At 45.4% G+C, this 121,014-nt stretch overlaps 2 protein-coding genes, 1 long non-coding RNA gene and 1 other non-coding gene across 8 annotated transcripts in view; 1 reads left to right on the forward strand and 3 right to left on the reverse strand.

The window, feature by feature from the left end:
• DNAI2 (dynein axonemal intermediate chain 2) overlaps nucleotides 1-2,676 on the reverse strand; it is a 25,968-nt gene extending 23,292 nt beyond the window's left edge. The window contains exon 1 of one of the 3 annotated variants that reach the window (XM_077328283.1): nucleotides 2,527-2,676. Coding sequence is in view for 1 of the 3 variants with exons in the window: in XM_077328282.1 (XP_077184397.1) it covers nucleotides 2,185-2,299 (115 nt within the window). In the remaining 2 variants the exon portion in view is untranslated. The other 2 variants (XM_077328284.1, XM_077328282.1) reach the window with 2 other exon arrangements.
• A 10,826-nt stretch (nucleotides 2,677-13,502) lies between these two features.
• On the reverse strand, nucleotides 13,503-118,239 carry TTYH2 (tweety family member 2). Of its 3 annotated transcripts, XM_077328285.1 has the most exons (14): nucleotides 118,055-118,237; nucleotides 79,904-80,076; nucleotides 56,108-56,219; nucleotides 51,136-51,356; nucleotides 42,163-42,258; nucleotides 40,622-40,694; nucleotides 38,097-38,166; nucleotides 35,558-35,613; nucleotides 34,846-34,938; nucleotides 28,426-28,518; nucleotides 28,197-28,339; nucleotides 27,051-27,236; nucleotides 24,322-24,400; nucleotides 13,503-15,551 (listed from the first exon to the last, which is right to left on the reverse strand). In XM_077328285.1, the coding sequence occupies exons 1-14, from the start codon at nucleotides 118,184-118,186 to the stop codon at nucleotides 15,471-15,473; spliced, it is 1,608 nt and encodes a 535-aa protein (XP_077184400.1). In that variant the 5' UTR covers nucleotides 118,187-118,237; the 3' UTR covers nucleotides 13,503-15,470. The 3 variants fall into 3 exon arrangements, with proteins under 3 accessions (XP_077184400.1, XP_077184401.1, XP_077184402.1); XM_077328286.1 differs by lacking the exon at nucleotides 24,322-24,400 and having other exon boundaries at nucleotides 118,055-118,239; XM_077328287.1 differs by lacking the exons at nucleotides 56,108-56,219; nucleotides 118,055-118,237 and having other exon boundaries at nucleotides 79,904-80,041.
• On the forward strand, nucleotides 86,914-93,519 carry LOC143833016 (uncharacterized). Its single transcript, XR_013229496.1, has 3 exons — nucleotides 86,914-87,620; nucleotides 88,542-88,650; nucleotides 93,487-93,519. It is a non-coding gene; the product is annotated as an uncharacterized LOC143833016 (long non-coding RNA).
• Nucleotides 92,835-92,940, reverse strand: LOC143834600 (U6 spliceosomal RNA). The gene has a single exon (XR_013229850.1). It is a non-coding gene; the product is annotated as a U6 spliceosomal RNA (small nuclear RNA).
• Nucleotides 118,240-121,014: the final 2,775 nt, after the last annotated feature.

Consider the following 121,014-nt stretch of genomic DNA (forward strand, 5'->3'; position numbering starts at 1 on the left):
AACAAAGACTGAAGCAGCCAGTTCTTGTTACCTGAACAGCAGATAGTGAGGAGTGATCAGCATAGCTGGAGTGCTGAACACTCTATTGAACTTTACTGGTATGGGTTGAAGGAGTCTATGGAAGTACAATTGCCATGACAACACTTTAGAAATTTTTATACTAGACAGCTCTTTTGTTACAGTGATATCACATTTTCTTAGCATTCAAACTACACTAATCTGCCATTGGATCCTACTTCCCCAGCTTGCAGTTCCATCAGGAAAGTGATTGCATGTGTATCAGAGGTACTAAGTGGATAGTGTCTGTGACAACATGTATAAGGAGTGATGCAATACACTCTTAACCATTCCCTGTTGATTTAAGTGTCATTAAGGCCGTTTATACACTGGAGGTTTCATGCCTGGCTGCAGGCTGGAGTTTTAGTCGTGGCAGGTTGCCCCACCTCTTCCTGCACCCATACGGGAGAGCATTTGGCCCATTGCACCTTATCCACCCCCGATTTGTGCTCCTGCACAGGAGCTGGGGCAATGAAGTTCCCAGTGCGTAAACGGTCTAAGTTGCAACTGACTCATGACAGAGTTTCTATTGAACTATAATGATTAACAAGTTTTTAATTAAACCTCATTGGCACAATCCCCAGTCCAGGTATTTCTCTTGTTATTGTATTAAATACCACTTTAACAATAGCTTCAGGCTGGACACTTGTGGATCACTTCACCACCCACAATATCCCTTTATACTATGTAATACTTGTTGTTGTTATGTGCAAAGTCGTGTCCGACCCATCGCGACCCCATGGACAACGATCCTCCAGGCCTTCCTGTCCTCCACCATTCCCCGGAGTCCATCTAAGTTTGCACCTACTGCTTCAGTTAGTCCATCCATCCACCTCATTCTCTGTCGTCCCCTTCTTCTTTTGCCCTCGATCGCTCCCAGCATTAGGCTCTTCTCCAGGGAGTCCTTCCTTCTCATGAGGTGGCCAATGTATTTGAGTTTCATCTTCAGGATCTGGCCTTCTAAAGAGCAGTCAGGACTGATCTCCTCTAGGACTGACTGGTTTGTTCACCTTGCAGTCCATAAAAGGTTATGGGTGGTGAAGTGATCCACAACTCACCGTTCCCTCTGTCTATGTGGGGTGAAGTGGGGCACGTGGGGTGAAGTTTTATTTAGTGTGTCTGACACAAATCCAGATCCTGCTCCCTGGGGCCAACAGAGTATGTAGTGGGTAATCTGGGCTGAAAGTGACAAGTCACACACAATAAAACACATTTATTTGCATGGCTTGTAATTCCTTCCCAGTCTAGCTGACACAGGACCAAACCTTGGAGATAAGTTATAATTCAAAGTTACAATGTTTATTCTTTCAGCAGCTTTTAATATCCAGTAAACAGGCAGCTTGAACAATCTGATTGTTTCTTATCTGGGAACAGCACCCAAACCCTGCCTGTCAAAAATCAATCACTATAGCTCCCACTAGACTCTCTGCCTTGTCAAGAATACCTCCTATCCCTTCTTCGTCCAAAATTCAACTGCTCTTTTTTGTCAGTTGGCTGTGGAAAGTTACCTTGACCAGGGTCAATGGCAGTTAAAGTCAATGGCGACATTGACCTCTGTGGCCTGGGGTGGCTGGGTTTTAAGTTACGGGCTCCAAACTTTCAGGGTAGCTTCAAGAGGCTCTTCTCTGACTCCCCTCTAAGTTTCAGAAAGGTTGGACCAGGGGAGTTCTATTTGCCTTCTGAATCTGACTGGTCTCTGCTGACCAGGAAAAACTAGAGGGTAGAACCTTCTTCTGTCTATTGCACTTATCCACCCAGATTTACAGCAGCAGGTAAAAATCCACAACAAAACAAAATGGTGGCAATCAGTAGTAATGCCAAACAAGATTTGAAGTGGGGATAAGTGAGGGGTCAATTGAAACTGAAGGGTCCGTTGGGGTACACTTAATAAGGCAGCTGCCACCATTAATTGCAATACTAGTGCTCGACTAATGTGGGTAGCCCTATTGGTCTGAAGCAGCTGAACCAATTTATAGCCCAGTGGCATCTTTAAGAACAACAGCGTTTTATTTACTTTATTTATTTATTTACTAATGTTAAATAGAGTTGGGAGGAAGAAATAATCAGGATTAAGAAGTACTGAAGAAATACGCGGGGGGGGGGGTCATAAATAGAGCAAAAAGACACCTGGGGCTGCATATTGGGTCTGCCCCGCTCCCCCCGTCCAGGGCCAGAAATCAGCCTTGAGGCGCGAGGGGAGAACAAGAGTGCCTCTGAGCGTGTGCAGAGTCCTTTCCCTCATCGCCGCCCTGGATTCGTCGCAATCCGCACTCCGGCCACCGTGCCAGAGGCAGCCCTCGGTGCCTCCGCTCGTGTGGCGCTCGACACTGAATCCCGCAGGGGGTTGATGGGATCATGGCACAGGGCCTGGGCGGGGGGGCGCTGAGGTCTAGCTCATCCCGTGGCAAGAGGGAGGCCAGCGGGAGCGGAGAGGGACGCGCGAAGACCCGCCCCCCCCTCCCTTCTTACCCAGCTCCTCTCACCGAGCGCGACTCCGGCGGATCCGAGAAGCGTCTCCTCGTTTCCTAGCAACCACCCGCAGGATCATGTGACGAGCTGGGAGGCGAGCGTGGAGGACGGCGGCCATCACTCGACTTCTGAGCAGCGCGGTGGGAAAGGGGATTGCCCGCGGACGAGGAACTGTCGCCCCCTCCCGTCGTGAGAAGGAAACGGCGAGTGGGAAAAACAAAACAGAGCGCTGGACCACCAGTGAATTGGAAGTGCTGCCCTAGGATCAAAGCTCACTCAGTCATGCGTTGGGACAGAACAAAATGTGAGTCCAGTGGCACCTTTAAGGCCAACAAAGTTCTATTCAAGGTGTGAGCTTTCGTGTGCATGCACAGGTCTGAGGATGTGTGCATGCACACGAAAGCTCACGCCTTGAATAAAACTTTGTTGGTCTTAAAGGTGCCGACGGACTCACATTTTGTTCTGCTGCTTCAGACCCACACGGCTACCCACCTGCATCTATGAGTTGGGACAATCTCTTTAATCTGCCTCACAAAATTGTTAAAATAAAATGGGGGAGGGGGGAGATGGGTGTGCACCAATCTAAACCTGTGCAATTAGGCTTTTTGTGTGTGTGTGTGGGCCCTGTTTGTAGTGGCTGTGCAGATACCCAGTCAACTACCAGGACTCCTAGGCCAGGCTGAGCCATGCCCCCACTCGTTTTACTTAACCCATTTTTTAAAGAGTATTATTTACTACCTTTTTGTTGTTGTTTGCAGAGTGCTTACAGTATTGTGTTCAAACCCCCAGCCCAGCAGAAATGGTAAGGCTATGGTTATTTCCACTGTATGGACAAATTGAGAAATGGAGAGAAACATTTCTCTGAAGCAGAGCTAGATTTAGGAATTGGTTAGTGGGCTTAGGCCTTACCATATGGTCACTAAACTGAATGCTACAGGATGCTATTAATGTAATTCTGTTTCTGTGTTTTCTGTCTCAGGCTGAACTGCACCTGTAGGCAGCACGCACACAGACCCCTTTGTGCCAGGAGGTTCTGCCTGAGAAATTAGAAGGGAATTAGCTAGGGCCCTCTCCAGGTTGGGGGTTGCCCAAGAGTTAATGGGTCTGGACAGAAAAGAGGTTTGCAGAAGGGCGGCAATTTGCCTGCTGTAAATTGTGCTTCAGATGGAATCCTCTCCCCATCCCAAACCCCTTACTTCTGTTACATGTTACAATCTGACCTTGCTCGAAAGCTAACAAGCTCAGCAAGGTATAGGATCAGACTGGCTCAGTATTAACATCAATTTTAATTTTATTTATTTATTATTTATTATATTTATATACCGCCCTTCCCAGAAGCTCAGGGCGGTTTAAGATGTCGATGATAGTTGGGAATAGACATTTTTTTCTATGCATCTCTGTTAAATCTTTTGGGTGTTTATCTTCTATAGGTAGGTAACCAAAAGGCTAAGAAAATAAATAATAGGTTTACATATATTGAATGAACTAAGCTCTGATACATAAATAGTAAAAATGTTAAAACCAAATGTAGTCACAAAGCCTTCCTCACTTGTACAAATAATTAAAATACTCATCATAAAACAAATTTGCTTCCTGCACACCATAAAGTTACAATTTGTTTTGATCTTGCTTATACAGATCTTTGGATCAAGAACAATTTGGATCTGAAAATACTTTTGACAGCCCTGACTGATTCCAAAAATGAAAAGGGACACCTAATTAATACATTTTTCTTCTTACGTTTCTTAAGCTCAGGTCACAAATGCTGTATTTTATACAGTGATTATTGTATGGTGTATATTTTAATTATTTGTACAACTGAGGAAGGCATTGTGGCCAAAATGCATTTGGTTTTAACAACTGTTACTTATTAAAGTTTTTCTAATTCAGTATATATAAACCCACTGTTTATTTTATTAGGCCTGTTGCCAACCTTCTTGGTTACCTAGTTCTCCTGGCCTGAAGTTTTTTCTTCCCTTTTGTGTTTTGTCACACCTGCTATAGCTTAACATCTTAAATGCTGAAACATTTATGAGGGCCCAAGTGTTTTGCCTGATAAAAACTAATTCTCCAATAAATTAAAGACTTATTCAGGAACAGAAAAACACCTGCCATTCTTAAAAGCAAAGCAGCAGGCATGCCAGGCAATTTTAATCTTAGAAGTAGACAGACAAAGCTGTATCTCCCCCCTACTCCTCCCCAGTGGCTTTTAGACCAGTCCCTTCTGCTGCTGTCACTCTCATCTGTTTACAGTATCAAAGTACGACACTACATCCTGCTTGGCTTGTCATTATGAGACAACCTGCTGGTAAAGGGACCATAAAAACTGTGACAGAAGAGGAACGCTAATGATATGATGATGGAACATGTGCAATATTAATGCCCTTCCAAATACAATCTGGAACAAGAACAAAGATTCTTGCTTGACTGGGTGGGTAGTAACCAAGATGGCATGAGGCAATTCCTTTGCCCTGTTAAAACAGGTCCCCTTTTAAGGTTACAGTGCGAGAATGCCAAGATACAATTACTCATCATATATTCTTCTTTATTTACTTCAGAAAAGCCAGCTTGGTGTAGTGGTTAGGAGTGCAGACTTCTAATCTGGTGAGTCGGGTTTGAATCTGAGCTCCCCCACATGCAGCCAGCTGGGTGACCTTGGGCTCGCCACAGCACTGAGAAAACTGCTCTGACCAAGCAGGAATATCAGGGGAGAGGAAAGGGAAGGCGACTGTAAGCCACTTTGAGCTTCATTCGGGTAGAGAAAAGTGGCATATAAGAACCAACTCTTCTTCTTCCTCCTCTTCTTCTTCTTCTTGTGAACCCTCCCAAGCTCATATGGGAGGTGCAGTAAAGAAATTAAATAATAACATAAGGTTGGGCGCTTTGGCGCCCTAAGCAGCCAATTGCTCCTGAAGCAGCCAGTGCCGCGCCGCAGGGGGGAGGGAGGCGCGGGTGTCGCTGCACCAGTGGGCGCACACACGCATGTGTGCACGCCAACACCTCCCCTCCCCCACAGCGCTGGAGCGAACAGCTGCTTCAGGCGCCGAAGCACCACATTAATACTCTGCCTTTTTCCTCAATGCGGCCACAAAGCAATTTACAGATTTCCCTCTCATCCATTTTATCCTCACAACAACCGTATCAGGTAAGTTAGGCTGAAAGTATGGGTCTGGACCGAGGTCGCCTTGGAAGAATATTCTAGTTTGACACTCTAACCACTACACTTCTTGCTCATTCCTATCTCCTTTGAATGTCACGCCATGTGACTTTCAAGTGAAATCCCCAAATGTAAATTGTTGTTTTTATAGACAGGAGTTATAAACTAGCAGCTCTCTCATCCATCCACAGAATTTACACTTTTGGATAGTTCACTCTGTTAAATACCAGGCCTGTAGCAAGGAAGCTGCAGGTTTTCCAAATGCTCCAAGGTCAGCTAGAAATTCACATTGCTAGTCTTCGGTTTTTCAAATACCTCTTTGTAAAAGATGAGTTTTGATTGAAGAGAGCAGGTTTTGGCAGCAAGCTTAACAAGAGAACAGATCTCAGTTGTAACTCAGCAGATCAAACAAGCACATGACATGTGTTTGAAACAGAAAGCCGACAGAAAAGACTGCTCTTTTTCATATCCTTTTAATGAGTTACCAGAGTACCAAATGACCCAATTGCCATGTGCTGACAACAGTCAAAAAAGCACCCCTATTCATTATCAAAACAGCTAACTACCAGAGGCTCATTTTCAGTCACTGCCCTAAGCAGCATGGGATAAGGGAATAGAATGCATAATAAAGGATCAGTGTGAAAATCTGCTGTTATGGGAAGCTATTCAGAAAAAAAATATAGTGTAGTCAGAAAAATAGAAGCATGACAGGTCAATAGAACCTTGTTATATATCATTATGTATCATACACACATAACATTGTCCATTGAGTATCTTCTGTGCAGGCACACATGAGGACTGCACTTAAGCAGGCCTGCGCAGGACCATGTGCCCCTGGGTGGGAACAAGTTTTGATTCCAGCGTGCAGCACCCCTAGAGTCTATCATTAGAACCGTAGGCACAGCAGCACTTTGAAATGTGAAACAGTTTTCTAAAACATATGAGTAGTAGAATATTTACTGATGTTTAATGCTTTTTAAATCTTTTGTAATTAAAACTTGCAATGACTCAACATGCTCTGGCTGTGAGCTAAAAGCCAATGAAAATGCAGATGAATTTCTGGGGCTGAATTATTTAGGTAGGCTAAATCCTTGCATTCAATGTCAGGATGGCTTTTGCCATAAGGTGGCACTACTCACTAAGGCTTGAACCTTGGAACATGTTCAGATGTCTGCCATAAAATTTCCAGCTGTTGGAAAGACAATAGCAAGGCAATGAGTTTGTTACAATTATTAAACAATCCGTTTAAACGATGTTTTGAATATTCATGCTCTAACACACGCAAAGTTCTATGCATATGAAAATGAGCAGCACATCAGATGAGATAAAGAAACTTTTAACATGCTGCTCTTGTTTAAAATTTCTCATACAGCCTCTCGTCCTTCAGTGTCATGTGATACAAACCAGCGTAAGCTTTATCATGTGATACTTCTGTCTAGGGAAAAGTTCACACAAAAATATACGACTGATCTTCTACGTTGTGTATAATTCTCCCAGTCATATGTTCTCTGGGCTAGTAGTTTGCTTTCAAAAGTCATTTATGCCTTTGAGTATTACCCCAAGCAGAAGCTCAGCAGTAACTGCACATTTTGGGCACTAGTTTCAATTTATGGTTTTATTGTATAACCACAGACCATTAATTATATCAGTGGATTGTATGAGAACCACTAATAAACCCATTGGTCTTTTCAGACATAGTGTATTTCACTGAACATACAGTGAACAATTTTTTAGGGAGCATTTCTTGAAGTCAAACTGTCCATGCAGATGCATTTACTCCATGGCAACTCATAATACCACAAAGTCTGGTCCAAACGACTGCATAAAGTTTCTTTCCTGACTCTGCAAAGTATCCAATTTTCTGCCATCTTCTGAAAAGTCTTGTTCCACAAGAGGAAAACTCATTCCTTCGAGGAAGGAAAGCATTGGCTATAGCCTATTAGGTAGAAATGCACATTAAAAGCTTTCCATTAAGAGGAAAAAAACTGTCACAGGCTACTGATCTGTAAGGTACTCCCTGTTACCAGAATACACAATATGATCAGTACCTACTTATTAAAAAGTAACTCAATAAGGTTATGAAAGATACCTCAGACGAATACATGAGAAGTTCTATCATGTACATTGCAATATTTTAAAAGTTTTCTTGGAAATCTAGGCTTCATGCTGTAACACTTGTGTAATACTTCCCACTGCCCCTCCTTATTAGAATAACCACCACAGAGTTTGGGGCCAGTGACAGCTTCTTAAAGGCAGCCATATTAGTCCATCCTCAGGGCCATTCTGCACAGGCTACTATGTTGCAAAATGGTAGCGAAGGTGAATTTCGCTACGAGAAAAACCGGCAGCGTTTGATAAAGCACGCAGCCGGCTGTAGCGTTAAAAAGCCTCCCTAAGTTCCGCTATTATCGTAATGCACTAATTTCCGGTCTTGCCGGAATCGCAACAAAGCAAGGGATATTTTTTCACGCTTCGTTCCGCTTTGTCCCGCCCCCGGCCGTGACTCAAGGCGAACAGTTAATGAAGTGTAGATATCCGCTACTGTAACCCCAAACAACTTTCCCCATTTAATTTTGCCTTTAATTAAAAAAAAATACAAAAACACACGTTGTAACGAATATGCAATTATTCATTGCTCCAAATATAGCTGTAATTTGGTGTGTCTGAAAAAAATGTTTCAAGTTTTTTCCCCTGGGTAAACCAAAACAAAGCACAAAGTTCAGTATTCAGGAAGCATAAACGATAGTTACCAAATCTGCTGCTGATAAAAAAGGAGACCCAGGTCTTCAACATTAAGGGATACATTACAGACCTCTTGCCATTAATCTCCGGGGTATTCCAACCACTATTCAGAACAGCACAAGGTTTAAAAAACAAACAAACAACACTGTGATTTTAACAATACGAATTATGTATGATGTGAACTGCCCCAAGCCTGCTTGCGTGGAGGGGTGGTCTATAAAACCAATGATAAATAGATACATAGATAAAATAAATAGAGTAGGTTCTTATTCTGTGTCAGACACTGTGGGTGGTTCTTGATTTACAGCTCCTACTTGGAGATGGGTGTGATGCTCCCTATGAGGTTACTGGAACATAGGATGCAACACAACTTTTCCCACTTGTGCTTACTTTCTGGCTTGCAGATCCAGCCCCTAACGCCTTATGAAAGTATCCACTGAAGATATAGTTACTGCTTTTCTAATCTCCAGGAGAGAAACCTTGCTGGTTAACACTGCAGAGCAAGCCTGGGCCCTAATGGAATGGACATAGACCTCAAGCGGATAACAAAAACTGGCCTGTGCATGGCAGAACTTTGTCCAGACAATCCACCTAGAGATCATCTGGGGAGAATTCCTCTTGCCCTTATTTGGGTTAGCATAAGAAATAAAAAGAGCAATGTCCTCTCTAAATAAAATAATAATGCTAATCTCAAATACAGAGAGTGCAGTGCCCTAGTATTAACCAAGGTTGGGGGTGAAAAAAGGCACACTGGTAACACACTCTTGGGCTAAGTGGAACCTAGAAACTACATTGGGCCAGAATTCTAGACTAGGCTGCAAGACTATCCTCTCCTTAAAGAATAAGGCAGGGCCCATCCTTAAAGCAGCCAACTTACACTTCTCGCTGATGTGATGCCTACCAAACGCTTGTTTCATAAAAAGCAGGTGCAGCAGACAGGTACTAATGGCTCAAAGAGTTTACTCAAGAGACCAACTTGAATAAGTGAAGCCCATCGTGTGCTGGTAGGCCTTCTAGAAAACCTATCCTGTGGTCCCAGAATCAAAATCCCACCTGCTGGTACCACCAACACAGCCAGCGGTTACCTCCATTATCTTCAGTTCCAGACTCATTCCTCTTCCCCTGACAGAGAGGATCGAAGAGAAAACCACTTATTCCCCATTCATTTCAGCTGCCTCCCAAGATCTTCAGATAGATAGATACAAAAAGCCTTTATTGGCGTAAACCAAGATCTTCAGTGTCATCCTTAATACATGCAATTGTGTTGATGGCCATTGTTCGTTCCCACATGGACCATCACAAACAGGAAGGGACCCATAGGTTTTATCAGTTTCGGCATCCTGTCCATAATATCTTTAATCTTTGCCTCTGGCAAGCAACACACCTCTCAAACTAGGAGGTTCTGGCTTTCTGCATGAACCATTAACAGACTCTACAGGCATATACATTAGCATCTTCTCCCAGGCTGAGTAGGCATAGATCATGTTCATCACTTTGGGTCATTTTCATACAACATTTAGTGAATTTTTAAAATTTTTAAATTAAAAAAAAAAACTTCTGGGACATAATTCCAAGAACCCTCCAGGTAGATACATAACTGTGAGGGGGGTAAACCCTCCAAAAGGGCTAAGTCAAGCTTCAGTGACAACTGCCCAAGGGGAATACTCAGAAATCTGAATAGAAAAACAAGCAAACACTGACAGGAGCAAACAAAGAACTGGGAGAAGGAGGCTTGGGTATGCTGGAGCAGGTGAACATTTAGACAGGAATGGTCCTCAGCTCTGGCATGCAGTGCCATTAGTGATTTTTAGCTAGAAGTTTCTCTCCAGCAGTAGATGTAGACTCAATGACCAATTATGCAAGGCCTTGCTGGTGGTGGCAGCACAGCGGGGCTAATCCCCAATTGCCCACAATGCCGACACCATTCCAGCTGCCACCCAGCCCTGGCCCAACCTAGCGCCTCAGATGGCCCATGGTAAGCAAACGTGGATATTTCCGCGTTTCGTTCGATGTGCAAAGAAGTCAGAGGTAGTCTTAAGAGGATCACTGACTACTGCTACAGGTTCAGGAATAACCACAGAGAATTGCAACCAAAAAGCAGCTTGAATTACTGTGAAATGGACTGAACTTTGACAACAGTGAAGATTACTTGTGTCTTTGTGTATATTCAGCTTCAAACTAATCCAGTCCTCAAAACTAAGCAGGTGCTAAGTAAGCTGGAGATCACTTTACAGTATAGTTCCAGCGCTACTCTGGGTTATAACTCTGTGATTCATTCTGCGCTTGGGGAAAACTCTTTTGGCATATCAGTATTCAAAAGGACTTACCAATTTGTATGACAGAAGCTGTATTAACTGTCTGCTGGACAATTCAGTCTGAAGAGATTTCTAGGTCCTTTGATCAAAGGCATTTACACTTCCCTATGCAGTCTGGCTCTGCAGGTCCAGACTCCTTGGAAGGAGATCAGACAGGGGAGGGAGGGCTGAGATGCAGACTTCCAGTCCCCCCAAACACAATCAACCTAGGCAGGCTGTTGAATGCCAGTGATGCTGAGAGTGACCAGAAAGGGGAGCAACCAGCCTTGGCCAACTGATGGTGCAACAGCATGTTGGAGCAGAAAGGGGACAGGGCTGAGCCCCCAAAAGCTGGAGCCATCTGCAGCGACATGGAGCAAGCAGATGTCTGGGAGTCTGACAACTGAGCTGACAGGAGAGACAGTAAATCAGAGGGTGAAAGCAGAGCTGCAGAGCTAAGCAGACTAGCCATGTCTGTCCCAGGGAAAGAACTACAAAGGTATAAGGCAGCTGCTGGGCCAGGAGGGCAGGGCTGGCGAAGCTTTGGGATTGCAGTGGGGGAGGGGCAAAGAATAAAAGGTGGTTTCCAAAGCAGAGAGGAAGTGAATAAAGAGGGTGTGAGTTAACCAACTCTGTCAGGGAACAAGCCTATAGTACAAATGGCATGGCTGAACCCCATTCTGAGGCCTTGGGAGCCTGAGGCAAGATGGTGGAAGGTGGCATCCATTTCACTAGGATCAGCAAGCATGACAGACCTAGGGGCTTTCCACACTCCTTCAAAATCGCACAATGGTTGCCAATTGAAAACGCTACAGTTTTGCCATTATGCACAACGTCGTTGACAATCTGCCACACACCTGAAACCGATCCGCAAAAAGCGCTTCCTTGTAGCGCTTTCAGGGAAATCCCCAAAAGTGGATTCACCCTCCAGAAAGCGCTACACTCCTGCAACCAATCTGCAACACTAGCGGAAAAGTTCTGTGCGTTACCATTGTTGTGGTTTCTACAAAGTCCCTCCCCCTGGCTCTCTCCTCTGACCTTCTGGCGAAGCGATCGCCATTTTTTTTCCTCCAAGCGAGCAGAGATCAACGCACCGGCGAGCCTCCGTTTAGAGGCTTCCCCGGCTTCAGTCCCTCCCCAGAGCTGTTTAGTCACTAAGCACAAACAACAGAGAAGCCCGTTTGCTGATGTATTTTCCCTTTATTTTTCACACTGTTTTCGGCCGAAAATCGCGCCCGTGAGGGGGGGGATTTTTTTTTCACTCAGGGGAGCGTGGCAACGATGAAACGGCAGCTCAAAAACACCTGCCAGCTGGATGGGTCTCTCCGTTGCAACGAATCAATGCATATTCGTTGCAACGGGTGTTTTTTTTTTTTTTAAACCTTTCTTAAAGGGAAAGGGGCTGTTTGGGAGCATGCTAACGGCCGCCCATTGGCTGCTTGACGGCCAGGGGTGGGACAAGCTCGGCAATAGCGCTTCCTTTCTAGCGATTTTTGCTGAAACCGGAAGCTTGTGGGAAACGATGGAAACACAACTGGATTCCATCATCAAAGTCAGGTATGCATAACAACGAATTCCACTATTTTAAATGGTGATTTTTCGTTCAGCAAACAATTTGCTACAAGGATCCCGGTGCGGAAAGCCCCCCAGTGTAGGATGCTGCTTTAAGACCATGTGAGTTTAAAAACTTGGGTGTATGTTTAGGCCAACAGGACCCAAGTTACTCAGGGGTCTCAACTCTTGGGACCGTCATCCCCTAGAGATGTATGTAATAATGGCTAGAACCATATGTTTAAAAATTAGAAAAAAACAGATACCCAAATTTCACTTTTTAGTACAAGTCTTTATTTGTTGCTTCTCAGCCAGTACATATAAATCAGGCATAACCCTGAAAAGAATGTGAGATGAGGTTAGTTCACATGCGGATTTTTTTTTAAAAAAAGTTTGAAATGGTGCTGTTCAATTGACAAGATTTAAAAGCATGAAATCAGGGTTTCCCTTCAACATGCCTTAATTTGTAGACAGTCACATATAAGATGGATGTACAAATAATGTCGCCATATATGATATGTATAAATTCAGGTGAGTAGCTGCGTTGGCCTGAAGTAGCAGAACAAAATGTGCGTCCATTACGCCTAACAAAGTTTTAGTCAAGGTGTGAGCTTTTGTGTGCACGCACACTTCCTCAGACAATGGAACAAGGATCGTAAGAGTATACATATAAAGAGAGAGTAAATTAATAAACAGCATCACAATAAATATGCAACATGATAATGAAGATCGGATAGTTCCTTGCTTTATACTAATTTACTCTCTCCTTATATGTATACTCTTACGATCCTTGTTCCATTGTCTGAGGAAGTGTGCAAGCACATGAAAGCTCACACCTTGAATAAAACTGTTGGTCTTAAAGGTACCTTTGGACTCACATTTTGTTATGATATGTATAAGTTATCCTTGATAAACGACACAGTGAGTGTCAAGTATTTAAAACCTCCATGTAGCACCACATGTACAGGAGGGCAACTTGGTTGTCCCTCTGCAGTGTTTAGCACTCTTACCTATGAACAGAAGTTAGTATAAGTGATTCTGAAGGATATGAGGTTCAAAATTCTAGGTCAGGAATATTTTGTGGCTCTTTGTGCTTTGATAAGCAGGACCCAACCCTTTGGGTTCTCATGAATGAGTTTATAATATTGCTTTCAAACATCTTCAAAATATGTTTAATAATTTATTAGGCAAACTCAACACAGTCTAAACAAATACATCCTCACTCATTTAAAAAAAAATTAAATTGTTTTAGGTAAAAGCCAAAAAATAGACCAGGAAAAGTACCAGAGCACCTGTGGGTGTAGGAACCCCCCACCTCATCTATTTGGACATGTTTTCATCCCCTGGAAATTTCTTTCCCCTACCATCAATCCAGCCTTGCTACCTGGGGATATATCTCCTTCTCCTTCTCAGACTCACAGAAAGGTAAAAGAGATCACCTCAATATCCTCAACAATTTGAAAATCAGTTTCTGTTTGCATTGACAGCTGAAACCATGTGAACGACCACTGTGGTGAGGAAGAACAGTTAAAGTTTAGCAAGGATTCCTTAAGAAGGGTTGATAGCTGGAATTATTTCCAGTAATTCTAAAGACACAAGCTGACATCATCTTAGAGGAAAGAAGACAATAATCACTTAAGAGAAACTGGGCTAACACCATTGTTTGTCAATACAATCATCACTGCAGCACTCTGGAGCCATTAAACACTAATTCAGATCCAGTTTTCCATGCTACTTAGCCCCCCACCCCAACAACATAAGAATAAAAAATGTTGAAGGTGTCTTTCATATAAGCCAGTGGAGATGTGCATCAGCTTGGGAACTTAATTCCTTAGGAAAATGGGGCTAAAAATGGATATTTTGCAGGTTAAAAGGTAAAGGTAAAGGTATCCCCTGTACAAGCACCGAGTCATGTCTGACCCTTGGGGTGACGCCCTCTAGCGTTTTCATGGCAGACTCAATACGGGCTGGTTTGCCAGTGCCTTCCCCAGTCATTACCGTTTACCCCCCAGCAAGCTGGGTACTCATTTTACCGACCTCGGGAGGATGGAAGGCTGAATCAACCTTGAGCCGGCTGCTGGGATTGAACTCCCAGCCTCATGGGCAAAGCTTTCAGATGGCTGCCTTACCACTCTGCGCCACAAGAGGCTCTCTTTTGCAGGTTATATATGTATATATAATAAAAATAATGTCATTTTCCATTCAAAATTCTTTTTAAAAGTCAAGGTCATGTTTGTTCCTTGGAAAGATGAAGTAAAGCACTGGAGGAAAATAAAATAAAAATTAAAAAGATGACATATTGGAAACAAACACAAAATTTAAAAAAAAATCATTTTTAAACATAATACCTGAGGCCACCATAGAATTGCTTGGTGAATTTCATGTTAATTCCAGGAACAAAGGAAACTGGTGAAGAAAGGAAAATACTGTGCAGGTCTTGTACCATACCTTCCAAAGAGGTGCTGATTTTGATAGAGGAGGAAGATGTTCAAGTAGCAGTTTGCCAAGCCAGCAGAAGACTTAATGCAGAGGCCTCTCCAAAGGAAAAACAAAATCCACTCTAGGATTGGTATTGCATTGACTCAGCAGTGAGGAGCATTTTCTTTCGTGGCAAGCTCCCATTTCCCTCATGGCTATTGTACACATGTCCGAATTCCAGTTACTTGTACAGTGTACTGTTCCTATTATTTCCTCTTATTAAAAAACAAACAAACAAAGGAAGCCCAAATCACACTGTCAACCAAGAACAACACAGCCCCAAAAGTTAGTGCAAAGGAAAAGAAAACAGGAATTAATAGCCTTAGCACAAACTTGAGGCAATCCCAAGTCTCATTCCCCACTCCAAAACAAGAAAAAGAGGTTGGGGAATACAATACACTTATAGCAGGAAAGGACCAGGAGATTAAGTTCAGGAGAAGAATTCAGAGCAGTCAGCTCAGAGGTTGGAGGTATATCATCTAGTGTGTGCAGGAGAGGAAGACGAAGAATTACAGACACAAGCTGCCAGCCTGAACACACAGGATAGCCCTCTAGGAAGCTTATCCAGAATCCCAGTGGGTGTCTTCTTCCACTGATGCCTTCTCCAAATGCCCTTCTCTGCCATGGAGGCATTCCAGTTCCCTGCAGTCCACGCACCTTGAGTTTTTGTCAAGTTCCACTATAGAAACATTGTTTGCTGGTTTTTTTCTACAAGTTGGGCGCTAGGCTGGAAATTCGTTGCTGTACTGTCGCCTGTGATCATCATTAACCGAAAGATAGGTGGCTCGCATACTTGGAGAATACTGAGGAGAGAAGAAAGATGGAGAAAGAAAAGTTACACCAAATAGTTCCAAGTACTAGCTGAGATTCTGTGGAGATGACTATTGTGACAATATGCTTATGCAAAGTCCCATAAGGGTAGTGTTAAAATATGTCCTGATCTGTTCTGTAAGCTTAGGGAAAACTTGTTAACCTTATATGTTGCTGGAAACAACAAAACCACATATTTTCTGGTGATCAGTGAGATGGAAATGAGACGGCAACAGGAAAACATCCAGAATAAAGGGTAATGTCTTGTGTTGTTTTGGAAAGACAATGAGTCTAGTTGAGTGAAGAAATATTCAATACAATCAAATATCTAAAATATCCATGCAGGACAAGGAAGGAGGAAAGGAAGGATAGAAGAAAGTGGCTCTGTTATGAAAGACTCAGCAGTTCAACATAACAATTCAAGGTTTGTTTCAGTGAACGCCTGCTATGAAAATATTTTTAACAATACAAACAGGTTTTTGAAAGATCCTCAACTTTCTCTAGCAACAATATATATATATATATATTCTATCACATCAATTCAATCCCCCCCCAATGTTCAAGTGGCTCTAAAGAGAGTGAAGAACATGGATATGAGCTGCTTTGAATCCTTGTTGAGCCCCCCACATGTAATAATAGGCAAGGCAAAGATTTTGAACTTCTCACCCTCAATGAGATTATCTCTAGTTTTGTTTACCAAAGGGTTCCTCAAAGGGCTGCAAGGATGAGGGTCAATTTATTTACATTTATTTTACTTTTATAGTTTGCATACCACCCCTCCCCATGTACAGGCTCAGGGCAGTTTACAACATAAAACCAGCAGCAACATTTGGTAAAACTCTCATAAAGCCACAAAACAACACTAACTACCCTCTACCCTTATCTCTCCACTATCAGACTGGTCATTCATTCGTGGGTTTACAAGGAGGGGGAAAGAGCGCTGCATGAAAACTTAAAAAGGGGAGGGGAGGGGAGGGGAGAAAGGAAAAATGAAAGGGGAGTTCAACTGGATTTTAGGCTACCATTTTCTCAGCCATAGGCCTGGCAGAAAAGTGCCATTTTGCAGGCCCTGCGGAACTTTGATACCTCCATCAGCGCTCGTACCTCTGCTGGGAGCTCATTCCACCAGGCTGGTGCCAAGGCCAAAAAGGATCTAGCTCTGGTTGAGACCTGTTCACTTAAAGTAGACTTAATGTTCTCCCCATTGTTCTACCATTCTACTATGTTGTCTACTCTTACTATTGTATTATTATTATTGATTATTATTATTATTATTAATATTGAGTCATCTGGATCATTCCTGTTTTATGTAAACCACCTGAGCCTTCAGGGAGGGCAGTATATAAATATAAATAAATACATAATAGACCACGGGGTCAGCCTCACTGAGGCTAGCACCCTATTGACATCTATCTGACAGAGGCCTGAAGCTATCAAAATTAGCCCCTGGGGTCTACCATGGGGGCCTCAAATTCATTAACTGTACAAAATGCGAGAGATTTCCTATTTATGAAAAAGTTTAGGAAGCACTAATTACTGAATCGCCATAAAAGTCACCTGGCACGTATTCGACTGTACAATCTAAAAACATAGAATTTGCATTGAATGCATGAGCCTACTTTACACTTAGGCAGGCCATTGGTGTATCAAGTTCATTATTGTCTATTTTTGCAATATCTGTTCCCTGATTCACATAACTGGAGATGTCAAATTTAACTTGGGTCCTTCTCCATGCAAAGCCACTTCTTTGCAAGAATTCCAGCAACCATCAGATGCTTGATGATCCAGTGGAAACTGATCAATGGTCTGCTGGTGGGAAAAGGTCTTACCTCCTAGAATAAGCATACTACAACTAAAGACCATTGTAAATTATTTTCCAGGTGATCTCCCCTCCCCCCCCTGACAATTTTCACATGCTTCTTAGGTAGGATCTACACATTCTCCAAAGTCCTTCCTTTATTGTAAGGACTTCTTATGCTAGTGTGCTATAGTGAACAGAGTGATGCACTTTGACAGAGTTGGCTTCAAATGCCTGTTAGAAATTGAAGTTCTAACTATGTAGTACACTGTTCCCAAGTCTGTCCTGGTTCCTTCTTGCCAAGCGAATGTACGCTAAGAATCCCTGGCTGGAACTTGGATTTTATCGTGCATGGGAGCTAATTTGGAACAGGGCCATCGTGCATGGGAAGGGGATGGACTAAATCTCCTTCTCTATGCCATTTGTCTAACCTACAAGGTCCTCAGGCAGACTCTATTTGCACCACTACTGGTAATTACCTATAATGATGGGCTATATTAATACCAATAGGCTACGTATAAGTTTTCCCAAGCAGTATATCATACTGCTAGGCCCTGAGTGGATACTTTTTGGAAGGTCATTCATTCCTAACCAGCTCTGCTTCACAGGATTATTGTGAAGACTAGAGGCAAAGCCCATTGAACCCAGGAATACAACGGGTGCGAGGATACAAACCTAGCCTTCCTGGGGGTTTCCTGAGGACTGGCTAAGTGGGAAAATCTCCTGCCCACCCTTGGAGTCTTGAACCCCACCTCCGAACCTCAAGGAACATTCCTGACCCAGGAGTCACCAACCTCCAGCTGTGGCCTGGAAATCTCCTGGAATTAGACTATTGAGACCAGCTTCCTGGGGATAAATGGCTGTTTTGGAAGAAAGACTCTACAACAACAACTCATCTCCAGACTCCTGGATATGAAAGGGCGTGCTTGGAAGAGGGGAACTCAGTAGCAGAGAGGTTGCAGGATGGGAGAGGTTGGGACCTAGGGATTTGCAGGTCATTTCCAGGCAACAGAGAACAGTCCCCCTGGAGATTTTGGATCCCATGGAGGTGCAGGGATGCCAGGCTCCAGGTGGGAAACAAAGAGAAATTCTGGGTGGCAGTAATTGCTAATAACAATAAACAATAAACAATTCATAAACTTGTCAGTTTCTTCCTTTCATAAAAATATTTAATGGATAGCAAAATTTGCTTAAAGAACTGAACACCTTTCAGTCAGTATGTTCTTCAGTCCAGTTCAATATCAGTAAATCAAAAACAGTTGTATGTCCTGGGTCCCAGAGGGCTGGCAGGGGGGGGGGGCATTTCTGAGCCTCCCACAGCCCATCCTCCAGATGGCTCAGAGGGGCTCAATCGGGAGGCGGCTTGTTCCCCCCTTCCCCCATGTCCTCCAAGTTGAACGAAACCAGGAGGCCAGGGCAACTTACTGGCAGCAGGACAGCTCCTCTTCCACCCAGCAAACCTCTGACAGTGGCAGGAAGTTGGAGGCGGAGAGCAGATCCCTTATTAGGTTTTCCTGGCTGAGGCCATGACTTACTCATGAGTAATTCTCAGGGCAGGGGCCATGACACATTCATGAGTACACATTCCCAGGGTAGATGCTTTTCCTATCTGCATGCAATTTAACCTGATCGGTCCTCATTGGCAGAGTGTTCTCTCCCCATTGGTGGCATACCCCAAGAGAGGGCCAATCAGGTAGCAACTGAGTTGGCTGCACACAAGTTCAGCTTTATAATGTTTAGTGATGATAGTGATGGTGATAGTGATGTCAGCTTTTCTCAACTTTTTTAACCACCGAGAAACCTTTGAAACATTCTTCATGTTTCAAGTAACCCCAGAAGTGAGATCTCCAGTTCAGGCTTGCCAGCCTCCAGATGGGATCTGGAGAACCCCCTCTTCTCTAGAGTGCAGAGATAAGTTCTCCTGGAGGAAAGGACTGTTTGGGTGGGGAAGGTCTCTGAGGCATTGAAAACACTGGATGGCAAAGACTGTGGGTTTATCAATGACTGTTCTTATGTCTATGCTCTGCAGCCAGCTCCCCGCCCAACCAGCAAACTTCTGAAACTGGCAGGAAATTGGAAGTGGGGAGGTGACTCCTTGTTAAGCCTTCCTAGCTGAGGGCTGACTACTGACTGGGGCTGAACTACCAGGCGGGCCACTCCTGGACCAGGGCCATCACTTACTCATGAGTAAGCATTTCCTTGGCACCCAGGATCCCAGAGGGCTGGCAGGGGGGGCGTTTTTGGGTCTTCTGCAGCCCCTGACCTTCAGAAGGCTGCCACAACTTCTCCCCGTCCTCCAAGTTGAAAGAGGCCAGGGCAAGTTACAGGCAGTAGGGCATGTTCTTAGGCTGGCTCCTCTTACATCCAGTAAACTTCTGTAACTGCAGGAAGTTGGAGGTGGAGAGCTGATACCTTACTAAGCCCGTCCTGGCTGAGGGCTACCACCTGATTGGGGCTAAACTACCAGAGCATGCCATTCCTGGCTGAGGGCTATCACTTACTCATGAGTAAACATTCCCAGGGCAGAGAAATTTCCTCAGCACCCTGAATGACAGAGGGCTGGCAGGGGGCCATTTACGGGCCTTCTGCAGCCTCCCACCTCCAGAAGGCTTGCACAGGCTGCCCCAGGTCCAAGTTGAAAGAGGCCAGGGGAACAGAGCAACTGATGGGCATCAGGGCAGCGCCTCTTCTAACCAGCAAACTTCTTGGAGGTGAAGAGCTGATCCCTCGGTAAGTGTTCCCTGGCTAAGGACTGACTCCTGATTGGGGATAAACTACCAGGGCAGGCCATTCCTGGATTAGGGCCATCGCTTACTCATCAGGGCATTCCCAGGGCAGAGGCATTTCTTCGACACCCTGGGTCCTAGAGGGCCGGCAGGGGGCCGTTTCTGGGCCATCTATGACTCTTTACCTCCAGAAGGCTCACATAGGCTACCCCAGCTCCCCCCCCCCCCCATGACCTCCAAGTTGAAAGCGACGAAGAGGCGAGAGCAACTTATGGGCAGCAGAGCATGCTCTGAGGCTGGCTCCTCTTCTACCCAGCAAAATTCTGAAATCGGCAGGAAGTTGTAGGTTGAGAGCTGACCTCTTATTAAGCCTTTCTTGGTTGAAGAATGCTTCCTGATTGGTTTTAAACTACCTGGGTGGGCCATTCCTGGATGAGGGCCAATCAGATAGTGGGTGACTTGTCAGTTTGGGTTTTACAAGTTTACTGATGATGATAAAACAGGAATTCCTCAACTGCCTTAGTTCCATTGAAGATTGGCAGGGCACAAAAACAATAAAAAGTGCAGTAACTGCGGAAGCATAGCACTAAGGAACAACAGATGGGTTTTGTCTCTCTGCAAAGACCCTAAGTGTGAAAGAAAGTGAGAGTGTGCATATGAATAGGGAGGTGGAGCAGAGGGAGAAAGTCTCCTACATACCACAGTATTAAGGGGGGAAATCATTCATAATATCTTTCTGGAACACCACAAAAGCTTAAAAGCCTTTCTCCAAGGGATTTAAATCCTATTTAAATTGTATTGCTTTGTGAGTGTATAGGGAGGGACTGGAATTAATCTGGCAGCGTTTAGCTTCAAACTCATCCTTGAGCTTCCCAATAACTCCACACTCTGCTACAGCAAGATTAAAACCTTCAAAGCTGGCCCAGTTCCATGATGTAGGCAAGCAATTTAAAAATAGTTCTTGCGAAAGATGGCACAATAGTCACTGAGGCTTAACAAAAAGAAAAGAAGCTGTGCCATTCTGTATTCAAATTTCAGCTCATCCTGATTCAAGCAGCACTATGCATGGGAGTCCATGGTTACAGTTTTGCTGGCCTACATCCTGGAGTTTCATAGCTAGGAGTAGAAAAAGCATTTCAGCTGATTCTGTGCTGGCTCTTGCCCTTTTACTTAAAGTTTGGTTTAAAGTGAGCTTTTACTGTAGGTAAAAGGACAGGAGCCAGTCCCGGCCCTAGGAGATATGGAGCTAGCAGCTGAGCTCCTGACACCCTGACTGATCCTGCATAGGCTCGATTTCACTCTCTCTTGATTCGAAGTGGGAGGAAGCAAAATGGGAGATTTAAATGGTAACCAGCCATTTAAACATAATAGCTTGACTAGCCCGCCCATCAGCTATTATGTTTAAATGGCTAGCAGCCATTTAAACTATCCATTTACTTCCCCTCGCTTGGAAGGGGGGACCAAAATGGATGATTTAGATGGCTGACAACCATTTAAACCTAACAGCTTATGGGCAGACCCACCAAATTGTTAGATTAAAATAGTTGCGGGACATTTAAGTGATGGATTTTGCTCCCCAGGGTCTGCCTGAGGTGGGGAGGTCTCTCTCATTGCTGCACGCAGACCTGAGAGTATCAGCTGAATATCCCTGAATAAAAGCTGGATAAATGCTTTTATTCAGGTCAGCTATACTGGTAGCTAAAATATATTCTCTAATCTGTATTCCACTTAGAAAATACAAATGATAAGATTTTTTTTAAATCCCTGCTGAACAGAGCCAAATTCACACTATTAGCTAGCAATCATCAGAAAGAACATATTTTCTTCAAATATTGACAAGAACCCAAACACAGGAGAAAATCCCCAATAATTTCCTGCCTTTTTATTCCGTACATTCTTGATTAAGCCCCCTGTAGAAGAAATACAGTGGGCGCTAGCGGATGGGTAGGCAGACTGTAAGAAAGGAAGGAAGAAGAGGAAATGAGGTATGGGAGAGAGAAAAAAGGGCAAAGTGTGGTTGAAGGGATGGGTAGAAGGGAGAAAGAAAGGAAGTAAAGGAGAAAGACAGGAAGCAAGTGAGAGGGAGAGACAGAGAGACAGGAAGGAGATGGAGAAATAGAGGAAGTCAGGAAGTAAGAAGGAAGAAAGGAAGGCAGGCAGAGAGGTAGGTGAAAGGAAAGGGGACAGGGTGTGTGTGAAGGGTGGGGGGAATTGGGAGGAGGGGCGAATCAGGAGGGGGAGGTGGCGAGGGCAGAGTGGGGTAGAGAGGAGTATGTGTGTGGGGTGGGGGAAGGGGTGGGAAAGCGCGGTGGGTGGGTAGTTGTGTGTGTGTGTCTGTGGGGGCGGGGCGATTGCAGGGGGTGGTGGCCAAGGGGGTTTCCTTGGTGAGGCTGTGTGTGTCTGGGTGTGGGGAAGTGGCAGTGGCGCGAGGACCCTGGGTGGGAAAGGAGCAGGGACGCCACATCTGCGACGTGGCATCCCTGGTCCTTTCACGAGGGCAAGGGGAAGCCATGGGGAGTACTCACCATCAGGGAAGGCCGCCTCTCCTTGTGTGCGGTTAGTCCCCGGCCAGACAAGGTGAGGCTGGGCCAAGCAGCCAATGGGGAGGCGCGCTTTACATGGCTTCCCATTGGCCGCTTGGCCCTGGAGTGACACTCGGAGGGCCCAATCAGGAGCCACTTCGCAGGAGTGGTTAAAGATATGCATATTGAATTAGAAATCATGTTTGAGAAGAACAGAAAAACAGAAAAATAGTAGCTACTCAGTGGCTACAAATTTCTTTCCCTCACTACAAATATCTTTACCTTCTGATCTCTACTTCCAAATCTTTGTTTCCCTCACTTTCAGCTTCAAACTGAACCAGTTGTAGAATGGGTTGGAACTTAGAGATCCTGTTGGTGGAAGAGAATCTCTCCCTCACCTTCCTCTCAGACTGGAAGCCAGAGGTTGGGGACCGTTGCAGACTAAAAGACTAGGGATAGGCATGAACTGGAAAAATACAGTTTGGTTTGTGATATGCCCTGTTCACAAACCTTGGTTTGGTTTGTGAGGGTCATGAGATGGTGGAATGTACCCTAGGCATGTCTGAGACATCAAATTCGCAAGGGATCTCTAGGTGTCTCTCCTCTACCTGCCCTCCAAGTTTGGTGAGGATTGGATTTACAGAGCCTGAGTTATGGCCTCCAGAAGAAGTGTTTTCCAGACATGAAGCACTTCCCTGAAGATACCTTCTTTGGGAGGGGTGTGACTTGGATCCTGTAACTTGGATCCTGTAACATGATTCCAGAAATGTTATGGTTGCTCAGAGGGAGTGGAAATTCACAGCACAGGGAACTTAAAATTATGGAAAGTCTTTAGGAGGGATCAAAACAACCCCCCTGCCCCAAAGCAAGGAAAGAGACAACAATACAAACCCAATAACAAACAACTTACTCTTGAAGGGCAACATAGCTCCAAAAGAGTTGATGCAAAAACAAAGCAAATGTTAGCAGGCAAGATACGTTTCAAAGGAAAATTACACGAAACTGAACATAGTACTTTTGCTTACAGGGAAGGCAAGTTTAAAGAAAACTTGAAAGGCTTATCAAAACAAAAAAAGGGAGCGAGAATATATTATCTTCTTGTTAGTTACAATGTGCAATTCTTTTCTCCAGCAACAAGACAATGGAAATGTTTATGTGCAGGGGGGAAATTAAAAATATGGCACTGTGTAAACAAGGTTATAGAGTGTTAAATGAGGGACATAAGTGGGGAAACCCACCAATGTGATAGGTTTGCAGGACAGCCTCCATCCAACAGTCGGCAGGTGTGACAGTGAGCCAAGAACTAAATGCCACAAAGCATGGAAATGACCTCTTACTGCCACACTGCTGCTCACAGCCAGTCTGCAAGGCTGCAGCCTCGATGCATTGCAGCCATGGCTGCCTACAAATGTTGTAGCTAAACACCTGTGGGAACAAGGAATGTAAGCCACCAAAAGGCAGTACTTCCCAGCAGTTTTTCATCTTCCCACAGATACAAAATTCGGGCTCAGACTGTCATTTTTGCTAGATTTGTTTGGAATTTTTAAAAAAATTGCTCTTTTCCTCATCTCTAACATCAGAAACAAAACTATTTTAAGCTTCTGATAAAAGCAGGAGGCTTTCTCGTCCCAATTTTTAAAAATGTGTGGTTAGTAAAAGCAGAGAGAAACGAAAGGGTGTGTTATAAAAATGATTTGGCCTCTGACGCCCACCGTACCGTGGGGGGAGGCGATCCTCTTCCAATCAGTGGGACGTTTTCATAGCGTGGGTTCCCACCAAAGAGCACAGCTTGGTTCCTGCAGGTAGAGAGGAGCAAGGTCAGGATGACAGTCTATTAAATGACCTCAGTTGCGAGCCTCTGGCTAGGAAATATTCCCCTGAAGTTCCCACAGAAGTAGCCATCCTAAATGGGGTGGGGGATGGGGAAGGAAGGAGTGGGAAAAAGAAGACACTAACTGGCCATTGGGGACAAATGGTAGTCTCCTCATTTCTTCTATAGTGTCACTCAGAGGTGGTGAGGGAGAAAGCATGTACATAACTTTAGCCCCTGTCCTCTCAACTCTCTTTAACTCAATCCCTTGCCTATGGCACTCACTGAGGAAAACAGTGTCACACCAGCACGCACGTCATGCTACACTATGACCATTTCCGCACTCGGAACTTCACCGCCCCAGCTCCCGTGCAGAAGCACAAATTGGGGGTGGATGAAGTGTGCCAGGCCAAATGCCCCCCCGTGTGGGGGCAGGAAGAGGCAGAGCAACCTGCCACAACTAAAACTCCAGCCTGCAGCCCAGCATGAAACCGCCAGTGCAGAAACGGTCTAAGGGAGTATCCTTGGTGAGTGAAGGGAAGCACAATGAGAATTAACGAGACAAGGAAAACGGGGAAGAAAACAACTCAATACTGCCCGTCCACTAGAAAATGACCAGTGACTGACAAGTTGATTGTGATGAATACTCGGGCCTAGGGATTACTTGGCTGCGTTTTACTTGGTGTAGGCTGGAAGGATTAACAGTTCTAAACTGAAGTGAGGGTAATGTTAGTTACTCAAAAAGCAGCACTCAGTCAATTCTTCTATATGCAGTCAGGTATGTGGTACAATGTGCTTTCATGGAAGTGTACTAACCAGTGGCACAAAAAGATGAAAAACTCATCTTGAAGCTTCTCACTATTTTAAAATCTTCCTACTTAAGTAAACCCTCAAATTTTTCAGTGGCATATTTCTGTGGGAGGAATGTTCTGCAGCATGTCGGTAAGAGCATGTTTAAATTAGCTCCCAAAGAAATAGCTTTGCTGCTGTAATTTCAAAATTGGCACAGACTGAAACGCAAATCAGAGGGGTTTATTTTTAAGTTAAATTTGAGCCATTATTAGGTTCATCCAGATTTTGCAAAAGAGGATTAAATGGTTCTTTTTCGCTACAAGGAAATCCTATTATTCCTAAACAACCCTCTGGAGTTAGCATTTATAACCAAAGAGGGGCTCAAAGTCATTTATTAATGAAAATACCTATAACATTCTGAATGCATATGATATGTTGCCGTAGTGAGCCTAAAGATAGGGAGGTGAATTTGGAAATGTTTGCTGTTTGCTTTGGGATGGTGTGTGTGTGTGTGGGAAGAGCAGGAATGCCTCCCCATTGCTGAAGCGCCTGGGCTGATTCTCCTTCATACTGAGATGTGCAACCTATTGAGAGTAGCATAAGGCAGAGAATTGAAATCCATACTGAGATATGCAAAGACTTCATATTAAGTGAAGAACAGATACCAGGCAGAACAATAAAGCACAATGAATGCAGGAACTGATATCAGAAAAATAGCTAAGATACATGCCACATTTCCTTTCTATTAGGACATCATTATTGTCCAGTATTGGATACTAGCAAATATTAGATTCCCTCTCCCAGAGAAACAACAACACATGACTGTAAAAGGAACAAGTTCACGAGTGGCTGGGGCCCAAACTACATTTTACAGGTTGGTAAAAACCTGCTGTGGCAGCCATGCATTCTGTGTAACATTCTGCTTGGCCTTGATGAAAGAACTCACCTGTACTGCTATTCCTTGACCAAGCTCTTTTCTCCTCCTTTCTCATCAAGCAACTGATCTCTCAGAAAGAGAGGCAAGCAAAAAAACAGCTGGGAGGGTTTAGGAAGGACCTAAACAGGCAATCCTTCCTCATCCAATGAAAGAGCCACTCCAAAAATAGTTCCCTAGATAACGAGCACACAGAACAGTGATACCCCTTAAATAGACAAAGTGCTGTATGGTGAAAGAAGATGTAGAATGGACAACATCGAATTTCGCATTGCAGAGTATTAGCTAATAATATCCAGTCCCCCAAAAGTACTAATTTACCCATTTAGTCTCTTATATATTCCCTCGGGAATTATTCCTTCAAGGAATGTATCTACAAAACCTTCTAGTTGGCAACACCTGAGATTCCCTTCTGCAACAAAAGAGGCTGCAGAGTTTTAATATCCTGAATGACCCAGAGCTGATTCATCTACTGAGTAGTTGGAACATTTGACCAGGGTATCTAATCTGCTGGGGATACTGGACAGCTTGTTGTTAGAAAGGTGGGATGGAGACACATCATGGTTCTCAAAAGAGCAGGATGGAGCGGAAGCATATGGGAAAGTGACTTATGAGACTCAGCAGGGGCCTGTGATACTGGGATGTGAGGGATGGAAGTTAGCCAAATAGCTTTGGCTGTGTCCGCAGTGTTCTTGAGACCCCCAAAAGTCCATATCCAGCCTTGGGTGTGTAAGATACTGGAGAAAGATCAAAACAGGCATCCATATTAAGTCTTCCTGTAGCAGAAGAAAAGAGTAAGAGTCCAGTAGCATCTTAACAAGACTAGCACCATTTGTGGTAGAGTATGTGCTTTCGTGAGTCACTGTTCACTTCTTCAGGTAAGAGACTGGTGCTGACAATTTGTACTCACATGTACTCAGACACTGGGGCATTGGAGATGGTCTGTGCTGGAGGCTGGAGACTGGTCTGACTGCCCAGGCTGCTACTGTAGCTGCAGAAACTACGAAGCTGCCCACGTGTGGGGTTGTGGGAAGCAATTCGCCTGGCCTGTGGGTTGAAAGGGTCTTCTTCATCTATGTCATCATATTCCTGGTCCCTGGGGGCAAGGCAGAAACAAAGGAACAAGACTAGGTGCAAGATGCCAAGAGAATCCAACATGAACAGAAAATGATGGTGTCCTGACAACAAAATGGTTTCATCTACAGAAAAATGTTGACTGACACTAATAAAACCCAAACCAGTATAGCGTTCTTGTCAAGAAGCTGTGGAAGCAACAGAATCTAGCATTTTAGAGATCCCCTTCTTGTAGGGTTTCTTATCCAAGCATCAATATGTAATAGCGACAAAGTGATTACACTTTCTTTCCCCCAACATTTCTTTCCCCCTTCTCTGTGACAAAAAAACCCACAGATTTAATTCTCTCTAAAGAGGCAGAACCCAAAGGCTGATTCACAGATGATACAAAAGCATGGAAATACCCCAACAGTTTAATGTGAATCCAACTCTGTCTTGATGTTGGCAGTGGGACCTGTGGATCTCATGAACTTGAGAGGTAAGCAGAAGGCAATGTTTTAAACCATGGGAATGCATGGGCAAGGATTGAGGGTCTCTTTTTAGCTGGTCCTTCTCTCCTACTTGCTTGCTTGCATACCTGGTACATGCACGATAAGCACATAAAGCCTACAGAAATGTAGGTCTGTTACCAGGCAGCAGACTCATGTGCTTCCTTAACTGCTTCCAGGAGATCATGCAGGAGCATTCTAAGTAGGCAACCTCAAGGTCCAATGGAGGATCCCCATTAGGTGGTATTTAGGATGCTCTTCTTCAGAATCCTTGATGTGATTTTGGACAAGGCAGAATAAAAAGATTAGCTCATAATTCTGATGACACTATCCATGATCAAATGTAGCAGAAGCAAGCACAGATATATAGAAAATAAAACCATAACACACCAATTTTTCATTTTATGCCACCATGAAGAAAACAACCACCATCCAAAACTGGCAATGGTCTTTTCTATCAGGGCCTTCCCCAGGCAGACTATTCACCACCTTACCTGCTGGCTAAATGCTTCCAGGCACGTGGTATGGCACAGATGATGGTGGTGAAGGCCACGGCAGCCAAGAGGGAGAACAGGATGAGGTACAGCAAGCCTTCCACCCCATCATAGCAGATCCCAACCAAGGCATCTAGATAATCCTGTAAGCAGTGGGCAGAAAATAATCAGTCGTTTGTCAACGGTTTGCACTCCAAAATTACCCTGTATACCTTTCCTTTCTGCTTACCTTGTGCAGGCCCCTGCAGTTCAACATGGCAGTTAGCTGGTGAAGGCTAGTCTCCGAGGAATTGAGTAGCTTTTGCATACCAAGAAGGTCTTTCTGCAGATAACGAAAAGTGGGGAAGGATGCTGGCGTAAACAAAGGCTGACAGTAGTGAACAGAACAACATATTCAGTAGGATGGCTTTCAAGTGGTATCAGAGTGGAATTCACAGACCAGTATTCTTCCTACAATCCTAAAAAGAATCTTCCGCCTCCGACAACTTACCCTGTTAACTGTTATCTCCATCTTTTGTCTAGCAACTTTGCATACTGGAATCATGGACTAGAAGGTTACTGGGTAATTTCCTTGATCAAAAGGAAAACTGAAGCTACAAATGTATAAAAATCTGTATTTGACGTGGCTAATTTAATGTCCTGAGCAAATAAAAAAGTTTTCATCTAGTGCTTAAAAATTCAAGTGGTTTGGGGCCAGGCATGTTGCCATGGGGATGGGCAGATCTTCCAATGGAGCCCTCAACTGGATGGCCCAGGCTAGCCCAATCTCATCAGCTCTCCAAAGCTAAGTCAGATCATTCCTATTTAGTACATGGATGGCAGAGCACCAAGGAAGTCCAGGAGTCCAGGAGTCCAGAGCACCAAGGTAGTCCAGGCAATGGGAAATCACCTCTGTTTGTCTCTTGCCTTGAAAACCCTATGGGGTCAACGTAAGTCAGCTGCAACTTGTCAGCACTTCTCACCACTCCTTGCAATGAAGGGAAGACAGAGGTTGGGGTCCCACTAGGATCGCTGCTGGGAATGAATTTGTCCACAAATGATCTAGGGGTGAATAGTGAGGTATCCAGTTTTGCAGATAATACCAGAATGTTTAGGATAGTGAAAAGCTAGAGAAGGCTCTCTCTAAATTGGTTGATGGGGAGACAATGCAATAAATGAAATTCAATGTAAATATGCATATTGGAACAAAAAATCCTAACTTTAGGCTGAGATTGAAAGAGATTATTATTATTATTATTATTATTATTATTAGATTTATAGCCCGCCACTCCCTTGCGGCTCGTGGCGGGTAACAATATCGCAAATCCCCATTAAACCCCATAAAACAATAATAACATTGCCAATATTGCCAGCATGGCAAGAATGGCAGCTCAACTCCCCCCCCCCTCCCACTACTAGCGGGTGGAGAGGAGGTCCTGATGATGTTTTGCTTCGGGTCCAGAACCCGAGTCCCCGGGGGAGGCATAGATCTATTATCAGCCCCGGCCTCAACCATAAACCTGGTGGAAGAGCTCCGTCTTGCAGGCCCTGCGGAACGTTGAAAGATCCCGCAGGGCCCGCAGCTCTCCCGGGAGCTCATTCCACCAGGTCGGGGCCAGGACCGAAAAGGCCCTGGCCCTGGTCGAGGCCAGGCGTGCTTCCCTAGGGCCGGGAACGACCAACAGGTTTTCACCCGCAGAGCGCAAGGCCCTGCGAGGGGCATAGGGTGATAGGCGGTCCCTCAGGTATGTGGGTCCCAACTCCCGTAAATCCTTGAAGGTTAGAACCAGAACCTTGAACCGGATCCAGGCAGCAATTGGCAACCAGTGCAGCTGCCTCAGCACTGGCTGGATGTGGGCCCTCCAAGATGTGCCAGTGAGGACCCTAGCAGCTGCGTTTTGCACTAGCTGAAGTTTCCGGATCAAGGACAAGGGAAGGGAAGGATCAAGGACCGCGTAGAGCAAGTTACAGAAATCTATTCTGGAGGTGACCGTTGCATGGATCACTGGCTAAGTGTTCGGGGGACAGGTAGGGTGCTAATAGTCGGGCCTGGCGAAGGTGGAAAAACGCCTGGCCCGCTACTTTTTTGACCTGCACCTCCAAAGTCAGGGAGGCATCAATGGCCACACCCAAGTTCCTGGCCTGGGACGTGATGGTGAGTTGCGTCCCTGCCAGGGTGGGTAAGCGCGCTACCTGGTCCTGCCCCCTACGTCCCAGCCACAGGACCTCCGTCTTGGAGGGGTTGAGTTTCAGGCGACTCTGCTCGAACCATTCTGTCACTGCTTCCAAACATCTGGCGAATGGTTCCGGGGGGGAGTCCGGGCGGCCGTCCATGAGGAGATAGAGCTGGGTGTCATCAGCGTACTGGTGGCAACCCAGTCCAAAACTCCGTACCAGCTGGGCCAGAGGGCGCATAAAGATGTTGAATAATGTGGGGGAGAGGACCGCACCCTGAGGGACCCCACAAGGGAGTCTATAGGAACGCGAGAACTCATCTCCCACTGCAACCCTCTGGGTCCGGTCCTGGAGAAAGGAGCGTATCCAGCGTAATGCTGTGCCCCGTATCCCCGTGCCGGCAAGGCGGTGGACCAGGTCGAAAGCCAGACTGATATGGACCGAATGCCGAAGTTTCTTCCAAGAATGCCAGGAGCTGGTCTGCCGCGGCCCTTTCAACCATCTTGCCCAGGAACGCCAAGTGCGACACTGGGCGATAGCTGGCGGGGTCCCGCGGATCCAGCGTAGATTTCTTCAGGAGAGGGTGAACCACTGCCCCCTTCAGCTGCTCAGGGAACTCCCCGGACTCCAGGGAGAGGTTGATAATATCCCTGAGCTGGCCTCCTATCTTCTGGCCACCTCCTTTGAGGAGCCATGATGGACAGGGGGCAAGGGGGCAAGTGGTCGCCCTAACCGCGCCTAGCAACTTGTCCACTTCGGATGAAGAGAGCCGTCTGAAGCCATCAAACGTCACCTCCAAAGGCGGCCAACAGGCCTCCAGTTCGTTTACTGTATTAACTGTGGCGGGAAGATCGTGGCGGAGAGACGAGATTTTGTCCGCAAAATAGCTCGCAAATGCCTCACGGCCGAGTTCCAATTTGCTATTATTTTGGCGCCCCTCAAGGGCGGTAAGGGATCTAACTACCCTAAATAATTGGGCCAGGCGAGAGCTTGCGGATGCGATTTCCGTGGCAAAAAATTCACATTTTGCCACTTTCACCGCCATCTCATACGCCCTCATAAGCGTGCGATAAGATGTTCTCGTAGCTTCGTCGCGAGTCTTCCGCCACACTCGCTCCAGTCGACTCACTTCCCTTTTCTTCTCCCGTAGGTCCCCAGTGTACCAGGGAGCCCGTTTGAGTCGAGGGCAGAGAGGACGTTTAGGGGCGATCTCATCTATAGCAGCTGTCAGGCGGGACTGCCAGTCCGCCACCAAAGCCGCTAGTGAGTCGCCAGGAGGCATCGGGTCCCGCAGGGCATTCCGGAATCCAATTGGATCCATAAGTCTCCGCGGGCAGGCTAGAATGTGCCCGCCACCCAACTGGGGGGGGGGTGGTATCCTGAGCCGGGCCCGCAGGGCATAGTGGTCTGACCACGGCACAGCTACAGCTGTATCCAGATCCATCTCTATCCCAGCGCCGAAAATCAAGTCGAGTGTGTGGCCGGCGTGATGTGTAGGCCCGGCAACAAATTGCGAAAGCCCTAGTGTCGCCATGGATGACACCAGGTCTCCGCCATGGACTGAAGGGGGCGCGTCTGCATGGACGTTGAAGTCGCCCAGGATCAGAAGCCTGGGGTACTGCAACGCCCAGGCGGCCACTGCCTCCAGCAGGTGGGGCAGGACATCTGGCGGCGCGTTGGGCGGACGGTATACCAACCAGATAGCCACACTCTCGACCGAGTCCCATCCAATACCGACACACTCCACTCCACTGATTTCCGGCGCTGGGAGAGCCTTGCAGGTGAGGACCTCCCGGACCACAATTGCCACCCCCCCTCCCCTCTTGTGGGTCCGAGATTGGTGAAGGACCGAGTATTTTGGTGGGGCTAGTTCTTTCAGGGCCGCTGACTCGCCTTCCCTCACCCAGGTCTCGGTCACGCAAGCAAGGTCCGCCTTCAACTCCACGATGAAGTGTTGCAGAGTCGAGGCCTTGTTCTTAATCGACCTTGCGTTGCACAAGACCAATGTTGGACCCTTTACCCTAGCCTCCACCCTCACATTCCTGGGGATGGGACGGAGGTTAGAAGGGGATCGAGCACACCCAGGGCGCCGGCCATGTCTCCACGGCCGGGTCCTATACGGGACACCAGTGCTTCCACCTCTTCTTTTGTCCAACCTCCTCCCCCAGCCATAGCGCCCCTGGCCAGTGATCGTTGGAATCCCGACCCCAGTGCGAGCCCCCCCCCTTATTTGGACCTCTCTCTCCATGTTCCCGCACCCCAGAGAGAACAAACCACTAACCTCCTGCATACTTCTCCCCCCCTGCTTAGCTGCACTAACCCACCCTAGCCCGCCCTTCCCTAGTACTACTCCCACCCAGCCCTCCCCTCCCGTCCACCCTAATCTAAGTAGCAGCTGGCGAGGCAGGAGCTACACTCTAGGGGCGAGATCCCGCCTATAAGGGGTTCTCTCTAGCCCTTCCAGGTCGCTCCTGGTCCTTCCAGGTCGCCCTACTGGTCTTGCCCTAACTTCTATTTCTCTCTGGGTAAAAATCCCTATCCACTAACCCCCCCCCCTAATATCGAAGAATGGCCAGTCCAGGCAACCACAAAAAATACAGTTGGCAGGTGTTCTTCGCTTGGCCACCAGATGGTGCAGAGGCGGTTCTCAGCTGGACCAAGTCCTTGTAGTTCTTCCGGCCGCCACTAGGTGGTGTCCAAAGGAGCCAACTCTTCACTCCCAGTTCAGATCTTAAAGTGGAAGCGTCCTCGCCTTCGTTCTCCTCCATTTATCTGGCGGTGGGGGTTTGGCCTCCGGACCACAGCTCCAACTCTCCCAGCACAGTCGACAGCAGCAACAGCAGCGGCAGGGGCAAGAGAGGGCCAGGCTCACGGAGAGCTGGCAACAAGCCAATCACAGCAATCCCAGTGCCCGCTAACTCAGTAGGCGAGGCCTGCCTGGTCTGCAGTCTGCAGCTCCAAGCATCAACCTGTAGCCCAAAGGTAGTAAACACCGGCAGCAGTAACAGAAGGACGAAGCAACACTGGCAGCAGGAACAGAAAGAAGAAACGACGACTCCTCCACAAATGACCAAGGTAGGCTTCTGGAGTTGTAGTGGAAAGCTCAATGAAAATGTTGATCCAATGAGAGGCAATGATGAAAAACCCCATACTATGTATTATTAGGAAAGGGATCAGAAATAAAATTGTAAATACTGTAATGCCCTTGTTTTAAAGCTGTAGTGCAGCAGTTCTAGTTCAAAATGGAAATTGCAGAGCTACAAAAATTACAAAAGAGGGCTAACCAAGACAATTTGACAGTTAAGGAAAGGCTGAATAAACCAGGACTTTTCAGGTGACAAAAACAAGAGCTAAAGAAAGACATGGCAGAGATTTATAAAATTATGCATGGGGTGGAGAGAGTGAATAGGAGGAGTTTTTCCTCCTTTTCCCATAAAGCTGGAAATTGGGGGCACTCCATGAAATTGTTGGGAAATAAAGTCAAGATAGACAAGAGGAAATACTTCTTTACTCTACCAGTAATTAAATTGTGGAATTCACAGCCAGCAGTGGTACGGACGGCCATGAGCTAGATAGCTTCAATGGGTTAAACGGATTCATGGTCTATCAGTGGCTACTAGCCATGCTGATTGAAGGGAACCTTCATATCTAGAGGCAGCAAATGTCTGATTACTGGATCTGTCTCCTGTTTATTTGTCTCTTCAGGACAACGGGTTGGCAATTGAATAGAATACTGTTCTGGAGTAGATGGACCTCTGATCTGGCAGGCTTATTTATGTTCTTATGAGAGCATCTCACATGTCTGGTACCACAACTGAAAATCCCTTCACCTGATGCTGACTGGTCTAGCCTCCGAAAATCAGGGCAGGTAATTCCTTTAAAATTAAGATCACCAGTGAGCTTAACTGACAGGAAGATGCACATGGCATGACTTACTCGAGATATGTTGAATCATGGTCAGGGCTCCGACCTCTATAAACCTGCAAGATCACCCAAATGAATCCACCTTCTTCTGACTCAGACTAATTGGTCTATCAAGGCCACTACAGTCTATCCTCACTGGCAGTAGCTCTTTGGAGTTTCAAATACAAGTCTTCCATTTCACGTACTATCCAATTCTCTTAAAACTGAGATGCCTGGGATTGAACCTGGCACTTCCTACAAAGCATTTGGTTCACTATGGAGTCATGGGTCTATTCCCATGTCATGGAGAGACTGTTCCCAGGATAGTTGCAACCCAGACCCTTTGTTCTCCTCGTTCCCTTATCCTACTTTATGTCGAGGGCATCTGTCCCTTCTTAACTGCATGATTTATTCTTTCTCCTGCTTGCCAGTACCTCAGTCTCTCTACAGCAGATTCTGGCATTCTCCATGCTATGTCCCTCTTCCAACAGTCCTAACCCAAAAGAAAGTACATTTTTTTAGATACCCAGATTTAAATGTATATTCAAAAATTTCCACTGATGGATCCTGATGGTCACACAGTGCCCTTTACCTCAGCAGAAGGGAAAATGGGAACAGCAAACTGCATCAGGCCCTGAATCTGGATTTGCATGGTAGTGAGAGAACGCTGGTAGATGGTCAGAGCCTGTAAACAAAGAACAGCACACAATAAGCCAAGCTTTGACCCATCAGGCCATGCTTAAAACTGGAGTGTGTCAGTGGCTTGAGACCGAAGAAGAGTTAGGTTTTATACACTGGCTTTCTCTACTCAGTGGCTTACAATTTCCTTCTCTTCCTCTCCCCAGATCAGGTGGGGCTGAGAGACTTCTGAGAGAACTGTGACTGGCCCAAAGTTACCCAGCAGGCTTCATGTGGAGGAGTGGAGCATCAAATCTTGGTTCTCCAGATTAGAGTCCATCACTCTTAACCACTGATCGTGCTTGCTCAGGTCAAGGACAGCCTTCTCCACATCATGGAAGCCAGATCTTAATTACTCAACAACACTCCAAATAACAGACTCCCAAAGGCTACAGAAGCTGCATCTCTCTACTCAAGGGTTCCCCAGCAACCATGTTGTAGCCTGTTTTGCATGGCTGCAACTTTCCATGGGTGGCCTGTGCAAGCGTAGTTCCAATATGGGTTTGAGCAGAAGACTGAAGATGAACCAGAACTTTACATCAATTCCTGGAATGATCTTTTTTTTTCCTGCCCAGTATGGGTTAATTAGAGATGCCAGCAGTTACAAGAGAACTTGAGGTACATACCTGTTGGAAGGGGTTGGTCAGACTCTGGCTGCAGTACAGGTAATAGTGGACTATCTCTACAAAGATAAACACCAAAGGGAAGCATCAGTCATAGTGCCACTCACATGGCTTTAGTAACCTTAGTTTAGATTAATGCTTCTGTCATGAGCCAGGACTGGCCCATGCCAGGATATTTATTTTATTTTGGGATTTGCAAACTGTCCCTCTCCAAAATTGGTCTCAGGAGCAAGGCCATGAAGGGCTTTGTATATTCTAGTCAATACCTTGAATTGCATCTGGTAATTGATGGGCAGCCAATGGAGTGACTGCAGAGTGGGAGTGATATGCATATTCTACCTAGTTTCTGATAATAACCAAGCTGTGGCATCCTGTGCCAATCAGAGTCTTCAAATTGCCTTTGAGGGAAGAATGCATTACAGTAGCCTAGTCTCAATGTTACCACGGCATGGATCTATGTTGCCAGATTAGCCAAGTCAATAGGGGGCCATCTTGTAATTGACTGAATTGGAAAAGAGCATTTTTGCAGTCATGCTAAGTTGCTTCTCTAGCAGTAATGAGGGATGCAGTATCACCCCAAGGATCTTAGGTCAGCATTGATAAGGAGTAGCACAAGGTCCTTCAAGACATCTGCTTTCCCAATCAGCATCATTTCTGTCTTTTCTGGATTTAGTATATTTTTATTTGCTTTCAGCCATTTAACCACAGTAGTCAGGCAGTTGCTCAAGATTGTTACTACATCACCAAGGGGATTTTGATAACAGAGGTGTAAAACTGGGTATGATTGGCATATTTAGAATCATAGAGTTGGAAGGGGCCATACAGGCCATCTAGGCCAACCCCCTGCTCAATGCAGGATCTGCCCAAAACATCAAGGATAAGTATCTGTACAGATGCTTTTTGAAGACTGCGAGTGAGGCAGAGCTCACCCCCTCAAGTCAGCCGATTCCACCGCTGAACTATTCTGGCTGTTCCCCCCCCCCCCCCGATATCTAGTCGATATTGTTCTATATGGAGTTTAAACCCATTACTGTGGGTACTATCTGGTGCCAGCAGGAAGCATTCCCTGCCCTCCTCTAAGTGAGCAATCATGTCCCTTCTCAACCTCCTCTTCTCCAGACTGAACATTCCCAAATCCCTTCGGTTTGTGCCAAGAGGCTCACATGTTGTTAAATGCCCACCTGAAAATGGAAAGCTAGTGACCACGTCCAAAACAAGACAGCCGAAAACAAGACACTGTAGTTTCATATGAATATTAGCTTTCATTAAGGGTGCTGCTACATCCTCCCCAGATAAGTCATTCTACTGTCAACCATATGCCTGTCACCTAATATCTATCTATCTATCTATCTATCTATCTATCTATCTATCTATCTATCTATCTATCTATCTATCTATCTATCTATCTATCTATCTATCTATCTATCTATCTATCTATCTATCTATCTATCTATCTATCTATCTATCTATCTATCTATCTATCTATCTATCTATCTATCTATCTATCTATCTATCTATCTATCTATCTATCTATCTATCTATCTATCTATCTATCTATCTATCTATTTATTGAAAATTATTATAGCCCACCTTCCTCCTTGGACCCAAGGCAGGTTACATATAAAAATCCCAAAAAACCCCACCCTGAAAACAGCACAAATCCAAAATTTACTGAGATGGCAAGATCCCTCCTACCTCCCACAGTCAGCTCACAAGGGTGCGCTAGATATTGTAGCGGGACCTGAGGGGGGAGCCATTGATCTTGCTCTATAGAGGGCAGAATTTATGGGCTAAGGAGTTGCTTAACTGGTCTTGTGTCCAGTGATTTTCTCCCCTGCAAATCCCACTCCTCCTCTCACAGTCAATGGGTACATCTTTTTTTTTTTTGTAGTCAATGGGTACAAGGGATTTTTTTGTTTTGTTTTGTAGTTTCAGAGCCTGGTTAGAAGAGAAAAAAAACCCTAAACAAACAGTAATGCACACAAATGCCCACGAGCATATGAAATGGTTTTGGGTGTATCTGAAAGACAGTGGTCAGTGGGCATGTAAGGGGTAACTAGTCCCTCCCTTGAGTGATTTCTCCATTGAAAAGGCCCAGTATGATAGCTGTACCCCAGTGGGCTGTAAAAAGCTGCTTTTGCACTCAGCACTTGGAAGTGATGTGGGGGGAGGGAAGTATCAGCAGTGCACCTCCCTTCCAAGTTCATCAAATACAACAAGGAAGTGCGGGGTCAACTGTAGAATCAGCTCAGAATACATCCTTTCAAGCTGAGCCTCGTGTTATTAAAATGAATGTCAACTCTGATGTAAGCAGAGCTATGGCTTTGTGCACTCTGAACATGGTCAAGCTTATATCCCCACAGTTTAAATCTGCTCTCGCATTACGTACTCTAGAGACATCCTATGGGGAAGTACGCTGGTTTATACAGGGTTGGTAGCTGCGTTCCATAATCTGTTGCCAGTGCTGTTTCCCTTTAGCCAGTGGCTCTGAAATCAGAGTTTGGGTAACTCACACAGATATGTCGAGAGCAAAACTTGTTACCTGCACTTAGGCCACTTTGTGTCATGTTCAGGATGACCTTGTCCGGGGCTACGCAGAAATCACTGGTACCCTGCAAGCATTGGCATGAGAAAAAAGCCACTGTGATGACTGGAAATGGGACTAGGAAGCATTTTCACACATGAGGCTTACACTGACTGTAGTATCTTCCTACTTGAATTATGAATGTGCATTGATAGAAGCAGCATTTGATTTTTTTAATGCTGTCTTTGACTGTCTCTCCTGCATTAACATTTACACATATAAAAGAGGTACTTCTAGCATCATGCTTGAGAGGCACAAATCAGCCTCAGGTGTGGTGGTGGTAGAAGGTGAAAGCAGAGTGAAAACTGGTTGCAAGAACAGGGAAATACTTCCTGATCAATGGGATCTCCCTGATGATGCTGAAAGAGTGGAATGAACTAGTTTATAAATGGCAAAAAAGGAGCTACATGCCTAATTTCCTGTTCCAAAATCTAACAGAGGAACAACTGTGCTTCTTAAAGAAGAGTTGGTTCTTATATGCCGTTTTTCTCTACCAGAAGGCATCTCAAAGCGGCTTATAATCGCCTTCCCTTTCCTCTTCCCACAACAGACACTTGTCAGGCAGGTGAGGCTGAGAGAGAGCTTAGACAGGACTGCTCTGTGAGAACAGCTGTAACAGGGCTGTGGCACGCTCAAGGTCACCCAGCTGGCTGCATGTGAAGCCCAAACCTGGCTCACCAGATTAGAAGTCAGGACCCCTAACCACTACACCAAGCTGGCCCCCTTACACCAAGGGGACTGGAACAAGCATAGCTTGAATCCTATGGTGGCTCCATTAGCTCGAGTGGGGGCATGCAAAATACACAGAAGCAAACAAAGCTGTCTCAGACCAAATCAGAATACTGGATAGCCGAAGTCAGTATTACCTACACAGACTGTCAGTGGCTCTCCAGGACCACAGGGTCTTTCACACTGCCTATAGTTTGGACTTTCTTTTCTTTCTTTTTTAAAAATCAAAAACCTTTGATGGCATCGTAACAATAACCCAAGCACTTGGCTTATACGCAAGTATATATGGTAATTGAAATAAAAGCCTGCTCCAGCCAGCCACTCATTGCATTGCCTTTTGCAAAGTGTACTGCAAACTGAACTTGCTCTGGCAGCTTGTAGGACATCAATGGTTTGACTGAGGGACTCTGATCTTTTTTTCCTTTTGCCTTCAATAGCAAAAGGAATGGCAATGCTGGATGGGAGAGCCTGTGATGATGGAGCATTTCCCACACTCAGCTTATGTGCGAGTCAATAAGTTTGCCCAGATTTTGTGGTAAATTAGGTGCCTTGGCTAATATGCGGGTCGGCTTATATGCGAGTATGTTGTTGTTATGTGCGAAGTCGTGTCCGACCCATCGCGACCCCATGGACAATGATCCTCCAGGCCTTCCTGTCCTCTACCATTCCCCGGAGTCCATTTAGGTTTGCACCTACTGCTTCAGTGACTCCATCCAGCCACCTCATTCTCTGTCGTCCCCTTCTTCTTTTGCCCTCAATCGCTCCCAGCATTAGGCTCTTCTCCAGGGAGTCCTTCCTTCTCATGAGGTGGCCAAAGTATTTGAGTTTCATCTTCAGGATCTGGCCTTCTAAAGAGCAGTCAGGGTTGATCTCCTCTAGGACTGATCGGTTTGTTCGCCTTGCAGTCCAAGGGACTCGCAAGAGTCTTCTCCAGCACCAGAGTTCAAAAGCCTCAATTCTTTGACGCTCGGCCTTCCTTATGGTCCAACTTTCGCAGCCATACATTGCAACTGGGAATACCATAGCCTTGACTAAACGCACTTTTGTTGGCAGGGTGATGTCTCTGCTTTTTAGGATGCTGTCTAGATTTGCCATAGCTTTCCTCCCCAGGAGCAAGCGTCTTTTAATTTCTTTGCTACAGTCCCCATCTGCAGTGATCTTGGAGCCCAGGAAAATAAAATCTGTCACTATCTCCATTTCTTCCCCATCTATTTGCCATGAATTGAGAGGGCCGGATGCCATGATCTTCGTTTTCTTGATGTTGAGTATGCGAGTATATACGGTAATAATCAGATATATTCAGACTCCTTGGAACAAACATGTATTTGTGAGAGTAATAATAAAACCCAAACATGGAACAATGGCTGTAACAAGATAAAACTAGAATATGAATTAAACTAAATGAAACATTTATGGGACATTTAAAATAAGAATGAAAAGTTAGTTGCTAATTAAACTAACTAGAGGGAAAATCAGTATGCAGACACCATCCTTAAGGAATATAAGAGGCAAGTTATTCCATGAAGGTGCAAGCTTTATCTTGCAGAACTGTGGCCAAAAATTCAGCCACCTTCTCTGTTAGTGTTTCTTATATAACGGGATTGAACCCAGGACTTTCTGCATGCAAAACAGATGCTTTACTACTACACCAAAGCCCTCACAATGCACCAAGAGCTATGGTTTCAAGCAGTTAAGAGTGAACACAGCTTGATCCAACTGGTTACTATAAAGCAAGCAACTACTGTTGGGCTTACCACAGCTGCCGAAACATCCACTGAAAAGGAGCCCCAGCTGAGAATGAGTGTGAACAGCCCGCAGCACAGCATCCTGTGAACGAAAGGCAGACAGTGAGAGCATGGAAGTGGGATTTCCTGGGAAGACAAGTCTAGGGACTAGAAATCCTACAGCTGCCTGCACCATTTATCACTTTCCATGATATAATCTTTGTCACACTAATTTTTACAACAACCCTCTGAGGCAGGCCGCTATTACACCCAGATACAGAACAGAGGTAGGAATTACCCAGGGTCACACAATGAGAGTGCAGGAGGAATTGGAAATTAACTTAGGTTGCTCAGTTCCAAGTCTAGCTGAGGTCAGTATGGTCTACTCAGACCAGCAGGAGTTCTCCAGGGTTTCACCTACTGCCTGGTGCTTTTTAACTAGAGATGCTGGGGCTGAACCTGCATACAAAGCAGACACCCTGCCACTGAGCCATGGCCCCACACTGACGGGGATCTTCAGTGATCCATCATCTGCTCATCTCACATTTTGACCCATTAGCCTTGCCTGGACACAGAAACAGTTAAATGCAAAGGAAGAGAGGTTGCTAAGGAGACAACCAGGCCAAAAAATCTGTGGAGATACAGTTGAAACAGGTCAACAGGTATGGGGAGAAAGGATTATATTATTCCATTTCTGCAATCTCCGGCGGAACCAGCATTGAGATGAACCCCAGTTCCTGGTGTTTGGGTTTGTGTGTGTGTGTGTCATAGCTCATTTTAGAAAGCCAAGACAGGAAGCATCATCATCATCATCATCATCATCATCATCATCATCATCATCATCATCATCATCATCATCATCATCATCATCAAACTTTTATACCACCATTCCCTTTGGCTCACAGCGGTTTACAAGATAAAAATTACAATAAAACCCATAGTTAAAACCATTAAAACCAATCCACACTACCAATGTTAGGCAACAGGTGAGCACTAACTAACTCCCACTAACCCCCACCCCCAAACCGCCCCATGGTAGCCAAGGGACATCAGGTTGCTAATATGGGAGTGAGGCAATCAGATCACTCAGATGAACCCAGGGAGCCCAGATCCAATGTCAGGACCGCTCGCCCTGGCAGAAGAGCTCCGTCTTGCAGACCCTGCGGAAAGCTGTTAACTTCGACAGGGCCCTTAGCTCTTCCGGGAGCTCATTTCACCAGGTTGGGGCCAGGGCCGAAAAAGCCCTGGCCCGGGTTGAGGCCAGGCGAACATCCCGAGGGCCCAGAACTACCAGTAGGTTTGCACCCGCACAGCAAAGGGCCCTGTGGAGGGCATAAGCAACCAAGCGGTCCCGTAGGTAGGCATTGCTCCATAAAGCATGACATTGCTCCATAAAGACCACCTAGGTAAGAACATATTTCTTCTTGGAGCAGCAAAGTAGGTAAGTCACACACTTAAGCCTTTGTCTGGAACAGATTCACTGTCTCCAGTTCCATGCAATGTCAAACACCTAGATCCTATAATGCACATAATTATGTCAAACACTAAATTCACTAGCAGTGAATACTTACGTAACAAGTAGACATTTTGAGTGTTTAGCCAGCCCTAAGCAAGCAATAAGGCAAATGACCAAATCCAGGATGAACAGAAAGAGGTAGGAGAGCCACCTGGAGAGAGAGGAAGCTGTTAGGACTCACACAGACCTGCAGAAATCCTAACCATTGGGGCACTGATAGCAGCTAGGAGAGGGCATATCAACACCCAAGACTGATATATTCCTGAGCATTTTCCACAATGCACTACAAAAGAAGTACCAATGATTTTTGGCAGGGGCATGTTTTTGTGCATGTCAAGCCACAATGATTTATTTATGTGTGTGGGAGCACAATATTCACTGTAGATGTATTTATGAATGCTCTGAAGTTCTAGTCCTCATTATGCCGGAAAAAAACCAAGCTTGAAAACATGCAGTTACAGCAAGCTCCCCTCCCAATCATTTTTTAAAAATGATATAATAATGCAGAAGCTTGTTGAATGGAAGAATGAGCTATGTGCTAGAGTTGCGTACCCTGCTCATGTTGTGGGGGATGAAATGCAGAAAGGACAAACAATAACTGCTATGTCCAGTTAGAAGTTATTCAATCTAAGGGGGGAAATGTTCTCATTACTATTATTTTTCTCTGCTGAGAGACGCAGAATATAACTGCTGTAATCTTAAAAGGGGCAATGGGCCATGCAAGACCCTGTGAGGCTCCACATTGCTGCTGAGAGGGGCTTCCTGTGTTAGTGAGCAGCTGCTCACACACACAGCTTAGAGAGAACGCTGGTAACAGCCCTTTCTGCATCCTCCTGAATGCAGATTCCCCACCCTCAGCCTGAGAACTCCTAAAGATGCGTCCACAAAAACTTGATCCATTACTCCAGACATTCTCAACTTTTTTTACTATTGAGAAATCCATGAAACATTCTTCAGGCTTTGAGAAACCCCGGAAGTGGTGTCATGACACAGAATAGGGTTGGGAAGCATAGCTGAGTACATGACCCCCTGGCCCCCCTCCTGCCCATCATTAGCCATACATGGTCATATCGCCTGATAATGTTTAACAAATTTTAAAAATATGTAAAAACTAGCAAGAAAGCCCATTGCAACCAGGAATGCAATGGGCGCTAGGACCCAGGGGACACCAGGAGGTGCTTTTTTTTTCTGCTGCGTGGAGCTGTGAAAGGCTCCTACAGGGTTTTTTTTTTTCTGCTGCTTGGAGCTGGGAAAGGCTCCTACAGGGTTTTGTTTTCTGCTGCTTGGATCTGCGAAAGGCTCCTACAGGGTTTTTTTTTCTGCTGCTTGGAGCTGTGAAAGGCTCCTGCAGGGTTTTTTTTTCCTGCTAGCTCTCGTGGGCGTGCCGGCTTGGAGCTCCTACAGGGGTTTTTTTTCCTGCTGCTTGGAGCTGGGAAAGGCTCCTTCAGGGTTTTTTTTTCTGCTGCCTCTCGTGGGCGTGCCGGCTTGGAGCTCCTACAGGGTTTTTTTTTCCTGCTGCCTGGAGCTGGGAAAGGCTCCTACAGGGTTTTTTTTTCTGCTGCCTCTCGTGGGCGTGCCGGCTTGGAGCTCCTACAGGGTTTTTTTTTTTCTGCTGCTTGGAGCTGGGAAAGGCTCCTTCAGGGTTTTGTTTTCTGCTGCTTGGAGCTGGGAAAGGCTCCTACAGGGTTTTTTTTTCTGCTGCTTGGAGCTGTGAAAGGCTCCTACAGGGTTTTTTTTTTCTGCTAGCTCTCGTGGGCGTGCCGGCTTGGAGCTCCTACAGGGGTTTTTTTTTTCTGCTGCTTGGAGCTGGGAAAGGCTCCTTCAGGATTTTGTTTTCTGCTGCTTGGATCTGCGAAAGGCTCTTACAGGGTTTTTTTTCTGTCTACGACGCTGTGAGCCCGCTGCGGCCGGCGGCAGAAGGCTTCCCTTCCCCCCCCCCACCCATCCACCCCCCCGAGGCTCTCTGGAGCCTTCTCTCGGCTGGCGGAGCGGGCTCGCAGCGTCCACAACGCTGCGAGGCCGCTCCGCCGGCCGAGAGAAGGCTTCCCGGCCCACCCCCCAGCCGAGGCTCTCACCAGGCGGGCCGCCATTTTCCGAGCGAGTGAAGCAGGCAATGGGGAGCCGCGCTTCGCGCGGCTCCCCATTGTCTGCTTGGGGCGGGATTGACACTCGGAGGGGCCAATCAGGAGCCGCTTCGCGGCTCCTGATTGGCCCCCCCCGAGTTTTTATCCCGGACCGGTCCCGCCCTAACTCCTCCCCACTACCCCTTACTCCTTTATACAGTCCGTGGCGCCCGTGGCGCCACGGGCTGTTTACAGATTATTCACTCCCACCCATTCAGAAAACCCTTCCAGGGCCATCCAGAAACCTTCAGTAGAGAATGAAATTTTTTTACATATCTTTGTGAGCAGCTTGAGGAAATATCCAAGCGGCAGGACCTTGTCATCATGGGTGACTTCAATTTCCCAGATGTGTGCTGGGAAACAAACTCTGCGAAGCATCCTCAGTCATGCAACTTTCTGACCTGCCTGGCTGACAATTTCATTTATCAAATGGTAGATGAACCCACAAGAGGTTCAGCCATAAAGGTAAAGGTATCCCCTGTGCAAGCACTGGGTCATGTCTGACCCTTGGGGTGACGCCCTCTAGCGTTTTCATGGCAGACTCAATACGGGGTGGTTTGCCAGTGCCTTCCCCAGTCATTACCGTTTACTCCCCAGCAAGCTGGGTACTCATTTTACCGACCTCGGAAGGATGGAAGGCTGAGTCAACCTTGAGCTGGCTGCTGGGATTGAACTCCCAGCCTCATGGACAAAGCTTTCAGACGACTGTCTTACCACTCTACGCCACAAGAGGTTCAGCCATACTGGACTTAATACTGACCAACAGGCAAGAGTTGGTGGATGAGGTGAAGGAGGTGAGGACCCTAGGGGGAAGTGACCATGTCCTCATAGAATTCCTTTTGAGAAGGGGAGGCAAGGAAGCTCGTAGCCAGATGCGGATGTTGGATTTTCGTAGGGCATACTTAAATAAACTCAGAGACATGATAAGTGTCATACCATGGACGAGAATGCTGGAAGGGAAGGGAGCATGTGAAGGGTGGGCGCTACTCAAACAAGAGCTATTGCATGCTCAATCAATGACTATCCCAGAAAGACGAAAACATTGCAGGAGCTCTAAGAAGCCTATTTGGATAAACAGAGAACTTCAAGAGGAACTAAGAAAGAAAAGGAAAATATTCAGGAAATGGAGGGAGGGACAGAGCTCTAAAGAAGAGTACCTATAGGTTACTAGGCACTGTAGATCAATCATCAGAAAGGCCAAAGCTGAGAGTGAGCTAAGATTGGCCAGGGAAGCCCATTGTAACAAGAAAAGATTTTTCAGTTATGTGAGGAGCAAACGTAAAGTAAAGGAGTCAATAGGCCCACTGTTGGGTGCAGATGGGCAAACTCTAATGGAAGATGGAGAGAAAGCAGAAAGGCTTAGCGCCTATTTTGCATCTGTTTTTTTCCCCACAAGTCAAAGGGTTTAGGCACATCTAGAGATAGCAGTAACCAAAGGATAGTGTCTGGGGGGCAGGTTGACATGGATAGAGAGGTTGTCGAGAGGCATTTAGCTGCACTGGATGAGTTCAAATCCCCTGGGCCGGATGAAATGCACCGAGAGTGCTCAAAGAACTTTCCGGAGAACTTGTAGAACCCTTGTCCATCATCTTCGGGACCTCTTTAAGGACTGGAGATGTCCCGGAGGACTGGAAGAGAACAAATGTTATTCCGATCTTCAAAAAAGGGAGGAAGGATGACCCGGGAAACTACAGACCAGTGAGTCTGACCTCTATTGTGGGGAAGATAATGGAGCAGATATTAAAGGGAGCGATCTGCAAACATCTGGAGGACAATTTGGTGATCCAAGGAAGTCAGCATGGATTTGTCTCCAACAGGTCCTGTCAGACCAACCTGGTTTCCTTTTTTGACCAAGTGACAGGTTTGCTGGATCGTGGAAATTCGGTGGATGTCGTTTAATTGGATTTTAGTAAAGCTTTTGATAAGGTTCCCCATGATGTTCTGATGGATAAATTGAAGGACTGCAATCTGGATTTTCAGATAGTTAGGTGGATAGGGAATTGGTTAGAGAACCGCACTCAAAGAGTTGTTGTCAATGGTGTTTCATCAGACTGGAGGGAGGTGAGTAGCGGGATACCTCAGGGCTTGGTGCTCGGCCCGGTACTTTTTAACATATTTATTAATGATCTAGATGAGGGGGTGGAGGGACTACTCATCAAGTTTGCAGATTACACCAAATTGGGAGGACTGGCAAATACTTCGGAAGATAGAGACAGAGTTCAACGAGATCTGAACACAATGGAAAAATGGGCAAATGAGAACAAGATGCAATTTAATAAAGATAAAGGTAAAGTTCTGCATCTGGGTCAGAAAAATGAAAAGCATGCCTACTGGATAGGGGATACGCTTCTAGGTAACACTGTGTGTGAATGAGACCTTGGGGTACTTGTGGATTGTAAACTAAACATGAGCAGGCAATGTGATGCAGCGATAAAAAAGGCAAATGCCATTTTGGGCTGTATCAACAGGGGTATCGCATCAAAATCACAAGATGTCATAGTCCCATTGTATACGGCACTGGTCAGACCACACCTGGAGTACTGTGTGCCGTTCTGGAGGCCTCACTTCAAGAAGGACGTAGATAAAACTGAAACGGTACAGAGGAGAACGACAATGATCTAGGGCCAAGGGGCCAAGCCCTATGAAAATAGGTTCAGGGACTTGGGAATGTTCAGCCTGGAGAAAAGGTTGAGAGGGGACATGATAGCCCTCTTTAAGTATTTGAAAGGTTGTCACTTGGAGGAGGGTAGGATGCTGTTTCTGTTGGCTGCAGAGGAGAGGACACGCAGTAATGGGTTTAAACTACAAGTACAACGATATAGGCTAGATATCAGGAAAAAAATTTTCACAGTTCAGCAGTGGAATAGGCTGCCTAAGGAGGTGGTGAGCTCCCCCTCACTGGCAGTCTTCAAGCAAAGGTTGGATACACACTTTTCTTGGATGCTTTAGGATGCTTAGGGCTGATTATGCATAGAGCAGGCGGTTGGACTAGATGGCCTGGACTAGATGGTTCTATGATTCTATGATATTTGGCCACCCCATGAGAAGGCAGGACTCCCTGGAGAAGAGCCTATTACTGGGAGTGATTGAGAGCAAAAGAAGAATGAGGTGGCTGGATGGAGTCACTGAAGCAGTCAGTGTGAGTTTAATTGGACTCTGGGGAATGGTAGAGGACAGAAAGGCCTGGTGGATGATTGTCCATGGGGTCACGATGGGTTGGACACGACTTCACAACTAACAACAACAACATGACCATGTATGGCTAATGATGAGCTGGAGGTCACTAGTGAAAGGGGGGAGAGCAGCATTTTTAGGCCCCCATTAGAATATTACAACCAGGGGCATAAACTATGTGAGGTGAAATGAAGCTCAAGCCCCCTGGGATTTCCTGGAGGGGACAGTGCCCCCCCCCTTCTGCCATGTAGCATCACATAAGCTACTTAGGCTTAAACTGTGGAGTCTCATCCACTCCTCTCATAAAGAGGCTGCCAACTGCTCTTTCTTTCTCTGGGACTTTGGGACATTCACTTTGGCACTCCTCACTGGCTTACTTAATTTTTTTCATTGGGATCTTTGGAAGTAAGCTGTTTTACTGCTATTTTAATCATAACTGCTATTTTGTTATTTTAACTGTGTTAATCAAAGTCTACTTCTAATTTGTATTTATATTATATGTTGTATACTGCCTAGAGCTGGGCTACTTGGATGGGTGGTGTAAAAATCTAATGAATGAATAAAGGCCCTACTTTCAACCTGTGGATCATCAATTCAGACAATGTACTGGGAGTTAAGGTGATTTAGGTACACTGGAAATTGCACCTTTAGAGAAAAAGAAATGGAGATGAAAGCAATATTTTTGTCTTTAGCCATTGGTGTTGAGGGGCAGAGGGAGAAGAGGCCCATAGCTTAAATGCTGTAAGTTATCATGATTTTGCTATCCTGAAAGTTGCGGCATTAGCAGAAACTGAAGATATGGGAACAGACTTAAAAAAAAAAATCTCTGTGCATGTGTACATGCGGGGGGGGGGGCAAAGCTGGTTAATCACATATACAAAGTGAAGTGATTTTGCTATCCTGAACCCTACTTCAGCCAAATCAATGCTCTTATAATTTCAGATCAGGATGTCTGAGAAGCCAGTATTTACTATGGGTTTACTGTGGATTCTGAGATGCATTTGGAGATTCGCATTGAGTAGCTGTCTGTGAGTGGTGTAGATGTTAGCATGTTCGTCTAAACAGGGGAGACCAGAGTTCATATCCCCTCTCAGCCATGAAACACAGTATGTGACCTTGGGCCAGTCACACAATCAGCCTACTGTTAGGAAAAGAGAAAGGGGGAGGAAGTATTTCCTTTCATACATCAATGAAATATTTACTCAAATTATCTCAGCGAAGGAATTCATGACTTCCTCTCACAGTCTTCTTTCTTTCACTGAGATTCAGAAGATTATGAATGAAAAAGTTGTATTTTAAAACCCACTTGATTAATTGTTATTGGCAAACAGTTTTTGGGAATATAAACAATTTCGTATTTAAATTATTTAATATAGATCATTGACCAGGTTCAGCCCTGTGTCCCCTCCAGGAATCTGAGAAGTCTATGTCCCTGCTCCAGCCATTACAACTTATTGAAAACCATAATTCTGAACAACTTACCTAAGAATGTACAAGACAGAAGAAATGTTGAGTCTAGCAGCACCTTTAAGATCAACAAAGCTTTAAGATCAACGAAGATCATACCTTGAATAAAACTTGTTGGTCTTAAAGGTGCTACTGGACTCAAAAGTTGTTCTGCTGTTTCAGACCAACACAGTTACCCGCTTGAATCTAATGTACAATACATACATTGAAAGATCATAGTTTGAGTCTGATGGCACACTGAAGGCCAACAATGTTTTAATTCAAGGTATAAGCTTTTGTGTGCATGCACACTTCTTCAAATACAATGAATACAAATAGGTGAGCACAATAAAATCAGAGTCCAGTAGCACCTTTAAGACCAACAAAGATTTATTCAAGGCGTGAGCTTTCTAGTGCAAGCACCCTTCGTCAGACATAGGTGAGCAGTATATTAGCATACCGCATACTGAAGATTTTTGACAGATCCAAGGAGCAAACAAGAATAACAAGTTTAGTTTATATGGTTACCACTTGTTTGGGCTTAATTATGGGGGGGGATATAGTGAAAGAAATATGTTGTGATACCCAGTAGCCCGCCACCTTGTATTCCCTCTGGCTGGGTCATCACTCCTGGGGTCTGGAGTAGGGCCAACCCTCAGCTGTGGAGGGGAGGGTGTTTCCTCTTCAGAGTCCTCCTTCTCCAGGGGACTCTGTGGGTGCTGCTGTTACTGCCAAGTTTGCTCCTGTTCAGAGCCCCAGCTACTGCTCTCCTCCTTCCTCTCCTCACTGCTGGTCTTCACTCCCCCCCCCCTTTCTTCCTTCTCTCTCCTTCTCCGTACTCCTATCTCTCACACCAGTTCCTCTTTTGCTCCGTTCACTCCTATCTCCTTCTCCTCCTCTGTTATCATCGCCACCCCACCTCTTGCCCAGCATTTCCTTTTATCCTCCCCGTCAATCCCAGATCCACCTTCCCTGCTTCCTTTCCACTCTCCCAGTTGGCTCCTCTTGCCATCTCTCTTCCCTTTCCTGCTCTCATTGGCCTCCCCCACATTCCCCAGTTGCTTCGTAAGCAGAGGTGGGCCCTTCCACCCCCATTCCCTGCCAGCCCCACCCAAGTGGAGTGTATTCGGCATTCAGCGTCTCTGAGCCTGGTGCTTGGCTCATCCTGGGCTTGCACCAAGGCTCAAGATGGCAGCCCTGGCTGACTGTCGGGCAAGCTCTGCCCTGAGATTGGAGCCAGCATGCTACTTGAGCTGGAGTTGGTGTCGGGTTGCATCCTCACCACGTGAATTGGTGGGTTCTCTTGGGGGGGAGGGGGAGGTCCATGGGCTGCTGAACTCTCCCAGGACAGGGTTGGGAGGCTGCAACAGCCCCGGGAGGCCAGATGTATTAATTCATTAATTAATGATCTTGAGAAAATGGCTCCTTGTCCCACTGAATAAGTCTCAGGGCACATGATGACATCCCCAGGTTGGACCCAGGGAAGCTGCTCCCATTCAAGTACTTAACAGGAGATTCTAAAAAAAACGCAGGACTTGATGATAATGCAGCATGGTGGGACCACACTCTCTTGCCCCACCCCATTAGTGCACCTTTTCAAATGCTGAAACAGTCACAGGAAGACTTTTTAAAGCTCCCCGATTCAGCACTCAAATAACAGTGGCATCCCCAGGTCCAGCCCAGGGACACCATCTCAAGTATTGTGCCCTAAGAGGCAGCAGGGTCCCAACTCTCTCTCCCTATACAGGTCCCGTTATTTTCTCACCTCCTCCAGAGAGGCCACAAGGCCTCCAGACTGAGTCCATGGGCGGAGGGAGAGAAAGAGAGTACCACTTCCTGTCTGATGATGCTACAGTTTCATGATCTCCCCACTTCTACCCTTCCCTAATGGCTCAGGTGGCAGGGCTCTTGAATTGCTGCTTACCGATAATTGCTCGGAGACCACTGAACAGGTAGCCAAGTTTTTATCTATAGTAATGTCCCATAGGGTAAAGAAGTAAACATAACTGGCTTCTTCTACTTGTATTTGCCGCTCCCTTGCCTTTTGTAACTTCCCTCACAGTTTTTTAGACTTTTATTACAGAACCGATTGTATATTGTGAATGCCATTAAAGGTTTTGTTTTGTATTGTATTGTGAATCTAGCAGGCTTCCTTTGCACCATGAAGATGCTCTTTATTGGTTCCTGTTATCTTCAAGAGGACACACTAGGACACACAAAACAACTTTTCCAAGGCTTCTGATCAGACCTGCCTCATTACCTCGGTGGCATCCACTCTCACTTACCTGTAATATTCCACAGAACTGATTTCAGTAGTCACCTGGGACAGGTGTACAGTAATATCCTCCCAGACAGGGAGCCCTGAGAGCTGCAAGACAATGTTGCTTGCCATCTGCTGCATGAACTTGAGGGTCTGCACATAGTCACCGCGAGTGGCAAAGATCTCATTCAGTCGAGCCATGTGCTGGTCCAAAGTTACCTTCATTTGTCGAGTGGTGCCAAAGACCTGTCATAAAAGGGTAATAACATATTTATGAGAACTAATGGGCTAGTATTCTTACATATTCAGATTTTTCTATAGGCAAAATGGTCAGCCAACATCAACTTGACAAACCTTCCATCTTGACAGGCCAAAGGGATTCCTCCAGTTATTATAAGCAACAGACAAGCAAACAGACTCAGATGGGTAGCCATGTTGGTCTGAAGCAGCAGAATGAAGTTTGAGTCCAGTGGCACTTTTGCAACTGACAAAGTTTCCTTCAAGATAAAACCTTTCATGTGCATCCACATGAACCAGAATTTCCTCAACCATTACATATAGTAGCTTTTCTCAATGTTTTTACCGTTGCATAACCCTAGAAACTTTCTTCAGATTTCAAGTAACCCCAGAAGTGGCGTGACAGTGCAGAATACGGTTGGGAAGCATCGTTGTGTATGTACCCACCTGAGGCCCCTTCCATTTCCACCCCATCCAAGCCCATCATTGGCCATTTTAGAATGGGGTGGGTGGGTTACCACAACCACATATGGTCATATCACCTGATAAATGTTTAACAAATTTTAAAAATATATTAAAAATTAATTAACTTTCACCCATTCAGGAAACCCTACTAGGGCTGTCAGGAAATCCCAGGGTTTTGCGAAATCCTGATTGAGAAAGCCTGACATATAGATGTGGTGGATTATAGGGGGCTTTCCGCACTCCTTCAAAATCGCACAATGGTTGCCAATTGAAAACGCTACTGATTTGCCGTTATGCACGACAATCTGCCACACACCTGAAACCGATCCGCAAAAAGCGCTTCCTTGTAGCGCTTTCAGGGAAATCCCCAAAAGTGGATTCACCCTCCGGAAAGCGCTACACTCCTGCAACCAATCTGCAACACTAGCGGGAAAGTTCTGTGCATTACCATTGTTGTGGTTTCTACAAAGTCCCTCCCCCTGGCTCTCTCCTCTGATCTTCCGGCAAAGCGATCGCCATTTTTTTTTCTCCGAGCGAGCGGAGATCAATGCAGCGGCGAGCCTCTGTTTAGCCAGTGAGGCTTCCCCTGCTGCAGTCCCTCCCCAGAGCTGTTTACAGTCACTAAGCACAAACAACAGAGAAGCCCGTTTGCTGATTTATTTTCCCTTTATTTTTCACAGTGTTTTCAGCCGAAAATCGCGCCCGTGAGGGGGGGGGGATTTTTTTTTCACTCGGGGGGAGCGTGGCAACGATGAAACGGCAGGTCAAACACACCTGCCAGCTGGATGGGTCTCTCCGTTGCAACAAAGCAACGCATATTCGTTGCAACGGGTGTGTGTGTTTTTTTTTTTAAACCTTTCTTAAAGGGAAAGGGGCTGTTTGGGAGCATGCTAACGGCCGCCCATTGGCTGCTTGACGGCCAGGGGCGGGACGAGCTCGGCAATAGCGCTTCCTTTCTAGCGATTTTTGCCGAGACCGGAAGCCTGTGGGAAATGATGGAAACACAACTGGATTCCACTACAAAGGCAGGTATGCATAACGACGAATTCCACTATTTTAAATGGCGATTTTTCGTTCAGCAAACAATTTGCTACAAGGATCCCGGTGTGGAAAGCCCCTAGGTGTGTGCTGGTGTGGATTAACTGACAGGCAGGGCTAGTGGTAGGCACCCCCTCACCCTCTCTCTACCTGTATGTAACGGTTGAGGAAATTTTGTTTCATTGTACCTGAAGCTTACCCCTTGAATAAAAGTTTGCTTGTCATAAAGGTGACACTGGATCAAACAAACAAACACATCTCCTGTGCTTTGGCTGGTCTCTCTTGAGCACATTAAATTGCATTTTTATTCTTTAAGTGCTAAGAATTACCAGCTTCCATTTGACACTCAAAATATTCCAAGAAGGCAGTTGGAATCGGCACTTGACAAATAAATCTACTAACGAACAGACAAAGTCTATTTCGTACCACTTGAACTGCCTGTTATGTGACAGAAAATGGTTAAAGCAGGAAAATGGCTGAATTAAAGTATGCCGATTCATCTTGAGTAGGAACTCCAAGCAAAGCAGCCCTTTCCAGTCTAAAGGCTTCCCCACTTGTTGACTTGTTGTTTGATGTAAATTGGGGTTTTTATGGGGATTTTATTGTATTTTAACTGTTTATGTTGTAAACTGCCCTGAGACCTATTTGGAGAAGGGCGGTCTAAAAATTAAATAATAATGATAATGATAATGATAATGATAATGATAATGATAATGATACTACTACTACTAATAATAAAATAACCGATCCTTCTATTGCAATATGACAGTGAGTCACATGCTGTAAAAAAATAAAAATTAAAAATTAAAGTAATTGGACAACTGTGTTCTCCCAGTGGCCAAACCACCTTGTGAAAGCATCTTCACCTACTCTCACAACATACAAGAAACAAAATCCCATTCAAATAACATGCATGCATTGGCTGATGCTTGGGTCAATGAAGCATCAACCCCATAACCTGAATAAGCTGGCCCTTCCCTCCTTCCAGTGTTTTTTTGCATCATATTTTAACAGTCAGGATGCATCTGCTTTTTGAGCTGGTGGGTGGAAAGGAAGAATTCTTTTTTTAAAGAAGAGCTAAATAAAACCTAGACATGCAGCCATCAGGCTGTGAAATCAGGCAGGGCTAATGAAGCACAGCTGCCAAGATGGGGGAAAGAGTGACTTTTTGTTTCCCTGCTGGGTCTGGAAGAACTTTGTCACAGGGCCTCTGGCTGCCTCCCAGGATAGAAAGGAAAGCAGCAAAGCATGCTGGGAAACAAGTTCCAGGGAGCTGATGAGGAATGAAGTGGGAAATTGGCAGCAAACAGTGGCGGAAGAATGAAACAAGAAAGGGTCGCATCTCTCGCACATTATGGGCAGATTCCTCAGACGCTCGTTTGCCTTCTAAATGAAGGCCCAGGTATAGCCCTTTGCTGAAAAGAGTAGTCTTACCAAGAGACGCCTGAAAGATGCCATGATTCAGAACTACCACAGCTATGAAAAGGCAGCAGAGCTTTGCCAGACAATCCTGTTTACTGACAACTGTCATGGCCACCAAGAGACAGTCCCGTTTCCCCCAAGGCTCTGCTGAAAAGGGAAAATGGTCAGCAAAAACACACCCGGACACTGGTAATCTGTAGAAGACAAATGGTTGTCTCTCTATGAGGATTTGCACCTTACAGTTGCTGAAGGAAGGGTGCACTGATCAGTTTTTTTGCTGGAAGACGCCACCCGAGCCAGTTGCTTGTGTTATGCACCGTGCAATGGTTCAGAAGAATATTTAATTAACAAAAAAGGGGGATTGATTCCAAGCTAACTTTTTCACTAACAGAAGGCACTTCCATCAGCAGAACAGAAACGTCTTTCCTGCTCAAGCACTCCATTGCTCTCCTCAAAACATTGCTCCTGGGGAAAGGGGACCTGCAGGAATGGTATGCAAGGCAAATGAGGGGTCTGCAGAAGGCAAGAAGAATGGGCAGAAATTATATTTTTCCTTCTCTTAGGGGGAAAGTTAGGCTGGATCCAATCCAATGTGACCAGTAAATAAACTGATGGTCACATTCAGATGTGATAAGATGGACAAGGTATGCACATCTGAAGAATAGCAATTCTCTATCGTCCAGTAGGATATGGACAGTGGCAGATTGAGACTGCCTGGAGCCAGTTTCCATTCCTGACTTAATTCCCACTGGGGAAGCCACAAACAACTCGGAGCCCTGAGGGCCCTTACCTAGAGCGGGAGACAGCAAGGAAGACAGGAGTAGTGGCCAGCCCAGTGGGGAAGAAAGTGACTGGCCTCAACCAGATAGTGGCCCCCACCACTGCTAGAGAGGAGTCTGGAGACCTGGACAGACCCATGGTAGGGGCCACTATCTGGTTGAATTGAGAAGAAGGGCTACAGTAGGAAGAAGATGGAGGAGGGAGGCTGGGCCTGATAGCAGGAGGAAGAGCAAAGGACAGATGGCCCTGAAGAGAGAATATCCAGGAAGAGGTGGGGCCAAATCTTGCCTGAGGCCTAGTTCCAGAGGTGGAGCCAAGGGAGGCTTCCAAGCCAGGTTGGTGAGGAAAAACCCAGTGGAACACACAGGGCCAGAGAGTGAGAGATGGCGGAAGGATCTGGGTGCCTGAAATATTCTCCTTCCCATTATGAGGCTGATAGGGAGGCTAGACTCAACCCAGCCTGGATGGAAAAAGGTGGGCAGACTGTACAGCAAAGGGAAGGCCTCACAGTGACCTTCACAAGAATGTTAGGTGAGAGGACTAATGCTTCCCACAAGAGGTGCCAAGGGGGAGAAATAATGTAAGGATTACATAAGAGAGCCAAGATTCCTTTCTGGAACTCTATTGAGAAGCCATTTTTTCTCCATCTTCACTACTACATCAGAGAATGCAACTCAGCTGTGGCATGAATATCAGAAAGAGAAGCATCATTATCAGCTTTGCTCACCATATTGATTGAAAAACTAGGAATCACAAACTCTTTGCCCTCCCCACTCCTTCCTATCTCTGTGTCACACAGAAAAAAAGTTGTTCATGGAACAGGCCCAAACTCCTCAATTGGAGACAGCCTGGGCAGGAGAAAAGTAACATTTCTGGCAACATGGAGGTAAAAAAGGCTTCAACAACTAATGCTTCACATTTTTGTCTAGTCTAAGAAGAGTAATCACAAAGGATGCTTTTTCTTTTGCTGTTAAATTGGGTTTTCCACAGATTCCACGGCTATATCTTCCAGATATAGACAAACCTTTCACAAATCAACCCTGTAAATTTCTTACCAGTGAATCAATCCCTGAGAAAGTGTGATTAGCATTATCAAGGGCATAGATCAGCTGATAAACCCCATCATTGGTTTCGCTGTTGCCATAAAAACCGATGCCAACAGCAGCACTGGGGAAAAAAAGAGAAATGTGTATTAGGAGAGAATATTAATATTAGGGTTTTATTTGAAATAGTGAGGAACTCTCTCAAAGTTCAGACTGATAAATCTGCCCAAAGGTGAAGGGGAAGTTTCACTCAAATGCATCTAGCCCAGTGGTTCTCAACCTTTGTTGTGGTGACCCCCCAACCATAAAATTATGCAAGTGTTCTTTCACATAAATTAAACCAAAACTGACCAATGGCGTGAAGATCCATTGTTCATAACTGTATATAAATTTTTCCCCCCCGGGGTTTCTCAATTCAGCTCTGCTCTTGCCCCACTATGCTGATCTTGCTCTTTTCTGCTGCTCCAGACAGATGAACATTCTATCCTGATCTACCCCACAAGGCTGTTGTGTGGATGGTAACCCCCCCCCTCCCGGCCAAGCTGCTTGCCCTGCCGTGACCCCTGTGAAAGGGTCATGTTGACCCCCAAAGGGGTCTCGACTCCGAGGTTGAGAACTACTGATCTAAAATGTGTTATATGTGATGCATACATATCAGACGGTCACGTATCAGACCCTGCAAAAGGATCCCTGCATATTTAACAATGCTTAGGATTCACACAAAAAAGTCAGTTTGGGGAAGGGAACAGGAGTTATGCACGTATGTTAGCAATAAACACAGGCAGTGGAGACAGCAGCATACTGTACATGTTGGAAGTTTAGCTCCAAAGGAAGAATTATGTCTCAAGGAGATGTCCAATGGTATATGCCCCCCAAAAGCAATTCCAAATTCCTCTCTGCTGTAAGCCTTCTTTCCCATTTCTACCATGCATATGGCAAAATATATGATATTCACATGATAGTGTTCAGTGGCACACTTCCATCTCCCCACATATGCACTCATACATTGCTTATAACATGCTCCCAAGATAGTAACAGTGAAAAACAATATCACATAACGTGAAACAAACGAAAGGTCAGAATGCTTGGAACCCATTGACCATTTCCACACGGAGGGCCAAATCATCCATTGTCTCCTGCCTGCAATTGCAGGATAGTAGATGGCACTTTTTCATCCCTGCACACTCTAAAGCTTTCCCACTTTTTTCTGCCGCCATGTCACATCTTTTCCCCTCCTCACTAGTGGTGGAAAGGGCAGAAGAGAGAGCAACGCGCTCTTTACTCAATGCTCCTTGGCCTTTCAATCACTGGAGGCAAACAATCCCAAATTGGGAAGAGTAGCAAACACCCCAGAATAGAGCATTCAATGAGATCGGAACATGCTGAGAAAGTGGGCAAATGAGAACAAGATGCAATTCAATAAGAAGAGGTGCAGAGTTTGATCTGGATCTGGATCACAAAAATAGAAGCATGCATACTGGATGAGAGATACACTTCTAAGTAGTAGTGTGTTTGAATGAGATCTTGGGATACTTGTGAACTGGGGAACTCCACTTGTCACTCTTTTCTAAGAGGATGCTGAACCATTTACAAGTACCCTTTGGGTATGATCTGTCAACCAGTTATCAATCCACCAGACAGAATTAGGATCACTATCGCATTTTACCAACTTGGCAACAAGAATATCATGTGGAACCTTATCAAAAGCTGTACTGAAATCCAGATAAGCTGTGTCCACAGCATTCCCACAATCCGGCAAGGTAGTCACTTTCTCGAAAGAAGAGATAAGGTTGGTCTGACATGACTTGTTCTTGCAAAAACAGTGCTGAGTTTTAATATCACAGCAATCTGTTCCAGCTGCTCAAGGATTGACTGTTTGATGTTTTGTTCCAAATTTTTGCCAGCTACAGAGGTCAAGCTGACAGGTTGGTAGTTACCCTGATCCTCCTTTTTCCCTTACTTGAAGAGGGGGACAACATTTGCCAACTTCAATCATCTGGTACCTCACCTGTTCTCCAAGAAGTGTCAAAAATAATGGAAAGAGGTTCAGAGATGAACTTGCAAGTTCTTTTAGTACCTTTGGATGCAATTCATCTGGTCCAGAAGACTTTGTTTCATTTAAAGAAACTAGTTGTACCTGTTTTTGCTACACAGGATCCACCAGCAGACTCAGAACCGGCCCAGGAGCCCAGCTCAGAACCTGAACCAGGTACAAGTACTCAGCCTCTGGGTGCTCGCCTGGTGACAGAAGCACTAGCTGTTTCTCCACCCTCATGTCCCAAGCCTAGAGAACAACAGCATGCCAAGCAACACTTCATGTTACTTTAGAGACGGTGCTCAGCTAAATCAGCAGCTCAATGCAGGGCTGGCCTCCATGAGTGATTGCAGAGCCCTGACTAATTAAGTCTGTGTTTGGCTGAGCGGTACGCTTAAAATGAGGGTGGAGGCAACAGCGGGCCCAGATTCCAGGCCTCAGTAAGCTGTTTGCAGAGATGGACAAAGCATTCTGGAATCAAACTGAATCTCCATGGGCAAGCATACATAAACTCACTGCCCCTGTAGAAGTAGAAAGCAAATCTCAAAAATGCCCTTCACAAGGTAATAACCAATCCGTGACACTGGTTTGCAATGTGCTGCTGAATCCAGATCAATTTCTGCAAAACAGATCCATCATCTGTGTGTGGAGGCCAATACAACCTGGGAGAGCTATAGCTCTCCAGAGAATCCAAGCTATCCATATGTTCAGCACACCTTGCGTATTGTGGCCCCTGAAAAAAGTATCATAGAATCAAAGAGTGAAAAGGGGCCATACAGGCTAATCCCCTGTTCAGTGCAGGATCAGTCATTATTGGAAGCACTTCTGAATACTAAACATAGTTAAAGGAAATATAGTGCAGTATTATCTCTGCCATTAGAACTAGATTTTCAGAAGTCCAGCAGAAGATTGTCAGTGGTTCTATCTTTTCTATGCATATAGCTGCATTTTGCAACTTTGTTCTCCATCAAGCTTTATCATTTCACTCAATTTTGCCTATGCTCAATCAATTTTATTTACGGTCATAGACCAGCCAGTAAAAAACATAAAATTACAAATTTTGCCTATGCTATTACTGCATTTACATGCTGTTTCCTACATGACAGCCGGTACCTGGAGAGCCAGTTTGGTGTAGTGGTTAGGAGTGCGGACTTCTAATCTGGCATGCCGGGTTCGATTCTGCACTCCCCCACATGCAACCAGCTGGGTGACCTTGGGCTCGCCACGGCACTGATAAAATTGTTCTGACCGAGCAGTGATATCAGGGCTCTCTCAGCCTCACCCACCCCACAGGGTGTCTGTTGTGGGGAGAGGAATGGGAAGGTGACTGTAAGCAGCTTTGAGCCTCCTTCAGGCAAGGAAAAGCGGCATATAAGAACCAACTCTTCTTCTTCTTCTACCTGCGGGATCAATGTCAAACAAAACAAACATGCATTCACACTAATTCATATGATGAATGCATAATTTTAAATTATTTCCCCCCTGAAACAGCATGCAAGTAGAGACTAATGTCCAATCACTATGGTTCCGAATGCATCAGAAAGGGAAAAATAAAAATCTACACACTAGTTCCTTTCACAGGAATATATAAAGCTACCTTAAACTACATTAGGACATTCGTTCATCATTCGTTCATTCAGCCCCACCTCCAACCGCTTGGTGTAGTGGTTAGGAGCGCGGACATCTAATTTGACAAGCCGGGTTCGATTCTGCGCTCCACGAGCAGTAATATCAGGGCTTGCTCAGCCTGACCTAACCCACAGGGTGCCTGTTGTGGGGAGAGGAAAGGGAAGGTGATTGTAAGCCACTTGGAGACACCTTTGAGGAGAGAAAAGTGGCATATAAGAACAAACTCTTCTTCAGTAATATCAGGGCTCTCTCAGCCTCACCTACCCCACAGGGTATCTGTTGTGGGGACAATTTATGTCAGAGGTGTGTTTTTAATCACATGTTTAATGGAAGCAACACTAAAACTTTATTAGATTATGTAAATATTCATAACTTGACCTTCTTCTTCGTCTTCACTCTCTTCTTCAACAAGCATGAATAATTCGTGGTGACCCTACCTTTCCCACCCAGTATCCAGGAGTGGATATAAGCCTCAATGAAAGGCTCAGAAGTCAGGAGCATTCTTATTAGATAAGAGCCCACGGGGAAGGGCAATATAAACATTTTAATATAAATAAACAAATCTATAAATAATGAAGGACTGCTCTTTCTACAGATGGAAACATGACTGCAGATTTTCGGTCAAACCCAATCAAAACACTTTATGTCAGAGGTGTGTTTTTAATCACATGTTTAATAGAAGCAACACTATAACTTTATTACAGATTATGTAAATATTCATGAGCGAGATCAGTCACTCTCTTCTTCATCTTCTTCACCTTCACCTTCATCATTCCCCCTTCACCTTCATCATTCTTCACTCATAACTTCTGTTGAAAGAGAGTTCTACGATTTCTCAGCAGAGCTCTCTATGCCTTCATCTGTTGCTGAAGATGCTGCTTTTGGACTGGTGGCTTCTGTTGTTTCTGCAATCTTTTTCTCAATGGACTTATCAGAAGGAGTAGAAGGTGTTGGAGGAGGTGGTGGTGGTGGTGGTTCAGGAGCAGGTGGTGGTGATTGAGGAACAGGTGGTGGTGGTGGTTCAGGAGCAGGTGATGTTGGTTCAGGAGCAGGTGAAGGTGGTGGTGGACGAGGAGGAGCAGGAGGAGGAGGAGGAGTGAGTTCTCCTGGTGATGGAGGTGGAGTAACAGGGGGAATCCATTGTTCCAGCATGGGTTCAGATAGTATTTTTTCAACTCTGGGCTCTCGTAATGATGTTGTTTCCATGCTCCAACTGGTCACATCCACTTCCTCAAAGGATTCTTCGTCATGAAGTTTGTCCAGTGTGTTAATCTCTAGTTCATCCAGGTTATAATAGATATCTTTGAACCAAAGAGGCTTATCCCTCAATGGAGAGGGTGTTCTGGGAATCTCTTCATCCGGCAGGGGTTTCTTTTCTTTGCCCGGAAAGCTCTTCTCCTCGGCTGCAGAACACAGAGACAAGGCCTGAATTAGGCAGATAACAGCTACGATGATCAGAATGATGGTGGTCACTATTATAGCCCAGAGCAGCTTGTTTCCATATCCATATGCTGGAATCCCGTCATTTGCCAGCCTGCCTGAAGCCTTCTCCAGTTATGGTGTGCTTGCTGTGGTCGTATCAGCTGCATCCAAGAAGGGCCAAATACTCCATAGGGAGGATGTTTCTTTGACGTGCTCACTAAAGACTTTCATGAGGAGGTCTGTTTCAGCGATGAGTTTCGCACAAGCCACCTGGAGTGTGGGTGACGTGCAATTTATTTTCAGGATGCGGATCATGTGAGAGATGAGTCTCCTCACTGGTGTGTTTGGGATGAGCTCAGTCAACTTCTCGTTCAGTTGCTTTTCAAAGATTTCACCCTCACCCTGAATGGTGTCATCTTGATGTCGCAAGAAGCCCGAAGGGGGAGAAACAGAAGTCCCCTGAGGTGAGAGCTCATTCAAGGAGGGTTCAGAGCCAGCTGTCGAGATTTCTTCCATGGAGCCTCTGGGCTCAAGAACATTGGTCTGAGAGTCTGGAATGGGGAGTTTGCAATGGGACACAAGAGCTAGCCCCATAAGAGGCGCCAGTAATATGCAAAGGAAGAGGTTAGCATAAGCCATATCAGCAAGGTGTATGCCACTGAGCAGGTCTTTGCAGACTGCACAGCAACCACTGTGGGCAAGCTTTAGGCATGTCTGAAGATGGTTGTGACATCATTTAGCAGGATACTCAGCATTATAGCCTAACCATCCCTATAGCAATGAGGAAAGCTTTGCTTGAAAGGCAAGGACTGATAGGCTTGAGACACTGAAAGCAGCTGGATATTGGCTACAGGTTACAGAATCATAGAATCATGGTGCTGAAAGGGGTCTCCAGGGTCACCTCGTCCAATCCACTGCACAGTGCAGGAAACATATCTACCGTGGCACCCACAGTGATCCCAATTCCATGCCCAGATGACGCATCTTTTGAAATGTTTTAAATTTACTGTCATAATAGTACAATACTAATGTTGTCTAAGTATAATAGTCATACAATGTACAGCATATCCCTATTGCCCAAAATGTATCTCTTCCTTACAAATCTATGGGTTGTAATGTTGATCTAGAACAATAAAAAGTTATGTATCATAACAAAATATCCTGAATCAGTTGTTTAACATCCCAGCTATGTCTACAAACTGTTTTCTCCAGGTACATATTTTACCCAGAGCCATTCCGCCATAATAAGTAATACCTTCTGCTTCCAATATTCTGCTACTCAAATTGTAGCTGCTATTAGCAAATTCCTTATAAGCTCCTTTTTGTTTCTAACATATTAAGATAGCCTAACAGAACTGTAACTGGATTACGTGCGATCTCACAATGAATAATTTCTGTTAGAATCTGAAGTATTTCTTACCAAAACATTTTGACCAAACCCATCGAATATGGATAAATATACCAACTTGCTTTTTAACCTCTCCAGCAACTGAAAGACGATGTCAATACCATTTTTGGCATTTTTGTTAGGGTATAAACCATCCGTACATCTTCTTATTGATATTTAATGAAGGTATTTTTAAAAAGATCAGCATGGCACGGTAGATAAATAGTTTCTGTCATTGTCATCTCCAAGTCGATTTAATCATTCCTTTTTCCTTTCTCTTTATGTACTAAAAGGCTAGATTTTTGGGTGAGTAGGTCCATTTAATCGTTAGATTCAATATAGTTATTTGATGTTGTAGAGACAAAAGGGTACTATGAGTATACTGAAGCATTAGATCTGGTGTTCATCCTATTTTACCTGTGACTTCTGGAAGAGTTAATAAGAAAGACTGCTAGGGATGCCAGTTCTCTGGTCAGACCTGGAAATCCCCTGGTTTTACACCTCATTTCCAGTTAGCAGAGATTGGTGCGCCTGGATGACACGGCTGCTTTAGAAGGTGGATTCCACAGCATTATCCTCCACTTAGGCCCCTCCCCACCCTAAATCCCACCCACATCCATCTCCACCACCAAAGTCTCCAGGTACCACCCAACCCACACCTGGCAACCCTACTGAAAGCTCATGTATAACATTGTTTAATTGTCCAGTCAAATCTTAAATGAATTAAAAATGACTATATCTATCATGAATAAGACTAATATACATACTGCTTAGTTCATTTTCCATTGAGACTTGCATTTATCCTGCGCCTCTGTCAAGGCTTCTGGAGTACGATTCTGTTTTGGCTTAGTGTGGTGCTTTTTGGTTATATCTATCCCTAACAAGAGTGGGATGTCTCTATGAACTTGTTGGAGTGTGAACCCCCAGCCCCAGGTCCAACAGCTTGGTGTAGTGGTTAGGAGCGTGGACTTCTAATCTGGCGAGCCGGGTCCCATTCTGCGCTCTCCGAGCAGTAATATCAGGGCTTGCTCAGCCTGACCTACCCCACAGGGTACCTGTTACAGGGAGAGGAAACGTAAGGTGATTGTAAGCCACTTTGAGACTCGTTTGGGGAGAGAAAAGTGGCATATAAGAACGAACTCTTCTTCTTCAGTAATATCAGGGCTCTCTCAGCCTCACCTACCCCACAGGGTGTCTGTTGTCGGGACAATTTATGTCGGAGGTGTGTTTTTAATCACATGTTTAATGGAAGCAACACTAACACTATTACAGATTATGTAAATGTTCATAACTTGAGAGAAATCAATCACTCTCTTCTTCACCTTCACCTTCACCATCCCCCCTCCATGATAGGTAATGAAGTACATAAGTGAATCCATGCAGGAGGATGAAGCAGAAGAATACCGAGATGGTATATTGGACTGTACTATTTCAAACTGCAGGGGAAGATTCAGGAGCGCCATGTATTGCAGCTCTTTCCCTTATCCTAAAAAGTCCCTGCAATATGAAAACCAGCCTAACCATAGAACCGTTCTCCTTGTGGGCCAAATTTCATATTTGCACGGAGGTCTCACAGCAAAGAAACATTCAAACCTGGAACCCACCATTTGCAGTTTGAAGTGGCACAGTCCATTCCACCACCTCAGGGTTCTACCTCATTGTCACCTCATTCTTTCATGTCTCCTCTCACGGATGTCACAAACAAACAAAAAACATTCTTAACGTCTGCCCACAGTCGTCATCCTCAGCTTCAAGGAAGTCTGTTCATTGCCCGTGGTGATCTCTACATCTGCTCAGATTCACCAACCACCCTGTGAATTTTAAGAAGTCTTGATAACTGATGGTATTACTCGGGTGTTTTTCATATCCTTTGTTCCTGTTCCTCCTACCCATTGACCATGATCTTTTCATATTCTCATCCATAAACTGTAAGCTTTACAAAATCTGACAAAATCCAGTAACCCGGGCTATGGAGGTTAGGGAACTTAAAAATATTACAGTGGAATTATTAACGGTAGAAGATTCTTAAGCAGAGTTACCCAGTCGATCCAACCAGCTTTTCTGCTGGATAAGAGTGGTAATCCCTTTGCCCACCCAAAACACCAGGGTGTAGTCTGCTCGGGGCTTTTTACCGAGTCCCAGTTTGAATGAATTCTACGCTGAATTCGATTTGCATTTTGATTTTCGGCGCTTTAAATTTCCCCTCTGCAACAAGCATGAATATTTTGTGGTGACCCTTCCTTTCCCACACAGTATCCAGGAGTGGATATAAGCCCCAATGAAAGGCTCAGAAGTCAGGAGCATTCTTATTAGATAAGAGCCCACGGGGAAGGGCAATATAAACATTTTAATATAAATAAATCTATAAATAATGACTGCTCTTTCTACAGATGGAAACATGACTGCAGATTTTTGGTCAAACCCAAACAAAACAATTTATGTCAGAGGTGTGTTTTTAATCACATGTTTAATAGAAGCAACACTATAACTTTATTACAGATTATGTAAATATTCATGAGCGAGATCAGTCACTCTCTTCTTTATCTTCTTCACCTTCACCTTCACCATTCCTCTTTCCACTTTTTGGTTCTTCACTCATAACTTCTGTTGAAAGGGGGTTCTCCGATTTCTCAGCAGAGCTCTCTATGCCTTCATCTGTTGCTGAAGATGCTGCTTTTGGACTGGTGGCCTCTGTTGTTTCTGCAATCTTTTTCTCAATGGACTTATCAGAAGGAGTAGAAGGTGTTGGAGGAGGTGGTGGTGGTGGTGGTGGTGGTTCAGGAGCAGGTTGTGGTGATTGAGGAACAGGTGGTGGTGGTGGTGGTTCAGGAGCAGGTGATGTTGGTTCAGGAGCAGGTGAAGGTGGTGGTGGACGAGGAGGAGGAGGAGGAGGAGTGAGTTCTCCTGGTGATGGAGGTGGAGTAACAGGGGGAATCCATTGTTCCAGCATGGGTTCAGATAGTATTTTTTCAACTCTGGGCTCTCGTAATGATGTTGTTTCCATGCTCCAACTGGTCACATCCACTTCCTCAAAGGATTCTTTGTCATGAAGTTTGTCCAGTGTCTTAATCTCTAGTTCATCCAGGTTATAATAGATATCTTTGAACCAAAGAGGCTTATCCCTCAATGGAGAGGGTGTTCTGGGAATCTCTTCATCCGGCAGGGGTTTCTTTTCTTTGCCCGGAAAGCTCTTCTCCTCGGCTGCAGAACACAGAGACAAGGCCTGAATTAGGCAGATAACAGCTACGATAATCAGAATGATGGTGGTCACTATTATAGCCCAGAGCAGCTTGTTTCCATATCCATATGCTGGAATCCCGTCATTTGCCAGCCTGCCTGAAGCCTTCTCCAGTTATGGTGTGCTTGTTGTGGTCGTATCAGCTGCATCCAAGGAGGGCCAAATACTCCATAGGGAGGATGTTTCTTTGACGTGCTCACTAAAGACTTTCATGAGGAGGTCTGTTTCAGCGATGAGTTTCGCACAAGCCACCTGGAGTGTGGGTGATGTGCAATTTATTTTCAGGATGCGGATCATGTGAGAGATGAGTCTCCTCACTGGTGTGTTTGGGATGAGCTCAGTCAACTTCTCGTTCAGCTGCTTTTCAAAGATTTCACCCTCACCCTGAATGGTGTCATCTTGACGTCGCAATAAGCCCGAAGGGGGAGAAACAGAAGTCTCCTGAGGTGAGAGCTCATTCAAGGAGGGTTCAGAGTCAGCTGTCGAGATTTCTTCCATGGAGCCTTTGGGCTCAAGAACATTGGTCTGAGAGTCTGGAATGGGGAGTTTGCAATGGGACACAAGAGCTAGCCCCATAAGAGGTGCCAGTAATATGCAAAGGAAGAGGTTAGCAAAAGCCATAACAGCAAGGTGTATGCCACCGAGCAGGTCTTTGCAGACTGCACAGCCACCACTGTGGGCAAGCTTTAGGCATGTCTGAAGATGGTTGTGACATCATTTAGCAGGATACTCAGCATTATAGCCTAACCATCCCTATGGCAATGAGGAAAGCTTTGCTTGAAAGGCAAGGACTGATAGGCTTGAGACACTGAAAGCAGCTGGGTATTGGCTACAGGTTACAGAATCATAGAATCATGGTGCTGAAAGGGGTCTCCAGGGTCACCTCGTCCAATCCCCTGCACAGTGTAGGAAACATAACTACCGTGGCCCTCACAGTGATCCCAATTCCATGCCCAGATGACACATCTTTTGAAATGTTTTAAATTTACTGTCATAATAGTACAATACTAATGTTCTAAGTATAATAGTCATACAAGGTACAGCATATGGCTATTGCCCAAAATGTATCTCTTCCTTAAAAATGTATGGATTTTAATGTTGATCTAGAACAATAAAAAGATAACGTATCATAACAAAATATCCTGAATCAGTTGTTTAACATCCCAGCTATGTCTACAAACTGTTTTCTCCAGGTACATATTTTACCCAGAGCCATTCCGCCATAATAAGTAATACCTTCTGCTTCCAATATTCTGCTACTCAAATTGTAGCTGCTATTAGCAAATTCCTTATAAGCTCCTTATTGTTTCTAACATATTAAGATAGCCTAACAGAACTGTAACTGGATTACGTGCGATCTCACAATGAATAATTTCTGTTAGAATCTGAAGTATTTCTTACCAAAACATTTTGACCAAACCCATCGAATATGGATAAATATACCAACTTGCTTTTTAACCTCTCCAGCAACTGAAAGACGATGTCAATACCATTTTTGGCATTTTTGTTAGGGTATAAACCATCCGTACATCTTCTTATTGATATTTAATGAAGGTATTTTTAAAAGATCAGCATGGCACGGTAGATAAATAGTTTCTGTCATTGTCATCTCCAAGTCGATTTAATCATTCCTTTTTCCTTTCTCTTTATGTACTAAAAGGCTAGATTTTTGGGTGAGTAGGTCCATTTAATCGTTAGATTCAATATAGTTATTTGATGTTGTAGAGACAAAAGGGTACTATGAGTATACTGAAGCATTAGATCTGGTGTTCATCCTATTTTACCTGTGACTTCTGGAAGAGTTAATAGGAAAGACTGCTAGGGATGCCAGTTCTCTGGTCGGACCTGGAAATCCCCTGGTTTTACACCTCATTTCCAGTTAGCAGAGATTGGTGCGCCTGGATGACACGGCTGCTTTAGAAGGTGGATTCCACAGCATTATCCTCCACTTAGGCCCCTCCCCACCCTAAATCCCACCCACATCCATCTCCACCACCAAAGTCTCCAGGTACCACCCAACCCACACCTGGCAACCCTACTGAAAGCTCATGTATAACATTGTTTAATTGTCCAGTCAAATCTTAAATGAATTAAAAATGACTATATCTATCATGAATAAGACTAATATACATACGGCTTAGTTCATTTTCCATTGAGACTTGCATTTATCCTGCGCCTCTGTCAAGGCTTCTGGAGTACGATTCTATTTTGGCTTAGTGTGGTCCTTTATGTTTATCCTTTATGTTTATCCTTAGTGTGGTCCTTTATATATATTTATTTATTTATTTATTTATTTATTTATTTATTTATTTATTTCATCATAACTACAATTTGCCAGGTACTCCCAGATGTCCCTCCAAAAGTGGGACAATCTGGTCACCTTAACAGAGACAGCAGCAAAATTTGTGGGGCAAACAGAAGGTAAAGGACCTCAAACGGGTGAGAAATGAAAAAGGAGAAGGAAGGAGGGCAGACTAATCCATTTGAAGTAATAGGCTGAAAAGAATAAATCTAACACTCAGGATCTTCCATCCCAATAGATGCCCAACAAATTTGCCTAAATTATGCATTGAATTAACATAACATGCTGCAAGCGAAAACTGCAACTGTTAACTAGATGCAGAGGGCTGTTTTACCATGCACTTTTGTTTTGCTAGGCGCTTTAAGATTCAAAGACGCCAGTGCCCAGAAGTTAGCATACAGTTTTCTCTTCATTGTAGTGCTTGCAATCAATGCACCTGAGGGATATTAAAAGCACTTTGCTATGCATTACTCTGCCCATCTTATCTCCCTTATTCACAACTTATACATTTATGTTACCGCAAAGATGTAATATAACAAGCGTTCCAACAAGGTCACAGCACAGGAAGTCATGTGCCTTGGTTAGGGGGAAGGAGACAAGTCATGGGAACAGTATGCAAGTTCAACCAGAATTTTTTCTAGCAGATACAGACAGTTCTATTCAGCTAACAGAATAAGAAGACAAAAATTCCTTCCTTCCTCTTAATTTGGAAGCTAGGATCACGCTCAAACAATTAAGTATTTAAGCTGCTGAAAACAGCTTAGGGAAGGAATCTTGTTTCAGTGAAACCAATAACCATCATGTTAAGGGCCCTACATTACTATGTGTATACAGGAGCTCTGTGCGGTAAAAGAACCTTCACCATTTCTGCAGTGCAGCAAACCTGCACGTCAGCATTCTTATTCTTATAATGATCCATAAAATTCAAAAAGTTTCACACAAAAATCAGCCACCCCAGGCGATCCAAATTCCATGCTCCTTTTCCCTGCATTTTCCAAATGCTCCCTTACAACAAGTCTTACAATAAGACCCTTTGGATCTTGACTCACTGTTTCCAAATGAGGAATTCCCAAATGGAGTTATTTTTCCTGCCATCCTACCATTATGTCGGCCATTAGTGACCTGTGTACATCTCACCTATCACACTCCTGCCCCTGCCAAAGCTGTCCCCAAGACATCAGCCATTTGTAAAAAACATAACATGTATTAAATTACTACACGTTTTGATTACATTGGTATATAGCAATGCAATAATATTTCCTTCATCATACAGTCCACCTTCCATAGCTGAAAGAGTTTGGGTGAAGTTTTTGGGTTTTTATTTTTTATTTTATAAAAACACTGCCCCATGGGAATAGTCTCCTAGCTCAGCTTCCACGCCTCATTATGTTTGCCCTCTGGGATCCAGTGCGTTACAGAAAGGGATCGGGCAAGAAGCCTCTGATGGGAAAAAATGCTGGCTTGAAGAGTTTTAGAGATTCTCAGTGATTTAATGAGCTGCTTGTTTTGGGGGGAATGGAGAAGGTAATAGGTCCTGCTGGTGTAAATGTTTACCCTGATGAAAATGCAATTACGTGGATTGGTGGAGGGGGTTATCAAACTTTTTTCATACAAACTGAGATTCTTGTGCAGTGTAAGAACATTGCTATGGAGCTTCCCATTTGAAAAACAAACAAACAAGCCATTTGGTGAACATGGAGGCATGCCATGGTTTCAGTTATCTTTTGGAGAAAGGCTGACTCCTACAGGACACTCACTGGACACTGGAAGTGCTCATCTGGACCAGGGCCTGCTTGAGAAACAGAAGAGGCCTCAAAGAATTCTATCTGGCTGTCTGATCCATAGAATCAATTAAGGGCCTTTGTGTCCTAAATATTAAACATCTTAAATCATTGTATGTAAAGGAGCCTACTGTATATTTAATACTTCTTTTCCTGTATTTTATGTATGCTGTTCTATTTATGCCTGGCCATTGATAAAGGCAGCCATGCCGAAACACATCTGGTCAGTTGAGGCATTAGTATGAATGTAAAGCTAAAGGTAAAGGTATCCCCTGTGCAAGCACCGAGTCATGTCTGACCCTTGGGGTGACGTCCTCTAGCATTCTCATGGCAAACTCAATACGGGGTGGTTTGCCAGTGCCTTCCCCAGTCATTACCATTTACCCCCCCAGCAAGCTGGGTACTCATTTTACCGACCTCGGAAGGATGGAAGGCTGAGTCAACCTTGAGCCGGCTGGTGGGATTGAACTCCCAGCCTCATGGGCAAAGCTTTCAGATGGCTGCCTTACCACTCTGCGCCACAAGAGGCTCATAATATGAATGTACACCTGAATTTTAATGAGGCTATACTTTAAGCCTTGGGTTTTTAATTTTAATAAATATTAATATTCAATTTTACATCATGTTCTAGGCTTGAGCACATTTTCACCAGATGTTTGGAAGCAGTGGCTGGATGGCTCAGGCAGAGTCATCTGAAACTCAACCCCTCCAAGACGGCTAGATGGGAAGGAGCAGGAACAGGCAGTGCGCCTTCCATGGGGTGCAACTAACACCTGTGCCTTCAGCCAGGAATTTGGGGATAATCTTTGATGCCTCCCTTTCCATGGAGGCTCAGATCACTAAAGCAGCCCGGATGGTGTTTTTCCATCTTCGCCAAGCACGGCTAGTAGTACCCTACCTGTCCTCAGAACACATGGCCACAGTGATCCATGCAACGGTCACTTCCAGGTTATACTGTCACTCGCTTTATGTGGGCCTTCCCTTGGCGTTGATCAGGAAATTGTAGCTGATACAATATGTGGCTGCATTTGGAAGACCTATATTCAGATGGTGGTACAACATCTGCACTGGTTACCCGTCTGCTTCTGAGTCAAGTTCTGGTTTTAACCTTCAAGGCTATACATGGCCTGGGCCCTACCTACCTGCAGGACCACTTGTCTGCCTATGCCCCCCGCAGAGCACTACGTTCTGTGGGTACGAATCTGTTAGTTGTTAGTTATCCCTGACCCCTGGGACATTCACCTAGCCTCGACCAGGGCCAGGGCATTTTTGGCCCTGGCCCCAGCCTGGTGGAATGAGCTTCCAGGAGAGCTAAGGACCCTGATGGAGCCATCAACGTTGCGCAGGGCCTGTAAGACTACTGTACTCTTCTGCCAGGCTTCATTTAGCTCCTCATTTAGAGCAGTGGTTCTCAACCTTCCTAATGCTGCGACCCATTAATACAGTTCCTCATGTTGTGGTGACCCCCAATTTTATCATCAGAACTTTTATCTTCAGTAAGGTATCCTGCCTGTCAGCGCAGTGCAATGCACAGTCATAATGAGGAAAAGTCTAACCAGAAACAGCTCTTGCTGCTACACACTGAATATTTTCCAAAGCAGAAATCATGGTTGAATCGTACAAACTGCAAATGGATTTTACCTACCATTGTGAATGAAATGCTTGCTATCATGTGTCATAATGGAAAGTAGTGAGATTAAAGAAGATGATTATTATAGTGTAATTATTGATGACACCACAGATATTACCACACAAGAACAGCTTTCATTTTGCTTCCGAATATCTACAGAGGATATGTTTGTGGAGAAATTTTTTTATGGATTTTATGAAACGGACTCCATGAGTGCGAAAAGTTTTCTGTTTTGAAAGATATACTCTTGTCACTTTGATCTTTTTTCTTGACTATGATGGAGCATTGAATATTGCTAGATGTCTTAGTGGAGTACAGGCTGTTGTAAAGGCTGAGGAGCCAAGGGCACTATATGTTCATTGTTTTGCACATGCCGTAAACTTAGAGGTACAAGATGTGACAGAAAATGTTTCTATGTGTAGAAATTTTCTGAGTGAGTTATCTAACATGATGCTAACCTCTCTGAAAACTTCACCAAAATGTCTTGCTTTGCTTAAACACTTCCAGCAGGCAGAGAACGTAAATCTGAGACAATTTTTGCCCCACTAGGTAGACTGTTAGAGCAACTTCCTTACAGTCAGTGGCTTCAAATTATAGGAAGTTGATTCAGGTTTTTGAGAATGTACCTTCTGAGAAGAGAGGGGATCCAGGGACAAAAGCAGATAGATATGCACAAAGCTTCTTGAGATGTGCTCCTTACTTCATGCTACAGTTACTGATGCTTGTGTTTGGTTGTCTGGACACATTTAACACAGCTCTTCAAAAAAAGTTATCCCCAGTTTCATCAAGCAGAACTTCTTCCTGCTAGTGCAAAGGAGAGTACAAAGCAGCTGCGGAACAACTTTGAACAGTTCTAGTCCCAGACAGTCATGGCAGCAAGGTCAAGCATGAGATGGACGAGGCTCAGTTACATGGCTCTTCTTCTTCATGGGCACAAACAGATCTCTCAGGAATTTGATCTTAAAAGTTATAACTAAGTTCATACAATGAACATCAATCAGAAGCAATACACCCAGTGTCATTTATGTACAGGGTTAAAAAAAAATTTAATTTCTTGATAAGAGGGTTGAACTTACAGAAGGCAATCTGTATAGCAGCGGTTCTCAACCTTACCTTTGCGGCAACTCCCACTTGGTGGCGGCAGCAGCATGCACGCCTGCTGTATGCAGGTGCACGCAAGCGCACAACCATTGAGGCAGTGTGGAGGCAGCCATTGCCATGGCTCCGCCGCCTCCGTTGGCTGCCACCTCCACCACCACCACCCTCCCACTGTCGCAGTGGGCAACCTGGCGACCCTGGGGGAGGGGCCAAGCGACCCCAAATGGGGTCGCGACCCCAAGGTTGAGAACCACTGCTGTATAGGGTAATTGGGATGGACAGGTAGGATATTGCAGGACAGGATGCTTCTGGGAGCAAGAGAATGGCTAATAGAAAACTAGAATATTTCATTCTACTGTAATTTTTAAAAATGTAAATAAATAGTTTGTATTGTTAATTAAAAGTTAAAGTTGTATTTCAGCTATCTGGAGATCATTTGGTGAAGCCAAATATGTTTTACAAGTTGAACTAGAGAGCAGAAATTAACTACGCACAGGAAAGCAGTCATTTCCCATAAACTGCTTTATGTGATTTTAATAGTGTTTTTTCTGAATATCTGTGTTTTTAAGGTGGAGTTTTTAAGCAGTGTGCTAAAAAATCAAGATATATAACATTCTAAGTAGCATAACTGTGGGTTTTCTTTGGAGTCATGGCTATGGGCATTATTCTGAATTACTTCAAAATATGTTTGTATTCACAGGATATGAGTTTGAAGTGAGAAGATAGCTACTTGTACTCTGTACATTTCCCTCCCTAAATTCTCTATACCCCCGCCTCCATAGGCCCATCCCTGTGATGTCATTGGCTTTTCCCTATGATGTCACTGGGTCCTGGCTCAAGCCCCCCCCCCCCCCCGAACTGGAAAGTCTATGTCCCTGACCTGAAACGTGTCTCCCATGGAGCCCAGCTTGCTCCCTGATCTGGAAGCCTTGGTGTTTGCTCTTGTAGCAAAAAAGCCCACATCTGTGACTCCCCAATAGGGCAAATGCTGGTTCTAAGTAAATGTCCCTGATGAACTACTTGTGAGTGAAAGAGATAACCACCCTCAATAAATCCATCTCTGTGTTGAGAATATCAGAGTTCTGGGTGGCCTGAATCATTGTATGTCATTTTATTGACCAGGACCACACACATTGCCATGGCCTCCTGGCACCGGTGTCTGGAACTTGTCACCCCCCCCCCCCGGCCTCCATATGTTCAAATAAAACATTGTGGTAGTATTGTCCATTTGAACAAGAATTCAGCTTGTAGCATATCTGAGAAGCAGCTAGAAGTGTTGTAAACTGCTCACAGCTCCATGATATTAGTATGCAGCAACCTTTCCTGAATAGACCAGGATCCTTTGGCTGAGAACACCATACAATGTGCTCCCCAACCAAACAAGGAAGCATCAGGAGTCAAAATAATCTCATATTGAGGAACACCAAAGGAATATCCTGATTCAGGTTTTTAGTCAAAGACCAGCACTGTAGGGAACTGACCACAGGTCTGGGTATCATTAACCTGTACTTATGATCAAGTTTGAACTGGGACAGAAACTGGAGTTGTACAGGGTACATCAAAAGGCATGCTAGGGGCAGTACAGCTGTTTAGAAAGCCATCAGGCTGAGGAGACATTGGATATTAAAGTCTGAAAATGGTTACAGGTACATCCCTTAACCGTTATTAGTAAGAGTCTCAATTCTGCCAGGTAGTAAGAAACTTCTGGCAGATACTGAATCTAAAATGGCTGTGATAAACTGTACACTCTGAGAGGGGCTCAATCTTGACTTTTTCTAATCGATCAGACCTACTCTTAAGACAATGGAGAGATGATCCAAGAGGCTTTCTCTCTAATAATTTAAATAGGGGAAGAGGGTAAATCTCTGCAAACCCCGGTAGGTAGGCTACAGCAGGGCCATGCACTTTGTGAAAACCATGGGGGCAGGGGCAAAATTGAAGAGCAGCACCATGTATTGATAGAGCAACACAGAATTTGCAATATTGATGATAGATAGAGACATGAAATTAGGCATCTTTCAAGTCAATAAAATCCATACATTCGATTTTAATAACTGCATAACTGAAACCAATGTGATCATGTGAAACTTTGAAATACAAAGGTATGCTTTTAGGCCTACAGTTCCTCCCCCCACCCCCACCCCAAAAAAACATATACACATAGATCTTCTGTAGGGAATGCTGAGGCAGAGTCTCCTATCCATTTATTTGGGCTTAGATCTGAGGGAGCTTCAATACTTCAAACAACAGGAGCACACAATGAAGATCAGAGGAAAAAACCCAGTTTGTGTATATGCATGTGTAAATAATAATGCAATAAGTTGTTAATCAAATTATGAGTCCTGTTTATTATCCAATCTTTGACAAGCCAGAGGAAAAGTTCTCAGTAAGGCATGCTGAACAGGTTTCTGTTGCAAACAAATCCTGTTTCATTACTTTCTTCAGTCGCATTAGCTAAAAGATTACAAACAACAAAAACACAGATATGAAACACCATATGAAACATCCTCATTATGCATAGAAATTATATGCATAAATAAAACTCACCATATGTCAAGACATAAGCTCTCATGGAACCTGGCTCACAGTGGCTTGTGTCTCAATTCTTAACCTATAACCAAGGTTGGATAATAATTACTATCTACACTCTAAAATATATTTAATCATTCCAATGAAATACTTACTGAGCGACTGCAGGAGGTATACGCCTTGTATCTACTAATCCTCCATGTTGTTAACAAGAGAGTGACGGTAGAGGGGACTGAGACTTATCCTCTGTGAGCCAGATGCCTTACAATCTCATTAGTATATTTTAAGTGATGCATACATTTGTATATCACAAATCACAAATTTAGAGAAAATTACAAAAAGTTTTTAAAATGCCCCCATTTCCCAGGCTGTATTGAGCCCATTGGGATGCAATGTGGACACCCTGTGATAAAGAAGCATTCTTCCTGTAACAAACGTCTCTGTAAATCAGAATGTTCATGTTGAGTTGTTTTCATTCCTTTATGCTATTCTTGGAAGTAGTGTGTTAAGTTAAATTGATGTTTTTCCCCTAGACCTATGCTCAACAATGTGAGCTCTTATAGTTCTAATGGTTTGACCCACATACCACTTATCACAAAAGTACATATAATTGGATAAACTACATTTCAAGATTGACAATTAGCAAAAACTGAGGCAGAGGTTTTTTGCTATCCGGTTTTTCTATTGCCTAAGTAGTATACAGTAAACTGCAGTGGAAAAATATCAACTACTCCATATTTTGTAGCCTCTATTTTGGACTCAGATGTAACTAGCTAATCTTTCACTATCTTCATTTGATATATTATACCGATGTTCTTGGAATGTATTCTCGATTTTATTATGTCTCTTTCGACTACTTTTAAAAATACAGAAAATTATGGTAGTTTAAGAGAGGGAACAAAAGAGGACCAGGGTTTAAAAGGATTGAGACAAGCAGAGGGGAATCCTTAAAGAAACTGTTCAATTTGACCAATCTTGCCAATTTAAACAAGTCTATCCGTTCCAGTAAGTTTGAGAAGGATTGCACTAAGAGGGATGGCCCAAGATTACGAGCCATCATGCTTTTACAGATGGCTAAATGACACCCTTCATAAGCAAGTACAATGGGCTAACCTTTTATCTGATTCGGATCTTGACTCTTCAGAGAAGGGATCTTCCACTGGGTCTGGCATTGGCTCCTTTAGAGGTTCACCGTGGTATCAATTTAGATCAACTTATGCCAGAAACAGAGAGAGGGCACCTTTTAAAGAGAAAGGCAAGAAGCCCAACCTCTGACAGAAGAATTAGTCAATCTATCTACAAAACAATTAGCTCCAGATTAATGCAGAGTCCTTAATTTAGGATTAGGATATGTACCAACTCCATTTTATACTTCATTTCAGACATGGGAGCGGGGAGCCCAATCCTCATCTTCCTCCACATTGGAGACAGAAACAGGGGAGAGTACTCCCCTAGAAACAGGCGCAGAAGGCAATTTGTGCTGGTATAGTCAACTCCAATTCAGATCCGTTCTAGTTCTTGGGGCATAATAATCACCTCACTCAGCAAGATATGCCAGGGATAAAAAAAAAAAAATACAGATATGGATGCGGAGGCCAGGGAATGGAAGGAGGAAGTTGTGACCATGGAACAGGTGGATTGGGTTTAGTTTTGGGCATGCATGGAGCTCAGATTGCCATCACTTCGGTTTCAATCTTCTCTTCTGAAATAACATGTGATGGTATATCACGCCTAAACGGAGACTTTGGAGGAACCAAAATCACTTGGGGCTCAGGTATAGGATGTGGTACTCAGGCTGGTGTACAATGTTTCAGATCCTTGAATAAATCTTTGTTGGTGCTTTTGGACTCTCCTTTTTTCTGTGTTAGCCTTCAGTTTACGCTCTTTGGCTGGCAGTTCAGAAGATCATCTCTGAGCCAGTGGGGACCAAGACCATGATCAGTTCAATTGAGATTTGGAACAGAGAACACCATAGACTTTGTGTGTGAGGGATTAACAACACCAAAAAAAATGTCTTTATGTTCCTTGATATGAAGCTAGAAATCCAAGTAAGGTGAATAGATTGCAGTAACAAAAAGTTCCTGTGTAGAAAAGCCCTCTTGAATATTTCAGTTTTGCATAGTTTGCAGAAAGCCAGGAGAGTGGGAGCTTCCCTAACTTCCACAGGTAGTCCATTCCATAAAGTGGGAGCCACACTAGAAAGGACGGGAAGTTAATCTTGCTCATTTGCAGGTTGGCACCTGCTGAAAGAGCTTTGCCAAAAGCTGCTTGGGCAAAACATAGGGGAAGAGGCCATCTTCCTTTTGCTCATTAATGGGGACCATGTCTTCTTTGAGAGCCAGTTTGGTGTAGTGGTTAGGAGTGCGGACTTCTAATCTGGCATGCCGGGTTCTATTCTGCACTCCCCCACATGCAGCCAGCTGGGTGACCTTGGGCTTGCCACAGCACCGATAAAGCTGTTCTGACAGAGCAGTGATATCAGGGCTCTCTCAGCCTCACCCACCCCACAGGGTGTCTGTTGTGGGGAGAGGAAAGGTGCTTTGAGCTTCCTTCGGGTAGAGAAAAAACGGCACTGTAAACTGCTTTGAGGTTCCTTCGAGTAGAGTAAACTGCTTTGAGCTTCCTTCTTTAGCAAGCAATGAAAAGCTAAGAGAATTTTTTCTCCATCTCTGGTGGAGCAGCCCTGATTGTGGGGAAAGCTGGCTATGGTTACATGGGACAGAATCATAGAATCATAATCTTTAACCCGCTCCTAGCGGAGCGGATTAAATATTCGGTTAAGGGCTCCGAGGGTGAGCCCTGTCCGTGATGAGGAAGGGTGCCCATAGGCCCCTTCCTCTGGATTAACACTCGGAGTGCCCAATCAGCAGGCGCTTTGCGCTTGCCGATTGGGCCCTCCGAGTGTCAGTTTGCCGGCAAGGGACCAATCACGAGCCACGCGGAGCGCCTCCCGAACTGCCGTCCTTCCAGCTTCCCTATCTGCCGCCGCTCGCTGCCATTTCGTTGCTCCAATGCAGCCCGGATGGCCTCTGCCTCGTGACGTGCTCTGCTGCCGCAAGCTGCCGCGGCCCGCCCGTGGCCTCCGCGACGCCTGACACTCCACCACACCAATGGCAGCGCACCACCACCCCACCCGCCACGCCGGCCGCCGCCTGCTGCCGCACTCTCCGGCTCTGGACCCTGCCCCGCGGCCGTGCGGCCCGCCCTCCCACCCTCCACCGCCGACACCGACTGCCTCGCCGCCGACCCAGCCGCTCACATCCAGGCTCCATCAACACAAGGTAGCCCGTGCCGCCAGATCGTGCCGCCCTGCCTGACCCGCCCCAGCGCCAGCGCGCCTCCCCAGCCCCGCTAGCGCCCACTGCATTAAGCCTGCAGCGGGCTTATTTCCTAGTAATAGAATATCAGAGTTGGAAAGCTCCTGGGTCGTCTAGTCCAACCTCCCAGCACAATGCAGGACACTCACAACTAGGGTTGGGCACAGGCGTCAGCGCCTCTGCTCCCTCCCCCGCAGCACGGCGCTAGCTATGCCAGGAGAGACTGGCCACTAGTCTGTGTAAAATAGCACCATATCCTATCATGATCCCACACTGGTTATCAAAAAAGCAACACTCCAGCCCCCCCCCCCAACAAAAACCCTGCTTAATTCTATAATCTCATTGTCTTTCCGGATGAGTTCAGAACTAGGAATACAGCTGAACTAGTTGTGACTGACATCTGGCTGCTGCCTTTGCCAGCAATCTTCTCCCTCCACTGAACGTTCAGAAAAGAAAAACACATGGCATTACCTTATAGGTGAGTTTCTCTACCTCACAAGCAGCAGATTGAGAAAGTCAAAACATGATGGCCTCACATCAGTATTTCAGTTTAAGCATTGCAGAGAAAAGGAAAAGAGGAGATGTGGGACTGAGTTACAAAAGGGCAGTTCTCGCCTACACTCTATCATAAGGGGGGAGCTGGAGGTCGTCAGAAACTACAATAGAATTATATCTCCACCGCACTCCCTCCCCCCTTCAAGTATGTCTTCTCCAGGCTCTAATCTCAAATCTCCAGGAAATTCCCAAGCCAGAGCTGGCAATCCTAGCAGGTAAGTGCCCAGGGATTCCTCACCTTGTCACTGAGCAACATTCCTAACAAAAAGTTCCAGCTACCTCGTTCATGTCAATTTGGGATGGTTCTTCATATTCATATAGCCTTGAGAACACATCCTGGTAGCCTCTCCTTCAACGGGAGAGAAAAACCCAGCAGAAATTACATGGGCTTTCTTCATAGACAGAGTAACATTGGCTGGCTGCCTCTAAACAGTTGGCCAAAAGGGAAGAACTTACTTCCACCACAAATAATTCCATTAATTTAAGATCACCCCTACAGGACCTAGTTACAACTTGTCTGTGAAATTGGGCTGTCCACTGCCAGTTGGTAAATTCCCAGAGATCTGAGATGGAGACTGGGGAGGGAAGAGTATAATGCCATAGAGTCCACCCTCCAAAGCAGCCATTTTCTTCACAAGAACTGATCTCTACAGTTCCCAGAAAACCTCCACCTTCCGAGCCACTGTTCACTCAGAGCTCTCTTGGCCCCACCTACCTCACAAGGTGCCTTTATGGGGACAGGAATGTGATTGTAAGCCAGTAGACATTCCTTCATGTAGAGAAAACTGTGGTAGAAAACCTTCTTTAGCAACCCAATGTGAAAGCAGCAAACATCACGTTTCCCATCATGTGCCCCATTTTCCTCCCCAGTATAATGGAACTCACCAGCAGATAAGACCAGCAACCACAGCAGTCCAGGTGAGGCAACAGGAGTTAGACTTCTTGGTTTCAGACTCTTCCTCTCTTTTGCAGCAGCACAGGCAAATCAGATAGATAGCAAGGAAGACCAGGTTGAGACCCAAAAATACCGCACCCACCAGGGCTAAGAGCAGCAAGGACTGGGAGAGGAGAAAGAGATTATGAGAATTAGCTGAGGCCATAGAAACATAAATATCAAGATATAAAACAATCATGACAAATGAACAAATGCTTTGTTTAGGACATTATTTCTCCTCTTGTCTCCCAATTTCCAATAAGGTTAAAGCAGAGTAACTAATTCTAGGAAGTCAGTTTTAGCAAAGGACCTAGAGACGTTAGCATCATTGTATCTTCAATAAAGAGATTGGGAGCAAATGTAAAGTTCTGCATTTAGGTAGGAAAAACCAAATACACCAATATAAGATGGAGGAGACTTGTCTTGGCAACAGCACGTGCGAAAAGGATCTAAGAGTCTTAGTAGACCATACATTGAACATGAGTCAGCAGTGTGACTCAGTGGCTAAGAAGGCAAATGGGATTTTGGGCTGTATCAAAAAGAGTATTGTATCCAGATCACGGGTGGTGATGCTAGCCTAGAGAGGAGACTACTGAGAGGGGATCTGACAACCATCTTCAAGTATTTAAAAGGGTGCCATATGGAGGATGGAACAGAATTGTTCTCTCTTGCCCCAGAGGGACAGACCAGAATGAATGGGATGAAATTAATTCAAAAGAAATTCCATCTAAACATCCGGAAGAAGTTCCTGACAGAGCGGTTTCTCAGTGGAATGGGATTCACACACACAGACACCTAATTGTGGTGTCTCTCAGGGCAAATGGAACCTTGCAAAGATTATGAAGAACCTGCTGGTGACGTCAGGCAAGAACAAGCTCCTCGTGATCTGTTTAGATGCTCTACTGGCCTCCTCATCTCATCATCACACAACTAAAGTTACAGGGGACTTTACTGCATGTTACCCACTCCCTACCTGGTGCTTCCCACAGACTTGAGAATATTGCCCAAGCTGAAACACAGGTATCTATAAGAGAAAGGGCAGTTTTCTAATTTAATCAAATCTCTCTTTGGTAACTATTATTAACATCTCTGCTTGGTGCATCTTCTCTCTCTTTTCTTATAAACATATAAACTGGCAAAATTAGTAGTGTACTGCAGAGAAGGACAAACCATGGCATAGGAGAACCAAAGCTTAGTTATCTTATGCCAGAGATGACCAAACCACGGCTTGCAAGCCACAGGCAGCTCTCTGAGACCTGCTTTGTGGCTCCTGACCCAGCACTTGCCCTGGGGGGTGCCATTAGCGGCCCCTAAGCAAGAGTCTGCCTTGCCACCTCCATCTGTCTCACTATGTCTTATTTGTAATTTCATAGAATCATAGAATCATAGAGTTGGAAGGGGCCATACAGGCCATCTAGTCCAATCTCCTGCTCAATGCAGGATCAGCCCAAATTTGCTACTCAGTCACTTCAAACTCAGGAACTAGAAGCTCCACTATGAAACAAATCACAAAATCTTATTGTCTGATTATCCACCCAAATCAGAGTTATGGAGAAACAAGCTGGCTATGTTAAAATCATCACTAAATAGCTAGCAGACACTGTGGGGACCATTTGGCAAGAAAGCCAACGTAACAGCCAAAGTTGGTTTCGTCATGGCATGGCATATTGCTTGTGCCAAATGTCCATATTCTGATGGCAAATTTTTAAAAATGATGTTCACTGATATCTTTGTGGTGTTAGACCCAAAGAACGCTAAAGTTCAGTGACTAATAGCACAAACAGTTTCATGCCATACTACAAATAGGCATATTTCTCAGAATGGTGCCGCTGCTGCAGGCAAACTTGCAAAAGTGGTTCCTTCAACTTGGCCATTGACGAATCTACAGACAACAACAGAAAAAAGAACCTATCCTAGGCTACAATAATTTCACAATGAATGCAACAAACGTGTCTAATCTCTTCTTTTTATTTGAACAACCAAAACAACCTCTAGATTATAACCGTTTTCAAGTAAGTTTTCATCAGTGGTTGTTTTTCAACTTACTGTTTGCTAATGAAGTCCTTCAATAGGATCAATTCTTCTTGGCAGGATTTAAATAATATATATGTGGCCTTTGGCTCACAGGTACAGAGAAGTCTAGTCAAAAGACAAAGCAGACAACCCACAGCTGGCAGTTTTTTTGTCTATTATGCACCTTCTGATGTGACTGTGAGAGAAGAGATGTTGGACTTAGTGGCACTAAAAGAAAGGACTCAGGGTTCTGACATCCATCCATCCATCCATCCCATTCCTTGTCCGCCTTCCTCCTTGGACTCAAAGCACATTACATAGCAGCACCCTATAAAAACCCCAAAACTATAAAACCACAATCACAAGATGGTAGGGGAAAAAAATCCTCCAACCTCCCCACAACTGTCCACGAAGGGGTTCATCAAATGGCGTAGCATAGCCTGAGAGAGCCCACTGAGACAGACCCTGCCTCAACCGAAGACCAGGCGTAAGAGTTCCGTTTTACAAGCTGTGCAGAACTCTGACAGCTCCATCAGGGCCCTCAGCTCTGCCGGGAGCTCATTCCACCAGGTCAGGGCAAGGACTGAGAAGGCCCTGGCCCAGATTGAGGCCAGGCATCTCTCTCTGGGGGCAGGTACCCCCAACAGATTAAGGATGCACTCGACAAAGCCTTGGCAAATACTGAAATTCCACTGGAAAAGCTTGTCAGTGTTACACAAATGGAGCACCTCCAGTGGTGAGGAAACATGCAGGACCAATTGCACTCATGAACATTGATCCTAGCTTTCCAGAGCTTCTCCCTGTTCATTGCATTGTTCATCATGAACAGTTGGCATCCAGATAGTTCAAGTTTGAGGATATGATGAAATCTGTTCCTGATATTGTCAATTTCCAACGCTTCAATGGGAAGACCCACTGACAGTTCAGAAATGTTACTGAAGGATGCACAAGGTGATGTCTCTTTCCACTGCAGTGCAAGGTGGCTGTCAAGCAGCAATGCCTTAAGTAGGTTTGTGGATCTGTTAAAGCCTCTTAATGCTTTCCATAAAGAAAAGATTCCACCCTCAACTGAAAGATGGAAGAATGGAGGCAAGACCTTGTCTTGTTCAGATGATAAGAATCTTTGAAGACTAGGGCAGTCAGAGTTCACCACTTACCTAGAGGAAATGTTTGTTCCAGGTACAGTTTTTAACAGTGAAAAAAACCTTAATGGGGAGGGGGGTGTTCTGTTTTTGCAGCTTTATTGTTGTTGTTTTTGCACATTAGTCAAGCCAAGTTTAGATTTGCAAACATGTACAGGAAAGAAACACAGATCATGTAGACAGGAAGTAGTAATCTTTCAAGTACAAATGACACACACAGATACACAATGGGTTTAGACCGGTGCTAACTCTGTGTAGGATTGCATTATAAATGTCCATAGGAATGACTGCTGCTGGGCTGCAGGACACTTTTGAAAAATGTACAAGGAAACTGCATTTCCTTTGTTTGTTTAGAGACCACAGAGGAATAAGGAGGGGCCTGAAAACAGTAGCAGAATTGCTGCATGAAGCCACTTGACCACAGCAGCCTATTGCAGCTGTTCTGACTAGAGGTGACCATTCGTTCTATTTAATGCTTTTCTTAATGGTTCCTAAAACCATCCAGCTGCCACACAGACATAATTTTTGACAGCAAGGGCATGCCTTATTTGGAATGAAGTTAACCAGATGTTATGGCTTCAAGGCAGAGCACTCCATGCACAAAGCTGTTGTTTTTATCGAGGCCAAGCTTCAATAGTGAAAGAATTAAGGACAAGCCAGCATTAAAATCAGAGGGAGACAGGGAAACATCATCACAGTAGCACGAAAGTTGTCTCCTATCTCTGATCTAGAAGAAAGCAAGCACACATCAAATTAAGCAAAGGCTTAGTCTGTCAGCTAAGGGTCGGCTTGCATGGCAAGTGGTCAGCCAGAATTTACTTGACCTGCTGAAGGCTGCATTTCCAGCCACAGAAAGATAGCCTGGAAAAATAGCTATCAGAAAGTGCTGCTGCGGAACTGGTTCTCGAATTTCCTTCCAAGCCAATTGGTTAGTGCCAGTCTTCGAGCAACATCTGGCAGGAGGCTGGAAGAGAGAGCAGCAAGAAGCAGAAGGGAGAGAGACGCTTTGTTTTATGTTGGAGTCTACGCAAATCAAGCTGCAAAATAAAGAACCTGAAGGTAAAAATTAAAGTATTCTACACCCATCTGTATCTTAATCCAATTTGCTGTCTGGCTAGAATATTTACCCTTTTGTGAGGCAGAATGTTTTCTGTGAATGTTTTTTGTGAGAATATTTTCCAGCATGGGCATTTCTTATTAGTAATAATTTTTTATTATTTCCCCTCTTGGGGGAGGGGAATTGTTAGGAAAATTTATGGTTGGTGTTGAAAACATTTTTATTCTGCCTTTCAAATCAATCAGTGGTTTCAAGGCAGTGAATAGTTTTAAAAAGACACAAAAATTACTTTAAAAACAATGTACAAAAACACCACCTATCAAAACATAAGCAGGCAGGAGGGTCAACAAGGAAACATCACACAAAACAAAAATAGTCTACCTATGGGCAGAAGACAGCGAAGGGGGGCAGAATTCTTTGAGGAGGGAATTCCAGTTTTGGTGTCCTGGACTGAGAAAGCCATTTTTTGTGTTGTAACCTCAGTTGACAAGGGCTCTGAAAATAACTGAAAGGCCAGGTAAGTTCATATGGGAGTAGGTGGTCCTTAACTTATACTGATCCCAAACCATGATCAATATCAGCATCCTGAATAGCTCCTAGAAGCAAATTGGGACTACAGATGGGACCAGACAAGGATGATTCAGTTTCTCCAGTCAACACTCTGGTCACAGCATTCTATACTAACTGCAGCTTCTTAATAGTCTTCAAGGGCAACCCCACATAGAACAAACTGTAACTATCTAGCCTAAATATTACCAAAGAATGTATCAAAATGACAAGATCTTTTCTGCCCAAGAAAGGCTGCCTCACCAGCCAAAGGAGGAGAAAGGCACCCCAGCAACCATTGCCACCTGTTTATCCAACAGGAAACCTGGGTCCGGGAACACCCCCAAACTATGAACCTACACCATTAGGGGTAATGCAACCATGTTGTCAAGATTAAACTTAAGTTTATTAGCCTTCATCCATCTAAAACTGGCAAGCAAGGGCTTAGCTATGCATCCCCCCTCCCCACAATAAGCACAGAAAAGGTTGGGGATAAGCTTTGGTGGAAGAACTGGAAGGGAGGACAATTAACTACATGCCCAACACCCTACTCCACTCAAACTGGGAAGTATGCTTACCAATGTACTTGCTTTTTCTGTACATATGTGCATCAAGGACACCTCATGAAGTTAACTACATTTTTACTAGAGTATGCATTGAAGTTTGTCACCTGTCCTTTTTCCTAATATAAACCAAGAAAAAATGGAGGTTGCGACATCAATTCAAGTATTGAGGAATGGATGGCTCATAACTAGGGTTTCCAACTCTTTGTTGGAAAAGTCCTGGACATTTGAGGCTGGAGCCTGGAGAGGGCAGGAAACTCTGCAGGGTATAAAACCATAGAGTCCACCTTCCAAAACAACAATTTTCTTGAGCGGAACTGATCTCAGTATCTGGAGATCAGTTTTAACTCCAGAAGGTCTCCAGGAGTGACTTGGAGGTTGACTGACCTACTTATAACACCTGTTGTACAACTGCCAACAGTTCTGTAGCCATCAATTTGATTCTTAGGTAACCAACTTGGAAAAGGACAGGCCTAATATTTCAGAGAATTCCAGCCCAATCAGTCTTCTTTCTGTAATTGGCAAACTTTACACCAAACATCCAGGGCACTGTCTAAATGACTGGCTACACTTTCATAACATTATTGATCCAGAACAAATTGGATTTACTAAAGGAAAATCCACCACAGACCATTGTTTTCTCCTGGCTTTTAAAGCCAATAAACATATGAACTATGGCACACAAAAATTGTATGCAGCTTTAATCAATTTGAAAAGTGCATTTGATTTGATTCCTAGACAGCCACAATGAAACAAATTGGAGTTCCCGAGAAATGATCCCTGGTTACACTTTCTTCTTAAGAAACTCCATACTGTTACCTCTTATCAAGTTAAATATCCTGAAAATGGACACAAGATCAAAACTCCCAAACAAGGTTATATACTCATTCCTCAACTTTTCAATTTATTTTTGAATTATATGGCACAAAACTTTAAATCTATCAATGGTCATCCTCCTAAATTAGATACATATCCAATCCCTTTATTACTTTACTAGTAATTAAGCCCGCTGTAATAAAAATACAGCGGGCGCTAGGCTAGGGAGCCCCTGGCAGTGGCGCGCAGCGGCGCTCTCAGTGCGTCAGGCCGCCGGCTAGGGAACCCCCACCAGCCGCGCTGCTCAGCTGCTCCCTTTTGGGCAGGGCGGGAATTGGCGGGGCCAATCGGCAGGCGCGAAGAGGAAGGGGCCAATCGGCACCCTTCCTCATCCTGGACAGAGCCCGCCCTAACTCCTCTCCCAAAGCCCTTACGGCTTTATTTAGTCCGTGGCGCCGCGGGCGGGGTTAGGATGTTGATGATGCTATCATGCTCTTACACACGAGGTGGCCTTCTAAGATATTTAAGCTTTTCCCATATGTACTGTCTACTTAGAAAATTCTCTGTACATAAAGTATTCAAAATCTAAAGTGTTAATATTCTCTAGGAGCTGGAAACTGTAGAAAATAAGGAAATCAATCAACTTAAAAGTTCTAAATATTTGAGTATCACTTACTATTATAACATTAATTGGTCAACCCATCAAACCTGAACAATAAATTTGGTCAAATGTTCCTCTGTCCAAATAAAACAATTTTATTTTCTTAACAGTAACCAATCTGTTCCTGCTGTAGGAAGAATTCTTAATGCTAAAATTTCATCGCAAATACTATAGTTCTTGAAGAGCTCTCACATAGAGGATGGAGTGGAGTTGTTTTCTGTTTCTCCAGAGGGTCGGACCAGAACCAATGGGTTGGAATTAATTAAAAAGAATTTTCAGCTAAATATCCAGAATAAGTTCCAACAAGCTCAGTAAAACAAGCTTCACTGGGAGGTGGTAGGTTCTCCTTTGAAAGTTTTAAAGCAAAGGCTAGATAGTCATCTGATAGAAATGCTGATTCTGTGAACTTAGGCAAATTGTAACTGGGTGGACAGAAGGGATTGCATCAGTGCTTGGCTCGTGTGGCCCTGTCTTACATGCCCAGGGAAATGCCAATTGCCACTTTGGGGTCAGAAGGCAAATTTCCTCCAGGCCAGACTGGGTATGTTTGAGCCCTTGGTGGAGCAAAGGAGAGCTCATACTGACTTGGTCCCAGACACTAGGATTTCTCAGGCTGAGAAATGGATCAGCAATGAGGAGTGGATGACCCTTTCCCAGATTGCGTTAGTTCTTGCGCCATTCAAGAGTTTCACAGACATGTTGTCTGATATGGTGAGTCTGGGTCTGGTCACAAAACCTGTGATGACACAGCCCCCTTTCTGGAGTCAGACCTGGGATGTGCAGCCTTGGTTCAAGCAGTACACATCCTTGTGCAAAGGCTCTGAAGATGATCACTTTGGGGAAATTTGCAAATAACATTCATACATGGTGGTGAGCATGTGTGACCCCCATGTGAAGGGCTTTATCACCAAGAGGGGAAACTACCACACTGAATGGCATGACTTGCTTATCTGGCAGTGATGTGGCAGATGTCTGAACTGGTAAGGTTGAAAGCCAGGGCCGGGGGGGGGGGGGAGCAGCTTGGCTGCTGCTCCTCCCCTGCCTGTCCCGGCAGCCAGCTCCTTCCTGAGGAATCCATCACCAATCAATGCAAGCTGGACTTGATGAAGATGCTGTGGCGTGGTCCCTCTTCTAAGAATGAAATGGACCCAACAGAGGATGCTACATCTGCATTGGTGAGGGCTTACTATGGGGAGCCCTGGGAGTCACAGAACATCTGTCTGCTGAGGTAATGGGTCATGTGGAAGTCAGTCTTTTCACATGGCCAGGCCTTCCTGTCATGCCCTCCAATACGTGTCCAGAGTGAGCATGCATTTTCTCATATAGGCAACATTGTCTGCATGCATCATGTGAACCTGGACCCTGATAAAGTTGAGCAACTGACCTTCCTGAAGGTCAACTTGCCAGCTTTTGTCTGCCCATCAATGGACTTTGTGGAGGCATGAGGTGAGCACAGACTTGCTTGGACTGCATCCCCTCTTAGTCTGTGATGGGTTTCCGGGACAAAAAACGCTCTTCCTATAAAGTATAGCAAGAAGCAGCAGGGCCATTAAGCAGGTTGATTGGCTGAGGCTCATGTGACAAAAACTCCTCTGTCCTCCCCCACAGCAAATCAGGGTCTGAGTCAACATGCATCTACCAGAAAACTAACAAGGAACCCTAAGAGCACAGCCTCAACACAGGAGTGATGTAGATGGTGGTGTGATCATCATCATTCACCAGTCACACAGAAATAATCCATGTTAATTGTGAAATTTGGCTGATGATAACATGAACATTATTTTTTTGCAGGAGTGGGAGGTGGGAAGGGGAGAGCCTGTGATAAGGAGCGACTGCAGCACTTAGGCCAGCCAGAGCTCCTCCAATGGAACAGTGGGGGCTGGTGTACACACAGATCCTGGTGAGAGAAGAGGATCAAGGTGGACATCACCTCCTCCTTCTTGCTTTATGAGATCTTCCTGGGGCAAATGATTTTTATGCTTTGGGTGAACGTGTTCTTTCTGCTGCTGGTGGTCTGGGTAGGCAGCTGTGGGCATGGGTACTAGTAGGCAGGGTATAGTGATGGAGGTTCTTCTCTGCTTTCCTTACTAATGCCCACACTGTTCCCTAGGATTGTATTTCCATGCCCCTGCTGTGTGAGAGCTGTTTGGTGATGCATGGCCACAGGGTTTTCCTGATGGGCACTTTAGTGACTGCACCAGTCAGCTGGGGGTTTGTTTTTCTAGATTGCTGGAATGTTGCTTCTGTGAATGATCCCTCTTCTCTGGGATTGTGTTTATGCACTACTGACATTTGTGAAGAGCTGTTTGGCCTTGCCCGGGGAATGAGTCTGTCTATATGTGCTGCTGCCTTGGTGAGCAGGCAATAGTTGGCTTGGTTGTGCCATGAGGCAGTGTGTTAGGATAAAAGTGATTTTGTTGCTAGGCTTTATTGTGCATCATTTTTATAATTTATTTGGTCCCTCTCATCCCTGAGATGCTCTGCTGTGTGAACTTGATCCTGTTGCCACAGCTTCACTGCAGAGACTCTCACAAAAGTTCCCCTTTTCTGTCTTTTCCATGCTTGGGTGTGTGTGTGTGTGAGAGAGAGAGAGAGAGAGAAAGAGAGAGAGAAAGAGATAGAGGTATGAAAGTTCCAATGATGGGAATTTAGGAATAGATCAGAGTATCTAGTCTGTTAACCATAGGAAATAATGGCAGCCAGATGGGACACCCTTTTTGGGTGTGTCTATGATTGAACTAGCTGGTCCGATATTTCTGAAATGTGGAGATTCTATTGAGGATAGGCTCCTGCAGCTGGGCTGCAAGTTTCATGCCTCAACCTCAAATCCCCACCTCCCCAGAGCCTGGAAAAGATGGAAAGGGGAAACTCCCTATTTATTTATTTGTTTGTTTGTTTGTTTATTTATTTATATTTTTATACCGCCCTTCCCTACAGCTCTGGGCGGTTTACATAAAACATTATAGAACATTATAGATTTGAATGCTACCATTGTTTTCAATGGGACTAAACTGATTCAGACCCATTCAAATCAATTCAAACAAACTAATAATATATGGTGCTTGCACAGGGGATACCTTTACCTTTACTAATAATATATGGTGGGTGTTTCGGGCTGAACTGAAAATGGTCTGAATCCCCCTTTGCTTGCACATGCCCAATCATTGGGTTCCATTTCAGGAGAGGTTATGTTTCTGTTCTGTAAACTCACTGGATACAACTCAACATGTCATACTTGATTGCCAGCTTTGTGAGGCTTCCCGTAAAGATCTCATATTCCCAAAGGTCTTGTAAATAAGAAAAGTGCATTCCACTATCTATTAAATGATAATTCCCCTGAGCCACGGTTGCTAACATACTCAAAAATAATTTTACTGGACAATTCTGTTTAAGGGATTTGTTTAAGCAAGAATGTGGGCTCCACTTAAGCAGAGCTTGTAATTCATATTAATTTCTGGGATATTTAATGGTTTTGTACTATACAGCACTGATTGTCATATATTGCCATAGAGCAGCCTTACTGTTCAATCTATCCATCCCATTAGAGAACACAGAATGCTTTTCATTAGGGTACAACATTGCCTGAAAATCTGTTAATGACTTTGAGCTGGGAAATGAGAAAGACGCTGGAGCAGCTGACATTCCAATGGGACAAAGTAATGCTGTGATTTTACAAACATATGCTGTATGTATTCTCAGGGAGCCTGGCTGGTTATACAGGCTGAGCTTCTGTTATACAAACAACAGGTGCAACTTGGTTCACTACTTCCCCTTGTGTCAAGACAGCGATACCAGGCAACTATTTGACTGGTTTTTAAATTATTTTTTAATTTGCTGCTCACCCACAAGGTCTCACAGAGACTAACAATATTAAAACCACATAAATAAGTTAAAAATAACACAGAACCGTAACAAGTATAAACTATTAACAAGAAAATGTTAAACTGTTAAAATATGTTAAACTGTTCAAATACCACTAAAACAAACAAACAAACAAACAAACAAAAAAGAAAACAGGGTCTTACATGCCCTGTGGAAACTAAACAAGCCTGTCAGACAATGGGTATCATCCAAGAGTACATTCCACAGGATAGGGGCCACAACTGAGAAGGCCTTTTCCCTGGTGACAGCTAACCAAGCCACCCTGGAGAAAGGCACCAGCTAGAGGCCCCTAGATCAGGGGTAGTCAACCTGTGGTCCTCCAGCTGTCCATTGACTACAATTCCCACAATTCATGGGAATTGTAGTCCATGGACAGCTGGAGGACCACAGGTTGACTACCCCTGCCCTAGAGGATGATCAAGGGGAGCATGAATGCCTGTAAATGAGAGGGTCCCAGACCATTAAGGGTTTAAAGGTTAACGCCAACACCTTGAATGGGACCCAGAGACTAACTGGTAGCCAGTGCAGCTGCTGTAGAACTGTAGAATGAATGGACCATGATATTTCAGCCAGCAACTGACAGCTGCATTCTGGACCACTTGCAGTCTCTGAAGCATTTTCAAGGGTAGTCCTATATAAAGCAAACTGCAGCACTACATCTGGAGGTGACCACTGCATTGACCAATGTGGCAAGGTCTGACCGAAGCAAATAAGAAGCCAGTTGGCAAGCCTGGCATCAGTGGGAAAATGCTGACCATGCCACCATGGACTCTTGTTTATCTAAAGATAGTGTAGAATCCAAATACACCCTGAGGTTCTTTACAGAGTCCACAGCTGTTAGCTGGATACCATCAAGTCTCAGAAGTGACCTCCAGTTAGCATTTCAATCCTTCCCAACCACATGACCTTGGATGGATTCAACTCCAGTCACCTCCCCTTAACCACTGGACTGCCACATCCACTAGGACAGTGGTCCCCAACCTTTATTAGGCTGGGGACCGGCAGGGCATTGGGCCACGCCCGCAGGGACCGCGCGGGCCATGCCCACGCTTCGGGCCGCGCCCGCGAGCCGCACCCGGCCGCGCCCGCGAGCCGCACCCGGCCGCGCCCGTGAGCCGCACCCGCGGATCGGGCCGCGCCCGTCTCCCCGCCCTCCCGCAGTAAGTAGCTTCCCGGGCTGCAAGCTTGCGGCCTGGGAAGTTTTTTACTGCGGGGGGGGGGGGGCGGGGAGAGGGAGCCGCGGCCCGGCGCCATGGCCTTTGCGGCCCGGCCCCGGGCCGCGGCCTGCAGGTTGGGGACCACTGCACTAGGATACTGCCGAGAGCCCTGCTGCCAGCGGCTTGTGCAGCAGGAGGAAGAGCGGAATGTCATCAGCTATCATGTTGATGGCACCCAACTCCAAACTTCTTGACAGTTTTAATCTCAGCAAGAGGGTGCATATATAGGTTAAATAACATATGCTAAATAAATATACAGACATTGCTTTTGTGCTTAATAGTAGGTGGGGTAGTGGGGGTAGAGTGCATCTGGGCAGGATGACTGGATTACCTGAGTGGCAAATCTGATTAATGTAGGTTTACAAAAGTCAGGAAATGGCTGATGGCCCTGTCTTCTGCTTACAATTTGGTTCCCAGAGCAGTCTGAATTGTAAGGTAGATTCCTAGAAGGCAAACCTCAATCATTCAGTGTGCCCAGGATTTTGATATGACCCCAGAAAGCCAAGTAACAGAGCTATTTTCAGAGAAGTGTTCAGGATTCCCAGGGGGACCTGGCTTTTTCTGGGAGTCAGTGTTTTGGTTGCCTGTACTCCAATATCTGTGGGACCTTTTCAGGCAAGGAAGGCACTACTTTCAGTGAGGCTAAATCTCTTTCCTTCGAGTCTGACCTGTGCCAGATATTGTCAAATTCTGGTAGTGGAGAGACTTTGTTTGCATGGTTATGATGTTCCTGTTCTGGCTTTTCTTGCTTTCTCTGGCCAATGTAGTTTGATTAAGGATTATATAGCTAAGATCGAATTGCAGTAGAGGTAAAGGTATCCCCTGTGCAAGCACCGGGTCATGTCTGAACCTTGGGGTGACGCCCTCTAGCGTTTTCATGGCAGACTCAATACAGGGTGGTTTGCCAGTGCCTTCCCCAGTCATTACCGTTTACCCCCCAGCAAGCTGGGTACTCATTTTACCAACCTCGGAAGGATATGCACTCATCAGTCTGGGGATTTCATAAAGTGCCCTTTATTTATTGCGCAGGGGGCATGCCAAACTTCTCTGTATTGTTCCAATTTTAGTAGATGTGCTGCCGAAGCGAGCACTTTAGTATATGTGCCGCCAAGACTGCGATGAGCATTTGCCAATGTGATACATATTACTATAACATAACTATAGTGGAAGAGCAACCACTGATGAAGATACACAGAAAGCGGGTTATTTACCAAGGATCCCGTTTTGGTTGACCCTTTATCATTATTTGGACTTTTACTAATAATACAGAGAGGACTATTACATTATCTTGCCTTGTGATTCCTTTTTTTATGAGTCCATATTGAGGAATCTACGGTTCTATATTTAACATTGTAAACAATGCATTGGTGTTTTTGTGTGTATTTTTTGAGCATTCATTTCAATTGTGTTTATCTGTTTGTATTTGAGTTTTCATTTATGCCATTAAAGGTCATCTGTATCTTTATCTAGTCCAATCTAAATTTCCTTGCTTTGATATCAAAGAGTCTTCTTTGCCTTATCAGAAATATGGTATGAGAAGAAATTGGTGGCAAGGTATATGTTGCAAAAAGTCACCTGATCCAGGACTGCTTTTGATATAACAAAGGATCTTTCTGTATGTTGTTATTTCACAACAGATAACCAGAAGTATGATATTCACATGACCTTGGTAAGTGTACAATATATAGAATATATTTGGAAATGATAATAAAATATACAGTTTATTTATTTATTTATTTCTATATCGCCCTCCCATATGGCTCAGGGAGGTTCCTGTATGATCATTTTGGCAAGTTTTCTCTGCCTTACACTTTGTAAATCACAGGCATATTCTCATGCAAGGCAATGCTGTGGCTTTTACACGCTACGTTCTTCCATTTAATCTATTTCTCTCTCTCCAGTTTCTTTGTTATGCAATTCTTGTGGGTTTACAGAAAGGCAACCATAAGACAATGAATTGGGAAGCAGTCTAAACTCATACCAACAGAACTGAAACACATAGTTGTGACTGCCATTAGGGCTTTAGCTTTTAACTAGACAGGCGGAAGGAAAATCTGGAGACAAAGCTTGATTTCTTCCATCACTGTGCAAATAACTGTTCTTAGTGGGCCTGCCTGACCTGAAATGCATTCAAAGGCTCATCCCTTTGGAAGTCATGTGATATACTATCTGTAACTGCTCCTGCGGAGCGGTAGAAATAAAGCCCTAAGGGCAAGTAGGGAGGAGAATGGGGCGGGCGCCGTCCATGATAAAAACTCGGAGGGGCGAATCAGGAGCCGCGAAGCGGCTCCTGATTTGCCCCTCTGAGTGGCACTTGGGGGCCAAGCGGCCAATTGGGAGGCACGCAAAGCGCGCCTCCCTGTTGGCTGCTTGGCAGGTCTTCAGCTGTGCACTCCAGCGAGCCACACGTCCTCACCTCTGTGCGCCCCCTCCAACAACGTCTTCCCCGGGGGGGGGGAAGGAGCACGACCCCCACGGCGCACTTCTAACAGCCACCCACTCCGCCACGGACGCCCTCCTGTCCCGTGCGCACAACTACCTTTCCTGCACCGCCGGGACACCCGCCTCCCTGAACGCCGCCCGCCGCCGACTTCTCTCGCTTCCTCCCCCGTCCGCCGCTCCATTGCGGCCCGCCTCCAGCGTCCCCACTGCCGCTGCTATACGCAGCGGCCCGCGGACGCGCCCACCTTCGCCGGCTCCCCCGTCCACGCCGCTGACTGCGCCCTGCTGCGCACGCCCACAGCTTCAGGTTCCTCATGCACTTCCTTGCCCTGCGTCTCCGCCGCAGCGCCTGCTGCCTGGATGATCTCCGTCGACGCTACTTCGGCGGTAGGCAGGGGAGCCGCGACTGAGTCCCACCCCTCCCCAATGCCTTCCCTTCCCCCTCCACTGCCACCCTGTCTCCCGCCACCACGCCAACTCCCACCCCTCGCCATGCCCTGCCCCATTACAGGCCCTCCCTTGACCCGCATCTCCACCGCGACGCCTGCTGTGCCTTGCCTCGCATGCCCCAACGCCCCCCAGCTTGCCGCCAGAACTCCCCCAGGTTCCCAACCCTACCCCATCACTTTCTCTCCCCTCCACCGCTGGCCCGCTTCCCACCACCTCCCCAACGCATCCACCTCGCCAGGGCCCGGGGGCAACGCAGGCCCCTCCTCGAGCCCCATCCTTGCACCCATGGGTGCCATGCCCCCAGCCTCCACTGAGTTCAATGTATAATTCTTTACGTTTCATGTAAACCGTCCCGAGCCTCAGGAGAGGGCAGTATATAAATGTAACAAATAAATAATATATTTTTCTAGCTTTCAGGTTTTTTAAATGGCTTAGCCATTTTATGTACAGAGAATTTCTGTCGTGCTTTAAAAAGCAAAATACCTTTGTCTGTTGCACTCTTGAATCTGTTTCCTTCCTAAATTAAGCATTAGCTACCCAGGAATGATAAAGGAACCAGATTAATAAACTTGAGTGGGGACATTCAAATTATTTAACACACCAGTACCCTTGTTTCCAAATTTACTTTAAAACAGAAGGAACTTAGAGAGGAGCCCTTGATGAGGAAGTTAAGCTGGAGGCAGCAGTGTGGAGGTGAGAAATGAGATTTCCTGTCTCTCTATTCCTCACAAATCACCAATTGCTCTTCTGAATTGCATTCTGCATCTTCAGCCAGAGAAGTGCATGTTACGATTTGCAATCACATGGCTAATTTTTTACGTCCATGAAAGATAACTCAACCCCTTCATTCACTCCATTTCTATGCTACAGTGTTTAACCTCTGTGTTAAGATCAAGACTTCAAAAGCTGCCAGAGATACTTTGATAATTTGGGACTTCACTGGAGTTCAGATAACCTTCCTCTTGCAAACAGCACATGTTTACCTAGCAGGTTCCTTAAGTCTTGTATTCACCAAGACTAGCACAGCTGCATAGGATCACATCTGTTCAATGAGATTGATTTTTGCCAGTTGTAGATTCTTTAGAGTTGCATTTCAGATCCTTGACCACATTTAACATGAACACAGAGTTGCTAAAATGCTATTATGTGTTTTTTTAGTATTCCCAAATGTGTTACATTTCTTAGAATAAATCTTACTTTTTCACAATGATTCTTTGTTTTCCTCCATGATGTCCAGAACTCTTGCTAACTCACAAAGCATTGAGGAACAGAGGAAAGAAAACTGAAGAATGGATGTCCGGGTGTGCTGTGGGAACAGTGCTCTCTGATTTATTCCCTGAGGGTCATGTGGAGTTTTATTCCCAACAACAGAGGATGAACAGAAGCTGTGCTGTGGGGTAAAAGGTGCAAAAAACTTTCAAAACGTATATTACCATGTAAGCTTGATCAGGCCTTCCTCTGCACTCCTAGGACTGGTGTTTGAGGCACCCCATTTTTCATTTATATGGAAGCCTACATGACCATACATTACACCAAAAATATTCAGTGTCCATCAGTGCAACCACATGTCAAGAGTGCAGAGAATTGGCCACTGTGACTTTGCTCCCTGCTCTATAGCTACAATACTTGCCTCACAAGATCACCATGAGATTGTTTATCCTCTTTTATTCTGATTTCCTCCATCAGATGAAATTCTGCCTCCTCTGCCTCATCTAAGGTTCCCTACAAGTACCACAGTAGTGACTCCATTGGTTCACTTCAGAAGTGCTGCTCTAATATTCAAAGGTCTAACCCTACATCTAGCTATCATTTTTATCTTGCCTTTTCTCCTCATGGACACCATGGTAAAGCATATATTCATCTTTCTGGGGCAACTTTATGAGGCTGTACAAGGCTGTACAAGGCTGTTTGATGGACGAGCAACCAAAAGGCACAGTAAATTCAGTTCCTTGATCACAAAGATCACTTGTTCAAGAAAGTGAATTGGGGATAACAGGATGTAAACATAGCTGTTAAGGGCATTCCTCCAGCCCAAAAATTATTTACGGCAATAACCAGAGCAGGCACACACACACAAGGACTTCATTGGTACAACAGAAAGAGTAGAGCAAAAATATGTATACTCACAGTGCAAAACCAAGTTTGTCAGACAAAACAATTACAAATAAGCATGGGCAGCTGAAGCAGGCATAACATCCAACCATTCCAAGTTAACAACTAAAGCCCAAATCAGTGCAATCACACACATCTTAACAGGATCCTTCTCATTCAGTAGTATCCCAATACAGTGCTTCCCATCCAGATGTGTTATATTCACCTTGCTAAAGGAAATTCTCCAAGCTAGATGACTAACTCTCAAAACTTCCAGCTGTAATGGAAGTCTGCCTCATCTTCTCTATGGGGTCCTACTCTGGATTGAAGCAGTAAATGTAGGTCTAGAACAGCCTTTCTCAACTCTTTTACTGTTGAGAAATCCCTGAAATATTCTTCAGGCTTTGAGAAACCCCAGAAGTGGCAGAATCATGCAGAATATGGTTGGGAAGCACAGCTATGTATACTCCCACGTAGGGCCTCTTCCCTTCCCACCCCCCTCCAGGCCCATCATTGACCATTTGGGAAAAGGGGAACAAGTCAACATGTGGCCTTGTCACCCGATAAATGTTTAACAAATTTTAAAAACATATTAAAAATTAATTAACTCCCACCAATTCGGGAAACCCTTCTAGGGCTGTCAAGAACCCCCAGGGTTTCACAAAACCCTGGTTGAGAAAGCATGATCTAGAAAAGCTACAAGGCTCTTTTCTGTGGTCACTACTCAGAGTGCCTAAATGTGCAGTCAATAAAACCTTGGTTGCAGAACTTGGCCAACACCTGATTGCAACAAGTGCGTGGAAGCAAACTTTGAAGGATTGGCTTGTGTTACTTTTTAAGATCCGCCAGGGGAGTCTGCTTTCCAGCTTACGGGAAGATCCCTTTTTGTCCAATTGATCTGCGTCAGTTCAACGGAAAATAGCAATAATGGGACTAGATTGATCCTTTTTGATTGGACACGATGAGAAGTCAATATTGCAGCAAGTTATTCATAGGCTGGAGGACCTAGAAATTCAATTCTTAAGGTATGAGGCAGTTAGATCATGTTGTTGAAGTATTGGGGAATATCAACAGACTACAGAGAAACACATCCCTACCTCTTTTTGTTAAGCAAACTCACTTTTGCAAAGAGCTTTTTTGCTAGCTAGAATGAACATCTTTCCTTCTAACTTACCTACAGCAGGCTTATGAGTTAGGAAATGAGCATTTTTTGAATAATAAAGCAACCACGGGGCAGTGTTCCCTAGCAGTACAGACTGCAGAGAGCCTTTGAAGGTGCTGGTTGCAGAGTTTGCAAAACTTCTTTTTCTCAGCCCTTCAGCAGCACAGTGGGCTTTACGACCATCATCAAGTTTATTGTACAGCCATAGGCCATTACAAAGGATAAGAGACAATCGCATGTGCTGGAATCCATACAACTGAATATCATAGATCATCAGGATCAGTCATCCCCGCGACTTAGACCATATCTGTCTGGCAGCCAGAGCAAACTGTGCAACCCTATTAGAAACATATGGATCGTTATCAGACAATAGAAGAATCACCTTCCCAGAATCTGGAATGCCAGGGGCCATGGGGGAGGGGGTAATCTACTAAGAAATTTGGTTCTCAGTATCACATAGAAGTTACAATTCAATATAAAATGGGTCAAATCTTCTATTTCCCCTTTGCCATAGCTAAATAGGCTTTACTAACAGGGCCTATCATGCATTAAGCTGTGGATAACTTAGCTGAAGAAAATGGCTAAGGAGCCTCCTGTTTGACCAAGCATCCTTGCATGCCTCCTTTCCTAGACTCTTTAAATGGTACTTATTAATTCATCAGAAGCAGTCCTGCCCAGATTAAGTCACACATGCAGGAGCCTGGCATGAAATTAATGGATGAGCTTTTATTACCCATATATATCTTCAGCTGGGGAAATATATGATGAGTCCCTGCTCGCATTTAGTGACAGAGAACGATCTAAAGGATTCTGCTTAGAAAGGAAACGTGTTTTGTAGTTTCCTGACAACGTTTTTGACAGCAAAAGAATTGAGAAGGGTTGTGAATCAAACTGCTGGGTGGCCAGCATGGTTGCTTTTCTTTACTTATGAAATGGATATGAGCCAAGAACCAAAAATGTGACAGCTGATTGTTTGTCTCGATCCTTGCCATCTTCAGATATTTTCCCAGAAGAGGATGTAGAAGCTGTTGCACTACTTTCAAGTATTCCTGTCATGGTTATACTGCAGAAATGTCAAGATACATGCTCAGAATGTCCAATCCAGCAAAATTTCAGGGTATTTTTTTTCATGAAGAAATGGCCTAATAATGCAAAGAGACTTGATCCAGAGTTGTTGCCTTATGATGAGGATTTGTTGCTGGGGGAGGAAGCATATAAAAGCCAGGGTGTAGGAAGTGGATATAGCATGCAGATGTATAGAAGTATTGCTATGAGGTCCTGTTGATTACTCCCCATAAGCAGACTTCATTTGAGAAAAATCTCTTAATTGAAGGGATAACGAACTCAGCATCATGAGCTCTTTGCTGAGACTAAAGATTCTAATTGAACGCACCCTTATCTACCTCTTGCCCTCAGCCCCTCCCAGTACCAAAATGGGCAGTCTTTAGCCTGGCATCCCTGCCTGTAGCCCAAGGTCCCTGGGAGAGATAGTAGTTCCCAGGCACAGGACAGAGGGAGGCAGGGAGCATAGGCTCCAGGTTTGTACATTTATACCTACCCTGGACAGAATCCAAAGTGAGGAGACCAGGCTAAGGATCAGGGGGCTACACAAGCTGCATGCATAGATAACTGGCAAAGGCTTGCTAATGATAGGAATCAGGTTACACAGCAAAAGCATAATGCATGGTTTTGACAGTTGCTTTAAGCTGTTCCGTCTTGTTGGAGTTACTTTAACAAATGGATCCCTAAAACTTGGAATGGAGACTTTGAGTTAATAATAACAGGCTTTCTTGTCCTCTTCTGAGTACAGTCAGAGCATCTTAACTCATGCATTTACTGTTCATACAGATGAACATCTTAAAACAGGGAACTGCAGTACCATTCTTTAGGATACCACACAACCTAAGGAATTCAGATACATGCTATTCCTACTCCTCCAGTACAATTCTCACAGTTCTGACAGACACAGCTGTGCTGGGGACAAGGCCAACAATAGCTTCCTAAAGAGCAAACAGCTATTTCCTGGAGCAGAGGGCAGGATTGTCTCATCGCCCATGACTCAAGAACCAATGAATGGTGCTTCTCATTTCATTTCTGCTCCCTGCAACTGGCCAAACGTAGACTGAAACCTCAATCCAAAATGCACTTTTGGGGCCAACTGAAATACAAACTCCCCAGTTCTGCCTCCACAGTCAGGACACACAGAAACTGGAAGAGGAAAACCTTACCCTGCTGGGTCCACAACAGAACAGAAGCCCTGGCTTTATGCTTCCCCTCAACACAGAAGACCTGAATTCAGGAAAGACCAGTCCTGCCAGGATCCAAGCAGTATGGCAATGGTATCCAAATGCCACAGATGACAGGCCCGAGTGGGGCCTGTGGATTAGCCCCAGAAGGGTGATTTTGGAAGGCACAACAAAGCATCATGTAATAGAAGCCCTCACTGGTTCAAGCACCCTGGGTATGGGTCATTGAGGAATTACAAAGTTTAATACCAGCACGTGAATTGGGCGCAGAAGCAAAAACGGAAATCAGTGTAACTGAACTCACATTTCTATTTTATGGTCAGTTCTGCACATTCCAGCTGCATTTTGGAATTCTCCTTTCATACTTTATGATGTGCTGAATTAACCTTCACTGAGTGTTTCCTCAGCTCCTAAATCCACGGTGTATGGCATTAATTAAAATGATTACCAGTTAAGATCAAAATTAGCCCAGAAACAGCATTCTATACTCCCACCCAACCACACAAAACTACACATATGTATGTTGCTTCCACTCACAAGTTTTGCAAGGGGGGGGGGGTTTACTACCTGACACATCAAGGCAGCTCTTTGAAAAGAGAGTCTCCCACACACTCCCCCTGAATCAAAGCTTCGTTTGTCCCACCGACTTCACAGGGAGACTGGAGGGCTGCTTTTCATCAACAGGGCCTGGAAACACAGTGCAGGTCTTGTGGACAGAGGGGACAAAACCTACCCCTTAATGGCACGGAATCTGCTCAGAACTCACAAGGATTGCTTCAGGCATAGAGCAGCTTTTCCAAACCTTTCCCCAGCTGCTGTCTAACATGGTTTCCACTCACCAAGACAGAAGGATGCTTTGTCAGGAGGGGTTAAGATCAGAGGCTCTCATCAGCAGGTTCAAACCAATGCTGGAGTAGAGGGGTGAAGGGAGACACAGATTTTTAAGGCAAAGAACTGTACAACAATCACTTGAAAGGGGGGGCAGTTTGAATGATGAGGAACGTCAACTGGAACTGTACCATAAAGGGGACTATAAGGTCACAGCTAGGGGCAGTGTTCCCTCTAAGCTGTGCACGTGAGGAAGCTCCTCTCAGCAGCAATCTGGAGCCTCACAGGGGACTCTGTGCCCATGGTCCATTACAGCAGTTATATTCTGCACAGGATGTGAATTGCTCTGCTCATTATGGGGAAAAATTAGAGGGAACATGGATGTGGAGGGGGGACATTTTTCTCACAGATCCATCACCCTTCATGATGAACAAACACCAAGTGTTTATTAACAAAGACAGCCCTCTGAGGAAGGGAACTATTTCACTTGAAGTGACAGAAGAACAAAAGCACATTTCTGTGCCTCAGGAGCCAAAGCCCCCTCAGCAGATATCAAGAACTCTGCCACTGAGGCTGTAGTCACAAGATCACATCACTAAATTTAGCTTTGATTTTTTTAACCACCTTTTAAAAAGTTAATTTCTTAAAGAGCATTTATGACAGTTCTTATCCTATAGCCCATGGACCTCCTATGGATGGCCCTCCATGGTGGCTGTAAACTGGGCACTCCAAAAATCCTCCCCCCCCCATTTGATTCCCTTCTTGACACTTTGAAAATTGCCTTTGTCAGGGGGGGGGAATGTCAAATTAAGTTATGGAATTCTTTCACTCCAAAAAAGTGCAGGGTGGCATGGTGCGCTACTATGTGCAGTCAGATAACATAGCTGTCAAAGTTTGATGTGAATCCAAGATAACGTACTAACCCCTAATGGTTTTTTACATCCATCTTTGTTTACAACAGGTCGTGGCATTTTAAGGAAGACCCGTGCAACTATGATTCTATGATTTAGTCTTTTCAAATGTTCACTGTGTCAGGGTTTTCAGCAATGATTCCCATCAAAACGAAAAGTAGATATCAAAGACGACATGCATATTGCAATGCCGACTACCCCACAATTTCCCACAGTAGCCTTCTCACTGAAATATACTTTTGAGCAGAATTATGAGCACAATATGGATTTTTTTCCAGGAAGTAGACCTTAATTAAAATAAATTATATGCAAACTTTTGTGCGTATGTATTTTATGAAATTTGCATGTTCAGATCTCGTTGAACTCTCTATCTTCTGGGAGTGTTTGCTACTACTCCCGATTTGGTTTCATCAGCAGATTTAATGAGGAGTCCCTCATGTGGAAGGAACAACCAAAACTTTTCCCTTGATCCAATTCAGCCCCCATAAGGGATTTCCCTCCCATTGGGCTTTCAAACATGTGGCTGCCCTCAGAGATACAAACTGGCATCTATGCAGGGAGGAACTGAATGAGTTAGTTCAGCCTGGAGGAGAGAAATGGCAAACAAGGGAAGTGGTTGTGCACCACTCCAAATCAACCCAAAACAACTTCTCTTAATTAAAGATGACACTAGAACTCCATTATTCTTTACATCTGGACTTCTCCATGTAACATATAGCAGATACCCCCTTCCCAAGTGCAAGTTAATATGCAATGTTAAATTTCCATGCAGTTTAGAGATAAAGAATCAGCCTCCCCTTCTGTGAGAGTTGGGAATACTTTCACTGCGAGCATGGAATAAGAATAGATTAGCAATGAGCATTCTGCTTTGAAGGCTGTAGGGTTATGACTGCTCAACAACTTCAAAGACTTGAAATATGCAGTGGGGGAAGGGGGGGAAACAACGCTCAAGAATTCACCAGACCATATCATGCCGATATACTGCCTGACAGCACAATGTAGCCTGCCACACTCAGAACAGTAATAAGATGCTGTTGCAGTCACGTGAACTAGTGTTATTAATTGGCTGCAGCCCCATAGCCTGCAAGAAAAAGCATCCAGTGTACGGCTCTCAAGGACCACTCTTGGGAACGAAGGATAAACATCAGGAATTCCCAAAGCAGGCAGCTATGCCATATTCCACAGACAGCTTCTCTACTGGCACAAATCTTTCCAAGAAGTGCCAGGTTTGTAAGAGGCAACAACAAGCAGTGTGCCCTGTCTGTTCCCTTTTGGATCATTTCCAGTCCTGAGGAGGGAGAGCAAGAGAGAGAATAATATCATCCACTTCCTTCCCCAATTGCCAGCTATATGTGTATATTGAATGGCTGATAAATAGCAGCTCAGTTTCATCCAGGCATAGTGCCCCACAGGGAGCTGGCAAACATAGACACAAGACCATTTCAAACTCGCTACAAGAACTACAATCTGCTTTCGAGGAGGGGAAACAAAATTGTGTCCCTTGCTAGAGATAGGTCTCTCTGGCCACAGGTGTCTCTGGAGCAGTCATCCCACAGCCCACAAAGAACTAAAATCACAGGTTGGCTACCTATCCTAAGGATGCACGGACAAGCCAAGATCCTCTGATTTTCACCTCAAGTAATCCAAGGCCTTCTTGGCCTCATTCTTTTCTTATTTTAGCATTAAAAAGCTCCAAGTCACTGCGGACTGTGGTGAAAAATAGAGCATTACTGTTTTTAAAAACATTTTCTTTTCTGCATCTCTCATGTGACATGAGTGACTATCGAAGGGAAGAGGAGAAGCTGTATCTGAACAGTTCTAACCTTGAAATTAAACTGTCAATTGGAAAAGAGTCAATGGAGCTAGTTTTACAATATGGTTCGCAGCCTTATGAACACACAAACTGGCAGCATAATGGAAAAGTAGTTTAGGGGCACCACCAGCACAAACAGGGGGCCTTTGTCCCAAATTCACAAGGAACAAAATGAAAAAATTAGGAAAAAAGTTTTGGGAAAAATGCCTTTGAATGCTGAATTCCCCAGAACTTACTTTCATCATAGAATTTATATGCCATCCTTCATTGCAATTTTTTTGCTTTCCTCTGAACCAGTGGGGAGTGATGAAGACACATCTAAACATTTGGAACAGTATGAACAAGCAAAAAGATGTAACAGTTGCAATAGCAACATTTGGGGCCTTACAACAGTTAAGAAGGAACAACAGCAATGGCTGGGGACATGCTGAGTGTTAAGTTGCCTGGGAAGGGACCAACCTGTAGGAGATCCTTGTCATCAGCCTCACTTGAAAGTCTGCCAGGAGAGCTCCTTTTTGCAGGCCCTATGGGACTGTTTGAGTTCTAATAGGGCCTTGATTTCATTTGGGAGGCCATTCCACCAAGTTGGGGATACAGATGAGAAGACTCTGGCTCTGGCCAAGTGGATTTCTTTGGGGCCAGGGATCACCAGATTATTTGAGTTGATAGAGTGTCACTCTTCGGGGAATATAGATGAGCACAGGACCCTGACCACGTATGGCCTTGAAGATAAGCACCTTAAACCTGATCCGGTATTTGACTGATAGCCAGTGCAGCTGCTGGAGGGTCGTGATATGGGCTCTCCCCCGGTGTTTGGGTGAGAACATGGGCAACTGCATTTTTCAACAATTAGCATTGCAGTAATACAGCCTAGAGGTGACCGTTGTACGGATCACTGTGGTGAGGTGTTTCAAGGTCAGATAGCGATCCCCAACCTGTGGGCCACGGACCACATGTGGTTCTTCGACTAATTGGAGGTGGGCCCCGAAGGACGCCTTCTCCCCCCCCCCCCCGGCCATTTACTTCATCCCCCCCAGCCCTTTACAATACACTTCATTGTTGTGGCATGACTGTATCTTATTTTGAAGGGTGTTTTAACATTACCATAGCGATCAGAGAGCGCCAGGGCAGTGGTTGAGAGTAGAGGAGTAAACTACCCCCCACCCACACACCGGGCCTCAGTAAAAGGCGTTGAGTGGTCCCCGGTGATAAAAAGGTTGGAGACCACTGAGATAGGGCACTAGTAGCTTGGTTTGGTGGAGGCGGAAGACTACCAGCTGTGCTACTCTTGTTTTGAGCTTCCACAGTTAAGGAGGCATCAAAGATCACACTCAGGTTCCTGATCATTTGTGCTGTTTCAAGTTGCACACTGTTCAGGCTGGTCTGACCCTTTCCCACATATCCAAAGGACCTCCATTCTTGAGAGATTGAGTTTCAAGCAACTACACTGAAACCATTCCACTACAGCTACCAGGCATCTGGCCAAGGAATCCAGGGGGTTATCAGGCTGGCCATCTATCAGAAGACCAAACTGGAATTTATCGGCACACCAGTGACAGCCGAGGACATAGCTTCAGACCAACTGGGCAAAAGGATGCATAAAAATGTTGAATAGTGTTGGGGAGCGAATTGCCCCCTTTGGCACTCTGCAACTGAGTTCACGGTGGTGCAAGTGGTTCTCCCCCAATTACCGCTCTTTGTTCTCGACCTTGGGGATAGGAGGATGGCCATGTTAAGGCTGTTCCCTGAATCCTCACATCGACGAGACAGTGAGCAAGCTCGTGGTCAATGTATCGAATGCAGCTATCTGACCTAGTAATATTAGCATCGCCAAGCTGCCTCAGTCCAGTTGGTCATCCGTCAGAGTAACCAGTGGTTTCTGCATCACATAGCCAGATCAGAAACCATATTGGAAGGGGTCAAGGACTGAAGCTTCATCCAGGTATGCTAGTAATTGGTCAGCTGCTTGCTCCACCACCTTCCCCAGAAGTGTTGGGTGAGAGACGGAATGTGAAGTCTTGCAGGTCCAGTGACAGTTTCTTCAAAAGGGGACTTACCACTGCTTCCTTCAACCCACTCAGGAAGATCCCTGATGATAGGGAGAGACTGATAATCTCCTGAAGAAGGCTTCCTATTTTCTTGTGGCTTGTTTTTAGGAGCTATGATGGGCAGGGGTATAGAGGACAAATGGTGGGCCTCATTGAAGCTAGCAGTCTGTCAACCTTAATCTGTAACAGGTATCTGAAATGATTAAATCCTTCTCTTGGAGATGGACAAGGGGCCTCTAGTTCTTTTACTGTGGCAGTGGTTGGGGCGAGAACGTCAAGATTTTATCTGCAAAAAGCTTGCAAATGCCTCACCGCTAATATCCAACTGGTTTTTAATTTGGCACTCTTCAACTAGGGTGGTTAGAGAATGCACAATTTTGAACAATTGTGCTGGGCATGGGCTAGCGGATAATTTCACAGCCTAGTGGGTACGATTGGGGACAATTTGTGAGAGCCCTAGTGTTATCATGGCAGACATCAGGTCTGGGCCTGAATGTGAGGTACTCTCATTCGTGTGGACACTGAAATCGCCCAAGATGATGGGTATTGCAACACCCAGGTGGCAGTTGCCTCAAGTAGGCCCAACAGGCTAGCTGCTGGTATATTAGGCGGACAGTACACCAGCTAGATGTCTAAGTTCTCAGGTCTGTTCCAACTTAGATCAGCACACTTGCTGCCTGAGTTTGGCACAACCCACCAGAAAAGATGATATTGGAGAACTGGAAAGGATGTGGATTGGATGAAGCAGACTGGGAGATGGCAAACCCCCAAGGGCATGGTCCCACACAGTTTCCTTTCCTTTCCAAAAGCTCTCCACAGCCATGACATCTGGAAACTTTTAATTTTCATGATTCAGACTAAACTACGCTTAGTACTGTGTGACATGACTATGATAAATTTCAATCCATGACATATAATGATGTGACAGCATATCTTTGCACCAGAGTCCAGGTCTTGTCCTCAGTGTCCAGAAGCTTTCCTCCCTGCAGCTAAAGAGAGATGTCAAACAGGAAGTACAACGCAACCCTACATTGTACAAGTGCTTCTGCCCTTTCAGTTTGGTTTGATATAACATTGCTCTTCCCCCCTCCACCCACCCCTAGAACAGCAGCTATGCTTCTGTTCCAGAGTCTAAACACCACCTATAAAAATGCAAAATGTCAGCTGCAGGCTCACACATTGATCTTGTGTTAATAGAAAAACTGTCCCACTTAATTACAATGCAGCTGACTTCACCTAATGTGGTGGTTGGTGCGAGAAAACTCTGAAGCCTGCCATCAGAAGCATTTTTAAGAAGCTGGCATCAGTGAATTATTAAAGCATCCTTCAGCCACAGGGACATGGCTGCATCTGGGTTTCCAAGCATCTCAATTAATGAACTGCATGCTGTGGCAAACACTAAAAACAGGGTCGCAGAGGATGGTGTACTAATAGTCTGAGATCCACAACACACCAGAGAAGACCTGGGTTCAAATTCACACTCTTCCATGCAACTGTCTCAGTGATTTTGGACCACTCATTCTCTACCTCTTAGGGTTCTTGTGAGAATAAAACGATGTGGGATGGGAGACTAGGTGTGCCATCCTGAGCTCCTTGAAGGGAAGGCTGGGATAAAATTCTGCAATAAATGAAATAAAATTCCTTTATGACCACCTAAGAAAACTGCCAATATATTCCAAATGCATTTGCTTTAAATGGATAAGACGAAACAGACTTCCCACCCCAATAACACATGAAAAGGAGCATGAAAGATCTCAGGCAAGTATTGGGTGATGATGAAGGAATACTGATAGACAACACAAGGAGGTTTTGGAGGAAAAGGTTGAGATGTACAGACATTTGGAAATTAAAAATGCACTCCTTCCTCACTCCGCTACAACCATGTGGAGTACACCAGCCAAGGGAAAGAAGTAGCACCGCCCGCTTAAGCGGCTAAGCACGGCTGCATTTGCCAAGGCTTTGTGCCTTGATTGCCAGGCATTTTAGTGCATCTGCTGCACTGGAAAGCAACAGGAGCCAAGTTTTAATTTGGCAGTCCTTCATTATTTGCCTTCACACAGGCTTCTTTTATTTTTTGTTGTGGCTTCACAGATCACATATTGCCATGTCTCGCTACCATGCACAGGGAGTGGGAGAAAGGGAGAGGGAGAGAGAGGCAGATCCAGATACTGATACAAGGCATGATGCTACGAATTCAAGAAATAGTGAAAAGTGTGTTTGTACATACAGAAACAAAAATATAGTAAACACAACCTTTGCAAACAAGAAAACACCAGTCCTTCCATCTAAATACACAGCTGTGGGAGTGAATGACCCTCTTCCCACAAAGGCATCGTGAAAATAGCTCAGAGGAGGCATTAGGATCCCCACTTTCAACTTGCCAACAGGCTGCACCACCTTAAGGAGCAATTAGCAGCAGCACTGAACACACAAAGGGCATCTTATAAATCCGTCATGAAGCCCCATTCATATTTCAGCCCACACGGATACCAGTCATCCTGTCAGAAGCAGTCATTAACAGTGGGATACGACACAATTTCACACACACACACACACACACACCCCACAGTACTCACATGGGGCTTTCCCAAAGCCAGCACATGGAGGTTTATACTTTCCCTCTCCAAGTCATCATACCATTTGGCCCCAGGGGGGAGGGGGAGGCAGGCGAGCAGCTTCCTGTCCTCTGCCTGTGGGACCCCACCACTGTCATGAACCTGATGTCACCTGTTCATGTCATGGGGTGATGTTATGTTGTGAATCTGTATCCTGTCCACAACATGTTGATATTACAGTTTGAATTTCGTCAAGATGCTCTTTCTGCCTAGTAACTGCTCATTCTAGCTTTGCTTGACCAGAGGACTGGGGGCAGCTGGGAAATGTAAATTATGTTTTTCTAACTTTGTGACCCCCAGGGAGGCTGGCAGTAAATTCCATGTCTTTTCAGGCCCTCTTTGCAAACTCATGTCCTTGGGTAGCAGACAGCGCTTAAATAAATACATATTTTATTTGTGTGCTGACCCATCCCTGTTAGCTCAGGGCTGGAGCCCCTGTGGGTGGGCAGTGTGGGACTGATTCAGGCAGTGCAGTCCAGCTAGACCTCTGTTGGGACTGTGCCTGCGGTGGGCTGGGCTAGCAGGCAGTTCAAAGGGCATGGAGGCTGGCTCTTTGGTGCTCCTGCAGTGGCTCAGCTGTGGATTCCTTGCTAGGGGCTATGCCAGTACCACAGGGCATGGAGTGTAGTGGTGCTTCTTCCTGGGGGTTGCCACAGTATCCTGCCTTTTGAGATGCATGTGCTGCTGCTATAGGAGGTTGCACTGGAGATCTGGTGGGTGGGCATCGGCCCAGCCCTGGATGGAAAGCCAGCTTGGCAGTGCCCAAAGCTCCTTCCTTTTACTATAGCCTGTCATACCTGCTCCCCCTACCTTTTCTAGAGCTCAATGTATTTTTTCAACAACAGGTTTTACTTACTAGTGCTATATGTTGTCAGCTCAGCTACCATCCTTTTCTCTTTTGGCAGATGACAGTCCAAGAGAGAGGCATAGAGCTTGTGAAAAACATAGGAGATCCATTGCTTTCTGTTGCTGGGGTTTGAGCGTAGGTGGACTCAAGAGTTCTGAGCCATCAAGTCTCTCTGCTCTTGCCAAGCTGTGGGGCTTAGCAATTGGGTTCCTTGGCTGAGGACCCAGATTTCATACTCCCACTCTTCTTGGTTGTGATCTGCTCTCTGGTCCTGGGGTTTGTGTGTAGGCGGACTCAGGGCTATGAGCCACCAAATCTCTCTGTATGGGCAGAGAGAAGCACAGTGTGAGCACAGAGGTTTAGCTCGTCAGTTCCTTGGATGAAGGCCCACTTATATAGAATTGCAGGGAGGTGAGCCACAGAGCTCAGTATTGGGTCTGGCACTTTTCAATGTGGTTTTTATCAATGATCTAGGTGAGGGGGTGGAGGGACTGCTCATTACATTTCCAGATGACATCAAATTGGGAGTAGTAAACACCCCAGAAGAGGGTGTTCAACAAGATCTGAGGGTTTCATCTTCTCTTCAAGTAACAGGAGTGCAAACTGGCCTGTATCTGCAACTCACAGATTAAAGGCAGCATTGCAGAGCTCATGGAATAAAAGCAGGAGCTCTGCAAACAAGTGTGAAGGTTTCGGGGCAGCAGATGTGGCCTGAGGGAGCATCAGGTGGAAGAGGGGGAAGAAAAGTCCAATCTGGCAGAAACTGGCAAAGTGAGTGGTAAAGTCAGCAACAGGGAGGCCAGGAGTGCCACAGAAGAAGATTCAGCAGAGGAAATGGTGAGGGGGTACCTCAATGAATTCCTTGACCTCGCCACCACCAATTTCCTCAAACAATGGTAATGCAAGGGCACAATCTGTATAAATTGGCCAATCTATGGCAATGGCCATGAATCTTCTCTCCTGCTCCCCCACCAGCATCCAGAGGAAGCTGGGAGACAATTTCAGCCCACACCACTCCCACCTGGATCTGCCAGGGTAGATAAATTGGCCTTCCTGAAGGTCAACCTCCCCTTGCCCCCCCCCATATTCCCCATCCCTCCTCCTCTCTGAGTGAGCCAGGTGGGGAAGGGCTGGCCACACACTTAACCTGACCATCTCCCTCATAACAAAACACCTACCTCATGAACCAACATTGACCTCATGGAACAACATCCTCAGCAAACATATGCTTGGTATAGTGGTTAAAAGCTTGGTGTGGTGGTTAATAGCAGTGGTTTCTAATATGGCATAAAAGTGGGGTATAAAAAACCTCTTCTTCTGTACAAGCAAGACCCTGTTTGAATACTCCTTTTAATTGTGACAGAAAGCCCTGTTGAATAATATGAGACTTATTTCTGAGGAAACCAGCATAGACTTGCTCTCATAGGCATCTTTGGTCCAGATGTTCCAATTCTGGAGAGATCATATAAAATACAGAAGGCTCAATTAACAATCCGCAGGAGAAAAAGTGACTGTTTTGTTGTTCTCCTGACTCAGACACAAAGACTTGCAATCAATTTGGCCACAACATCTAGCTGCCATATCTCAGAACCAAAATTGAGGTTAAGCCACATGGCTGCCATCACCTGTTCTAAGACAAGAGGTTTGCAGCCTTGTGCTGAGTTACTTGGAATCTATTTTATTCTATTTCCTTTGAGGCTCAAAGAGGCCAATTTCAGATAGGTAAAGCCTGCCATGAAAACCACATCCGTAAGTTCTAGTAAGCAAATTACAACTCTCAACTTGTCCCCAGCAATGGTATGTGTTATGAAGCTGTAGAACTGCAGTTGTGTCCATCACAACTTAGCACTCAAGACACCAGAGCTCAGACACAGGAAGTCTCCAAGTGTCTGTCCACGAGCAATGGGGGCACTCCATACTCAATGCTCCTCAGGAGGACTCTAACCTTCAAAGCAGCTTTTGAGGGATCATAATGGGTTGTTATCCATATACACCGTACTGTATGTAACCTCTTTGGATCAGTCCTTGCTTTAGTCAATTCAGTTCAGCAGCCATGTTTTAAAGGCTATTAGAACACCCACAGTCTACTTCCTACAGGTCAAGACTGAAACATTCCTGTGCTTCCTTTTTCCAAATTGAAGCTCTGTTCAATTCCATTAGTTTGTCTACTTGGCACACCACCAACAGATTGGCTGCAATTATATCCCTATAAGTGCAGTATCCCACTACTTTGACTCTTCCCCCTCCAGATCTGTCGATACCATTACCCACTTTTGCAGTGCTAGCTCTTGGCATATCAGAGATGAGTCTCAGATACATGGGGAACGAGTCAAAGTCCTGGATTCAATTAGCCCGGTTTGCACTCGGCATGCCTGCCAGCGTAATTTCAAAGCTCTCACCCGCAAACAAATATCCAGTAGACACAGGATTTTGAAATGGGCAAATAGAGGTGTCAGGGATAGAATTACACAGTGGAACTCATTATGATAGGACAGCTACTTATCAGGCAGCAGCTGACAAATGGAGCGTACAAAGTATGAGCAGGACATAATCCACTCAATGTGGACAGCCAGTAGCCAAAAGAAAAATAGTTTTGGGGAGGAGGTAGGTAATAACCAGTTTCTACAAGGCTTTTCCTGATGTTAATCAGAAAATTGGAAAACGTATTCACTGTTCTATGGAAAGAGGCTGCTTCTTAACATTTTGTATTTGAGAGCCTGTATATGGACCTGACATGTAGGAAGGGTGCTTATATGAGCAGATCTGCTTTAACCTTTAAAATGCACATGGCCATCAGTGGGGAAAGACTTGTTTGTCTTTTAAAAGGGGAAAGTAACATTTCCTATCTTTTAGAGTATGAATGCATCCTTGTTAGCTGGGGATCAGTGCTCCAGGCTTAGCCTTCATGTCAGGAGCAGCCTGGACATACAGATGCAGAAAAAGAAACGAGCGAATGTCAAGGCAAGTCATATGAGGAAAGGTTGTGTAAAACACAACAAAAAGAAGAGAGACCCCAGAATGGCTAGCAATTGCTGCTAAGGCAGTGGTTCTCAACCTTCCTAATGCCGTGATCCTTTAATACAGTTCCAAATGTTGTGGTGACCCCCAACCATAAAGTTACGCAAGTGTTCTTACACAGAAATTAAACTGAAACTGGCCAATGGCAAGAAGATCCATTGTTTATGATTGTATATAAATTGGGTTTTTTCGGGGTTTCTCAGTTCTGTTCTGCCTCTTGTCCCACCATCCTGATCACACTCTTTTCCACTGATCCAGACAGACAAACACTCCATCTCGATCTACCCCCCCCCCCCGAGGCTGTTGTGTGGATGGCTCCCCCTCCCCCCGCCAAGCTGCTTGCCCTGCCGCGACCCCTGTGAAAGGGTTATTCGACCCCAAGGTTGCGAACCACTGGTCTAAAGCTGTCTATCCTTTACTTAGTGACATCAATAAAGAGTATCCTTTTAGCACCTGAGAATGGGCATAGCACAGAATTCACCTAGGCAGCTTTGACCACTATGGTGAAAGCAAGCACCTTCCCCCCGCCCCCATTATTTCCAATTTAGAATGTTAGCAGTGCCTATCATAGTACTGATTTCTCATTACACATAACATTGCTTGGGATTTCAGCTCAATTTCAGATACGAATTCAGATTGTGAAAATATAAAGTTAACAGATTAAACTCTTGAGCAGGGGTAGTCAAACTGCGGCCCTCCAGATGTCCATGGACTACAATTCCCAGGAGCCCGCTGCCAGCATTCGCTGGCAGGGGACTCCTGGGAATTGTAGTCCATGGACATTTGGAGGGCCGCAGTTTGACTACCCCTGCTCTTGAGCATGCATATAAAACCTAAAATGGTTTGTTGACACGGTTAAAATCATTGACACGGTTACCAGGCTTATCTTGTACTATGTCACTCATCTAACATTTTCTGTAAACCGCCCTGACCAGCAAGGGAGGGCATTATATAAATGCAAACCAATAAATAAAATGGGCAGAACTGTTGATGTATGTAGTTTTTAATATACTTTAATATATGGTCTATATCAGTAGTCCCCAACCTTTTCATCAGCGGGGACCGGTCAACGCTTGACAATTTTACTGAAGCCCGGGGGGGAGGGCTAGTCTTTTGCCAAGGGACGTCGTCACAACTGCTGCGAGCCCCTGCTCCACTTGCTTTCCCACTGGTGTCCCTGACTTCCCACCGCTCGCTGGGGGATCCCCAGCTGGGGAGGAGGACGAGGAGGAACAGCGGCCCGGTATCAACTGATCTACGGACCAGTACTGGTCCCCGGCCCGGGGGCTGGGGACCACTGGTCTATATATTGATTATATTTTTTAAATGACTGAAATCCCTGACCTTTAACTGTCAGGCAATGCAAAATGCTCTTGGCCATCAGAACTGGATTTACAATTGCTTAGCACAGTGGTTCTCAACCTGTGGGTCAGGATCCCTTTGGGGGTCAAATGACCCTTTCACAAGGGTCGCAGCAGGGCAAGTAGCTTGGCAGGGGGTGCGCCATCCACACAACAGACTTGTGGGGTAGATCAAGATACAGCGTTCGTCTGTCTGGAGCAGCGGAAAAGTGTGAGATCGGTGGGACAAGAGGCAGAACTGAACCGAGAAACCCCAGGGGAAAAACAATTTATATACAATCATGAACAATATTCATACTATTGGTCAGTTTTGGTTTAATTTCTGTGAAAGGACACTTGCATAATTTTATGGTTGGGGGTCACCACAACATGAGGAACTGTATTAAAGAAAGGGTCACGGCATTAGGAAGGTTGAGAACTACTGCCCTAGGGGTTCTTGACAGCCATGGAAAGGTTTCCCAAATGGATGGGAGTTAATTAATTTTAATATATCTATTGGTTCAAACATTTATCACGTGAAATGACCATATATGGTCATGTCAATCTGCCCCCTCCCCATGGCTAATGTTGAGCCTGGAGAGGTTAGGAGGGGAGGGGCCCTGGGTTTGTGTGTGCACAGCTATGCTTCCCAACCGTATTCTGCAGGATTGTGCCGCTTCTGGGGTTTTTCAAAGCCTGAAGAATGTTTCAGGCGTTTTTCAACAGTAAAAAAGTTGAGAAATGCTATTCTAGGACTTATGACAAGAACAGCTTTCCTACACAACAATATACCAGTTCTTTAACTGGAGGAAGATTATCTGGGAACAGGCCAGCCTTATCAAGTTCAATCCCCCCTCCCAGTAATACAGCTCAGGGATTCTTTACTTAGCATATTTTCCCTGAGTTTTAGTCTTGGAAAAGACCTGTGCATTCCGTGTGGTGCTAAAGAGCTATCTGATCAACTACTGGCTTGTAAATACCGTATTTGCCGGCGTATAAGACGAATGGGCGTATAAGATGACCCCCCAACATTTCCACTCAAAATATAGAGTTTGTTACATTACATTACAGTACTGAAGTGCACCCGGCGTATAGGACGACCCCCCCCCATTTGGAGGCATGTTTTTCAGGGGGGGGGGAAGTAGTCTTACGCGCCAGCAAATACTGTACTTTATTGGAGACACAAGTCTTCCCAAAAGGTCGAAAGTGGAACCCAATACAAGCTCAATTCTATTTATTCAAGACTGCCTGGCATTCAACACAGGAAGTAGAATGAGGCATTGAAAAAAAGGATTGAAACCTTTCTCCCTCAGTCCTGTCCAACATCCACACTACTGAATAGTTCTAGAGCAGGGGTAGTCACCCTGTGGTCTTCCAGATGTTCATGAACTAAAATTCCCATGAGCCCCTGCCAGCATTTGCTGGCAGGGGCTCATGGGGACAGTAGTCCGTGAACATCTGGAGGACCACAGGGTGACTACCCCTGATTTAAATGCCTCCCCCCTGATCCTCCAAGGCTGAAGAAGAGGCATGTAAAGGGTCTGCCAAGTAGCTGCTTTGCACGCTCTCTTCCCTTCCCTCCCATGGGCAGGATGCAATTAAAGGGTGTGCCAATAAGCTGATTTGTTATGACCAGCTGATTGGTGTGCCCTTTAAATGCCTCCCTCCACTTTCTCAGACAATGGTAGAAGGCAATGGAAGAAGGGGGGAGGCTGCATATTTTAAAATATTGGTGTTTAAATTCAGCAGAATTTGACCCAGTAAAGGGTAATTTGAGGTGATTCAGATTCCAGCAGAATCCAAAACAGTTTTATTTATTTATTTATTATATTTATATACCGCCCTCCCCGGAGGCTCAGGGCGGTTTACATAAGGACAAGGAACAATACATAAAACGGTCTATAAAAACATGTGAATAACCTTATAATAATAATAACTAATAGTTGTAACCATATAACAATGTAACAGTATAAACAACATAACAATACAACAGTGCAACAATACCAACAGGTCCAGAGCATATTGGTGGAATTCTGAGGTGGGGTAGGGGGGGAAGCAGGGGCCCTTTGGTCGCTGTTGATTGTGTCTGGTCTCAACCAAATGCCTGGCGGAAGAGCTCCTTTTTGCAGGCCCTGCTGTTTAAGCTCCGCCAGGGCCCTTATTTCCTCCGGGAGCTCGTTCCACCAGGTGGGGGCCAGAACAGAGAATGCTCTGGCCCTGGTTGAGACCAGACGGACTTCTTTAGAGCCAGGGATCCTTAGCTGGTTGGTGTCGGTGGAGCGCTGAGCATTTTGGGGGGCATAGGCGGGGAGGCGATCCCTCAGGTACACTGGACCCTGACCGCTTATGGCCTTGAAGTTGAAACCCTGGAGTTTTATGAAGGCCCTGGAAGGGTTTTCTGAATGAGTGAATTTTTAAAAACTGTTAAACATTTACTGGGGAGATGACCATATATGGTTATGTTGACCCAACCACACCTCCCACAATGAGCAATGATGGAAGGAGTGAGAAGGGAAGGGGCCCCGGGAAGGCAGGTACTTAGTTGTGCTTCCCAGCCATATTCTGCACTATTGCGCCACTTCTGAGGTTTCTCTGTCTGAAGAATGTTTCAGGGGTATGTCAATGGTAAAAAAGTTGAGAATGGCGGACTTAAAGAGTGCAATCCTCTCTCAACCACATCTTCTCCAGGCTGAACATTCCCAACCCCTTCAGCCTTTCCTCAGGGCTTGGTCCCCTGCCCCTGACTCATCCTTGTCACTTTCCTCTGCACCCTCCCAATTTTGTCCACATCCTTTTTGAAGTGAGGTCTCCAGAACAGCATTCAGTACTCCAGGTGCAGTATACAGTGGCATTATGACATTTTGTGATTTCACTGCAATGCCTCTGTTGATACAGGTCAAGATGCATTCGTCCTCTTTACTACCGCATCACACTATATGCTCGTATTTAGCTTACAGTCCACAAGGACCCCAAGTCCTTGTTCACACACACACTGCTACCCAGAAGTGTATCTCCCTCCACTTGTTATTTTTGTGACCCAGATGTATAACTCTGTACTTCTCTTTATTGAACTGCATCTTATTCTCATTTGCCCACTTTCCCAGCATGTTCAGATCTCAATGAACTCTATATCTTCCAGGGTGTTTGCTACTCCCAATTTGGTGTCACTTGCAAATTTAAGTAGTCCCTCTGCCCCATCAACCAGATTTGATAAAAATGTTGAAAAGTACCAGACCCCCGTACAGAGCCCTGTGGAACCCCATTGCTCGCCTCCCTCCAAAGCAGCTTTTTGCTCCAAAATACAAAGACCAAATACACAGCTATTGTCACAGCTAATGTCACAGCTATTACAGAAGCAAAGCTGTATCTAGGAACAGAAGATGACCCAGTCCTTTAACAGAGGTTTCAAAATACAGAAGCAAAGTTCATTCTAAATGGCCAGAATATATCCAAAATAAACCACTAATTAATAGAGGTTAATGGGAGCATTATTTACACGGTTCACATCAGGATACACAAAGGATCTGCAGGCGGACAAGGGATTCAGCTACTGAGAAATTGTGCAAAGGTTGTTGTTGTTGTTTTTTTTACCACATCAACATAAGCTCAGAGATAAAAGGCGGTTTGAGATAGGAGACAATGGACAAAAGAGGGAATTCAGTACAAGGAAGCCTAATGGAAAACACCCCATTCACATGTTGTCAAATCACAGCCTTGAGAAACACATCTTGTTATTTCAGCCTCGGCGTATGTTCAATGGCCCCTCAATAGCAAGTGCAGCTGCAGACCACTCAGAAACTTGGATCCTTCTTTACGGTGGCCATCACGAGGTGAGCTGGATTTCTCAGCTGATCTGCCGGGGAAAGCTGGAAATGGGCAAGTGGGACTAGGAGGCCCGGCTGGAGGCCCAAATTCGGGCGGGCAGGCTGCTTTATGGGGGGGAGGGGGCTGGAGACCAGCGGTTTGGTTCGTGCCGGCAGACAAGGGTGCTTTACCAGCGCAAGGAGTCACGGCATTAGGCAGCAAATCACGGCGCGCTCGCGGGAATGCACGGTGTGGGTTTCAGCAGCCATTGGGGGAACAAAGAAGGCAGCGAGTAACGGCAGAGAGGGTCCGAGGGGGAGGGGGCAGGATCCTGCTAGGGGTCTCTGGAGAGGGGACCCCTCAATGGGAAAGACTGCGGTGGACAGCAACGACCCCCTCCACCCCATCCCATCCCACCCCCCGCGAAGAGCAAAGCCGCGCTCAGGAGCCCCTTTCCCACCAGCTCCGGCGAGGGCTTGCCTGGAGGCGAGGATGACGCAAGGGGCGCCGTAGGCAAGGTCAGCCCCACGGTGGAAGCAGGGGCACCAGCTGCTACGAGGGAAACGTGGCTCGGGCGGGCGAAAGCGCACCTGCTGGTAGTCGGCGTCCTTCGGGCGGAAGGCGCTGGAGACGGGATGCAGGCTCAGGCTCAGGTGGGGGAGTCCGTGCAGCCAGGACGCCCACCACGGCGCCAGGTAATCCGCACGCGCCGCCGGCAACATCGCGCCCCGCACCTCTCCCCGCCGCTGCAGCTGCCGGCGCCCGAATCAGCCGCGCACGCCCGGATGCCTCGCCCCGCCCCGCCAAGACGCGAGGAAGGGCGCCGAGAGCGCGGAACCTTCCAGGCCACGCGTGGGCGCCCCCTGCGGGATGCACGGAGCTAATTCTTCGGCATGGCCTTGCTGTGGCTTCCCACGTACCCCTGCCACGAGGCGCTTTCCACCCCTCATGCCCATCATCATCATCATCAGATTAGAGTTTACTTTTATAGCCTGCCCTTCTCTGGTTGACTCAGAACAGGTAATGTCAGATAAAATGAGAATATAAATAACACATCTATTGCAACTTAAAATTGTGTTTCTTTGTCTACCGCCTTTCTAGAGCGGTAAGTCCTCACACTACTTGCCGCTCTCCGAGATGGTGCCTTCTCTCCAGCGAGGAAATTCACAAGTACCTGCCCACCCACAGTGGCCCCAATTCTGTGCCTAGATGATGCCGCCCCGCCCCGTCCCCCCCCCCCGAATCCCTGGCTATTCAGGCCTGGAGAAAATTCACCTCCTGACCCCATAGTGGTGATTGGCATTTCCCTGGGCATGCAAGACAGGGCCACAAGAGCCAAGTAATCCTTTTTGCCCACCCACTTACAATCTGCCCAAATTCACAGAATCAGCATTTCTCTCAGATGGCTATCAGCCTCTGTTTAAAAATGTCCAAAGAAGGAAGACCCACCACCACCCAAGAAAGCCTGTTCCACTGAAGAATTGCTCTGCTAGGAACTTCTGGATGTTTAGCCAAAAATTCTTTTGAATTAATTTCATCTCATTGGTTCTGGTCCAACCCTCTAGGGCAGTGGTCCCCAACCTTTCCGAGGCTGGGGACCGGCAGGGCATTGGGCAGCCCCCGCTCATCGGGCCGCGCCCACAGGCCGCGCCCCCGCAGGCCACGCCCGCACATCGGGCCCCGCCCGCGCATCAGGCCGCACCCGCACGGCCATGCGCCCCGGCCCTGATTCCCTCTCCCCGCCCCCCTCCCGCAGTAAGAAGCTTCCTGGGCCGCAAGCTTGCGGCCTGGGAAGTTTTTTACTGCGGGGGGGGGCGGGGAGAGGGAGCCGCGGCCCGGCGCCATGGCCTTCGCGGCCCGGCACCACTGCTCTAGGGCAGCAGTCAACTGCTCTAACTCTGCGACCCCAACTGTGGCGGCAGTGGGGTCGACGCATGCGAGTGTGTGTGTGTGCACGCGCAGGTACATAACAGGCAGAGCAGCATGGAGGCAGCCATTGCCACGGCTTCTCCGCCACTGCCTGCAACTCGCCTCTGCCCACTATTAGATCCTGTATAAGTACAAATCCCTGCTTTTTAGTCTTGTGCTGAGGGAACAGTAACCAGGGCTCATTCTGCACTTACTTTGTTTATTCCGTTGTGGATCCTGCTGAATTCAGATGGATTTGAACTCGGGTTTTCCTCTACCTCCCCCCTGCCATGGAAACAAAACAAAAAAGTGTTCTGCACATGATTAGGGAACCTCAGAAGGGGGGTGGGGGGAGCAAAGTGCAGCATAAGCCTCTTTCTTTTCTTGAATGGGGGAGGGAGAGGATTGGAGATAACAGAGGAGGCAAATCTCTGCCAAGAGAAGTTAGGGCTTCTGGTGCTTCTGCCGAGAGAAGTCAGGGCTTCCTCTATAAGGGAAGCCTTGCAACCTGGGAATGAGGAACCCTTTTGAACTGATGCCCTGGCCATCTACAGAGTTTTCTACAGTGTTGGAGGCTTGGCAGCAAGTCGTTTCAGAGAAAGCAGAGACCCGCACGCTTACTCATGCTGATTTTTCAAATATCAAGGGTTATATCCACTCCAGGATATTGCAGGAGAAAGATAGGGTCACTTTGGATCAATCATGCTTTTTGCAGAGGGAAAATTTAAATCGCCCAAAATCAAAATGGAAATTGCATTCAATGTAGACGGCAGAGACTGAATTGACCTGGGATTGGAATAAAAGCTCCGTGCAGATTCAATCTAGGTCAGAAGTTGTAAGGAATTACAAAGGCACCTTCAAGGAGCATGGTCCTAAGTCTGGGTCAGACATCAAAAGAACAGGGTCTGCCTTTCTTCTTGCACCTAAACTATCACAGAATTTATAGCACAATAAAATAATTAGTGGTAGCTGAAATATGAGGTGCTAAGCAGGAATTGCACTCTCTTGATTTCCACATCATGTAAGTGTGAAAGCATTATTTGAAAGTGCATTCTTGTGAGAAACAGTTTCCAAAAGAAAGCTCTAAAGCCTTATTTAAGTACAGCACTTTAAAAAGCCCCACCGCCAATCAGCCTTTATTTGCCACACCCATTCTGCCTCTTAATCCTGTTATCTGAAGAAGTGTGACTATGGCCAAGCTACTACTGCTGCTCTTGCCTGCCACACACTCATGAGACAGCCCCACACAGGACCGGTTGATCCATCTAAGTCAGGGGTAGTCAAACTGCAGCCCTCCAGATGTCCATGGAGTACAATTCCCAGGAGCCCCCTGCCAGCGAATGCTGGCAGGGGGCTCCTGGGAATTGTAGTCCATGGACATCTGGAGGGCCGCAGTTTGACTACCCCTGATCTAAGTTATATAGCTTGAGCTACAGGGGAAGGCACTGGCAAACCACCCCGTATTGAGTCTGCCATGAAAACGCTGGAGGGCGTCACCCCAAGGGTCAGACATGCTTTCACAGGGGATACCTTTACCTTTTTTACAGGCCCCACACAGTGCCTTCCCCCCATGTATCTGGACCATAGCCTCTCTCCATCCCCCCCCCCCCCTTGCCGTCTTTAGGGACACTAGGAGTGACAC

The sequence above is a fragment of the Paroedura picta genome, chromosome 3 (genome assembly GCF_049243985.1).
Source record: "Paroedura picta isolate Pp20150507F chromosome 3, Ppicta_v3.0, whole genome shotgun sequence".
In the NCBI taxonomy this organism is placed as follows: domain Eukaryota; kingdom Metazoa; phylum Chordata; class Lepidosauria; order Squamata; family Gekkonidae; genus Paroedura; species Paroedura picta.

What these genes read in the sequence shown, in the direction of transcription:
- TTYH2 (XM_077328285.1), bottom strand. Translation starts at nt 118,186, where the DNA reads ATGTTGCCGGCGGCGCGTGCGGATTACCTGGCGCCGTGGTGGGCGTCC. An exon ending in TCAAAATGTCTACTTGTTAC is followed by an intron (nt 40,695 to 42,162) that starts GTAAGTATTCAC and finishes TTTCGTTCACAG; the next exon opens with GATGCTGTGCTGCGGGCTGT. An exon ending in CCATTTTCCCTTCTGCTGAG is followed by an intron (nt 28,519 to 34,845) that starts GTAAAGGGCACT and finishes CGTTATCTGCAG; the next exon opens with AAAGACCTTCTTGGTATGCA.